The sequence below is a fragment of the Vidua chalybeata genome, chromosome 4 (assembly GCF_026979565.1).
Source record: "Vidua chalybeata isolate OUT-0048 chromosome 4, bVidCha1 merged haplotype, whole genome shotgun sequence".
NCBI classification, from domain to species: Eukaryota; Metazoa; Chordata; class Aves; order Passeriformes; family Viduidae; genus Vidua; species Vidua chalybeata.
In genome coordinates, this window is record NC_071533.1 from 23085265 (window position 1) to 23226886 (window position 141622).

A 141622-nucleotide genomic window follows, 5' to 3' on the forward strand; every position below is an offset into this window, starting at 1 on the left:
CAAAGATCAAAACCCCAATAAAGCATCACCCTACCTTGACACTCAGCTGAAGAAAAGCTCCATAGCCCTGGCAAGATCTTTAAGTACATCACACACTTAAAAAAAAAGCAAGAAATCAGCAATAAAGCACTGATTTTGCTCCATGCTCTAAGAGGTGGAAAGAACATCTTTTGCACAAAATAAGCGAACTTGACCCTCAAAATCTCCATCTTGTGAACCTCCAAGTAAACTTACAGCTCTCTGGAGTAACTTGCGAACAATGTAACAAAGCTTCAACTACTCAGACATATGTAATAGCAAGCTATCTAGATACTCATACTTTTATTTGTAGCCATGTCTCTGGTATGCTCTACTTGTACTTTATGCATTATATCCTTAGAGCAGAATCACTCACTGAAGCACTTTTACTGTAGCTCCTACCTGAAACTAAGCAGCTTTCTGTGTACCCTTAAAATTCTTGGTTGGGCATAAAACAGAAGTCAAAAGAGAAACAACAAAACCCATGATCAATTACACCAACCACTAAGAAAGAACAGTAGCCACATTGATATAATTCCATTTTGATTTAGGGTGCTATCTAATAGGTTTATTAAAAGTTTCAACAGATTATAGCTCCAAACTTTATCTTTCTTGGAAGACACTACAATAGAAGCCACAGTAGAGACTGCCTTGTCACGAGAGGTACAAATACTTGCTGTATAGATGGAGAAATAAAAGGACAAATCTAGTTGTCTAAAAGACAATTCACTGTACACATTTTATTTACAGTTTTGTACACTGTCTTAGTATGAATGGGACCGCTTTTCTACTTGAGCCATTTTAACCAAAGCAAAATAACCTAAGTAATACAAAGTGTTAAAATACAGCATAAGATACAAAAACAGACATACTATTTCTAGTAAGGAATGTAAATTATGGTGTTACATTAAAAAAAAAAAATCCACATTTATGTTCAGGAAATCACACAAAAAGATCACTGATTTGACTGAAATGCATAAATCTGTAGCAAAGCTTTGATGTTACAAAAAAACCAAAAAATTACCAAAGAATGCACAAAAATCATGTTTATTCCACCTTTGTCATACTCCCAGATTCTTCACCAAATGTTACATGAGCAAAAACAACTGAAATCAAAATATCACTAATGTTCTCAAATAGGGAAAACAAATAAATTAATCTAGCAGCCATCAGCAGAGGTTACAGCAAAGATGATGCTGTATAAAAAATTGCTAGAAAACTGTATGCACCATACTCTTTTCCAAACCAGCAAAATCTTACTGCATACAATGCAAATGTAAAACAGAATAATTTCCTGCAGGTACAGAAATGCAACTTCTTTTCTGAATACTGTGGATAAACAAATTAGTTTTTTGCAATAGTAATGTTTCTACCAAGATATTACAGAGTGGGCCAGAAACACACTTATGGATTTGGGGGGCGAAGTGTTCTAAAATTCCGATTGGTAATGGTTACTTCAGCCAAAATAGAAAAATTGAACATAGAAGTACAAGACAAAGGCGAATGAGACTCCTCACAAATCTTAGCAACATTTAGATGGAAATCAAATTTAAATGTAGTCCACTCTGCTTTTGAAGAGGCTTTGGTTCAGCTCCCAATCTCGATTGCTTGACGCAGTCTCCTATGAAAGAATACTCAGAAGGTGTCGTCTTAAACAACAAACCTATTTTTAGTGGTGGAGCCGCTCTTAGTAGCTGTGTCTGCATGGGACTGATAACCAATCACTATCTTTGGAGGAAGTCCTAATCTTTCCTTGTATACTCTCCTGGAGAGGAAAAGAAATAAAACAACAGTTTAAGCAAAGTCCTTAAGAAGGAATTAGTATCAGGACACCTGCTTTTAAAATCTGTGGACACCATAAAAAAAAAAAAGAGTTGCCAATTTAGAAACAATTTTTCCGATATGAAAAAAGGACTTGAAATATGATCTTTTCTAGTGTATTGCATCTAAAACCCACTTAAAGTTTTGTGAAATGACTTACCACATATAATAGGACAAGCTCTTGCAAAAAAAAATTAACAGGCCTAAATAAATGCAAAATGCAGGGACTCTATACTGCATTCATGTGAGTATCATTAAACCAGAATGCTGTATTTCCACATACAGAAACAAAACAACTACGAAGAACTCATGTTCACAATTCCACAACTACTGAGATGATAAAGCCACCAGAACCAAAGAAAACAGCAATCCCCTGGAACAGTCAGTTTTAATCACCCCACACATCGTGGCTGCAGAGTTGCTGTCTTTCCTTTAACTACCAATAGAAAGCAGACTCCCACAGACCTCGTCATGGGCACCTTACCCAACAGAAGCTTTAAGAAAAACCACTTTGGATCTTATGTCTTAAGATAAACAAGCTGCAGTACCTGCCTTAGGGACAAACACACACACACAGTGCTCCTCAGCACAGAGCGAGATGCAAGTCACTAATGGCCACTCCTGTCTGGAGTTAGGGTAATAAAGGAGCCAGAGGGCAACATAACTTACCTTGGTCCTAGTGTCAGCTTGCAAAAATCTTAACTTTTTCACAGCTCTCTAAAGGAGTCAACTCCTTAGTTAATGGTTAACACCATCTAAAATGCTGATGCCAACTAGGTTTATTGCAACATTGTGGTAGCAGAAGATGAATACCATAGTTTTGCTTGTTTATTATTAAACACTTACCATTGAAGCCTGAAAACATGACTGTATAATAAAATTGTTAGTAGGAGGCAGACAGATTCTTAAAGGCCCAAAAAAAAAGGCATGTGTCAAAAGAGTCCTCAGGTAGTGAAAAAAGTAAGCAGCTATGCCTGACAGTTCAAGTTTGGCTTAAGACAGGAAGACAAATATTTTCATTGATTTGCATGAGGTAAATGGCCTACAATGACAAATTTAACAGGAAGTTATTCCAAAGCATCAGTACTAAAGAATCCAATAAATACTTGTGTAATTAGTAATTGTAATTGTGTAAATAGTAACTGTGTAATTAGTAATACTTGCTACACACTAGAGCACAACGTGCATTTTCCATAGCACAGACTCAATCTGAGATAACTACTGTTGCTTACTTAAAGTCTACAGCATGCAGGTCAAATAACCCACAAATCGTCAGCATTGCTCTATCTGTAGTTAAACAGAGGCAAAATGTAGGAAAACGCCTGTAGAGTTTCACAGCACATCACTGTACAGCTTTTTTTTTCCCCCCAGATTTGAGTACATCCTTCTGTGCTTAAGACTTGCAGCACCTTTCCTTTCCTATCTTGTTTGTAAGCATCACTTTCCTGGAAAAAAAATCATATCAATGCTCTACTCATACTGACTACCCACCTTTACAAACTGGCAGGCTGGAACAGATTGCACATTACCTACAGTTGCTAATTACAATGCCTCATTGTGAAATGAGACTTTTGCCAAGATTTGTGTATGAGCATGTGCTAGTAACTACTCTGTACTGCTGCACTACCTTCTCTGCAGTTTCGAAATGAAAAACTGAACACAATTTGGCACAGTTACTTAAGCTTGGGATACAGCTCTGCACAGGCTCCACTTGCCTGAAATGCCTCCTCTATCAAACTAACTGGCTTTACACGCACGGTTACACTCCATACAGCCAAGGCACCGACCATGTTACTTACCCTATATGCGTAACAGCATCCCTGTTTTCACATTCAGTTGTCCATATTGCTATTTTATCACCCTTAGTTCTAACATTAACAACAGCACCACACACATCATCACTGTAGTCATCGAATGACTCCCCAATAAGGCACAGCAGCTGTGAAAGAGAAAGTTCAGAGTCAGAATCCTGTTCTGTAGGCAAGCAAGCACTCAGTGTACACAAGGACCAAGGAACACATTTTACTGCCTACAGCTATTTGCCATACAACAATCACTTTCTATTTATTGCAGTGTCTTCTTGAAGTTCCAAATATTACAAGTGAACATACTCTAGTAGGGCATCTTCCTTCTAGTCTAAATTTTTCATTCCTCCTCCTCTGCCACCTGCTGCAAGTTCTGACACAGCTGATTATTCCCACAGTGCTGCCTTCCACTCCATCCTCCCAATTCAAAACAAGAGAAGAATTAAAGCACTATTCTTCTTTCTACAGTACACTTAACACAGATGGACCAATCTGAAATTTTAGCTGTTCCCATCCATTATCTAGGAAGAACCTGTTAAGGACTATTTGCACAACATCAGGTACATAAGGTTTAATTTCAATGCTGAAGTCTATCAATTCAGACTGCAGACTGTAAATCTGACTGCAGCCAGACTGTAAGTGCTACCCAATGAAATGTTACTTCCAATTAACACAGGAAGCTTCAGTGTTTCCATAAACTCTAAAGTGGGCATCAGTGATCCTGAACAGGGTTTAATACAACGCACCAATGCAGGTGCACAAGTAACACAAGATTCTTCCTCCCAGGTTTCTAGCAGTGAAGATTGGAATTGAAGCAGGAACATCAGACTGAGTGGGGTCACAGCTCCGTGCAACATGCTAACTGTGAAAGTGGTATTTAAAATCTTCAGCTTGAAACTTGTAAAACAAGCAATCCTGATATTCAAAACGAAGGGTTTCTTGCGCTCAAGACAGATTTGCCTAGACTATGCTGAATAAAAAAAAAACCTTTCTGAACACCAAATCTGCAAATGGATACTTGTTTCCTTCACTTGCACAGTACACTAAACATACTACAATTATGTCAGTTCTCTGGTACCACTTATAACCTTTGGAAATTTAATATGTTTGCAACTTCTCAAGCAAAGCAGGTCTTCCAGTACCCATCAGACCCCAAAGGGCTGGCTTACTCAAGGAAATACAAAAAGGACAAAGTGTGCCAATGAATAAATCAGGTATAACTAGACATGCTTTAAATATTACACCCAACTGCAGGCTGCACACACTCACTGCGTAATTCAAGCCATAAATGGTTAAGATCAAACCACACACAGACATGCAAAATATTGACCAACTGTCTTGGTTCACATGCAAGCAAAGATGACTTCCATGCTCAATAAACACTACTCAGGTACAATTTTCTTGAATGTTGCACAACAGTGAAAAAAGTCTTCTCAAATGAAGTTTAGTTCACAGTTAAGATCATTATAGCATAATAAAAATTTGTTCCAAAGGGGAGTTATAAAGGCTTTGATTTCTATTGCAGAAAATTGGTTGCAGATAATTACTGGAATTAGAAGTGACAGGGTTGTTTTAGGGCACATATCACATTCACCTGGGTATTTAGGCTCTGTGCCATTGCTCACTGCTAAGCAAAAAGCAGAGTCCTCTAGCCTTCAGTTTGCACAGTGTATCTACATGTTTCCAAGCCATATGTCACGGCTATTAGCAGTCAGGACTCACACATGCATTAGTCCAAGTACATGCAGCAGGATGTTAATTTGCTCACGTGCAGTCACACTGCCCAGTACTGTAAGGCTCTCTTCCAATCACAACTACAGTGACTACAAAGACCCTGAAAGTTCTGACATTTTGGACACCTCTGCTTTGATTCTGAAAGCCATTTCTCCCTTTCAAAGGGGTGCAATACTCCCTGCCTCTCACAAAACCAAGGACAAAAGATGAGATTGTCAAGACTGCTGTGCATTGTCCTGTCTGCAATCCATGTCCCTAAATCCTAGATTGCACTAGATTGTCTTAGGCTATTCTGAGTCAGTTCCTAGACAACACATTTTTCTGTAAGACATTTACTGCAATCCACACTAGAAATATATTTACCATTCAATTCTATTCCAAAGAGATAAGAGCAATGGAAAAAAAGAAGTATTTTTTACAGTGTGTATATACAGGATGAATGTGCTATTATTGCCTACCCTAGCATTAAGATAAATACAGAAGGAAAAAAGTACATCTGAAAGTCTCTTGTTCTACAAAACCAAAACCTGAAAACAATTCACTTTAAGAAGTATTTGTAAAACAAATTTTTTAATCAATTGAACCAGCAAGTTGCACTCAAGACAATGTACTATTTTCACAGTAGTTCAACAGTAATGTTCTGTACATTACATGGGAAAAGCTTAATCTGTCCTACAGAACTCTCCCTGTTGCTGCCTGTTACAAGGAAGTATTAAGACAATACAGCATATGAAGATCACTATTGAAAAAATATGTTTAAAATACAGCCTGTCAATAAAACCCTACAGGACACTCTGCTGCCAAGAAGTTGGGACTAGCATAGCACACAAATATCAGATCAGTTAAATGTATTTTCACACAAACATAAGACCCCTCAGCTGCCCCTGGTGCTTACTGTCTCTAGCCAGAAGCGATCAAGGTCACTTCGTCTCTGCTGCTTGTTTAGTGTAATTAGCCATCGGCCTCCTCGCTTGTTCTTTTCATCTTCCCACATGGGTTCAATCCCATCCTGCAAAGAAAGGCCACAAGTTAAATCAGACTCCATCTCTATTTTTCCTAAAGAGACACCAAAAGGCCAGTGGTAACTGGTATAGTTGGTTAAGAAAGAAGTGTACAGTTTAAGACACATACCAGAATGTCTAGAAATACTGTCTCACCCCAATATCAAACTTCCAAAACAACAAGTGTACACTCTAGTGAATTTTTAGTTCTACAGAAGCATCACAGTACAGGCAAAAGTCTTAGCCACACATAACACTAAAAAAAATCCTGAGGCAACAGGCAAAGACAACCACCTGCTTTGCCCTGCATGAAACAGGAATGTAGCAGCTAATTTTATCTGGAGTCCTTATTTTATGTCTTGCACTCAGTGCAAGATCAGCCAAGTACTTCACACATGCATACAGATTATTTCACTGAAATAAACACCTTTGACAGTCTCTCTCAAGAACTTTGTTCACATAAAGGTGAAAATAAGAGGATTTTCATTGTTGGGGAGAGGGAAGAAAAAAAAAAAGATACCCTTTCAAAGCAAGATCTGATTCACATTTTGCAAGTGGCCCTGCACTGAATTAAATGATTCTGTATGTGCTGATACAGCAAAGCAGCCAGCTACTACTCCCATATCAACCAGCTATGCTGCACTTCCAAAAGTCATTAAAAAAAGTAAGTAATTCTCTAGACAGAGGAATTCTTTTAAGAACTGTCCACTAAGAATTGCACAACAAAACTTATGGCTGAAAACTAAGTGTTGAACATGCAGGATGGAGTGGTGTCATCTCACTTATTAAATATAACACTCTCACTGGCAGCTGCAAAGCTTAAACTACTTCATCACCTTTAAGAGGTCACAACTGAAGGACAGCAGTAAGAGATTGCCCAGAAGCCTGAAGCAGTTACCAATTCCATACCTGTTCCATGAAGTTAATTATTACTGCTTGATGACAAGCAAACAGAGACCAGATACACATACTCAAAACACAAATTAAGGATTAATGCAAAAAATACAAGCATTATCCATAGATATCCTAATCTCTGAAGGGCCCACAACTTCTTAAAATTCTACTGAGGTTTCTCAGTCACCTAGAATACCATTACCTTTCCAAACCCAAGCAAACCTATGTGAAGCTGCTGGGTCTACAAACAGTGCATACAGTCTGCTAAGGAGCCCCAGCCTGAGGCTATGCTTTATGGACAAAGGAGGAACCAGGCACCAGCACTTCAGGGACTATTTAGGTGCTGGAATCCAGAAAGGAAGCTGCACGATAAATCCTAACCTCTTGGTAGTGCTTGTAACTTAGAGTCCCAATTCAGATCTTCACCCCAGCTGAGGCAGGATTTCATGTACACTTTTCCCTATTCAGTAGTCTGGACACTTCCTCAGCATGTTCTTTTTGTCCATAATGGGTGTACTTTTCTATTTCATGCTTAAGTAATACAGTATTTACCTGGTAGTATAAAAATTAATAGGGGTACTGTGCATCTGGCTAGCAGTACACCCATAAGGAATACTGGGCAACACTGCTGCCTCCCACAGACATTTTAACTCATTTCACATCAAGTGACAGAGCTGGAACACGTTTCATACTACACAAATTTACACTTAATTGTTTGCACAAACATTTCAAATGTAAAACACACACTAATAAAAGTCACAGATTAAAATCTACTGTCTGTAATATGTGTTAAAGCAAGTGCTTCCAATTTCAGAAGTAGTGACAACCTGATTTTCAGACACTGTTTGGGACTTCCTCAAAAAAATTAACACCTTTATGACATTCCCAACCATGTTCCTAAATGTCTTAAGTGAAATATTTGGACAGTGTCTTGCTTAGACAGGAAACCATCCATCAACATCCTTAACTAAAGAAAAAACGTTAGCAAACCTACCTTAAAGAGCGAGTAGTCACAACCAGGCATTAAATTACTAGAGAGCTGGATATGGTTGTATAAACTATTGGAGGGAAAAAAGCAGGATTAAAAACTAAGCATTGTTTTAAGGTACAAAATTCTTAAAGAATTTAAGACATATGACCAGACAGACAGAATTTAAGACATATGACCAAAGCCCAAAAATTAAGGAGCAATAAAGTTATTTCAGAAGCAACCCGATTTCTTAAGTATTTTTTAACAATATAAAAGTATCAGTATTAAGATGTCCTAGGCTTAAAGCAGCAGAATGGAATAGGAATTCCACAACTGTTTTTAAACTCATTTCTAATAATTCTTCTAAACCTAGTTCTAATGTTTAGAACTGAAGTTCAAAGTTATTAGGAACATAACTCACTGAGCTTTCACGGCAATAGGTTCTGTGTCCATGTGTATTCTATACATTCATGGAATAAGGATAACTCTTTATATTTCTAGGGCTACTTGCACTGCTGAGAATTTCTTTTAGGAGACATGTTCAACCTTGCTATTTGATACAGCACTCCAGGTATGAATGCTGTAGGCCTGATAATTCAAATTAAGGACTCAAAAGGCAAGAACAGATGATAGACAATAAAACATATATTCAGAATTAAACTTACAAATTCTGTGCAATTCAGAAAAACAATCAAAGGAGTACATAGTGTCTCCTTCTCAAACACGGAGATGGAGGCCTTTTTTCACCCCTAACAGGTCAGACTTCAGAAAGAGGCTTGCACATATTAGAGCAACCTGTAGCCCAAGACCAACTAATATTGAGGCATAGTTCAGCATCAAAAAGAAACATGATTACTGTGATGTTCTAACAATGCAAAATCACGCACAGGAATTTGTAACACCAGTTGTTACAAATTTAACAGTTTGCCTCTTTTATGTTTACCTTGACACTGAAATTTTTTCCCCAGAACAACACACCTATTTCCCACTCCAACCACAAAGGAGGTGTAACTTAACTTCTGGTGGCTGATTTTATACCTTCACTGCAGACATCTAGATTATGCACTAATTACCAAGACTAGCTCAGTTACAGAAGCTCAAAAACTTACCCTTAACCAACTTTAGTAGTGAGTTTCAAACAACTCAGCTGCCCATCACATATCCCACCACTGTCAGCTGAGTGAACCACAGTTTGCAGTCACTCTCACAGTAGGAACAGGAAAGCTGGTTACAAGCCCAGAATCCCATTCTCCTGTCAGGACTGCACCAATAAAGTTACTGAAAAGGCTGAAGCATTTTTCCTCCCTGTGCTAATGGGTCACTGATGGGTCCTATTAGTACACTCCGACCCCACCTCCCTCCATGGGGACCACATCAAAAAAAGTCTGCAACAAAAATAAGAACCCTACCACTCAACGTAGCATGAAACACTAAGATCAAATGTATAATGGTTTTTTGTTCACTCCCAATGTCACAGCACTTGCATTTTCTCCATGTTTCAGCATTATGGCAGGCAAAATCTTGATTGAAGCAAGTGTTTGGAAAGCACAGGCCCACCTTCAAAGGCTTTTTATTGCTGTTGGAGCCTAATCACTCTCACAGACCTTCAACTTAGAATGAAGGTAATTTCTTCTGTAACCTCTAACAAATTTTTTTCAAGGATGCCATTAATCTGCATGAGTCTCAACTACTACACTCCAGATTCAGGCACTCTTGAAGATGCAACATGAGCCAGTGGTCAATTTAATCAAGGAGGAAAATGTGGGGCCATGGAAACAGCAATCAGTTGGCCACCAGAATTTACAGGTTCATGTTACTATGAGACAGCTACTGCACAAATTGAATGTTCTACATGTCTGTCATGTACACGTGAATATAAGCAGTGTTGCAGTGTTTCAGCAAAACAATGTGCATTTCAAGGATGAAGAACTTCTCCATTTTCTTCAACAGACTTCACCTTCAAATTTGCAAATATTTCAGATTACACACAAGAATTTGCAGTTAATGGAGTACTTTATGGTTTTTTTGACTTGGACATAAGCTTTGCCAACAAATCCCAAAGTTATCATGCATATTAAAAAATCTTTACTTACGCCCAAAAATCCTCAACAGTATCGAACTTTGAGATAAGACGAAGATTTGCTTGCCAAGTTTTGCTCTTGTCATTTTTAAAAAACCAGAGTGCCCATCTAAAGGAGAACAAAATAAAAACATCTAGAAATTAAAGTATATTAAAAATGTAATCATTTCTATTGTTATAGTCAAACTAATTTAAACCTTAATATATTATGAGCATGGAAGTCAGTTTTCATCAATAAGCTACATGATCAATTCTATACAGACTAACAATGTTTGTGCTTCCATTACAAGAATCGTGGCAGACTATCAATCCATTAGGTAAATATTTTGAATAGCTTTGGAATTGTTTAAAGACTCTAAACTTCAGATGTTTCTCCTTGCTGTCACTGCTAAACTGCAATCCCCTACCACAAACAACTGATTATGGTCTAAAACAACACCAACGATTCAAACTGGGCTCCCTGGCCAGTAATTTCCTTATAAAGGTTACATAAGCAAATTCTATCACTCCAAAGCTATGTATGACATGAAAGCTCCCCAAGCATTCACATACTAGGAAAGCATAAATTTTAAAATGCAAGCTGTATTAAGCTTAGTAATGGCAACCACCTCAAACCCCCACAAATTGATTGTTTCAAGTTTTAAAATTAGCATATATAAAGATGACACTAAATGAAAAAAAAAAATCTCTGCTGAGTACAAATATCAAGACAAAATTGAACCTTTCACACAAAGATGCTCTTTCTGAATCTAAAAAACATCATTGCAGCAATTTAGAATCCTGGAAGAGGATATCTAATGAGGCACTTAAACAGTTGGGTTTTTTTTCCACTCTGATCATTTCAGCACTGTTGAAATAACTCAGGTTAGCACTAGGCTATATTTATCTTCTCTCAGCAGAGCTTTAAGTCACTAAGTGTCAATCTGTTGTTTTGAGACCCTTCCTGACACTTTAAACCTAGTTTTAAAAGTTTACTCAATTCAAGTAATAGCCTCACTAACACCTGTAAAGAACTGTTAGCATCAATTTAATCAAAGTGTTTAGAAGAAAGAGAAGGAGGATGGAAGCTGAAAGAAAAAAAAGGAAAATGGGATACATGCAGCATAACACTACAAAGAAGCATTGTTTTCCACACTTGCTCAAAACTTAGAAAAAGAGTAAGGTATCACTTGGTAAAAGGTACCTGCCAACAGTAAGTACTGAGCATTCCACAGTAACTCATCAACTCACCTGGAGAAAATTACTTCCAAGCTGGTCTTTCTGAAGCTCTAAGAGAGCTTGAATTTTTCACTAATTTTGAAATATAATTTTAACTACAGTTTTTACCACTGGCACCTTAATTTTCCTAAGTACAAGGCAGAATGCAAAGTTTCCCAGTTCTAGTGGGCAGCAGCTTCACCTCAGCCTCTTAAAACACACCAGATAAAAGCAACAAAAGCTCTGCCTGGCTCCAACTAAAAGCAAAGTCATGCTCTTTCAAAGCATTTTGAAAACTTGCAAAGATTTTCAGCTTCTGTAACTGCACTATCTGAAGAAGACTCTGAATATTAACATCTGGATCAGATTCTCCTTACTCTGCAACCTCACTGCAAAAACCTTCCAGAAACTACTGAGAATTCCCAAAATACTGCTAAAGAATATAAGGTCAACAAGAGCTGCAAAGCCACTGGCATTTTTCTACCCCTGACAAAACTACAGTCAGTTTCTGTATCATTTACCTGTTTTGTAGTGGATGTTTAATATACTGTTCAGGGCTGGCAACCTCCTGACTAGGTGCTGGCTCAGTTTTCTCCTCTTCTGCAGGTTGGGGGTTGGGAGTAGTTTCCTGTTTGAAGAAAGGAGATATTAATACATTCCCTCTAAATTTTTATTGAAGTAATTTAGTTCTCTAAAGTTACTTTAGAAAAGGTGAAGCTAAGAGTTCCTACAATCTATCTTGATTGTGGGCCCAAATCACATAATAAAGGCACAATCTGTATCCCTTTATTCTTCAACATCTGAACAGGTCCTACAATAAACACTAACTGCAGGAATTTGCATTTTGCTGTACAGTGATTTGCTTCCTATGTATTTTGTTTCCAAAATGGTTTATTATACATGCTTGTCTAACTTTGAGTGCTATTTTAGAAATATACAATCTATGTTATCTAGAATTTGCACATGTAAAATAAATTCAGAGAATAACTTCAGAACCAAAATTATTTTTATCAGCTTCTGACAGAGCATCATTTGAAACAGGTGTACAGACTTATTTAGAAAAAAAACTATTAATACAAGTTGAAGATAAAACAAAAAATCTCAGATCTAAAATCAGCTACTGCAAGCAGCTAGAAGCCAAGCCAGTACACAGTTATCTTTGTATTTACAACATCATGAACCAAACACCAGAATTTAAACATGCATCAGTTCTCAAATTTCCAACTGAAATAAATGTACTTATTGGTTTAGTATGTATTAGATTGATTTCAGGAGTTATTTTTCAACTTTCTAGAGACAGCTCTAGAAGTGTTAAATATATTTCAACATGAAGTAGTAAATTATATTCTCTTTGCATGCAAACCCCCTCAGGCATGTCATTCAGTTTGAGAAGTCACTGTTTCAGATTTGAAATTCTAATGCCTTTCCTTCAAACCAGGGAATACAAAACTTTATTGTGAGGCCAAGTGTCTCTGCCAGTTACCACCATCCCTCCCTAACCTGCAATCCATGCTAGAATATTACAGAAACACAGAATGAGTACTGTAGCTCCTTCCCAAGAGCTAACAGAAAAATGCCTATACAGCTGACCCCATGAAAGAAAAAGCACTTCAGTAATATTATATAAAAGCTAAGTACAGCAGACCCAAATACTCTAGACATTTCCAAATGTGGCAATGTAAGACTAGTATTAAAAAACGAATTTAAATTTCGTGGTTTTAACAGGAAAAAAATAACATAAGAGTAAATTAAGTAATGTTAAGCAATTTAATTAATGGAACAGTTTACTCCAGACTTCCACATACATTTATCATACCAAAGCTGTTGAAAAGTGAATTTGAAGTGATAACACTGCTCAGTCTTCACAGACCCAGCTGGCAAACTCTCCTGGATAATACCTGAAGCTCTGTCTTAACAGGGATTTTCTTTTCTTTATCAATATATTTAGCATAATTAAGCATGATATTATGCTTTACACCAGAGAAGTTACTCTTTATGGTTGAAAATAATCAAGTATGCTTTAGTTTAACAGCCCACCTAGAAAAACACCTCATGATATTTCAGAACACTCACATGCACCTGCATTCACAGTGAAGAGACTGACATGTGAAGATCTAACAGGAGCACTTGGCCAGTGCTTTGATTTAGACAGTACAATAGCACAATTCCCTTCCTCCTAATAAAACTAAATGTTTTCTCAGGATCTCCCAAAGGGATCATCACTAACAAACCCACAGAAGCACAGTGTTGAAAAATCTGTCACATCTCCTCCAGTGTAATACTATAAAAAGCTAAGCAGACCGTCAAAAAAACTTATTAAGTTCTTAATATTCTATCTAGAATAGAATTGCTGGTCTTACCCTCACTTATTTTTGGTATCATTCATCTTGAATCACACAAAACCATCGTACTGAACAATTCAAGACAGACAGTGCACAGAAGCTGTATAATTCACCAAGGAAGCACTTTAATAACAGACTCACTCTTGCTGAATGCAGATGCAGAGTATCTTCCAAAAACAATTTCAGTTGAAAATCTCATGCTTGCTCTGCAACTAGCTTTCAACATACAAAGAGCTAATCCCAAAGTCTCCCTGGTCACTCTTCCAGAATTATCACAACTACATAAAATGGAAGAATCAATACAAAGCCACTGAGCACATGCAGGGCTAAACTGTTTCATAACTTCTAACAAAAGACTACATTAGAAAGGATTAAGGTAGCACATTCAGACAAAAAGAAAAATGCAATGAGCCTCAACACCTGCCTTGTACACTGATAATCATCCTTCATACAATTACATTAAATTCTGGTTTTGGACAAACAGAAGACATCTGACTCAGCACATGCATTTTACTTAAGCCATCACAATATCAAGTCCCTTTAGATCTTCTGAAAGCTACATGGCATTCATGAAACTCAGACTAACCATTATTCAAGCTCCTGTCCAAAACAGAGAATGACAGCTCAGCTCCAAGGCTCCACTAACTATGACCTTGACCCAGGACTCTGCCACTCCCCTCAAAAACTATGCCACCAGAAGACACTTTTTCAGCACCAGGCTGCCCCATCAAGAATAGCTATAGGCCTACACACCAGGGGTAAATTTGGAAGCAGAACTTATTATTAAAGAACATTATTTCTGGCTGACCTCAGAAGCCTAAATCAGCTTATTTTCACTTCCTTCTATTTCCCACAGCCATCAAGGAAAACAGAAAAATAACCATTTTAATTTTTGGCTGGTTAATCACTATCAGCCCCTATTTCCTTTCATTTTACACCTTTCTTTCACTATTCTGAGTACAAGAATTAAATGTTTGCATACCAAAGCACTTCCCATTATTAGTCAAATAGAAACTATGTAAGTTTGTTAATTGGTATTTAAAGTCCAGGTATCCAAGAAATTCTACAAGAAATTACATAGAATTCTAGTCTATAAATACCACATGAATAAATGTTACTGTCTGCATTTTATCAATTCACAGGTTGGAACTCTGCAATTGCAACACTATTAATCAAAGTCAGACTGACTCCACCTGCAGTTTCTGGACTACTTTATTAAAAATCCTTCATAATACTTTACCATTGCTCGTAACTAATGTATTCTCTAACCTAAAATTGACTCTATACACTTAAGTAACCACTGAGTTTGCTGCTTTTAAAGTGTAAGTAATAAAACAGGGTAGTATTACCAGATAAACTGGAAAGTTTCACATGGCCAATCCCACTTCTCATACACAAACCAGCACATAATTAAGTGACATTTATTCACCACCCATGTGGTTTTTGATGTAGACGTCCATGAAACATTTGCCTACTCAGCATTTAATGACTGTATATCTGCAATTACTTGGACTCTGACACTTGCAGATTTAATTGGTGTTATTTACTCTTTCTCCACAGCACATAATGACCAACATATCAAAGAAAGGTGTGCATGTCACCAGGAAGGAAACAAAGCATTTACAATAAAAACTGCTTCATCAGGTTTGTTTATTAAGGAGAACAAGAAGCTTGACCAGGTTTTACCAAGGGCTTTCAGGTGCTGCCCAGACCACATTCATGTCATTAGTTGTCTACAGAAGTTGTTTAACAAGTCCAGTTGGAGTGCAACAATTATGGCCCAAAAGGACATAACCTGGCACTATTACATGCTCTTGGTGAAGGCTAAGAGAATTAATTAGTGGAAGAGGCTTTCCAAGTCTTCTTGCATTCAACCAAAGTAAGTTACATTCCGGAGTTTTCACCTTCCTGTTTAGGGTTTCCAAAAGAAGAAGACTGCACACCCCAGTAACCTGATGTCTTGGGAAAAACACTTTCTACTACCTGCTGCTCCTTAGGGGTCTTGTGGGTAACTGCTATGACACTAGAGCTAGGATAATTTCCAAAGCACAAAATTCAAGAAAAAAAAAAGGTTAAAGCACACCCACAAGCAATTATTACATCCTGTAAGAAAACAAGCCAGGTGATGATTTGACACACAACTCTGAGGAATGAATGTACAGTGGTAAAAATCATATGGAGTACACGTAATAGCAACTGGAAGAGAGGTACTAACAGCCACCTGTTACCAATTTAAAAGTGTGAAGTAGATTTCCAGACACCAGGACAAAGAAAGGATTTCTACTTGTGACACAGCAAGGTGTAATAGACAGCAACTATCCTAACTGCATTCATCATTACTTAGAACACCACAGATTTTTAGAAAGGCAATCACCATTAGAACACAAGCATGAAACCTGATTTTAACTGAGTGACATCTCCTCAAATTGCAACAGAAGTGAACACGTGTACAGGAGAACAGGCATAAAAAAAGTCATACACTTCCTTCATGGTCAAAGGTTTTCACAGAAATATCACTTCATTTAAAAGATACAGAGACTATTTATAGCCCTCTTGACTTCTGCAAAATTAGTTATATACATGAAAATGCCTGTCAGATTTTCACCATTTAACTCACAAACTTCTAATTAGCATCAGCAAATGGCTTAAAAGGAATACCAAACTACCTCAGTGTCTTTGTGGTTTTTGTCGCTGCCTAAGCAAGTTGCCCTTGTGCTAACACCTCTTACCCCAGTCTGCACTCTGATGCTGCCTTTGCTACTGGAACACAAAATCTACCCATGGGATGAGTTTCCACATATAACATTCTGTCAGTTCTAAAGCACTCGGACAAGAAAACTTCCCAAAACTTCTAGGGAGAACAGTTCAGATAAGCCAAAGAACAAAAAGCCTCTAGTCTCCCCAAACACTCCTACACAAAAGACCTCCACGTTTTGCAAGTATACTGAGCCTCTGGTTCAACAAAGGATAGAATTTTATATTGCTGAAAATTTAAGACACATTCAATCGTCAGAAAAGAATTTAATGTAGAATGTATGAATGTCAAGAGAGGTTTTCAAAGAAAAAGTTCTGGATGTACTACTGGTATGCCCAGTGATTGCAAAGGATGGTTATCTGATGAACAGCATCAGGTTATACATATAGGTTATCTGATGAACAGCACAGAGCACAAGAGAAACAGATCTCTATTAAAAAAAAAAAAAAAAAAAAAAGACTTAAGCAGTTAAAACTTTTCTGCCTTACATCCTCTCTACAGAATCAAGGACAATTGGCACTTTAAGGCCACTAACAACAGTCGTGCTACAGCACACTTACATCTGCACATCACACAGACCTTCCGAACACCAATGTCCTATACAGGAACAGGTTTTAAACTTCAAGAAACAAGGACTACTGCAAGATAATAAACAGCTTCTAAACTCAAGTTTAACCTTGACTATAGAATACTTCAAAAGTGAAAGAATTTATCTGAGGAAAAAAAATCACATTAATTCATATTTAAAGTCTGTATTTCTCTTTCAAAATGCAGGCACTCTACCAACATCCCTTATTTAATGCTCCCCTCTATCACCTCAAAATTCAAACTAATCTTTACAAAACTGCCAAAAGGACACATTTTCAATCATAAAGTTTCCCATGTACCTCCACACCTGCAGGTAGTACCAGTAAATGAAACACAGCTTGATTTCATATGCTATTTTTATGCATTTTTTTGAAGTTTGGTATTTTATATGATATGTGAAATGTAATTATTCAAAATTGCTTTCAGAAAACTGTTTATCTCAAAAAATTTACAAGATGTGCAACATACTCCTCTTAGAGGAAGCTCCATACTCACTCAGATACCTTATTTACAATTCAAAAGCTTAGATAAATATTCTCAATTATAAAACAGCATGAAAGGTACATCTATCCTGTATCATCTCAGAAAAATGCAATGAGCAAGCAACTGTGTTCACAATACTGTAGTTCAGTGCTATACTGACTTCAAGCAGATAAGGTCACTGACTTCTACAGCAGAAATACTCAGCAACAAGAGCAAGTCTGAAGCTGAATTAAACTTACATGCTACCTGTCTGCAAATAATGCAAAATAAATACCTTTCAGCCTACATTGAATTTTAGGAGCTATTATGAACTTTCCAGAATTTTAAGGTCCTACACCACTGTTTGTAACCCCTTGAGATATTTTCATTTAAATAAAGTTTTGATTCCCACCTATGTATGATTACCTTCTCAAACAAGCACTTTTCAAATTACAGATAAATGAAATGTCACTGTTGTACGCTAAAAAAAAAAAAAAGGAGAAAAATTCACAAGAATTGCAATTATGACAATAACCACCATTAAGCAAAAATACAAAAGAGCCATGGTGCCATTTCCAATTTTCACAGTGAGGGATAAGATTTATATGCACCTAGAAGTTACAGGCTTTGTGCAGCTACATTTTAAAGTCACCTTTGGTAAACTACTGTTTACTAAAGTATTACTACTGGTTTTGTTGTGGACTTTTGCATGGTGTTATCTGATCACATTTAATCCTCAAAGGCTGTGTGAGCACTCTAACAGGTGACGCTTCTGCATATTCTCAAAAATTAATCTAGACTATTTTTAAAAGAAAAACCTAGACATCACAAGAAAATCAGAATTTTAACTTGTCAGTGTTACAAAGGTTTAAGTACTCCCTACAGTGGAGAAGTAAACCACTGTGCAATTGGTCTGTATTTATACAGAATAATCTTGCATTTTGACAACTATTATGGGACTCTCTACAGAACTCTCAAGTTTCTGTATTTGTTAAAAGTCAAACATTTTTCAAGCCTCTTAAGACTTTCAATGTATGCTACTTTTGAAACCATGATAGTACCAGAAACATCACCGACCTTAGTAGAAGCCTGTATTTAAAAACCAAAACCAACCCCTACTCAGTAGTATTTTCATTTCTCTGGACACATTCTCCTACCAGGAAAGCATTACAGATGATATCCCTACAAACCCAGATCCAGACTTTGCAGGTGAGCAACAGAAAGGCCTCCCTATGATCCAGAGGTAATCCCTAACCACACATGCAATTAAATTGTTCAGCTGCAAAGCACGCAGTATTTCTGCAACACCTCTGACCTCAGTCACTACACACGTCTAACTTTAGGCTTAGGCAGAAGGGAGCCACCTACAAGGACAATAAACAAAGACTTTGTTATTTATTGCAATTTGAAAATAAGCAAGCACAGGTGGTAGCTGACTCCTGAATGCGAACATACTGCGGCTACAGCAGAACATTCAGTAACTGCATTAATTACTTAAACTGTTGTCAGCTTTGCTCCATCTTCTACTATAAGGGGCTCAGCACAACTGCTGATGGTGAACTGGATCTGGGCAATCAATCTTGCTGGGACACACAGCACAGCAAAACCAATCGTTTACTTTCTGCTACATTAGGCTCAGATCTACCCCAATCTACTGATGGAGTCATTGGAGAAAATGGTGCAAAGACAGTTTTTGTGCCAGCAGCACGGATAAGAAAGCCACAAGGTGCAGGCCTTTAGAGTAACTTCAATTTCTAATGGCTGTATTGCAAATTATTTATCACAATTCCTACTAAGCTCCACAGTCACCACAAGGCACTACACTGAGAGGAAGCCCTCATCTTTAGATACGTGGGCAACAACTCAAAGACTGGCTTTGGGATGTGAAAAAAAGAATTTAACACTGGCTGAAGAACATGGGAAAAGTGCTGCTGGTGGTCTGGTCTTGCACTCTTAATAGCTGAAACTCTCCCTGTACAGAACTGCTGCCATGCAATTTATAAATGCTGGCCCACTTTCATCTCTTCCTCATAGGTAAAAATATACAGTTTGGTTCAAAGAATAAAACCATTAAGAGAAAAATCAGTGTCCCTTACACAAAATGGCAAAATTACTTTTTATTTAAAAACTCTGATTTTCAAACTTTTTTTCACTTTCTCTAAATGTTACAAAGCCTCTCCAAATAGCACATTGGCTATTTAGTCACAACTGGTAAGCGCAGCAGCAAGAGACCAACCCTCCTTAACTGTGTTTTCCTGAAACCCTAACAGAGTCCTCTGCTGTCCTCTCCTCATGATACACAATCATGTGGGATTAGAATAACAACTCTACTTGGATCACTTCCAGCTGCTCAAGCTCATTATGGAAGTGCAGGCTGGGGCTACGTTTGTAAGACCGAGCATAATACCATGAGCATAGCTTATCACCTGGAAAAAACAAAAAGAAGCACTGAATTATCATGAAAGGTTAGGAAAAAAAAATCCTCTCGAATAAAAGATGACACAATCTGGAAAAGACGATTTCGTTTGCCGAGTCTCACCACCGGGCTGTGGTGGCGGCTGCCCCAGCAGCGCATTTGTGACTTACCGACCCCGCGCTCCCTCACCGCGGCGCCTCTCTCCGGGGCACAGCGTGCCGGGAACGCGGCCCTTCCCCGCTGCCGGAGGAGCCGCCCCTCGCCGCCCGGCTCGCCGCGGCGGCTGGAACCAACATGGCCACCCCCACCGCGCCACATGCGCCGGGCGGGCCGGGCGGCCGCCGGGGCCGCGGGCGGGGCGCCACACAATGGACGCCGCCGGACCGCGGGCCCCGCTGCCGCCGGGCCCTACCGGAGCCGCGGCCGCCGCACCCGGGCGGCGGTGCCGGCACAGCCACAGCGCCCGCCGCCCCCTCCCCCGCCCCTGCGAGCGTGCGCTCCTCGCCGGCCTCCCCGGCCAGCCGACTCCTGCCCGCCCGGCCGGGCCCCCGCCGCGCCCTCGCCCGTCGCGGCCGGCGGAGCGGCACCTCGACGAGGAGGAAGAGAATAAGGATGCTGTGGGAGGAAGGCAAGGGAAAGGCGGGCGGGAGAAGGGAACGCGGCACTCACCGGCTCCACCGCCGCCATCTTAGAGCGCTCGGACCGCGGACGCACCGCGGGGCGGGGCGGGGGCGGGTAAAGACCCCGGGCCGCACGCGATTGGCCGCCCGGTGGTCACGAGCGCCCGGTGGCCGTTTGGGGCGCGGTGCCAGCCGGGAGATGTAGTCTTCAAGCGCGGGGGCCGCCGGGAACCCCTCCTACAGTCGCCCGGGCAGGAAGAGGCGGGCCGGCGTGGGCGCGCCCTCTGGCGGCCGCTGCGGGCGCAGCAGAGCCCGCTCGCGCTGAGTGCACGGCGCGGCCCCCGGGCTCAGAGCGTCGCGTGCCCCCAGCACAGCGCTCCGTGGCCCCCTGTCCCCACAGCACAGCGCTCCGTGGCCCCCTGTCCCCACAGCACAGCGCTCCGTGGCCCCCTGTCCCCACAGCACAGCGCTCCGTGGCCCCCTGTCCCCACAGCACAGCGCTCCGTGGCCCCCTGTCCCCACAGCACAGCGCTCCGTGGCCTTCTGTCCCCACAGCACAGCGCTCCGTGGCCCCCTGTCCCCACAGCACAGCGCTCCGTGGCCCCCTGTCTCCGGAACAGAATCAGAGAATCATTTAGGTTGGAAAAGAGCTTTAAGAACATTGAGTCCAAGTATTAACCCAGCACTTCGAAGCCCTGCTCTAAACTATGTCCATACGCGTCACATCCACACATTTTTCTGAACACTGTCAGGAACGGCAATTCCACCACTCCCCGGGGCAGCCTGTTAAACCAAGTAATGAATCCCAGCCATGGGATTCATTTCAGTGCTGTGATTTGATTAGTACTTATCAAAGGCAAAGGGTTCAATAAAGAAAAACACAACAAAAATATAATTCAGTTCTTAACCTTTTGTAATGCTGCTTGATGAAACAAATACCATAACAGTTTTCAAAGTAAAAGAGCTGGGGCAGATCTTTATCCCAGTGACAAAACAGAAATTGAAAACCAAAATATTTCTTCCTAAACTGTATAATTTTAAATCACATTATGATGGCAAAACAAGAACATAATCTCTGAAATTTGTACATTCAGAAAGTATATGAAGAAGCAGGTTTTTTTTTTGTTTGTTTGTTTGTTTTTTTTTTTGTCCAGTGGTATACTGTTCATTTTACCTATTTTGCAAAATTTCTGGTTTCTGGTAATTCTATTTAGATGGCTTGATGCAAAACAGTAATTAAAAAATCTTCCTATTTATTTGCCTAATATGCTGCCATATGGATCTTATATCCCACTTTACTTGTTTGGCAGACATGTACATTCTTTCACTGCATGTTTTAATCCTGCCTTTAAGTCTCTTAACATAAATAAAGATAACCCATCCAAAATCACCTTCCTCCCTGATAATTTTTTCTTCATCTTCTTCTGTTTAACTTTTTATTTTTATTCTCAAAGAGCAAAGTGTACAGACCTACATTTTACAGCCTTGAACGTCATTTTACTGAGAACTATAAGTGAGTATTAACCACCAAATTGCATTGAATGTCATATAGCATTTGGCTATTTCATTTCTCTCATGCAAGGCAGGGAAAACAGCCCCCTATAAGACAGCTATGCTTATTAACAGTGTGTAATTAGCTAGGTGAATACAGCACAGCTGAGCTCAGAACATGGCCTACCTCATTGCCACACAAATGGGAAGCAAGCACGTGTAGTGGTTTGGGATGTTTTTCTTTGATTTGTTGAGTTTTGGAGGCAAAAAGCCTCTAAAGGTGACATCAGAAGTTATCCAACAACTTACAGTAGCAATGAGAGGATATAATACACATAATAGACAAGATGCTCAGAAGTGATGTGGCTGCCTTGCAAGTGGTATAATCTTCAAACTAAAAGGAGATTTACCATAGAAGGCAAAGAGGTATCACAGATACAGCCAGAAAAATCCCACCTTTTGAAGTTATAGTGGAGCAAAGAAGGGACTGAAGTAAAGAAGTGCTGGGTATCTCGTCTTCAGCAATCCTTCAGGGATTTATCAGTTTCCAGTGTGAATTTAGGTAGTGCTGGGAACATCTTCATTGTGCAAAGTGGAGCATCCAAGTCAGAGGTGTGTAGGTATGAGCTCAAATTGGTCTGCACACCTATATCTCAGTGATTTGAATGAAATAATACTTTTAGAATCATCATGTTGTATGTGATTAAAAATCTGATCATCTTAATTTGATTTTGAAACCTGATAATAAAAAGAGTTTTTAATGTCACACAGTATTGTCCATGGTATCTGAAGTGGAAATAAAACACTGATTGTATTTTACTACTATTAAGTCTATTTTTATGGCCTGCTGATGACACAAACTAAGTGAAATCTCTTTGGATATCAGTAACATGCTTGTTGAATTTATTGGGCCAGAACTTCACTCCATGACTTCTACTGTTTCCATAGCAAAGAATAAAATTTTTCTCATCTCCAGACATATTTATGGATTCTTTCAAATATTTCCAGCAGTAGAGTTTCTCCCTTTAAAGCTTGCAACTTACTGGTTAAATAGGAATGCTTTTCATAAAAACACCTTTTTTTTTTTTTTTTTTTTTTACAAAGATGCAGCTTGATCTTGTCCCATGATAAAACAACCGGTTTCATATGCATACATTGGAAATTGCTAAAATTCTTGGATACCAGAAGAGTGTTCTTGAATGCAGAGAGAAGCATTCTTACATCATAGTGCAAATTTGATGCCCTATATTAAATACAGACTCTGCAAGAGACAGTACAGCTTGAACAATCAAATCAAAACAAAACAAAAGAATGCAGGATTTTCCTTTTCACCACAACTAAAGCTTGCTTGGAATTAGCTTTGAGAAAGGCTGCTCCAGCCTGGATTGTGGCTGGAGTGGGCCTTTCAGTAGTTTAGTTTGTATCTGCACCAATGGAGGGGGAAAAAAAGTGATGCAGGGGCTTAAAATACATTGCAACCTCTTTTGACTTAAGAGAATTGGACAGAACTTGAAATCCCACGATTTTTCTTTAAAGAGGAAAAAATAGAGACAGGTATTTCTTTAATGCAACTCTGTTCATTTACAAAGGACGTTTACAATGATTTTCCCCCCTGTGTTCTTAGTAAGAGTATTTTGCTTTGAGCACAGGTTTGTGTTTTCCTCTGGGTAATGTTTCCTATAGGGCTGTTTTCCATCCACTTTTTAAGATCATGCTTTTGTGGCCATCTTTGAGGTGTTTGTGATGGGTTTGCGATTTCTCTTTTTTGCACACAGACACGCACAACCTACATAACTGTTGCATTTGGTATGAGAAACTCACTAAGTGCCTGTACCATCTGGCTGAGCCACAACAGGGCACATTTGCATGTGGTCTGGCTCCTGGGTGGCATTTTTGCATTGTTTCAGCCCTCCCTAGACAAAGAGGCATTTAATTGTGTCTTCAATGAGCCTGAACAGGAGACAGCTACCAAGAGCTTCACTGGGAAAGCGGGACTGCCCAGCCCCCACTGCTGCAATGTAGAGAAGCAAAGCGAGGAGGGGGGACCCAAGCTAAGGTGCTCTCTTAATTAAGTAATGTCAAATTCAGTGGCCATTTTCTCCCTAAGCAGCAGCTGTCTCAGCTGCCAGCTGCTCTTGCTTTTCTGCGGCTGCTCTCTGACCCATGAGACATTGCTGACCTCCCCTTTTGCCCTCTTTGCTGCCCTCACGTACTCCCAGCCTTGCATGGCTTTGGAGAAGTTGGGAGGACAGCAGTGGACACAAATCAAGCATCATGAATGGGCTATAAAATTCGTGTCTCATGCCCCTCTGTGTGCGTTGGTCTTAACACAGGGGGACAGGCAGCCAGAAAGAGACGTGAAAAGCCTGACAGAGAAAAAACACCTCTGCTCAGGTAAGGTCATAGCAAAGGTCAGTGAACTTCCCTGGTGAGAATGAGTGTGCCAGCAGATAATGGGAAATGGCAGTGGATGGACCTTCAGGATGCAGGAGTCAGTTCACTTTGTAAATCAGAACATCAAGGCCAAATTGGAAAACAAAAGCATTGAAATACCACAGAAACCACATAATTTTTTATATGGGGATGATGATGTAGGGCTGTTTAAAAACCATTTCAACAGCAAACCCTAGGCCAAATCTTTCAGGGTTTGTTATTCTAGGCTGATCTGCCGTTGCAGTCTGTGTTCTTTCCAAAGACTGCGGAGGACAAGTACACAAGTTTGTGAATTCCTCAATTAGGGGGCTTGCTGTTCTTTAAATTACACATATATTTAAATTGTTTAATTAATACATGCATCTTTGGCTTCTCTAAGGAAGCACGGAAACAGCATGCTTTTAATTTGCACTTCAGAAATACAGCAAATAAATGAAATCAGATAACAGAAGAAACCCTGTCTACTAGGTACAGCAGGAGTCCTCTTTTTTCCTTACATGCCTCCTTGTTGACCACTACAAAATGAGCACAAGCATATACTGACATTGTCACAGTAAGGAAGAAAGACAAAAATAGGACTAAATTGTGAATTTATATTCATATATCAAATTGAATGTGAATTAGATGCTCATAAAATTTAGTAAAGTATCCTAAATTATTAATAATGATTGTACTGAAATCTCATCAAGAAGCAGATGATGACATTTGAGCAGGAGACTAGATCAGCCAGTATACTTGAGGTTTTTTATACCACGTCAGTGACAACAGGTACTTGCAAACCCTGCTTAACCAGGTAAATGATGTCTGCAACTCCTTAGGGTTCCTTAAATGGAACAAAGAGGCAAGTGAAGTGTATGAAGGTACCTGTCCTGCTTTGCTTGATAGCTTGGTTTGTTGGTTGCTTGGAAAAGCAGCACTGATTTTTCACAGTACAGTACCTGCTAGCACATGGGTCATTAAGGAGTGATTCTGCCCATTCAGTAACATTTTGCTTTAAGAAGGTTAAAATAAGCACTTAATGATGTGTCCTTTAAAGATATTTCATGAGGTTGGTTGGCAGTTGGTTGCCTATCTTCAGAATTTGGACATAAATACTGTCACAGCGTGAGCTGCATGAATCAAAACACTGCTATTTTCACTTGTTAAAGAAAATAATTATTGTAATCTTTGTGTTTTGCAGGCACCCTAGAAACATTCCTGATTTGCTCCATTCCTAATTTGCTGACAGTGAATTCACGCTTTCTACAAATGGTAGGCTGATACAAGTATTATCAGTACTGGAGATATGAAGGTGAGAACTGTCAGAAACACGGGTGTCCACCTGCAACTACACTTCAGTAATAGCATGGCATCAAATTCCTTCCATTAATTTGCCATGCTAAGTGAAACAGCTTATCATACAGCAAACCTGGATCATGCATTTTATCTGCTGCCCTTGTCCTATGGACACTACTTAGCCACTTTTTGCCAATTAACGCAATCATAATGCATCAAGTAGATTTATATGAATACACTTATTCTGAAAAAATAGGATGTATGCTTTTCTGTTCTGGGAAAGCAAGAATTTTCACCTAACCTCTAGCCTAGGAGATAAGCCTAAGCCTAGGAGATTAAGATTTTTTTAAATTATTGATATTCTTTATTAAAGATGGGGACAGAAGACCACAGGGAATAAGACAGTTGCAGAAAATACTGAGATTATAGTTTGGATTTTGAATAACACTTTCTGGGGAGTCATTTGGATGCCGGGAAATCAGGAGAATATTTTGTGTACTAATATCAGAATAAGGATTGGTGTAGTTTAATAGAAGTTAATGGCACTGAAGTAGAAAGAGAGACAGAATCTCATCCTGCAAAGTTTTAGCTGAAATCATGGCCTGTACTTGCCAGCAGTGGGAAGAGAGCTGAAATTTAAACAAGGAGTGGCATCCCAGTACTAATGGCTGGATCTTGCAGATACATGCTCTGAAGTATTTTGCAGCTATTCTCCCACTCAACAGGCATCTCCCCGTGCTCTTTTTGAAACAAACTGCTTATTGACATGAACCAGTAAGAAGCATCTTGCACTGATACTAAGTTAAAGATGTTTTAGTACATAGGATAGCGATCGTTCCTCTGTGATACTGTTGAGGCTGCATCTCAAATCCTGTGTTCACTTTTGAGCCCCTCACTACAAAAAGGACATTCTGGTGCTGGAGCATGTCCAGAGAAGGGCAATGGAGCAGAGGAAGGAGCACAACTCTGGAGAGAAGTAGCTGAGGGAGCTGGGGGTGTTTAACCTGCTGAAAGGGAGGCTCAGGGAAGATCTTATTTTTCTCTACAACTGCCTGAAAGGAGGCTGTAAGCCACGTGGGGGTTGGTCTCTTCTCCCATGTAACAAGTGACAGGGACAAGAGGAAACGGCCTCAGGTTGTGCCAGGGGAGGTTTAGCTTGGATATTAGGAAATATCCAATCCAACCCATGGAAAGGGCTGTTAAACATTAGAAGAGGCTGCCCAGGGAGGTGGTAGAGTCACTATCCCTGGAAATGTTCAAAGAACGTGCACATGGCACTTGAGGACGTGGTTTGGTGGTCACCATGGTGGTAGAGCAACACTGACAGTTGGACTTGATTATCTTAAAGGTCTTTTCCAACCTTAACAACTCTATGATTCTACATTGACAAGTTTGACAACACCCAGAGAACATAAGCACAGTCATCTTACAGGCAGAGATGGTATCTTTTTTCACTCTCTAACCCATGCAAATGGAAAAAATATAATATGTGCATTAATCACATTTATTTTTATGACAGATCGTTGGTTTCTAGTTTTTCTCTTTCCAGGAAGACAATCAGCATCTTTCATGTGACAATGCCACCTTGACTCTGCAGCCTATTTTTCTAATTTTAGTTACTGCCTTACTGAATATTGAATTTGTGATGGTTTTACCTGGACTAAAAATAGAGCAAAAGAATTGTTATAAACCACACAGACAGACCTACATACCACAGCCCACACTCCATAATAAAGAAGATATGCCTGGAAAATTTCTTGTACAGCCTCGCAGATGAAAACTGCAGGAAGTCCTAACTCCATTAGAGTTGGAGGGGACCTCTGGAGATCATCCAGGCAGGGTCACCCAGAGCAGGTGACACAGGAGTGCGTCAATGTGGGTCTGGAATGTCTCCAGAGAGGGAGAGTCCATGACCTCCCTGGGCAGCCTGTTACCCTCATTGTAAAGAACTTCTTCCTCATGTTCTGGTGAAATTTCTTGTGCTTTAGTTTATGGCAGTTAACTCCTCATCCCGTCACTGGGCACAACCGAAGAGTCTGGCACCATTCTCCTGACACCCACCTTTGAGACATTTATGAGATCCCCTCTCAGTCCTCTGTTCTCTGGGCTAAATAGGCTAAACACCCCCTTTACTGTGAGGGTGGCGAGGCGCTGGCACACGTCGCCCAGGGAAGCCGTGGATGACCCGTCGCTGGGAGCGTTCCAGGCCGGGTCGCATGTGGCTTTGAGTCCCCGGAGCCTCCTCCCTCTCCCCCTCCCTCCGTCCTGCTCTCCCCGCCCGCCCCAGCCGGCGGCAGCTCCGGGCGGCGGCTCCTCCCCCGTGGCCGCCCGGCAGCATGGCGGCGGCGGTGGAGACCCGCAGAGTCTGCGAGACCGCCGGCTGCAGCAGCGAGGCCAAGCTGCAGTGCCCCACCTGCCTCAAGCTGGGCATCCAGGGCTCCTACTTCTGCTCCCAGGTGAGGTTCCCCGCGGCCCAGCCCCTCGCTCGGCGCTCCGGGCGTGCGGCGGGCGCAGGATCCAGCTCCCCGCGCCGGCTCCCGGCCGCCCGGGCCCGGCCCGGCGTGCCCGGCTCTGCCCCTCTGCCCGCCCGCTCCCGGCCAGCCTGGGGCAGCAGCGCCCTGCCAGGGACCCCGCACGAAGTTCCCCTCTGTTGCTGGAGCCGGGGGAGCCGGGCTGGCGGCCCCCGGCGGGGCGGGAGCCCCGTTTCTCCTCGTGGCCGCGGGCGGTGCGGGACCTCAGCGGCACTAAAGCGCAGCCGGAGCGCTCGTGAGAGGGTGCACGGATGTTCCTCTGCCTGAAGGTGTGGGTGGTCCCTGTGCTCCCCTTAAAAATAAAGGCTTAGTGAGACAAAGTGAGGACATGCTCATCAAATTCCAGCGGGTGCGTTTCCCTGCCGGCGTCAACTCTGGAGCTTTGATAGACACCGGGAGACTTGTTGCTCTGAAAACAGATTTTCTTTAAGTTATGAGTTTCTGTGAAAATTATTTGATACTCTTCCTTTTTTTTTTTAATTATTCCCTATGCATTCCTAACTTTTTTTTTCCCCACGATGTTCTTTGATGTTCTGCTCTGAGGGTGCCAAACAGGAAGGTTCAGGTTAGGCCACATGTCATAGAGCAGTCAGCTCCCACATATAAATGTGAGAATTGAACGTGTTCTGTGGGCCACAGTGGTAACAGAGTGTGGTCCTTCAGTAGAAGGAGCAGTCTGATGAGTGTTGAATGCGTTTTTGGTTTTGGTCTTGTTTGGTTTTTTTATTAACTTTCAAAATGTGCACTGAAATACATAACCTAATCCTTTGAACTTTTTGTTTGTGTAATTCTGTCAAAATCAGTGAGGACGTGTGTGTTTAGTTCAAAGATTAACACTGGCTTTCCTTGTCAAAATTGTAATTCAGAGTAAAGTCATTGAGCTTTTGTGGATAAACATAAGAAAATAATTCAGTCACATCAGCTTGATTAATTTATTAATTGGGAAGAAATTTTTTCTGAGTCAGGTTGTAGGCTGATAGTTATGGTTTGCACAGGACTAGGGGAGAATTTCCCACGTGCTTGTGAAACACCCACTGCACAGTTTATGGTACTTTCCCCTGAAGTCTCTGTGCCCTGTGCTGGGAGTCTATGCCAAATTAGAGCAACTGCAAATCAGAATTGGTCTGACAATTCTGTATCTCTAGTTCCTACGTGGTGCTTGTGGTTAACTTCTAGGATTTGCTCTGAGTTTTACTGTGTGTTTTGACATGCCTGATATGAAATCATAAATGCATCATTGGTATATACAAATATTGGTTGGTGATGACAAAACCATTTGTTAAGAGAACAAACAGGCCGATGTGAAGAGTTCCAGTTACATCTTCACTCCTCTCCTTCCCATCTCTAACTCAGCTAATTCCATATGGGATGCAGAGAGTCTTGTTTTCTATATACTGAGTTTAATTATTTGGAAATATCTGCTGCTATTGTTAGGAAGAAAGGGAATTGCTGTAAATACTTCCTGGCTTGTTAAAGTAGGATGCTGGATAACTGACTACATGCTTGTAAAACTGTCCTGCCTAGAAAATGAATAGTGAACTGGGAATCCCAGTCATCTAATTTCTGAGTGACTCGGGGCATGTTGTGCCTTGCTGTGCCAATCAGGAATGTGGGTAAGCGCACTGAAGGTGCTTTGGAGGTTTTGGGGCAAGCTGTTACAGAGAAGGACATTAGTGACAGCCTGTTACAAAGACGTGCAAGAAATGTCATGCACAGAGAGAAGAGTTCCCATGTTCATCCTGTAGCAAGGACCCTTAGCCCCACCACCAGTATCCTGGGTGGGGCCCAGCATGGATGGAACTGTCCCGAGGCTCCAGCTCTCCTCATCACCTGGTGTGTGCCATGGAGGAGATTCGCTGCAGTCCTGCCCCGGTGTCTGGCAAGCACAGTCAGGAGGGTAGGTGAGGTGCTGCTGACAACCTGGCTGCCTCTTCAAATAAGCACATGGCAGGTGAAGGGCTGTTATTTTCTCTGAACTTCCAGCAAGTTTCAGCTGACAGCAGTGGACTGGTTAGCATTGGTGAAACTTTTCTGGAGTTCTCTCTTTGATGGTTTTCTTTCCATTCTGGTCTTACATGCATAAATGCCTCCTAGATAAGCTAGTGAGTGGACCTAGGATGTTACTCCATCTCACAGCACAGGCTGAGTTGTAGCTGGCTTGGTGCTATTTCCTCCCTCTAGGGATGCACGCTTCTACCCTTTCCCTTAGGCTGTCCCTGATTCCTTGGTGAGCCACTTCTGAGGTCTTCAGAGTTTTCTTTTAAATGGAGGAAAAGCAGTTGCATTAATTGTTCTGGGGTTTTCTGCTGGTTTAGCACTGCAGGGTCATGAAACCCCTCAGGAGTGTGCTGCCACTGTGGCCCAGTTTAGCCCAGTCATAATGTCAGCCTGTCCTTATGGAATGCACTGGTATTAGCCAGGTGTGTGGGTGCTTCCTTTGGGCTGAGGGTGGATTGGGAGCCACAAGCTGTCTGACATCTCCTTGACAGGTAAAAGCATCTGTATGGGCATGGACACCAGGTAATTAATCTGCTTGGAAGTCTACAATGGCTTTTTCAGACAGCCAAAACTCCAATCAGAGCTAAAACCAAATTTGTAGGAATTTATTTTCTCTAGTGCTAAGATTAAACAACAAAAAATTGTGAACTGCTGTAGGATAGTAACCATGTGAAGCCATATGTTTGGATTATAAGTTACTAACATATCATTTGCTAAGAAAAAATTGATATAGGACTGAAAGGTATAGGAGGTATAGGAAGTATAGGGCTAAGAATCCCAGTGTAGTGTGGAGATTGGTTAAAAATTATTTTTCATGACTGCACATAGAGAATTGAAGTGAACTTTCCAAGTAGATTGCATCAAGACAATTATTTCCCTGGTAGATTTATCATTTGTGTTTCTCCTTTCCTGGAGAAAGGGTGTTATTCTGGTCACTTATTTTTTTCTCCCTCTCTGCATCAAAATGTATGCCTCAACAACATGCCCTGGAAATGCTTAGGCTGGAGTAATTTGACATTCTCTGAGATTTCTTTGAGCTAACACTGTTTCCTCTTTGGCTACTGGGCACCTTGGAAACTGGGTACAGCTGCTAAATAATAGTTGTGCTTGTGAGTCATGGATGGAAAGGGGGCCATGTGGCCGGGTTCTGGCCTAGCAGGGAGGTTTTGAACTAGTCATGGAAACAAGGTAAAAATGTGGTTTAGCAGCAGAGAAGCTCTTGAGGTGGTGTGTTGAACCCTGGCTTGTTTTTTCCCTTTCACTTCAAGGTGTAACAAGAGGATCTGTTCTGTTGAGGGATTCTGTCTGCTGTTAACCCTTCGTAATATTTTAGGCTAGTAAATCAAGTACTCTCACTACCAGCTGTCTTTTTTCACTGTCTTGTGTTCTTTTTTTTAGAGACTTACTGCAGTGTTGTGTGTGTTTATCATCTTATGGTAAGATACAGTAATTCAGTCTATCTTCTGAATGTGGAAATCACACACATGTCCAGCATCACATCTCAGGTGTAGAGTTTCTCTTGCTAAGATGAATTTGTTGTTGTGAAATCTGCTTTACAGATACAATCACTTGCGTGTACATTGTGCATAATATACATAAAGAGTTTGTGTTTAAGAAGACAATTTGCATTTCTTTTATGTCTTCTACAAGTGGCTGAAGCACAAAGAAGTGGAGAATAGTGACTGTTCTTGAGATCTCCAGTTACCATTATGAGCTTCTAATTGTGAATGGATCACTTATTAGTGATTTTGTGTTGCTTTCCTGAAAAACTCCCTCTTTCAGACTACTTATATAAATGTCTTGGACAAAACAGAATAGGTTTACTGTGGTGTAGACTAGACACTGGTACAGGGCCATTTCTCCAGCCAAATTCAGAAATACCTAATTGTAGACACTTTCTGGAAACATTCTCTTACTCTGAAGTCAGTGGCCTTTGCCATTTTTGTTTCTCTGTGGGTGGTGGCCAGGGGTTGTATCCTAATAGTAGTCATAACTTACACAAGAAGAAGTGTTGCCCCTTCCTGTTTTGTGTGCCCTTGTGCTGTCAGCCCCAGGTGTATGAAGTGGTCTGGTTATGGAGTCAGAAGTGAGGACAGGGTTATCTGGTGACTCTGCCAAGTGTGTTTTATTTGTTTGAAGGGGCAGCAGTTTCTCTGAACTGTACAGTCAGGGGCAGTGTCTCTCTTGCACTGGTGGGTACCTCCCAATGTCTCGTGATACCTCTTAATATCTGAGGTGGGGTATGACTTGTTCAATTCCGGTGACAGGAAAGAAATGCTGTTTTGTTCTTTCAGCGAGTTTATACACAATTTACTGCTTTGAGTTTATATACAATTTACTGCTTTCTGGAAGGCACATTTGCACTGACACTTGGCCCTGGGCCCTTGACAGCTTTGGATTTTCAAGGTGACAGTAACTGGTGAAAAATTGCGGACCTGAAGAGAAGATTGTTGTCCCGTCTCCTGCTTGCTGTTTCCTTTCACTGTCAATGTGCTCAGGATGGGGAGCAGGGAGCACTAGACCTAGAGGAAACTATTTTTTGTCCTCTCTCATATCAGACCATAGGACATCAGTGCAGTGTTTTGTCCTTGGTTCACTGTTCTTTGTGCCTGAAATAGGCTGAAACCAGCTGCTTGGATTCAACTGCAGCACATAAAAGGCACTCAGCTGGTATCATCTTCTATAAAATCAGATTTCCTTCATCAGGAAGCTGACATTCTCAATTGCCTATAAATCACCAGGAATACCTGTGTCTGATTGTTGGTGAAATATGAAAGCTGAACCCTCATGACTTTCTGAAAGTAGAACTTCAAACTCCTGTAGGCACTGTAGGCAGACTTGCTGAGCTGGTGTTCCATGTACTGACAGGATAGTCCATAGTCCAGTTGGAATTCCTCTGGTCCATCGTTCCTTCACTACTCTCAAAAATCAGTTGTATATTTCTGTAAATCTGAAGAGCTGTCCCTTCCTCGAAGGGCTTGGTCATGAGGAACCCAGCAGTCTCAGGGTAAGATGAAGTCTTAGATGAAGGAGAAAGTCAATCAACCCTGCTGACACCAAGGTTCTGCATGTAAGTACTTCCCTTGGAGTTGAAGACACATCTTCTGAAAACACATACTCGAGACTTCTGAAAAACTGACTCTTCATGTATGCTGCTTAGGCTATTTTGGGGATTTTGTACAGAGTTTTTCAGACTGGAGGCTGTCTCTGTGGGCTCGTACTGCCCTAGAAGGATTTCAGCATGCTGAAAAGAGTCAACTGTTTCATTTAACATCAAATGTATTAACACCTCAACAATCCTGTACTTATGGATAAAATGTGAGTTAATCTGTACTGTATTTAATATATATATATATATATATATATATATATATATATATATATATGTATGTATTACTGATAGCCTGATATTAAGCTAAGTGCTGTACTTCAAAGGTTTTTTTTGGTCTTCTGCTTTGCATACCTTTAAGATATTTGGTTAAAAATGAATTCTCATTTTGCAAAATTACATGGTCTCAGGTTAAGCCCCAGACAGTTTTACATTCTAAAGGACATTTGGAAATTCTGTTAAAAAGATTGCTTAAAATATATTTTTAACTACAGTGTGCTGCTTGGCACTTGCAGTTTGTCCATTGCAGTTCAGGATTTAATGACATGCAAAGAGACAGTCTGTCCTCACAGTCTTGATTCTGACTATCTTTTTTTTTTTTTTCTTTTTTTTTTTCTGTGAAGTAGATATTTTTTGAAATTCATCACAGTGGCTCTAAATGATGACCACAGAGGATGGAGGCGGTAATTCTGTGGAAGCTGGGCACAAGTTGGAGTGCTGACAGAGGGGTTGCCAGAGCTAACTTGAAATGAGCCTTTCTCATGCTAAGGCAGTTCAGAAACACAGACTATCAGCATATCTTGAATTCTGTGCTGTGATGTCTGCATAGCTTCCTGGGCTTGGCTATCATAGAGTGGCCTGGCTTGGAAGGGACCTTAAAGACCATCTAGTTCCAACCCCCTGCCACGGGCAGGGACACCTTCCACTAGACCAGGTTGTTCAGAGCCCATCCATCCGGGCTGTGAACACATCCAGGGATGGGGCATCCATGTGTCTGAGTAGCTTATTTAAATCTAATTTGTTTATATCTGTGCTATACAGAGGTTTGTAGTGTAGTAATATCCTAATCTTGACTGAGCATCCTTTTCTCCTGTGGAATTTGCAATTGTACTTTTCCACCTCTTAATCAGATTGTATGCATACGTGAACTGAACAAATAAGAAGCTTTCTGTTATTATTGTAAAAATGACGATAAACATAGCAGAGTTTTTTCCCCTAATTACTTCAATAACTATTTTAAAGGGTTTTGTTCTTTCAATGGTTGATTATAAAAAAACCCTTGAGGTATTTGGTAGTGATCAGTGTGTTCACAGTGAAAATGCACCATATTATAAAACAAACGCTGCTATGCCACATGATTCTCTTGATATTGGGCGAGTCCTTAAGGTAAAAATAATTTTCAGAAATAAGACAGCTTCCACAAGGAGATCCAAAGGGAATCTTTTCAAATGGTAATGCTGGTTGTGCCTTTGGTTACCTTTTGATATATTCTGATGAACACTGGGTTGAACTTGTCTCTAAACACAAAACCTGTGGGATTGCCTTAAGAATGTCCTGAAGCAGAAATGTTGTTAAAGGTTTCAATATGGTGGCAGCCTCTGTCTAGAATACACATTTACATTTTTCTTAGAATAGTTGTACCCAGGATTGCCCTAAACAAGTCAAGGATTACCACTCTGCTTTTTTTTTTGTCATACATTTGACCGCTCTCCTTGTACAGTCCTCTTCAGTGTTTCCATGTCTATCTTGATTGATGTGTAAAAGTCACATGCAATAAAAAAGAAAAATGCTTTAGGTGAGAAGGGTGGGGATATTAATATCAGACATGCTAATTGGGTAATGTAGTGCTTGAAGTGAAACCCAGGAAGTCTTCCAAGGAGCTTGAAGCCAAATTCATACTGTTCCTGTGTACTTTCCCCCTGAAGGTATTTAATGTTTTAAAATATACCCATGCAGTGTTACATGTTTCTTTTTTCACTGTATCTGGAAAAAGAAAATATTTATTTTCTTCATTATAATATTAAAAGTCACCTTGGATATTTTTCCCTGGATTTTGTTTATTTAGTCATGGAAAATTTTCTATCCTGACCTGGGTAGGGCATAGGAACACAGAAGAATTGTTAAGAGACAGGAATGGCAATAGCCAGATTGAAGTGGATGTGTCAGGAGAAGGCTCAGAAAAGCATAAAAGGTGTCAGAAAAGCATAATTTCTCCAGAAAAGACTCCAAAAAGTGGTCCAGATGGAAAGAAAGAGGAGGTTTCTTCCATAGATTGTCAGAAAGTCTGCAGTATAGAAGGTGAGGGTGTTTGCAATGTGCAGTGGTGCTTTGGGAGTGCTTTGTTGCCAGAGCTATGATTCTTCATTCTGTGAGGTGACAGCTGCCATATTTTTATGTGGAACTGCCAAGGCAGAGCTCTGCAGTCATGTGCAGTGTGGTGCTTGTGCAGCAGGTTGTTGAATATAAATAATTTGTATGTACCCGGTAAGTCCAGTGCTCACAGGAAGTGTATGACTGATCCTACACAAAATAGATGGGCTGTAGGTGGATGTGCAGCATGTCCTCTAAGTGTCTTCCAGAAGTGTCAGACCATGGCAGAGAGACTGATGGATTGAACAGTGCACTTGCAACAGCCCCTGCTCACAAAAACACTTTGGACGTACTGCGTGTGCCTGTTGCAGTTGATGGATGTGCACATGGTGCAGGTGTCTGGGTTGTGTCAGGCTACAGCAGCTTTGGAGCTGTGCCCCAGGAGTTCTGGCAGAGCTACTGCTCCTCTGGAGATAGAGGGCAAGTAAAATCTGGGAAACATGTTTGGGAAAACTTAGGCATATGGCAGCCTTATTCAGAATCATCTTCGGTTGTCCACAGCTGCAGGAAATAAAAAATAAAATGGGGCCTCTCAAGTTATGCTACTGTCCCTGGTGCTGTGTTTGCCGAGGTTTTTCTGGTTATGGGCCAGCAGAGGGGAAAGGCTGTTGGTGTAGGACAAAGCAAGGGCATTGGAGAACATCCCCCAAAAATTCATGGGAAAGCAGAGAATGAACTACAATCAGTAATTGCCACAGCTGATGTATGTATTCCTTCCCCAAATACTCATTTATATTCAAAAAAGTGGATTCTAGGTTTGCAGACTTGGTAGCTGCTCTAAGTCCTTAGCTGCTTAGTCCTTCTTCTATGCTTCAGAACAAAGACCTCGTGTTTGAAAGGGAATTAAAAATTTACTGGTTCTTCCAGTGTCCTTGAAATAGCATTTTTAGATTTTTTTTTATTACTTTCTTTCCCCTAAAGCAGGCCTCAGTTAAAACCTCTTCCTTTTTCTCCCAGCTCCCCAGCAGAGAACAGTGCAGAGCAAAGGTGTGTGTGTGTGTGTGTGTGTGTGTGTGTGCAGTGGGTTATATAAATGTGACAGTAAAACCTTGGGCTGCTGTTGGAAGTGACGTTCTCTCTGGTCATTGGAAGTGTTGATTTCCTGGCAGTGCAGTCACTCCTGGTCTGGTGTGTGAGGTGGCACAACACAACGAGCTGCTGGTTCTGGTCATGAGGGGAACAGCACACACACAGCAGGGTCTCTTTGATCGTAGGTGTGCTTGTGCACTCACTGTACTGTGTGTTTGTGGGTTGCAAGACTAATGAGGGAGGAGGAAGAAGGTGGCTCAACAGGAGCAGACTGCTCAGAGCGCTCAAGAGCAACCCTGAAGCAAGGGTAGAATGTTACAAGCTGGGCTCAGTTTGCAGATGTGTTGTCTTGGACTGGTTGAGTGTTGTATACTTTAGGTTGAATCAGTTGTTGGCTCTGGATGGTAGTTTTACAGTGATGATTCAGCATTAGTATTGTTTCTCCTTAAAAAGAAAACCAGTTTGCTTCCTGCCTCTTTCTTCAGAAATTCAGCTGTAATTGTCAATTATTGGAATTAGCAATTTCTTAATGGATGTTTTGAGTGCACATAGGCATTGATTTAGAATTTCTGCTACAAACCCAAGTAATTTGCTAATTAGCACCTTAAAGGATCACCTTTAATGCTGCCTTCTGCGGTTTTTCTACTTAAATCTCTTTTTTTTCATGTCTTTTCTTCTTCTTAGTCCTTCTTTATTCTCCAGCTGCTAGTCATTTCCATCTGCCCCTTTGCTGATTCTTTGTTCCTTGCATGAACTTGGGAAGAAGAGAAAAGACCAAACTCCTCCACAGTTACTCTTTTTTTGATTTCCATTTCAACTTTCTCAATATTTTTTTTCGATTTCCTATTTTCACTCAGTAGCCCTCATTTCCGCCCTTTAGTCTACTTCATTAGCTCCCCTGTGGTTGTGCTAATTGGCCTCTGTTGCTTTCCTGTCCTGGAGCGGGAGGCAGAAGGGATGCAATTAGCAGGAGGAGATGGCTTGTTGGAGTCAAGGGAGGACCTTGCTGCTCACTGCAGCGCTGTAAGATCAGGTACAGAGATAGACTCTGCTTCAGCCAACCTGCAGCCACCATGCTGTTTAGTTACTCACTGAAATGATAAGGAGTCAATAATACATAGGATTATGTCAGTGTGTTTCACTGCCATGGGTGTTTTCTGTTTGGCTGTGCTTTTTCTGCCTATTCTGATTCATAAACTTTTGAATGTGATATTTTCTATTGCTAAGACTAGCACTCACCAGCAGCATTTACTGCATATTGCTGCAAGGGTTAATAAAAACAGTCTTCCAGTTTTCTTTTAAAATACATTTGCTTCTCTATTTTGTCACCTTGGCATGTCTGTCCATGCAAATACTGCTTAAAACATGTATTTATACATTTTTGTTTGCAATTCTAGGAATGCTTTAAGGGAAGCTGGGCCACTCACAAGTTACTACACAAGAAAGCAAGTAAGTACATTACTTTTTAAAATGCATTTTCATATTTCTTTGAATTGGTTTTGTCCTGTGCAGTAAGCTCTAGGTAGCCTTGCTTGAGCTGGAGATTGGACCAGATGGTCTCCAGATGTCCCTTCCAACCTCAACTGCTCTGTGCTTCTCTGCCCAGGAATGGTATTGCGTTTTTTTCCAAGATACCTGGCACTGGGTGATGCATATCTGAAATTTTGTCCAGTTCTCAACAATCTAAAGCTCTGTGTAAAATGTCAGAGGCAGAGGTTCACAGCAGTGTTTGTTTCTGTTCACTTTTCTCTTTACATGAATTACTGCTTGAGCTACATTGCCAAGTATATGAACACAGAAAGAGGGATGCTGAAATAAAGAGCAAGGAGAGTAATAAATCACTGTTGTAAGGCAGTGTTCCTTCATAGCATTTTGATGTCTAATGCAGTCAAAGGCAGTACAGTGGGAAAGGTTCTTGCAAAGTCTTTGGGATTAGATACTTGCTGGAACACAAATGAGTCAGAGTGCAGCTGTTCTGTACATTTTTGGGAAAAAAGGGAGAATGCTTGTGCACATGGTGCAGCCACTAGTAGAGGATGTATCATAGCTAGGATTTTGCTGAGTTCAGTTCAAGGTAGTAAGAGTGACAGCCGGTAGCTCTAGCACAGAAATACTAGGAGACTGGTAGATTCTACCTTATATGAGTAGTGAAAATAACCCATAGTTTAAAACCAAAGAGAGGGCAGACCTCAGTTCTGCCCCCTTGACTCTTCCCTGCCACCACCCTGCCTATCTTCATTACGCCTTGCTGAAAGGGGAGGTGGGATTAAAAAGTGATATGGCAGAAACTCACATCCACAAATAATTTACCTCCTTTCCTAAAACCCAATAAAGCTTCTTTTTCCATGATAAATGTTGAATGGCAAATAGGTTGCAGTAGTACAGATAATTACAAATGTTTCCTTCCTTCTGCCTTCCCAGTGTAGGGATCTAATAGTTCACACATGGCTTCTGCATCCTATTAATTTGGGTGAATATGAACAGCTTTGGACTTTTAAATTGTTATTTCTCAGTTTCATCTGAACTGAATGTCATTTGAGCAGATGTCTCAGATGCCAGCCACAGAGGCTCTGAGGAACTGCCATTAAGGCTTGCAATGACAGACCTTTTGCTACCTCTTCATCCTTCTGAGACAAAAAAAGAGAAAACAAACAAATTATCCAGCTATGAGTTAAAGATTAATGTTACCGTGCTCTTTCTTAACCCTTTCCTTCTCTTTCTGAGTAAGTACTTTTCCTTTTGGTATTGCTCGGGATCTGCTTGTTTCAATCCTTTATGTAAACACCTTCAATTTGCCCTCATAGGAATGTATTACTTGTGAATCATTGGATCACGTCAGATGTGAATTTCACAAGGTTCAGAGAGCTGAGAAGCTCCAGCAGTTTGGGACCATCTCCTAAGGTGTGAGCACTGCTTGTCCTGAACTGCAGAAGTGGCAGGACCTGCACTCTCTCCATCAGCTCTGGAGGGGTAGCAGCCTCCATGTGTTGAGCCTGACAGTAGGATGGCCTCCTTTCCACCTTTGGATGGTCTCCTTCCCACCTCAGGTCATTTCAGTCACTGGGTGCTAAGGGAGATCACAAGAAAGGAATGTTCCCCTGCAGTGCAAGGGTGTTAATTGAAGGGATACTGAGTGCCTCTGTAGAAACAGGCTTTTTCCCCAGGAATGAAAACAAGCACTGCATTATAAAACTACAAATGAAGAACAACTTAATTACTACACTTCCTTTGTGCATTCAGTCCTGACATTGCCCAGTTTGGTGTTGAATAGGGTAGGAAGAATGTGAATTTGGAATGGACAATACAAAACGATAACTCTACTTACACTTGCATATATCAGTATCCGAAATGCCAGAAGGAGTCAGGTCTAGACTTATGTACTTGTAAGTCACTTTCTAGACCCCCTCAGTTCTCAGTAGGACAGATTTTGCTGCTGCAACTTTTTTTCCCCCTTTTTCTTATTTTTTCAGAAGATGAAAAAGCTAAGCGTGAAGTTTCCTCCTGGAGCCTGGAAGGCGATGTTAACACAAATCCCTGGTCTGGTTATCGATACACTGGGAAACTCAGGCCACACTATCCACTGGTAAGCAAGAGGTGCCACTACTCCTGCACTGCTACATTCTGTAGCAACTGATGGACCACTCCTGACCTGATGACCTCACACATTTTTGCTGAGAGAGAAGAGCTTCTTGATCTGAACCCGATGGCAAGGACATGCATGGCTGTCCTTATTGTGGTTCATTTTAGTTTGACTTGTTCTATCTCCTGTTATATTGATAATTAAGGGAGTGCCTGTGAGCATCAGTAACAGGCTTAAGCTCATACCTTTTGGATGTACACGGTGACATTTATTCTGCAAAATAGCTACCGCTAATTCAGATGGTATCTCCCAGCTGTTTATTGTCCTCACCTGTTATGGAGCAGTCTGTTTCTAAAAAGTTCAGGTGAATTAATTTAGAATTTAAATAAATGGTTTTATATTATATTATGTAAGTGGTTTAAAATAACCTGGTGAATGAACTGGTGAACAGGTGAAAGAACAGAGGTTACAGTAGTCTCCTGCACTGGAATGGTGAAGAACAACAGAGGTCAGTAAGATCTTTGGTTGTGAAAGGTGGGTTTAGAAGATGATGACATATAACTGTGTGTGTATATGTATATATATATATATATATATATATATATATTACACACACACACACGGACATACAGACGTAACTGTACTTTTAAATTGGTACAAGTTTGTACATGGAGTAAGCTGAAGTTTTTTTTTTTACAGCAATAATGGTATTTTCTCGACATTTGTCTTTTCTAATTGGCCTGTGCTAGAAAAGCTGCCTGAGTGGCATCCTCTCTCTAGTCTTCTCCATGTTACAGGCTCACTAGAGAACAGATTAGCTGAGCCTGAGCCCATGTGTGTTTGTTAGTGTTGTTGGAGAAAAAGGTGTTTGGGACATTTCACTGGCTAAGTAATTCAGTTGTGTTACCTCTGAACATTGGCTTTTTTTGTCTTGTGACTGCTGTGAGACTGATGCTAATGAAATTACGGATTTTAACTAAGGTGATGATTAGAAGTAGCAATCTTGCTAAAGAGAAGAGGGATGTATTTGGAACCAGTGCATTTGCAGTCTGGAAAGCAGCAGAAAAAAATGCTACAGTAAGGCATAATACATTGTAAAACCAGTTTGACTCACTTGACAATAAAAATTTGATTTTTACAAAGCTGTGCAGTTGGCTATTAGAAGTTGTATAATATGGTAGCAATAGAGGGTAACAGCAGAATGTCTTGGACTGAAACTTGGAACTTTTGGAGTGTTTGCATTCTTTGCAACTTTTTCTAAATGGACTTAGCCATATTTCACATGAAATATTTCATATTGTATTTAATTTTGCTGTGTGACTGTTTTTGTGACTATAATAAGTGTTGTTGCAACCTAACCAGCTTTGCCTGTGATTTATTTAGACGCCAACAAGACCTGTGCCAAGCTATATTCAGAGACCGGATTATGCTGATCACCCACTAGGTAACATGAAACAAATGACAATTTTGAGTGTTATGTTTGCTCTGTATTTTCCTTTTCATTGGAAAAGCCTTTAAAACATGAAGGACATGCTGGTGAAAGGAACCTCTTTTATCTATTCTCACTTTACTACTTCTCCTCAGTAGAAAAAAATCAGTAACTTACTGATTTTTTTAAAAATCATGGTTGCAAGTATTTCTTGGAAGTCCAGAGTTTGTAATGGGTTGTCTTTCAAAGGTCTACAGGAAACTAAGAGTTAATTTGGTTTTGGGGTTTTTTAACATCAAACATACAAGTCCTAGTTCTGTTGCTAAATTGATAACAAACAGCAATCAGTTGACTGTCACAGATGAATTCTACTAAACCATTCTCTGTGGCATCAGTGTATCTGTTGAACATGTATTATTTTATAACAAAGCCAAGAAAACCTTGCAGTATGCAACCCCAAAAAGAAAACTGGTGTATGAATTCCAGCTGTTTTTGAACAGAGAGAGAATGCATTCAAAATTACTTGCTTATTGGATTGTTTTGGTATTTTCTCCTTTTTATACCAGTATTGGGGCTTTGCATTTCCCCAAAAGGCTGCTATAAAGTCTGTTAGCAATTTTTTTTTTTTTACTCTTAAGATATTCCACAGTTATTTTTCAAAGAGTTTAAATATTAAAACAACACAAAAGACTGGATTTTAGGGAGTTGCTCATCTGTAAAGCTGAGATTACAGAGATTTGAAGAGCTATGAAGAATTTCCATGATTTTGTCAGGTGATTTTTGCAGTAGTATAACCAGACATATTCCCAAGCTTATGTAACCCTTTATGACTGTTTTAGATCATAGTTTTTGCTAATTATTTTCTAAGAGCTGCTGAAAAGTGCTTTTCTGTGAATAAAACAACTGCCTTGTCAACCTGGTATTTAAGTTTGTCTTTTGACTAACTGGACACGGTGGTTTTACGCAGTAAGTGAATGGGCTTCCTGAACACGTGCGGCACTATGGAATTTTGGAAGACTTATGTATTCATATTAGTCTGAATAATGATGATAACGCTATGGCTTGGTGGGTTTCTTTCTTTAGGCTGTGATGAGAAAGTCTGTACTTCTATTGCCCTTGGTAAGCTAAGGCAATTTCTGGATTCGATATGTGTAGTGATCATCATCCTATACAACATGTTTTTTTTTCTTTCTTTTTTAAATCCTCTCCCTTTTTTCTTTTCAGGAATGTCTGAATCAGAACAAGCTTTAAAAGGAACCTCTCAAATAAAAATACTGTCATCTGAGGATATAGAAGGGATGCGAGTAGTGTGTAGGGTAAGGGGGTTTTGATTTTTCTTGCAAGGTGCCTTTATATTCTTTAAAGATCTCTAATGATTTTTCCACTTTGTCACAGCACATTTGAGAGTACAAACTTTCAAACCACTTTAGAGCACTGAAAAATAGTTTGGAAAGCTTGATATTTTCTGGCTTTTTTCCTTCTTGTGACCCCAATTCCCAGTAAAGTATTTTGCAAGCAGAAGGATGACTTTTTTCTGTTTCCTGCATTTTTTATTAGTAGTAAGACAATCTCTGCCTGACACGTTGTTTCTGTTAAGAATATGTTTTATAGTGCATAAATGAGAACTTTTTCCTCTCCTGGAGTTGGTACTAAGTAAAAACTAAAAAGCAGAACAAAGCCCCATCCTTAACAATTTCTGAAAAAGAGCTGTGCAATTGTAATCACTTCTTGTGCATAGAGTCAAACTTTAAAATGCATTTAAGTAGTCTGATTTAAGATTATGGCATTCAAGAAAAATGTGGTCCAAACCTTAACTGGGGTATTTTCAGCTCTCACAGAGGTGGCTGAGGAAATGACCTGCAGGCATCTCAAAGTCTTTCTAGAGCCCAACTCCACACAGCTTTCCAGTGATCTCAGTGTAGCTGTCAAAAGTGGGTTACAAATCTTGCAGAGAGTAGTCCTGGCCTATTTTAAATCAACTAAATTAAGCCAATAGATCAATTTAAAATCTGTTTTAAATTTTGAATTGGTTCATTTGCAGCTTGCTAGAGAAGTATTGGATGTTGCTGCCATGATGGTGAAACCAGGAGTAACCACTGAAGAAATTGATCATGCTGTCCATTTAGTAAGATTAGTTTATTATTCTGCTGGTGTTTACAAATGTTTTTTTTTCCTGTCTCTTTATTTTTAAATTATTATTGTGTGCTTTTCTTTGTTGCATAAATTCCATTTCTTTATTTCAAACTGTTTCCCCGTTTGAAGCTGGTGGGTAGTGCAGATGGCAGAAATGTGCTACAGTGCAATGGTAGGTTCAAAGTGATTTAGGAACTCCTGGGCCTCCTCTGTGTCAGTTGCTTCCATATTTCTGGCTTCAGATTTCTTCTAAGTTTCTTCACCTGCTTTCTCAGTTAACATTGTGTTTTCTTTCTTCTAAACCCTTTTTGCTCCACAGATACCATTATATAAAGAACAACATATGTAGGCCATGGACTTCTTGTACTCTGGTTGGCTAAGACATGTAGAGGAGAAAGTTAAATTATTTATGATTGGGAATCAGAACTGAGGTGCCTCAGAGAGATCTGAAACAAGATGTTTGATACAGTCTGACAAAATAAAGCTGCAGTCCAGTGAAGTGTTTAAAAAACATGCTCAAGAATGCTTCCTGCCTTAACTATCCATAGATACTTAAACTGTTTCATTTTTTGCTTTGCTGTCTTCTCTATGAATCGTGTGATCTGGTAGTTGAGACTACTTCTGTGCATTGTGGGAAAGGAAACAGTTTTGGTATAGTTAAGTTTGTTAGAGAGCTTTCTTTTCATCTGCATCTGCAGCTGTTGAGCCAAGATTGTCTGCTTTCATTAGGCTGGAGACTTCTGTTGAACTGCATTAAACAGTTCAAAATTCTTAAACATCAAACTACTACATTAAACATCAAATTACTTGCTTAGGCAGAATGTCTAATATGAACAACTAGTAGTTAACATGGAGTTACCCCTCCTTAACAATTTATGGAAACTTTGGCAGGTTGTTGATACTGACTGATATCCCTAATTGGTATTTTGCAGTTTTAAAAGCAGTATTATTTTATTGTTTTTTTTAATTAAAAAAAAAAGTAACACAATATTTTTTTTCAGTACTTTGCTCAGTATGTCACAAAGTGTGTGTATATATGTGTAAGTATATATTAAATGTGTCAGTTTTGCAAAAATACAGAAAGGTTATTACAGTGCAAGGGAAGCAGCTTAAGGTTTTAAAGCTGGGGGGGAAATAGTGCTAAATATTATTTCGCTTAGCTTGTGTGTCTTGCAAAAATCTTGGACTGGGCGCTTAAAAGTGGTAATTGAAAATGACTTTTTAAAACAGAGTAAATATTACCATGCATTGTTTCAAACCTGAATATCTCAGCATTTGCAGTCAAACATGAAAATTAGAAACGAAATTAAAGTAGCTCTAATTTCTTCCTGGTAAAAAATGGAAGTTATAACGAAGACATTGCCAAGAAATGCTCGAATAATCTCATTTTCTGGGATCATTGCTTTTCAGCCCATCATTCTTACTGTAAAGCTGTTGCACATGTGTTTTTTACAGTGTTTTTTCTTTGTACAAAACTTACTAGTGTAAATTGTATTTTCTCTGTTTAGGCTTGTATTGCAAGGAATTGTTATCCTTCCCCTTTGAATTATTATAATTTTCCCAAGTCATGTTGTACGTCAGTGAATGAAGTGATCTGTCATGGAATTCCTGATAGGAGGCCATTGCAGGAGGGAGATATTGTTAATGGTAAGTGTTGTGAAAATTAACCTTCAGCATTTTTACCTTGTGTGCACTTAAACCATGCAGTAAGGTGAGGCTTCAGAAGCAGGCAACATCATTGGAATAGCTTCTTCAGATAGGCCTTTGTTCTCATTTACCTCTGCTCTTTACATACCTTAATGAATGTATTTATTTAATAAAATAATTTCAAAAGTTCAGTCCACTTTAAGAGCTTTATAATTCTTCTGCCCTCATCTGTGCATTAGTATAGTGCTTGAGTATTCCACTTGTGAGCTAGATTCCAGTTGTTCCAGACTGTGTATATATAGTGAATAAAATGTATATTGAATTATTCAACTGGATTAGTTCCACATGAATTCTTGATTAGATGGCTCTAAATTCTTACAATTTTGCTATGCTCATGATGATTATGATGATTGTAAATGGTCCTAATGTGGAGGCATTGTATAGGTGCATGTTACCTTTTTTTGAGCATCTCACAGCCTAACAATACCAGCTGCTTTTTGTTCTTGGTACTCAAGGTGCTTAGGCTTTCTTGGGTGGTGAGAGATACTTTTATAAATTATTTGACCATATCTTGTTTTAACTTTCATTTCTTCTTAGTTTGGCAATAAAAATTAATGACACTTTTTTTGTACAAACATTTACACCTTTGTTTATTGCACTGGTTTGCTTTTCTCTTACCTGTAAATAAATACACAGAGTATGCTAAGGTTTGACCTACCTCTAGAAGCAGGTTGTAATCTTTTTAGATTATCAGATATTTAATACATATTGGTTTGTAATAATAGCTACTAAGTCTACACCTCAGTGGGCACCAGCCTTTTCAGAACAAGTCTCATGATTGCTGCCCCTGTCTAGGTAAGGTGTGGTCGGTTGAAAGCACTGAACTTGTAGGGTACATGTAACAATCTATGCCAAAGTTCCTTTATCTTACTTTAATTTCAAAGATTATGCCTTTGCACAGCTCTTTATTATTGCCAGCTATTCTGGCATTGCTGGAGTCCAACCTAAGAAGCCCAGCTCAGAGAGTCATGTTTTGGGTTGAAAGGGACCTTAAAGATCATTTGCCTTCAACCCTTGTGCTGTCGGCAGGGACACTTTCAGCATAAACCAGGTTGCTTAAAGCCCCATCCAGCTTGGCCTTGAACATTTCCAGGGATGGGGCATCCACAATTTCTCTGGGCAACCTGTTCCAGTGCCTCACTACTCTCACTGTAAAGAATTTTAGTTTAGTACCTAATCTAAACCTACTCTATTTCAGTTTGAATCCATTTCTCCTTACCCTGATCCTACATGCTCTTGTAAAAGTTCCCCTCCATCTTTCTTCTTGGTTTTAAGTCACGCCAAAGCATTTTCTTTTCCAGGCTGAACAATCTGAATTATCTCAACTTTTTCTAATTGAAGAGATACTCCAGCCTTCTAATCAGCATGGTTGGCTTAATCTACATGGTGCTCTCTGCTATTTGTGTGCCAAGGCTGTACCTCAGCCCTAGAGATCACCTGTAAGAGGCTTTAGTTACACCTTTGTCCACATTCCTGCACTTGATCAAGCTTGGAGGCTTCTGCTTTCATGTGATGAGAAAGAACTGGGCTTCTTTTCTGTAAAGTATTGGCTCAAAAGCCTCTTGAACAGGAAGATGAAAACAGTTTACAAGGAGGGATAGAAAAGGTACCTTGGAGGGAATGTACCCAATGAACAACTAAAAGGAAGCATCCATCTTTTATTTTATTTAAAATGTTTTAGCCTGGAAGGCATGCCAAAGTCCAAAACAGGTGTTTTGAATCACAGGAACATGTCATCCAGAAGGTACTAGCAAGTGATGTCTAGTTGTTGACACCAAAGTGTGTTTTCTGACATCTTCCTATCAAGATCGTATTGGTCTCTCTCAGCAGCTTATGTATGAGATTCCTAAAGTATTATCATTCACTACAGTTCCCTTCATGACTGTTTACCTGTGAGAGGATTTGGGTGTGGGTTTCTTCATGAATAGCAGAGCAATAACTCTTCTAGTGGGCTTGGTGGTCTAGTACCAGCTGACCGACAAAGACTTAGAAACAAATGTTCCCGTTCTGCCATAGCAAGACAACTTGATATGCAAAACTATGATTACATACCTTTTAAAATTTAATTTCCCTCATAAGTGCTAGAATTAATTCTGAGAAAGTGCTGTAACCAGGTAAATCACCATGGAGCAAAGAGCTTCTCTTTCTCATTTTTGTATTTACCTAAAAAACCAATGCTAGCTTGCTGTGTCTGTGTTATGTTGTCGGGGGATTTTTTTCCTCCCCCTCCTCCTTTTATTTCATAAAATCAAACTGTTCACCAGTGCAACACTAACTTATTATATAGAATCTACAGGATAAGCACGAAAGAACTGATTATGCTGGAAGAGTTTTCTTAGGGAATTCTTGTGAAGTAATCACTTCACAATTGGAATCCCCCATTTTTACGTGTCTGCTCTTTCACCAATAAGAGGCAGGAAGTGAGGAGCGGAGCGCTAATTCCCCGTGTCTGCTGTTGTTTGCAGTGGACATCACCGTCTATCGCAACGGCTACCACGGAGATCTGAACGAGACCTTTTATGTGGGAGAGGTGGACGAGGGTGCCAGGAGGCTTGTCCAGACAACCTATGAGTGCCTAATGCAAGCCATCGATGCAGGTAAGACATGCCTGCAGCATGAAGGCTTTGGTTCTCAAATGTGCTTGCTCATGTTGCCACTGCTCAGAGTGACTTCTGGTGCAGCACACAGAAGCACTGGTGTGTTGTCACCAGCTGATGATGGGTGTTGTATAATGCAGTGATGCTTCAAATGGCACAGTTCTGTGAGTGGTGGCTGCAACTGCTTTTTAAATGTGGGCTGATGAGGGAAATGTATGTGATGCTGGGCTCATATGCTGATGATACTGACAGGGAAACAGCCTTTTTGTGGTCATTGATGACTAAGACATCCTTGATCTGAGTAACTCAGAGACTGTAACAAGCAAATTATGTTTTGGAAAACCCTACTTTTATAATTTGTATGGTGTTGCACAGTGAACTGGTAAGGTAAAAACACTGTGTGAACACCTAAACATATCTCTTTAGCTCTGCCAAACCTGATGGTTATTTCATAAAGCCAGTTATGAGCTCTTGATTTTCTGTGGGAGTGTGCCAGAGAAGACAGATCTGTATCTTCCAGTACCTACAGAACTTTTAATTATCTTGCTTAGTTAACAGGGCAGCTGCATCAAGATATAGAATGAGATAGAAAGGTAGCTGCATGTTTAACTTGAGAAAACAAAAGAAGAATTTCTTAAGTCCCTGGAAATACTTGTATCTTACATACCATATGTATCTTTTATACCCTGCAGCTTCTTAAAATCCCCATTATAATTTAATCACTTCTTGGCCTCTAAAGATTGAAGTTTAGGGTGCTATATATAGTAAGGCTTTAAACTTGCATTTAATGAAAAGTAAATGTAAATAAAAGAAATTAAAATGAACACTGTTCAGGTTAATAATTTGGAGATAGCTAGTCCAGTTGAAAAGACAAAAATCCATAAGATTTATGTCTTGTGTATCTATTGTGTGATCAAGAAAATACTGCCAGGTTGAGCTGTGAAGAATAGAGATTTCCTATTTATGTGGGATTGCTGTTCTGAAATGACCACTTCGTTTTTCAGAGCTAAACCAGAACAGTGTGTATCCTTGGTCCTGTACTTTTTTTTATAGCAAGTGTTACATGTGTTGTCTCTTATCCTTTGTATCCTGGCTTTGATGTAGAAACTGTGACAGAAATTTCCCTGTGTTCGTTACAATGAGATTAAAATTCTCACTGTAAGTCTTTTTTACCAATATTTTAGATGCTGTGATGTGTTTTAAAGGGTTTTAGACATTGCATGTGAGTAGGAATTCTGGCAGCTAGTGTCTCAGCTGTTAAAAGGGGGTCACCTCTCCCCTCTTTAAATCCTTTTTATGTTGTGTTGTTGGACCAGCAGAGCTGTAGCTGGGAGAGGAGAAGAGAAGCAGAGAAGGAGAGGGCTCCTTCCTCCATTGAAATGAGTTGCACCTGCTGTCAGGCCCATACTTCACAGCTATTTAGCACAAACACAAGAGATTAATTTCTTACCCACCATGTCCTTTTTTAATTTTTGGAGAAGCATGTACATTCAGTAATACAAGTTTCTTGTTATTTTCTGTAAATTCAGCTTTGAGGTTTCAGCTGTAGTAGCTTACATTAGCAGAGAATTGAACTAAGCTTTATGTGAACTCTGCTTAAGATGGCTCCACACAATCACACATCCGGTTCCTGAAGGAACTGCATATATTCAGGGAGTTGGGAATAGTCATGGAAAAGCTTGGTATTTTGTTTTAAGGGGCTCAAGGTTGTTTTTGGGATGAATCTTCATTAGCTGAATGATGAAACATTGTTGCTTTTATGGTGTTATTACTCCCTTGTCCAAGTGCTCAAAGTGAATTTCTCACACCATTTTCACGTGTTTAAAACTCTCTTAACTTGTAAGGCTTCCTAAAGGGATTGTCAAAAAAGTTAAACCTGAATATGAACATTCTTATTTACTATAGCATTGTCACTGAGAATCTTGTCTAAGAGTAGAGAAACCCATTTTCCTTGTATTTATTTTTCTAACTATCAGTCCTTTGTGTGCATTTTTCACATAATAGAGGGATAAGTGTATATTAAAATACAGTTCCTACATTCATTGCAAAAACCACTGCATCTCAGGGTGTGAAAGCTCACCAAGTACTTTGAAAGTCCTTTATTTTTAATTTCAAACTTTGACATCCTTTTAATGTGAGCAGTTGCATCCATGAAAGGAAGAAAGTAGTATTCTTGTGAAAAAGGCATTTTCTTCTGTCTCTCTTGTTTGTTTTTTTTTTAACATGAGAGAGTTTCCTCCCTCTCTCAAGTTACTGCACTCACATACATAGTCAGTGGATTAAGTGATCACAGGAAGTTGCATATTGGAACAGGTGGACACACAAGCCATGAGTGCTGCAGAGATGGTGTTTGATGGTTAGTTGTGTTGAAGGAAAGCTCTCTAAATTCCCTTCTGTATCTCTTTAATTTTGCAGTAAAACCCGGTGTTCGGTACAGAGAACTGGGGAACATAATTCAGAAACATGCTCAAGCAAATGGATTTTCAGTGGTTCGGAGCTACTGTGGGCATGGAATCCATAAACTTTTCCATACGGCTCCTAACGTGCCCCATTATGCCAGTGAGTATTCATTCCCTTTGGGCTATCCTGTAGACAAGTGATTTGCAGTGAATGCACCCAATTTACTTGAGCCATCAAGCTGGCATTTTGGCACTTGAGAAATAACTTTTGTTTTTTAACTCTGGACCATAGCATACTTTATGAACCTGTGCTTGCATTATCTGCCTGCACTAATGATTAGTCTTAGCTCTCATCCGTACTGGGTAAGTGCTCAAAAAGTTTTTGCCAGAATTCCCAGCTGAATTCCCTTAGACATTCTTATCTGACGTGAACTGCCAAATGTTTCTCTCCTTAGAAGTTCTACACAAAAGCTTACTGCCATTAAAGATGCAAATAAAAAGCTCTTTGAATAGTATAGATGGGTGTTGTGCCTGAATATGGATCCTGTTTCTTTCACTTTCCTTCATTTGAATGTTGTGATTTGGTACTTCTGAAAACTTCATCCTAGTGTGTGGCAGAGGAGGAATGAACATTGCCTCAGTAGTGGTAGTCTTCGGAAATGTCCTTGGCACCGTAACAATTTTTCCAGCAAGACTAAGAAACAATATCCACAGAGGCAAAGGATGGAAGGTGAAGTGCAAGTAGACAACTAAGGGCAGAGTAAACATCATGAAGCAGTGATCAACAGTTCACACTCACTTCAGCTGTAAAGCTGCCCTGATAATAGGACACTTATTTCCTCAGACCTCACAGATGTCTCCATCTTCCCATCTCCTAATGAGCTTTAACACATGTTATGGTTATAGAATATAGTCCAGCGATTCCTGACTTTCCATGTCATCATTTCCCCAAGTTATTTTTTCTGACAACAGAGAAAACCTGTTAATTGCAGGATAAAAGGGTATCAATTCCTGGTATGTACTTTTTGTTGTGTAAAATGAAGAAAATACGGATTATTTGGAGTTGGAGAGCTTTTTATACCAATTAAAATCCAATCCAAGACAAAGGAAATTTCTGTCTTTCCTGGTTATTTGGAACTTTGAACTTTTTTTTTTCTCATTGGGCAAATATGTGTGTTCCCAGAAAGAAAGATGCTGGGGGGGGGGGGGGTTCTGGTATTTTTAAATACAGAGTCACAGCAAAAGCAAATTGGAAAGATCTGAGGGACTTAAAACCTCTTGGAGAAAAAAGAATGCTGCTGCTTATTTCTAGCCTACTATGAAAGCAGTTTGAAGGGCAAAAAGATAATTTTCTAAGAAAAATGTTCTGTTGCTGTTGTGGCAGCTTGATGTCTGAGATTTTTAAAGCCTCTAGGTGATTTAGACAGTGTAATAAATTAACACAATTAAAGGTTAGATGGGGGATGTAAAATGAATGCAAATAGTCTAAGCAGCAAAGTAGCTTGGAGTTAATGGTTCCTGTGCAGTTCTGGAGTTTGTTCCAGCTCTCAGGCTCAGTTATATCTGAGCTGCGCTGTCCTTCCAGGTGAAACAGGACAGAGGAAATGGGCTGAAGCCTTTCTCCGGTCAAACTGCACTCCTGGAGTTTTGCTGTCCATCAGTTCATGTGCCTCCAGATAAGCATTTTTGGTGCATTTAACAACAAAATGTTCCTGTGTTGTTGTCCTGGATGCCTCAAAATGCTCTGCTATTTTATGTTAGCTAATGAACACAGCATTATCACTCTGACACTGCTATGACCCCATTATCCAGGGTAATGAGGGGGCAGTGTGTCTTTCATAAATGGAATCATGGGATTACTTAACCACTGTCACATTTTGACCATTTATTGGAGCTAATGGCTCAGTGCAAACAAGGAGATTCCAAGCCTTCTCTGAATATCTTAAGTGCTTCTTACTTCTGTTGTTTTTTAATTATGGTTTTCCATTATAGAAGTGTGCAGAAATTACTGTATTATGTTTTTTCAGTGTTTTTGTAGAACTAGAGTTGAAATTCCAGTTGTTGGAGAGAAAGACAGCAATTGATTTTAAGCTGCTTGAGTAAGTATTACAGTGTTGGTGAATGGGGAGAAGGAAAGAGCTAAGGGAAATCTTTATGTATACATAAAAATGGAGAAGTGAACAGATCATCTCAGAAGGACTTTTCTGACTTTACTGTGTTTCTGTTGCATTCTGTTAAGACAAGGATTGGTTCATTTACTAAGATGGTATTCTTTTTTCTAACTTGAGTGTTTATTTTATTGCAGAAAACAAGGCCGTTGGAGTCATGAAGCCAGGTCATGTATTTACAATTGAACCAATGATCTGTGAAGGTGAGCAGTTTAGCAGTAGAGTAAAATGATTACTCTCCTTTGCTCCTAAGTAGTGATGGAACAGGATGCTGGTTCTATCCTGTAGAGCTGATAGAGTTTTCATTTCTCTTTGGGGGACTGATACCTGTTATTTAAAAACTGGCAAGAAGTGATGCGTTCTGTTTTCAGGTGGCTGGCAGGATGAGACCTGGCCCGATGGTTGGACTGCGGTGACGAGGGACGGGAAGCGCTCGGCACAGTTTGAACACACACTGCTGGTCACAGACACAGGCTGCGAGATCCTGACCCGCCGCCTGGACAGCATTCGCCCCCACTTCATGACCCAGTGATAGTCCACACTGAGCAGGTGCATCAGAACGAGAAATATATATATATTTTTTGCCCCTGTACTATGCATTTTTTTAAGAGTACAGAATAGAAAGATTTCACCATTTACTTTGTTCTTGGTGATTGTAGATAAGAGGAATATCTTGAAGAACCTGACCCAATGTCTGCAAAAGCAGAGAAGAATTTAAAGTATTTCCTACTTTCCTCCTACCTACAACACTTGTGCTGTACTTTCCTTTTTTCTTCAATTATCTCTTTAGCACCTTTCTTCCAATTAGACCCACAATTGCTTCTGTTGCTGCCATGATATTAGCTAGAAAAGTGTGGGTAAGCTTTCCCACTGGGACTTGATATTTTCGGATCCAGGTTTTTTTGACCATTTCAGCGTGTCCTGTCACTCTTGGTTTGTGAGTGGCACCTGAGATTTTAAGCATTTCTTATTCCAAAGACTTGCTCTTACTTCTGCAGATACTATTTTGGGCCTTGTTTGTTTATCAGTTGAGAAGGGGCAGAAGGGAGGAAGACATGCACGTACAAGAACGGGCTACCTTTAATTCTGCCCCCATCTCGCTGCTGGTGGTGACTGCCACTGTGGGTGGCACACTATGTTAATGGCAGGACTTGTTTCTCTTGCTGGAGATTTGATAGGATGGGAAGTTAACAAAGTCTGTCTTATATGCAGCTCCCTGGAATAAGCTGCTTTTTGGCAAAGCAGTACTTGCAGGCAGCCTCCTGCACCAAAAGCCTGGTGAAGCTGATGTATCAGACTTGCCTAGGTAAAGGAATGAAACAAGAACCAAAAAGATCCCATGATTCATGGGATCCCTATGTCTGTTAACTGTGGGGCATTTTTAAAAAGTACATCCACAGTAGCTGTGGGGGATTGGATTTGCAAGACTTACAGTGAAGTATCTCAAAACAAGTCTGAGTGTGTGAAAATGAAACATGTTCAACACTTTATTCATTTTCTTTTGGTAATTTTTAAACGGGTCGTTTTCTTCCCTCTCGGTTGAGTGAGTTTCAGGCTTTGGAAAGTCTTAGGGGGGCAGCCATGAAAACTGATCTTTTCTTCCTCAGACGGGTATAGAGTGGGCAGTGTTGGTACATATACCCCTTTATAGTTTGTTAATGGGTCATGGTGAGCTAGAAACAGTTATGTTAAGGAGTGTGGATTGATTAAGCCTCTCTTTTCTCTACCCTTTCTTTTTCCATGCCCATTTACCTTCCATCTTTGGTGTCTCTGCTGAGGGAATTTATTTTTTCTTCTGAATTGTAATGAAAAAATTTTCAGACCCCATTGTAGACTTCATCTTACACCACTGTAACACAAGAAATACTTAATCCAACATAGACATTAAATCATACAATCATGGGCATAAAATACACCTCTTACAAAATGTCTGGTGAATTTGTTGCCACAGATCCAAGAACATGAAGTGCTGCATACCCTTGGCTCGCTTTGGCACTGCAGAATTTAGGTGGGGGAAAGGGGTTAGTGCTTCACAGAACTGGACTCGTCTACTTCCAAATTTGCCAGAAAACATCTTCTCTGCCCTGAGTGCCTCAGACCTCTGTTGCTGTATCACTGCAATGTTTTCATTTATTCTTGTTTTAATTATGCAGTAAAGTGACCTGAAACGATGCACAGAGAGCATGTGTGCGTGCGTATGCGTGTGTGTGTAGAGATTTTTAACAAAACAGACTGTAGTACTTGAGTGGGATTACCTGTGCTGAATGAGCTGTGTTGAGGAGATGCCTGTCTTGGAGGTTTGCCCACCATATCCTTCACTTGAATGGTTACAATGGTCTTGCCTTTTCTATGTCTGTGTGTGTATGATGCGGGGGGTGGAGGGCTTCATTTTTGGTCTACGAAATAAAAGTTGCAGCTGCTTTTAACAGAAATAAACCTTTTTTTTTTTTTTTTTTTTTTTGTCTTGTAATCCAAACCCAGACACAGAATTTTCAATTACATCCAGATTTGCTTGCAGTAGTGCAAGCCCCATTGGTAGATGCATTCACCCAATTAGAATTCACCCTTAAAACCACACATGTGCCACTTGGATACCTCTTTGTTGTTGCACTGATACAACCAAATTTAGCACATTTTTAATGCAGGTAATCTATGATGCTAGGCATTTCTGTCTATAAACTGAAATCACAGCATGGTAACTGCTTATACTCAGTTCATACTACTGCAGTATTTTTAAATCAGTGGAAAGCTTAGTTAGCATCTACACCAGATCTTTTGACATAAGAGGGCACATCAGCCTTGAGAACAAAATTTATTAAATAAAAATATTGAGAAAAGCTATTTCTTCATCTATCTAGCTGTGTCTTTGCTTGAACATGACGTACTAGACTTGTGCTGACTGGATTGTGGAAATTAACTGGTTTTGATTCTTACATAAGTTGCTATCCACTTAAATAAATCCCAACTTAAATCTACTTTTTAATGACATTTTTAGCAGTTGTATACACTTTTACCAAAACCACAATCCTGCAATTAGTCCTGAATCAATCTCTTAATGTATTTTCCCTTTACTGTTGTAAAGGGAAAACACATTAAAATTACTTACTTTACTGTAAGTCAGTGTGGAAATTCTTCATGCTGTTTCTGCAACTTTATTTGAATATTTAAGGAGAGAAGGTTTGGTGTAGATGGTGTTGAGTAAGAATAACAGCAGGAGGAGAGTGGCCAGCCTACATGTTTTACATGACAGCCAGCAGGGTACGTGCACATTGCATTCACAGTGGATGGTGCAGTTCAATACAGTACCGTGATCGCCAAAAAAGGGGTAGAAACTCTTGGTTTTGAGTCCTTTAGTTTGCCAAACAACTTAAAAAAACCTGTTTCAAACATGCTCCATTCAATCAAAAGCTCTGCAGGACGAAGTAGTGGCCGGGACATCAACTGCTCAGGCTGGGAAGAAGCTGCAAGTCTTTGACCCAAGTGCTCTGGTATCACTACATGTCTTTGTTGTTGGTATTACAGCCTGGCTTCCCACAAGCACTCTGAGAGGCAGATTCTCTGAAGTAATAATGTAATGCAGACAAGATCGTGTGATCTTGATCTAGTCTGTGCAGCATAGAGGAACAGCTGTTCCAGTGTAAGTATGTTAAATCTGTTAGATCCAGCTGGGGGGTGGTTTGCCAGATTAGCTAGTATTGTATTAATACCATCTTCTAATTATGAAGTACTCTTTCTGGAACAGCTTAACAGCACGTTTTCTACTGGATTTTCTGATGTTCAGCCAGCCTTCCTGGAGCTACAAGGTACTGAGAGTCACCTCATTGCTGGGCCAAAGGGCTCAGTTTCTTGTTACCAATTCAGTTCTTATTTCCTCCTGATGCTCAAAATTGAATTTTTATGACATTCACGTTTGTGCTTTACTGTCTGAAATGAAGTAGAAATGCAGTACCTCAACTATTTTCAGAATGCTGTAGGGGATATTTAATGAAAGATGGAAAAGATGTAATTGTCCCAGTTCTATAGCAATGACTTGGAGTAATTGTTGGTGGCGAGAGGGAATTTCTTCTAATAAGATTACTGTCTGCATTGTGTGTTCTCTGCTAGAAGTTGTTTTGACCAGGTTTCCTTAAAACATGAAACTTCTCACTTAATCAGTGTCCTTGGTTCACTAAAAAACACTGAGTTTCTATGTATCTAACTTTTTTTTTAACTGGATGGGCTTTCTGCCTCTGCTCTGCAGTCTGTTTTCTGCTATTTCTCTGTGTTTTTCTGGATGTGAGGCACTGATTCCAGGTTTCAATACTAAAATAGCCTTATCCAGTCAGCTCACTTCACCTAGAGTTAAGAAAACCTGCAGCTCCAAAACTGAGACTTAAGCCCTCCTCCTCCAATAAAAAAATCCCAGAAAATCCTGAAGTTATCATGCAGTGCTCTTTCCTGTTTCCCTGCAGCCCTCAAGAGCAGACTTGCTCTAATAGTAGTATTTCCTGCTTCAATGGCATGATCAGGTTTCTGACTAGGGGTAACAATTCCAAGCTGTTTGTTTTTGCAGTGTTGGCTGCAAACTTTGCTTCATTTGCCAGTAAATTAAGGAAATGGGACAGCTGTCCTACTGAAGCCTTGGAGGACACTACTAGAGGAAGTGACCAGAGGAGTTTGTGCCATGATCTTTACAACAGGCCTGCCAAAGAGACCAATGAGAAATAAGGCAGAACATGGACCACCCCAGTGAACATGGGTACCCCACGACACCAAAGACTCTGCTCTATATTTGGCTTCAAGGTTGAGCTGGATGCTACAATCCACTGTAGTCCTAGAATAGCCTCAGGAACTTGACAAGTTCTGGCTCCTCTCTCAGCACAGTTGCAGCAAATGCATGCTGCTTCTCACCCCTGTGCTTAGCTGTGCCTTGTGCAGTGAATCCCACATCATTTGCTGTAGACTCTGCAGAACACTCCCTCAGTCACATACACACGGTGAAATCACTAGAGGAAAACAAGTAAGACACAGCAATCACAGACACTCTTAATGCTAAATAATTCCAACACTGGGTTTAGAAATAAGCTTTTATTAAGTAGATTAAGTTAGCCACTATTGAATTTGAGGAATGAGTATAGAAACAGAAGTTTCATAATCAGGACTAATTCCATAATGCTATTCAGTAGTTAACATTTTTTTTTATTTAGTACCCAGAATGCTCACCCTAAAATACATTGTCTTCCTAGTCCCAGTGAGTTTTCAGTTGCTTGATTCTATCTTCTATCAAAAATTCCATTATAAAAAGGCAGTTAGCATGGTGCTGGCCAATTAGAAGGTCCTCATTTGGCTCTAAAATTTTAGGACAGTTCGAATGCTTAAAATAAAAAAGAAAAAAAAATTACCAATAAGTCAATTTTCTCCCCATCTCTCCCCTTCATTGCTGAGACGTATTTTAACTTCAGTCTTTTCTAACAAATGAAGTCATGCTTATGCTTATTAAAAATCCAGGATAATGCTTGTTCTCTTCAGATTTTTTTTTTCTCTCCTCCAGTAAAAAAAACTCCAAATGAACTATTTTTCAGACTAGGTTTCAGCTTTTAGTAGCTAGCCAAGATTGATCAGGAGCAGTAATATTTACAGGCATTCTCCCTTCTTGCTATTTGGAAAATGCTAGGTAGCTTTCATTATTAGTTTCCTAGGATATGCTCATGTATGAATAAAGCACTGAAAGGATACTGAAGTTTATAACTGGGATGGGGATCAACTGCTGGATGAAATTTGCATAAATGCAGTGTTTCCAGTTGTAACAAATACAGTCAACTGATTTATCCAAAATAGAATCCATAAGAGCTAAAACAGATAGGGCTACTACTTTCTCCGAAGTTATATACAATAGATATAGATTGAGATCAAATACAAAGACTATGCTGGTTTCTGGAGATAATGGTCATAACTGTTTGTCTATCTGCAGAGGAACCTAAACATTACTGAATATGTAATCTTCAGTGTCTTTACATTCCTTATTATAAGGGAGAATGTTTTAAGAATGGTGAAAGCCTGAGACTGACCTGTCCCCTTTATCAGCTTTATATCTTTATTTCTCTTTTGCTTGCTTTTTACTGTGTGCCTGTGTTTTGGCACATGCCTGGAAGGTCAGAGAAGTATGTTTGTATCAGAATCAATGCATGTGGTATATGTCACCCTTTAGCTTCTCTGTTTAAAACATGCCAATGGGCAGGGAACCTGTACTTTGACAGTGTCTGATCAAGAAGTGTCTTGTATACCTTTCAATATTGTGAACATTACCTTTTTCCTGAATGCATCAGCTCAAAAGCCTCATTAATTTTGTCAAAAGGCAGCACGTGAGTCACAAATTCATCAACTTTGATCTTTTTGGACATGTATTCAGTCACCAGTTTCGGTACATTGTCTACACTCTTCCAGCCTGAAAGAAGGAAAAGATGCCTTGTTTCCCTTTTCCACCCATCTCAGAAAATTAAAAACACAGCCCTAACACAAAACTTGTATGATCAATATGAAAAGGAATAGAGATAAGTGACATGTTTGTCTCTCCTATGAAGGTCTGGCAAAAGCACACATTATCCAAACACACACAAGCGTTGACGAAAAATCTTTCACTAGCTGTTCCAGCATTCAACATTAACAGCAGCCCTCACCTAGGAAAGTATACATAAGGCATCTCTGTCAGGCCCGCTACATATCTTTATAACCCAACCCAGTTAAGTTCTGTATTGCTTGGACAAAGAGCAGTGTAATAATTCAAAGTCTGAAATTGAACTTCCATCAACTTCAGTGATTACTGAATTCCCAAAAAAAAAAGAACTCAATGTAGTTTTTGAGTTGGCAGCAGAAAATGTGTATCAAACGCTTGTTCCCTTGTCGTTTTAAAGGTCTTTAGAGCACATTGTCATGTTGGCCCCACAATTTACTTAGTGGTTAAGCAATACAAACATACTGATGTGAGTTCCCATCTCCACAAAGACTAGTTCCTTTCACTGGACCAAACGGAACCAAACCTTCACTTGGTGGTCAAGCAGTTTCCCTATCCCACTCCTTTAGTACTGAGTAGGATATAGATATATTCTCTTCAAAATATGTTAGATCTTATGCCAATGTGTTAATATGTACCCTGTCTGTAGGAATAACAGATTTTAAGAGTCTTTACCTTAAAAGCCAACACAGCATTTATGAATAGCTTGTCAATAGTACATTTCTTGCACAAGCAAAGCCAAGGGAGTGTGTTCTTCCCAGCTTTAGCCCAGAGTAAATTATTTTTATCCCCACAGCAAGAGAGAGTTACCTCCAAATGCGGTCCCTTTCCATGTCCGCCCAGTTACTAGCTGGAATGGCCGTGTGGAGATCTCCTGGCCAGCAGCAGCCACTCCGACTATCACACTGATTCCCCAGCCTTTGTGGCAGGCTTCCAAGGCAGCTCTCTTCATGGACAGACAGGACAAAACAGAGTGTTTATTGCTAAGGTTTACACAGCCTGGACTGGTAGCACTTCCTTTACCCCAGGTAATGAATCACCACATCAGTATTTAAGGAACAATAAATACACTGAAAATTACATTATATTTTCCATTGGTTCAGATTCCCTTACACTGTTAAAGGTTCATTCTGCACTTTTTATATCCTATATAGCTTTCAGAGAAGTCACTCTGAACTCCCACTGAGAGTCAGGATAAACTGTAATCACAGACCATATTGCCAACGGTTAGGAATGCTACTGTAATTCCTAAAAAACTAGCATTCAGTAACACTTCTGCATTTCCAAAGGTGAAATTAATTACTTGAGAAATTAAGGAAATACTGAGTGATCCCTGAGATTTTACTGTTCATTGCACAATATATTTTATGTGAGTTTTGTTAATTTTAATTGTCAGCACAGAGAAACTCAGGATCTCAAGGAAGTCTGATTAAGGAAAAAGCATTTGCAAGTCCCATTTTCAACCCAAGAAGTAGCAGCGGCTTTCATTACATAATTAGGATTGAGTGTAAATTGTCCTTTTTAGTCATAGCAGTTATCATTACTATTAATAAAAAAAAAAAAGGTTAGTGAATATGGCATGTTTTGTGTTAAGAAAGCAGTTGATCTTGCTCTTCGGCCGAGCTGGTCCCTTCCTGTACATGCTCCTGTTGGTCAAGCACTCACCATGACTCCAACATTTCCGATGCACTCAAATGAGTAGTCCACACCCCCATCGGTCATCTCAACCAGAACCTCCTGGATGGGCTTCTTGGAGTCCTGGGGGCTGATGCACTCAGTAGCTCCAAACTCTTTGGCTTTGGCATACTTATCCTTGTTAATGTCGATGCCAATGATCCGGGATGCTCCTGCTATTTTGCAGCCCATAATAACCGCCAGCCCAACTCCTCCCAAACCAAACACGGCACATGTAGAGCCAGGCTCCACCTAGGAGAAAGAAAGGAGTCATGAACAGTAGAAGAAAAATTCGTCCTTCCATGGGAAGAGAAAATGCAGGTTAAGGAGGCTGTAGTAAAGGAAAAAATGGAAGCAAATATACATGGCTGTGAGATTTTATAGACAAGGGAAACTATACAGAAATTTAAGTTCTAAAAGCTCTTTAGGTACTCATCTTTTCCTTTTGCCCTAAGATTCATGCCCAGACACCTACCACCTCTGTCTTACCCTGAGCTTCAGACTATCAGAATGACTTGTAGCAAGATGAACATGAATGGAAAAGTAGTTAATATACAGCTGCTATCAAAAAGGGTGCAGAATACTCCACCTGAATTTCCTCCAAAGGGCAACAGGTTTTTCTAACCTGATGTGGCCTCTAATGGGGAAGTTAGAAATTCTTAGCTGAACTTCATCAGTTGAAGAAGAAGAAACACAGATTTGGTACATCACATTTACAGTCCTAGTGTAGCCACTAAACTGTGTGTGCCACAAGCCCAGCCTTTACCTTAGCAGTGTTTACAGCAGCCCCATAGCCTGTGGAGATGCCACAGCCCAGCAGGCACACTTTATCCAGAGGTGCTGCAGCATCTATCTTGGCTACAGAGATATCAGCCACCACGGTGTACTCAGAGAAGGTGCTGGTCCCCATGAAGTGGTAAATCTGCTTTCCCTTGCAGGTGAATCTGCTGGTACCATCAGGCATGACTCCTTTCCCTTGAGTAATTCTTAAGGCAAAGACAGGAAAGTGCAGAGTTTTAAGCAGCAAATACTCTCACCAGACAGAATCCACTAAGCAGCTCAGAGAGGCAGCTGGATATTTGCACCTTTATATTTTGACCACTTCAATAAACCTAGGAGTTCACAAAAGAGATGCTAAACTCCTAAAACTTTATGCAGTTAATTCCTTCAGGGAAAAACGGAAAGAAATGGAGTTTACTGACATGTTGACCTTGTTAGTTACCAGTGCTAACTGTTTGTGCCACAGCACCACAACACTGTCTTGGCCTCCTTCAGTATCCTCCCCTTGAATAGCACTTGTCAGTTGTGTCACTGGGGCTTTTTTTGAGTTTGGGAGATTTTTTTTCAGAACAGGAGCTGCAAATTTATCTGAGAAGCAGGTGTTAAGGAAAAAAAAGAGCTGTCCATATGATTTTGTATTGAAGGCTTTGGTGTTCACTCCCAAGAGCTAAATTTCCTGAAGTGCTTCCCTTAAGTATGGATTAAATATGGAGTCAGAGAATTTATCTTTTCCAACCTGTGGACACAAGGTAGTAGTTTGCACCTTCACATACATGAAAAGAGAGAAATTGTTTTATTTAAGGGAAGAATTGAAATTTTAAGGAAGACTGGAAAAAAATTGCGTGACTCCTGAAACACCTACTTTCCAAGTCATTAAATGATGCATCAACAAATTTTTTCTTCAAAGAAAACTCTTATCAATTACTTTTGCTAACTACAGCAGGAATACATTGAACAAATACTATAGCATGTGTCAAAGTCATACGGACCTTATCTTCTGGCACAGGTTTGTTTTAGGATTCTTACAGAACTTGCACTCTCCACACTGAGGGATGTATAGAGGGATAACAGTGTCCCCTAAGAAAAAAATATTCTGTGTCCAGTTATTGAGTCAAGCAAGGCATTTGAAAAAAAAAAAATGAAGTTACTTGATTCTGCATGTTTTTCTGTGAGCTTGAGTTCACTTAAAACCTTTGTGTACTAAAAGCTGCTTATGGTATACAGAGGTATTACAGAGTAAACCACTTTAATAAATAAATCTAGATAAACCACTTTTATCCTAGCTGAGCAGACAGCCTATCCGAAATTCATCATTCCAGAAGAAGTAGCAATGATACTGTAAAAAACAATCCCAAATCAACAGTGAACAAACAACATGACTAAACACCTTAAGCCTTTTACTTAAGCCAACAGATAAAAACTATAATTAAAAAAATAATAGACCCCCGACCTCTTCTAACTATATACTGATCTGATTTCAAGTAAAACAATGCTATTCTGGGCTCTTTCAAGCTTTAAATCAAGAGCTCGTTGAATAGTGTTGTGTCTCACAGACCACAGAAATCTACACAGGTATACGCCCCAGAATAAATTATTGCATTAACTACTGCAATATGGCATTTCAATGGCCCAAATTGACAGTTAGTCTTCAAATAAAGTAACACTTTCAAGGAAGGCAGAAAACGTAAAAGGTATTTCCTTACCCTTCTTTACTTTTGTTACTCCTTCCCCAACACTCTCTACAATTCCTGCTCCTTCATGTCCCAGGATCACAGGGAAACATCCTTCAGGATCAGCACCACTCAGAGTATAGGCATCAGTGTGACAGACAGCAGTGGCAACTATCTGTGAAGAAATAAATAATCTGAGACACCCCGAAGAACAGAATAGTAGCACAGATCTAAACAATTCCCTTTGGTAAGAAATTAAGAACAATTGCCAGGTCAAAGTTCTAGCAGCATTTGGGATATTGGCAACATACTTTAAACCTGGCAAGGCAGTTTTTCTTATTTCGAAAAAGCAAAGTCATGACAGTACATTTTTTATAATTTCCATTAACCAAAATGTGACACTGAAAGGGGTAAAAGATGACCTGTCTTTTCCTATAGCTAGAAAGCAGTGCTCCAAGTCATCTCAAATTAGTTTAGTATCTCAGATTGGAAATAGTTAGACTCAGTTAATAGTAAGACTCAGAAGAAAGATTTCCAGAGAGACCATGCAGAACTCTCAGTACTGCTTAAGTCCTGCTTAAGTCTTCAGCACCACACGGAAATCCTTTCCACAGGAATAAATTTCACATTAATGTATACTTTTTGGTAGATACAGGCTCCTGGAAAGTCCCGATGAAATCAGAAACTTGGATATAGGGAATGCAAGAGACCAATCCCAGCTCAGCAACCAGTAACTTATGGCCACAAATGACAAATTGTCCTTCAAACAAGATAAAAGTGTTCCCAATTCAGACATTTTGAGGGAACTTGGTCTGTAACAACTGGAATTGATCCTCAAGATTAGCCATTATCCTCAGACCAGTCTGTGAAGTGAGACTAGTAGAAATTAAAAGTGTTTTTCATAAACAGAAGATCTAAATACTGTCATTTTCTTCTCTGTAAAGTCAGCTGAGATGCTAATGAAATCTATTCAACATTTCTTCTGTTGGCACCAACTATTCATCTTCAATACTCAGTCTCCTAAAATAGAAAACATACAGATAAGAATTGATGCAATTACCTTGATACGAACTTCATGAGCTTTTGGTGGAGCAACCTCCACCTCCTCAATAGAGAGAGGTTTACCTGCCTCCCAGGCAACAGCAGCCTTGCATTTAATAACCTAAAAGACAAGAACAAGAAAAAAAAAAAAGAGGACATCTGTTGTATGCTTCATTTAAAATAATTCTTGTTCAGCCAAGAAAGAAAATAAAAGCAGCACTACTGGCTTTGGAAAGAATCCCAGACCTGAAATTCTTAATTTCAACATGAAGGTTTAATTGCCCCACATTTGCTTTCAGGAAGCTAAACAATAATGAGTAAGCCAAGATCTGAAATTTGAATGTCATTCTCTTACTGTGTAAAAAATATAAGCCTGGGAGTGCTTGGGAGACACGATGCAGTGAAGGGAGCAACATGAATGGAAAGGTTGCATAATAGAAATGGTGGTTTAAAATCAAAGACTGCCATTCATTTCAGGTATTTTCATTAAATACAGTGTTTGAAGTTGGAAAGTTCAGAAAGGAAACTGTGATCAAGACTGAATTTCCTGTTCCTGATCAGGATGGTTTCCAAGTAGGATTCCAGCAAGGACATGCAGCTGACATGCAGAGCCCCCAGTGATGCAGAGGGACCAAAGGGACTTTGCTGTAAGGCTCCAACACCTCTGCAGTGGCCACAGGGATCACTGTTAGCAAGTCTTCATTCACTGCTCTCAGCACCACAACAAACCCTGCTCTGCAACCACACCTAAACATCCCGGGAAGCTTTTCAATCCCAACGGTGAGAGCCTGGATAAGAGAGCAGGACTTCTGGATCTGTAAACCCTACTGACAGGTACATAAAACTGACTGAGAAAATCAGGCATTACAGCCATACACTCTACAGCAGCTTCGGGATAAGCATCTGGATTGCCCTTAGAGGTTGGTTTCATGAAGATGATGAGGTCTAAGCCATTACGAACATAAACCAAGAAAAGGACATAACATTTTGTGTTATGTTCAAAATAGCTGTGGTGTTCCCATGGAATGCTTGAAAGAAAGAGTATTAATATAAATTCCTAAGATCAGCAATACAGTCACTCAGCCTTTTTGAAATTTCACTTGCTGTTAGAATTAACAGTGCAAGACCACCTTTTCAGCTTGCCAGGTCTGATTCATCACTTGTGATGAGGAGAAAATAATGGCTAATCTATGCCTTTCTGTAGTATTTCTGTTGTACAATAAACACTACTAGGCTTTGCCAGAGCCAGTTAAAATCCTCACTTTACCTGTAATAGCAGAACTTAGATACTTACCTTGGCTTAAATTTGCTAAAAAAAAATACTGCAGACCCAAAAAGCTTTGTAACAGAAAACATGTACCTATTCCAACAGCCAGCAGGGGTCTACATTAGACAGAAACTCCCCTAACTAGAACCATGAAATCTTCTTGTCCTGCTTTTTAATACCAGGGTAAATATTAGCAAAAATTATGGAATGTGCCATAGTAACTAACTGTGGAATCACAGTGCGAGCCATCAGTCATAATCTCTAAATCTACCAAAGATTTTGCCAGAAAATCTAAATTCAAAGCACAAAGTGCAAGAGGAGCCATCATTCAGTAAATCATTTACTGGTTTTCAATCCATCCCCTCATCCTCCCCTCATTAAGTCATCACTTGTTCTTGCATGGGAGACTGGGCATTCCTAAAATTTTATTTCCACAAGCTTAGTTAAACACAAAATTAAAGACAGAGAGGAGAGAAAAAGTCTCCTTACAAGATAAATTCTGATAATCTAAAACTAACAGCATGCATGTGGAAGTACATTTTGAAATAGTAATTTCTAATTCAGTTCACACAGCCACAAAGGCCCCTGGACTATTCAGAGTGGGTATCAGGAAAGCCCCATCTTTTTCTGCCCTCTTATTATTCATAGCTTTCTGCTGTTGCTTTGCTGAAAATCCTGAAGCCAACAACTGGAAATAAAACTGGAAATAAAAACCAAAGCACCAACTTCCAGCAGTTCTTCATTTCCTCTGTTACCATGCTAGCACTGGAGCACAGCTGTTGGGTTGCTTGTGGCTATGCACACGATCAGCTATCTCAGTCGGGATGAAACCGAGCTCTGGCAGTGACAGAAGCTGCTCCAAACGCAGCGCCAGCCTGGAGCAGCTTCAGCGTCCGCACAAGCGCGGCCACCGAGCCCGCTCGGGCCCCGGGCACTGACCGCCTGCGCAGAGTTCAGAGAAATACTGGCCGAAGGTCTGGGCTATCGCGCTGTTCCTACAGCTGTGCAGCAAACGTGCCAGGCAATGGCTTGTGAGCAGGCAGGGTCTTGTTTTACCCCTTCTTTCCAGCCGATTCGGTCGCACCTGCCCGAAGCCCACAGGAAACCACCCAAAGCTCAAGGTCTTCTGCTCGTTCCTTCACCGCCGCGACCCAGGAGCGGCCGGAGCGCAGGACGCGCACAGGGGTGGAGTACAACACACGGCGGGGAACAAACGCGTGTTTTGCTTCCCACTCCTGCAAAAGCTCACAGCGGGAGCCTCCCACGCCTAAGTAGCGGCACCGACTCCGCCGCACGCCTCACACGCGTGGGGCAGGAGTGCGGAGGCGCCCGGACAATCCCGGCAACTGGGGCGGGAGCGGCCACGGCGACCCCGGCCCACGGCCCCGGGCAGCCTCCGGACCCCTGCCCCAGCGACGGCAGGGAAGGGCAGGGCAGGGCAGGGAGGGCTCGCCTGCCTCATCCTGCACAGTGCGGGACCCTCCGCCCGCCCCCGGGCGACCTTCCCGCCGCGGAACGCAGACGCTCACCCCGCTCGCCATCGCGCACGGCTACGGCTACCAGCGGAAGGAGAAGGAGAGCCCGCCTCCTTCTCCGCTGCCTTTCTCCCCGCCTCCCTCTCGGAGGCGGGCAACCGAACTGGCTCCTTCCTCACTTTTTCGCCTCCCTTGCAGGGCAGGGGCGCGCTGGGTCCGTCACAAGCCCCCTGTGGCTCTTTTCTTCCCGCAGACCGCGGTGCGGGCCAAGGTCTCGGTGTTTCCTGACGTGCCCGCAGTGTTGCCTTGCCGTGTGGCCGGGTTTATGGCTGCTGACGGCTGCATCGGTCCGGCCGGCAGATGGACACCACTGTGCCCGTGAGGGAACAGGCCCGCTGTCCTGGCCGATGGGCCTGTTCCTGCCGACACCAGGTTGCCCAGATTCCTTCCCAACTAACGGGACGCCACGGCCGCCTCTGCGCCGCTCCCTGAGGGCAGCAGTAATGGTGGATGTGCCTGCCTTCCCCATGCGGGGGAATCCCGCCCTGGCTCCTGTTCTGGAGGTGCTTGGTACCGCCTGTGTCCCACCTGGACACAGGGGGAAGCTGACCATGACTGCAGAGCATGTCCTGTGTGCCTGAATCTGTTCTTGCCTGGATAAACTGCAGTGGTGCAGGCTGTACTGGGTGGCAGTGTGAACACCACAGACTAGGTGAAGGCAGCCCACTGCCAGGGTAGGTGAAGGGATCTGCGGTAGGATGGAAATTTTGACTGGGCTTCTTGACATTCCATCCAGCAGCCTTTGAAGCAAAGGAGCTATTGCTGCAAGATGGGATCATTCACTGGCTCATGCTGTTGTTTCATTTTCCAAAAAACTGTTTTTCTCCAGGCAGGGTAGGAAGGGCTTCTTGTGAGGTCTGCAGACATGATTGTGTAAGATGAGGGGAACAGTTCTGCCGTGAGCTGTTGGGATTTTCCACAAAAGGTGATGATGCTTGAGGAATGACAGGGTGTAACTAAGTCCCCCTCAGTAAGAAAGGGAATTTTTAATTTCCAGTGACATGCTAACAAAAGCTTAGAAAATACCACAGATAGATAACAGCACCAGCATGTGGAAAATTAATAACAGGACATAAGCAACTATGGCATTTAGTAAATAGCATGAAAGTAACATAACATTTAATAACAAAACTAAAATGAGAAACACAATCTCATTAGGCTCATTAAAGTTGACATGGAACTGGAAGGTAATTTGGCCAGTGAGGGTGCTATACAGGTTACACACCTTGTTGAAATGAACGCAAGCCTTGTCCATTTCCTTGGTTAAATTCAATTCTGCCATCCTCTCCTGTGAATTTCATGCTCTTGGCCACCCTTGGTTTGTCAGTGCTTCCAAAAAGCCTCCAAATATTTTGTGTTTAGCTAAACTCCATAGATGCTCTGCTTTTTTTAGTATCTTTGACATTCTGAACATTGTAGGCACTGATTCTGGTAGACAAAGGTACAGATACATCAATCAGACCTCTTTAATGCTCATTGTCCAGTTTCATAGATGAAAGAGGTTGTTTATTTTCTCATCTTTTCTTTGCTTGCAGTTTTGTGATGCTGCCCCCAGTGTTGCTGATAACTTTTGGAAGCCTCTAGACACCTTAAGTGGTTTTGCAACTTTCTTTCTGTTCTCAGCACCATGCAAGCAAAAGAAGTTACCACTTCATGACCTTGACTAAACTATCCACACTTTGTCACATGGTTCAGGTTTATGTAAGTTCTGTAGGAGAGGACTTCCACTGCTGCTTTGGATTTTACATTTGTTTGGTTTTGGTGTTGTTCTATCAGGTGTTACGTTAATCAGGAACATCGGCTTGGATCAGGAAAAGAGAAGGAGAGCTTGGAAGCACTCTGAGCATGTGGGAGGGAGACCTGGCAATCATGTTCTTGTTTGGTGGATATGGTCTGTTTCATGTGCCAAGTAGGGAGAAAAGTCCAAAACAACTAGAGATCTGTATTACTTTTTTTTTCCTTTTTAATTTTTTTAAACTGTATTATTATGCCTACCCTAGAGGCATTATTTTTTTAGTGAGGCTTTTTCTGTACCTTAGTTTAACTTTGAAGCACAAGAAGACGTGGGGGAAAAAATCACTTGCAAGCTTGGCAGGCAGTGTATGGCTGAATGAAGATGCAAGTGATCTGCCAGGGTACCCATCCTGGGACAGTGTGAGTGCCAGTGGCAGAAGCTGGCTGTGTGCCTCCCTCAGAAGGAGGAGCTGGTGCTTTGGCACTCAACTGCTGGCTGCAGCCTCACATACTGGTGAACAGATTGGCAAAGCACAGGGAGGCTGGAGCAGGCTTACAAGTTACCCAGAAGCAAAACTGAAATGCATTAATACAAACGTTGCCTGGTTTGTTTTCCCCAAGCAGATATGGTCCTAGATTGACCCACAGGTAATTTTCCTTCCATTGATACTGTAAATTTTTCAAATAAACCCAGTAATTTTGTTAGAAATATTTCATTAGAGCTGGGATAACCTGTGCACTAGTTCCAGCAGTGGATACTTGAGTGCAACTCACTTTTTGTGGGGCATTACTCTCAAAATCATCCTTTTGAATTCTGATTTAAGTTTCTTACATTTTCTGTGGAGTACTGGAGGGTAATACTTGTGCTCAAAAATGCTCAAAGCTGGTTGGTATTTCTTTGGATAATTCTTAGGTAATTGCAATATTTTGTAAACATAAATATAAATCTAAATATTATCTGTTAATTCAATAAATGGTTGGTTCCAAGGAAAAACTTTAGGAATAATTTCACTAATTGATCCAAGTATAATTCTAAAGTATACTAGAGTAAAATAACTTTTCAAAACAAATCTGATGTACTCAAAATAAATGTGAAAGTGACCATGACATTTTTGCAGTAAAAACACATGAAGCTGGGATGCTGAAAGATGTTTAATATTTTAGATATGGGAATAAGTAATTTTGGGAGTTTTGCAATTGAACATTCGATTGAATATTCTCAGGTATCTGCATTCATTGAAAACCAAATAAAACACAAAAAGCTGATCTAATATGTGCTGATTTTAATATGTTAATATTAAAATAACTATACAAGTTGTGCTGTCACCTCCTTCTTTGCACTTGGCAGCATTTTCTTCTGGTTTGTTTAAATGTCTTTGCTTTCAAATGTAATTATTTGGCCAGCTGTGAAACAAGTGATGTTGTAGGAATCAAGCAGAATTTGAGGAGCTCTCTAATTATCTGCTAAAATTTGAAGTCCTGCCCAGTTAGTGATTGTTGCCAAAGGGGCAGAAGGATCTCCGAGATGCAAGGCAGCATGCCCGGAGAGCAGGGACAGGTGACCACCAGGTGGCCCTGGTGTAGCAGAGAGCTCCTCAGTACTCAGAAGGGCTTACGCAACTTTTCATGTAACGACATTTCGAAAGAATTGGTAAAGCGCAAGTTACAATTTACTTTAGGCAGAAGTTTTTTATAGTGATCGAACTTCTTTTTCATCTAGGTCTAGATTTTTTCCAAAAAGGAAAAAAATATTATCTTTTGTCCCAATCCTGCACAGATTTATGTGGTTATATTTGTTAGACAGATACTTGGTAAATTGATTACATTTTTGAGACTTGTCACTTGTATAAAATTAAGACTGTGCACATGCATGTGCAGTATTAGGAAAACATTGTTTATTGGAAGTTCTTGGAGTTTTCTCAGTAAGGAAGTTCTAGAACTCAGTTAATTAACATTTAATGAATTATACTGGTGTTAACTCATTACCGGCATTCTTATTGTCTTACGTTTAAAAAGTAGTTAGGAGAATTATAGCTAACTTTTATGTCATGGCAGAGTGATATGTGCAGAAGTTACTAAAAATTGGTGGACTGGTTGGGATTTGTTTACCTTTGATAACTCATTTGTGTGTGTGTTCATGATATTCTGTGTAATTGCTGATTGTGCTAAGGGGTTTCCAGAAGTTCAAAGGGCTGTGGAATGTGATAAGTGTTGCACAAAAGAGGTCAAGAGGCACGGTAGTGTTATGAGTCCAATGTTCAGCACTGAAAGAAGGATCTGTTTCACAGAATGACCATCTTGGAGTGAAAATCCTTTTCTTTGGGGAAAATTTTTCAGAGTTGTACTGTGATATACTGTGGGACTTGGTGTGGAAAATATATTAAAACTACAATAGCATTTGCCAAAATAAAACCACATCCATGGATGCTGTATGAGTGTTACATCATTATAAGAAAGTTATCTACTGCCTTATATAATATGCTTCAGAGCAGCAGCAGCAGGGCTGGGCTTTGCTGGAAGATGCAGCATTCACACAGCAGAGACGGGGGCAGAGAGGAGAGGGCCCAATTCACTGAGGCAGACAAAGGTGGGAGGCAGCAGCAGAGGACGGGCAAGGCTGTTGCTCACTGCTGAGACCAAGGGTGTGGTGTAAGGGCCTTCAATGTGAGGGGGAGCTCCCCCTGTCCTCTGGAAACACTTTTCATTGAATGCACTGCATGGGATGAGTTTGAATGAAACCCTTTATTAGTAAAAGCATTTCTTTGGGAGAGACATCTATCTGGATTTTGTCCAGGCACAGCAGGACCAGCAGTGACTCCAGCACAGGTGAGTTCCTCATTCTCTTCTCCTGGTGCCCCACAAGGAGAGGTGCTGGTTGAGAAGGGCCCGGGCCAGGAGAGCATCTGCTGCACTGGTCCCTCCGCTTGGCTTCCTGGGCTGTGTCCTTCAGAAGAGCAGTACAGTGCGGATACTGAAAAGTGGAAGGGAAGGGAGGGTTTGCTGCAGCTCAGGAGCAGGCAGTGTGGCAGGCAGGTGTGCCTGGGGACCAGCCACCTTCTCTGTCATCCAGTCTGTTCCTGAGTGAGCTGCTTGAGGCAGGCAGCAGCAGGGCAGCCTTCAAATCCCTGCTGAGGGGAGCCCCTCACAGGATTGGGCCACAGGATGTGTGCTGAGCTGAACCATGAGCAGGAGGGTTCCCTGTGCTGAACATGGGCTCTTCCCTCTGGGCCATGGCAGATCTTGCCAGCATTCAGCTGTGAGGCCCTGCTTCCTCAAAAGGCTCATGTGCTCTTTGGGAAGCCAGCATTGCATGCTCTGCCAGTTGGAATTTTAGGAGGAGGTGCTGAGGTTTGCTGAAGCTCCTGCTGGTCAGGGTCTCACCTTTTTCCTGCATGTAACAACTCAAATCCCTCGTTCACTTTAGCGAATGGCAGCGTGTGCGTGATCAGCAAGTCTGAATTGAATTTCCTCTCCAAGTAGCTGGAAACTAATTTGGGGATACATTCCCTCGTCTTCCAGCCTAGAAACAGGAGAAAGCAGGTGCATGAATAATGGTAGAAAGGCTGTTATGGTAAGGTAGTGTTACTGTGAAGGTCAGGACTGAGTGACCAGTGCTAGTGGCACACACATGTGAAATGTTTTCTGCTCTTTAGGATGAGTGGGTTACTGTGTGAAACAGGTAGAGGTTTATTTGCATGTCTAATGCTAATGTTCAATGCAGGCAATGCAGTGCTCCTCTTCAGTTGTCTTTTACTTGAAAACCCTCTTTTACTATGACATGTCAACCACCATGAAAGGAAAAGCTGAATTGTTTAGAGTGTATTTTTAAGTCTTATACCTCCAAGCATAGTCCCCTTCCATGTACGCCCAGTCAGCAGAAGCACAGGATCAATGGAAATCTCTGAATCAAGTACCCCAACCATCACACAGACACCAGTGTTCATATTGCAGGAAGCCAAGGCAGCAATCTGATGGAACAGGCAGGAGAATTAGAGAAAGCCCTGATGGATTGGTCAGGGGAGGGCTCTTTTTGTGCAAACTCCTGCTCCTCCCTGGTCATCTGAAAATACACATCCCAGCTTGTGGAGCAGACCTGGAGAGCTTGTGGCCTCTTTTAAGATTCGTGCTATTTTCTCTCACAGATATACCCAGCAGTGCAGGTAGCAGGTGAGGAGCTCCCCATGGGGGTGAATTTTACCCTGAGAGGAGCCTGTGATGATCTGGGAGGGAGGACAGGTGCTGGAGTGCCACCTACCATGGTGTCCACATGCCCGATGGCCTCAAAGGAGTAGTCCACGCCCTGCCTGGTCATCTCAGTGAGCACCTCCTGGATGGGCTTCTTGAAGTCTCGAGGGTTGACGCAGTCGGTGGCTCCCAGCTCCTTGGCCTTGGCAAACTTGTCGCTATTGATGTCCACAGCAATGATGCGGGAAGCTCCAGCTGCCTTGCAGCCCATGACAACAGAGAGGCCAACTCCTCCAAGGCCAAAGACAGCACAGGTGGAGCCTGGTTTTACCTGCACAGACGGGACTCTTGTGAGTCTCCAGTGGGAAGAGGAGGAGGAAGAGGGGGAGGAGAAGGTTTCTTTTGCACAGGATTGATGAGGTTGTGAGGGTGGCCGTGGGGTGCTAAACACGCCTGAATACCAACCTTGGCTGTGTTGATGGCAGCCCCATAGCCTGTGGAAAACCCACAGCCAAACAAGCAGACTTTGTCCAGAGGTGCCGCAGCATCTATCTTGGCAACGGCGTATTCTGGGACCACGGTGTATTCTGCAAAGGTGCTGACCCACAGGAAGTGGTGGATCTGCTTCCCTTTGCAAGAGAAGCGGCTGGTCTTGTCCGGCAGCAGGTTTTGTGGTTCAGAGAAACTGCGGGGGAGATGGAGGTATTTGTATTTGATTGACTGAAGCACTGATGGGGGTTCAGATTTGTCATAAAGTCAACCCCATATAGATGTAGGGGAAGGCAAATAAACTTACTGGGACTTCTGGCAGCAGTTGGATTCAGGATTCTGGCAGAAGCTGCATTCCCCACACTGAGGGAGGCAAAGTGGGATCACTTTGTCTCCTGCAACAAAGTGCATCTCTGTTAGATGCCTTTTGCACCACAGGCCCTGAGGGCATTGCCTGTTGAATCACCTCTCCTGAGCTTTCTGATAGTAGGACCCTACCATGAACGCTCTGCTTTCCCTGTAAGGATGAATGCTCCAGGCCCCACTCATCTACATGGGGAACAGATTGGACAACTGGGCATGAGTGTCCAGTGCAATGAGTGTGCACTTTGTTTTTTAACCACTGACTCTGGAGCAGGGGGAAATTTCTGAGCTCTTGGCAGAGCTTTGAGGCCTGAATCCTGAGCATGCATTTGAGTGTGTGTTGGTTACCTGGTTTCACAGAGGTCACTCCTTGTCCAATGCTTTCCACAATCCCAGCTCCTTCATGGCCAGGGATAACTGGGAATTCCACATTAGGCAAGGAACCTTTCAAAATATGATCATCAGTGTGACAGATGCCTGTGGCCACAATCTGTTTTGAGAGGAAAGAGTAAACGGTGATTATTTCACTTTAATGGTGAAATAGTCCAGCCACTGTTTATCTCACTTTGTGGAAGGATTTTTCACAGAACTTCTCTGGACAGTTAAGGTACATGGGTGGACAAAGGTCACTTGGTTTTATCCAAGCTACAGCCACAAGATGAGTAACACCCACAAGGGAGAAAAAGTTATTAAAATGTATTTTTACCTTGATCCGGACTTCCCCTGCCTTTGGGGGTGCAACTTCCACCTCCTCAACAGAGAGTGGTTTGCCCGGGGCCCAGGCAACAGCAGCCCTGCACCTGATAACCTGGAAGCAGCCAAGAGGAATACATTGCAGGGAGAAGTTCACCTTTGACAAAAGCCCACGACAGTTGTCCTACAATCTCCAAAGCCAGAGCTGAACAACATGTTTCTCTGTACGTTGTAACACACACTTCTAGAGCTACACAACTGTCCTGTGCTGTTTTCTGAGGGTTGCTGGTTGGGTGGGATTTGGTGGGAGAGCAGAAACACTGGAGTACTCTGCTGTATGCAAAGCCAAAAAATGTTCAGTAAACACTGACTTTGTGTGAAGTGTGAAATACGAAATGAAGTGATTGGTTCATCTGGTGTATGCGGCAGATGTGGCAGCTTAAGGCAAGCAAGACAGAACTTTAAGTTTCAGTGGGCAGAAAGTACCTAAAAAGAGGTTACAAAACAGTCCCAGCCTGGCTGACAACTAGATAATTTCTCTCCTTGCCAAAAGGATGATTTGTGTGTGACATGGCACAAACCCTTCCCCCCGATCAACTCAAAGCAGTTTGGCATCAGCAAAATGGAGCTTGCAGCTCGAAAAAGGTATTGCCATGGACAAGGTAGAGTGCAGGAGGTGAGTGGCTGAAGAGGGCAGCGCTGAAGAGCTGCGTTTGCTGCCAGAGCAGGAGCGCAGAGTGGGACTGAGCAGGAGGGTTTTTTTCAGAGCAGCACAATTCCATATTTTGTCTCCTGAGCAGCTGGGCAGGACAGAGGGGGAATGCACAACTTAATGCAGGTGTGGACACGTGCAGTTGCCTGAGAGCAGAATCTGGTGAACTCCACAGGGGTTTGGAAGAGGTGGGGGAACAAGGTCGGAGGAAAGCGGGCATTCAGAGCGGTGTGCAGGCTGAGCCTTTTGCAGCGCATTTCGCCAAGAGCAGGGCACCTCGGAAAGGAGGATGGGAAATGCGTTGTCCTTACTTTTCCCGCAGTGGCCATGTGGTGTTAGCAGAGCTGTGTCTGTCGCTGTCGCAGGCTGGAGGGAAGCTGCTGCCTCCGCGTGTTGCAGAATCCCCCAGGCGTGGAGCGGGAGCAGTCCCGGTGCGGCACCGTCCCTGGAGAGCGCTGGTTAATCTGTGTCAGGCGCTGGATGCTGGGCGGCACCGTGAGTGCTGAGGGGAGGAGCTGGATAGCGGCAGGGAGATGGATAGGAGCAGAAGTGCTCCAGGGAGGCTTTTATCAGCGACTCTGCCCTTGCTTCATTCCCTGCCCTCCCCGCCTAAAAGGCTGAGAGAGCTCAGAAAATTGGTTTATTCCTTCCAGCTGCTTTTGGCAGGTTTGGAGAGAGGAGATCTGCATCACTGCTGGGGCTTCCTTGGCGTCCCCTTTTTGCCAGGTTGGAGTATTTGACCTGGTGGCCATTCACACCACAATATTTGCAAAGACGTTAAAAATTAAAAAAACAAAACAAAACAAAAAAACAACCAACCAACCAAAAAAAAAAAAAAACCCACAAACCAACCCCCCTCCCCAAACCACCAGAAAAACCAAAAACCAAATAAAGGCCCTGAAAATGTGGTTTGGTGGACAAAGATGCATCGCCTTCTGGGATGAAGCTTTACTGTCTGTGGTATTGCAGCTATTTTCACCAGAGCAGTTAGGGGAGGGTCTGTCAAGTAAGGATTTTTTTTTCCAAGGACACATTTCCTTCATTCCTATGTAACCAGGTTTGTGGGTTCAGACCCTCTGGGCTCTTCAGGTTCCCCCAGAGCTGTTTTCTGCTGAAGCACTGGATAAGGTGATGTGTAGGAGAGACAGAATGAGCAAGAGCTTGTTGGAGGACCAGGATAAGATCATCACCATGTGTGTTTGAGAACTGTTTCTGTGTTTGGGAAGACATCAGCCCCACATTTATGTGTTCAGCAGACTGCCCACAGAGGTTTGTGTTGGTGCTTGCTACTGAATGTCCCAGCCCTGTTTCATGGGCTGAGGGGGGAGGTTGGTAGCAGCTCCAGGACTCAGAGTTGGCTGGCCAAGCCCCCAGCTCTCAAGTTCCCTGAACCTGTCTCCAGCTTCAGGGATGCAGCCCAGCTGCTCTGTCCTGCCCCAGCAGCTGTTTGAGCTCTTGCACAGAGCATGGCAGCCCTGTGGTGTGACAGTGGTCCCAGCTACATGGACATGCTGCTTGGCATTCAGTTTCCCAGCCCTGGTGGTCAACCCAACCTCTAGTTGATTACATGCTCCTGTCTTGGAGGTGAGCAGCTGGCTCTAGAGCAGACATGCACTTGTGGATAATTTTTATCTGTATTTCAGGTAAACAGGGATGTTAAGCAGTTTTTCCCAAGAAATTTCTACTTTTTCATACATTTGTTTGCACACCTCTGGTAGCCTCAACCAGACCATGAATGATGATGATGTATAATTTCCCAGGAATAAGGAGTTTTAGAATGAAGTTTTAAAGATTTTCAGTATTCAGCCTGGTCAACCTGTTGCATTAAAAAAGAAATAAATCTTGCATGACTTCTAGTATGATTTGTGTACCTTGTTAGAGAAAAAATAAATTTATAGTCTTGTTGTCTCTCAGCTATCTGTGTAGCACAGTTGTTTTTATTACTGGGATCCGTGGTCTTCATCTGATAACCAGGAATCATTGGAGGAAATTATGTTGTGTGGGAATGATAATTTGGCCTTGATGCACTGTCAAGGAGCATGATCTTAAAAGCATGTGAAAATAGAGCTGCACACTGGAGCATTCCTGGGGGAGTGTCTGGGTGGGTGGGGTGTGGTGGGAGAGCAGAAACATGGGAGTGCTCAACTGTACACAAAGCCAAGTGATGTTCAGTTAAACACTGCCAATAGTTCAAGGTCTGAGGAAACACCATTTGTGCTTTGTCTGGTAGTTTGCTTCTTGGGAAGTTACTGGATTTCTCATATATTTTGTGGATTTTTCGTGGTGTCATCATGTGCTAGTGGACAGTTGGTGCTCTGATGGGGCATGTGGTCTCTATTTGCTCCCAGGAAAGCTCCTAAATGGAGGCTTACACAGAGCTGTGCAAGAGCTGTCCAGAGCTATCCAATGCTCCTGGACCCCCCTGGAGTACCTCAGGGCCAGAGAGTCATTAGGAAGGGCCATCAGAACCCTTCTGTCCAAGCTATACAATCACACAAACAAATTCATCTTCAGCTGAGTGTTGATGAGGGTCTGCAGGCAGAACACTCCAGGAAAGTATGAACTTTTTGTTGTTCCCCAGTCAGAATACACTTCATTCCTCCATGTGAAGACAGATCTAGATGGCTGCCTTATAAAATATCCCTAATAAAAATGATTTAATGAGTTTATTGTTTTGGACTCCAGCAACTATTGTACTAAAGATACTAACAGCTGGCGTTTACTATGCTTGGCAGATGACAACCACAAAAATGGGCTTTGCATCATCCTGAAGAGGATAGAAGTGAGATTTGTTGTACTTTAGCTCTTTTACACTGATGACCAAAGTTCAGCTCTCAATTGTTGTGTGAATTTAGTTTATAGATGTGTTTAAGGTTAAACTGTAGTCTCTTGATTCTCAAATCATTAAACTGTGATCTCTTGTCCTCAAATCATGAAACTAGCTGGGCCACTCAAAGACTCTTTCTGCTGACACAAACAGGTAAGTAATCTGTAGCACAGTCCCCTTGCTTCACAGGCTCTTCTACCCAGCTGCAAAGCGTGTGAGTGCCTGCGAGCTCTGATTAGTCCATGCTAAAGATATGTCAATGTGGACCATATTTGCCAAGATAGAAATAGCTCCTGTTTCTTTTTCCACATTGCAAATTCAGAAAACAGTAAGATGGTTTATGTTTGGGTTGTTGCAAACTGTTACCAGTCACCTGTTTCTTCCCATTTATTCTGTATTCATACTTAAGAAATTAAGGAGCCTCCCCTTTGTATAAGGGGAACAAAAAACAATACTTGATGCACATTTGTATTTCTTCACACTGCTTCCCAAACATCAGAGGCATTTGTATAAATTGGCCAAAGGTCTTAAACCACACTGTTCAACAACTAAAACAACCCCAAGAAAGAGGCATAAAAATAAAAAATAAAAAAAAAAACCCAAAGCACCAAATACCGACCACAATACAGAACAACATTACACCAGTTTTACATAAAATATTTGTGAGTGTTAATCTGGTAAAATACTGAGTGGTGAGACATTCTCCAGTACCTAAGTCTATGATTTACTTAAATTATTATTTCAAACACATGGTCACCATAAATTTTAACTTCTGCTATATCATTCCTTGCTTATTAGGCACTGGAATGATACAGTCATTCAGGGTGGATACACAGTTCTAACCTAGAATTTTACTATGCTGAACTGCATGTAGAAATTTTTTAAGCTTGCAGTGTTATGGAAGCCTAAAGTAACAGTTCCCTTCCTTTTTATTTTATTAAAAGATTATTATAAGTAATTTTTAAAAATCCTAACTTTTTAGAACACCTGTGACAGGAGCAAGTCCTGTAATTCATAACTGGCTATTTAAAAAATTGCAGCATAATATATAGGATTTAAAACAAGAATGATGAAAAAGAGGTAGAAGGAAAAAGATGACTTCGTTTATAAATTCTGTGCTTGAAAAGAGAGGCTGGAGCTTAATTCTTTTATTCAAAGGTAGTGGTAGATCTTTCAGGATAATCTTGTTTTATGTTTCATGTAAGTTGTATTTGAGGACAGTGAAGTTCATACTGGTGCTGAGCCATCTGCTGGTTAATATCTGGGAATCCTAAAATGTCAGGACACTGCGGATGCTGCAATATAAAATGACGAGTTAGTGATGCCCTGGGCTGGCATCAGCAGAACACTGCTGTTTTCTCTGATAATCTGTGCTATTGCTGTCAAACAGGTACTCCCTCCCTGCCTGCCCCCGCCCTGGCTTGCAGTAAAATGACAGAACAGATATGCAAACTTTGCTGCAGATGTAGAGAACAAAATTCACAGAAGACTGCAAAGCCTTCACTGGTGACACCCAGGGCTCTTGGTAATTAAGTACCAGCTACAGCCAGAGAAGTTCCTCAGAGAGGGGCTTAGACACATCTTTCCAATTACAGCTTATTGGTATAGGTTATTCTGCTCTGAAACACTGAAGTACTAATACTCCATAAAAATGATCAGCTGCAATGTGCCTCCATCTTCAGGCGGACTATCAGTATCTTAGCAAAGCTGCTGGCATTTCTGTCCTCACCACTTTCCCATTTGTTATACTAAAAACTAAAACTAGCATTTACAGCCTATGTAAAAAAAGGACAATCAAAAAATGAAGTGTGTGCTTCATCGTTAGAACCTGAGAACAAACCTAGGGACTGAAATTCTTCTGTTACTTGCTCTTTATATTCAGAGCAAGGAACATCTAAAACAACTGCTAGCAAATGACAATGAAAACATGACTGTAATTCTCCAGACTCTGTAAGTTATAAACATCTAGAACTTTCAAAAAGGGTAGTCCCCACACATATTAAGATATACAAATGTATTTCCTACTTCTGCTAAGGACAGTTTTCAATTCCCATGGTTAGTCTTGTCAAATGTCTCTGACAAAAAAAAATTTCCAATTTCATTACCCTGTGAAAACAGTCTGAGCTGAATTTCCACAATATTTGAGGAAAGCACAAGAGTTAAATTCTGAGTTTGCAATGTATATATATACCAAGTACTTTCCTTTTTTAAAAGCTCTGATGCTCAAGGTAAAGTACCCAGTGACTTTAGGACCAATTGGACTGGGACTCTGTTCTCTAATTCACAAGAGGAATAGATTATTTCTGTGTTCCTGCTCCTCATCCTGAAATGTTTCTTGGAATATGATGTAGCTAACACTTGACACTCTGCAGCTTGGCACTCCCATGCTCCCTTGGTTGTGTGCTTTTTTCCAATGGGTACTGGGACTTCCTCAATTGTGTAGTCTTTTCTTCCTCTGCCACCCAGTGTCTCTGCTCAAACTAAAATCTGAAAGTTCCTTTGCAAGGGCCTGCTGCATTTCAAAAACGGAAGGTTTGCTGGCTTTATTACTCCAGCTGCAACCCATGGGAACACACTGGGAGGAATTAAGGGGCATGCTGGGCTGCCTTCCCCAGCATGAAGGGGAAGGCCGTGAAGTCAGATTTTGTCTTACCATACATCTCCTTTAGGTTATTTATACAGAACCTTTACATTTACAAATTATGTTTACCTCTTTCCTGTCCTTAGAAGATCAAATCCTTCATTGATCTTTGTCAAAGGTAGTGTGTGGGTTATTAATGGATCCAGAACAAACTTTTTCTTCATATAGTCAGCAACCAGTTTGGGAACTGCATCTTTACTCTTCCAGCCTGAATAAAACCCCACAGAAAATGCATAATGAAATTAAATGCTTCTGAAAATACATAAAACCCAGGGCAGATTAAATTTTTAGATAAACTTTCTATAGGAAAGTAATAGGATGAAATGTGGCAGCATGGCTTTACCTTTGTAACACAGGGTGCCAGCAGAAAACATGGGACAAAGTGCAGCTATTCCACATATACCAACCCAGTAAAAGACTAGTACAAATGTCAGTCTTTACAGAATCCAAACTTTCCCCCACATCAAACACTGTTTCAACTTAATTACACTTCATACAAAAGCCAGAGTGCCAACAGCCATGTTGGTAAGTTGAAACTTGATTGTCTGCTCAAAACTGGGGAGTGGGTGGTGGATGTGTCTCTCTTTTCTTACAAGCACCACTAGATAAAGCTGTCATAAACAGTAGAATGCTCTTCCAGAGGAACCTGATTTGTCTCTGGTATTTTATTCAGGTATCTTTTGATTACATGAGGGGAACAGGTTACAAGTGAGAAAACCTGGTATTGGAAACAAGTTTTCTATGGCCTTTGAGTTGAGCAAGCTGAGACTTGCTGAGTGTGGGACTTCTGAGAGAGCTCCAAAAAGAGAAAGAATGGGAAGGGACTGTTGGCAGCTGGCCAGGGACTAAGTTGTGGTCTGACCTCTGTGGAAATCAGCTGAGTGTAAGCCCTGATGTCCTTTACAGTCCTGACTCTCCATCTCTCCTGCTATCTTTCCCTCTCTATTCCTCTCATTCTCCTTTTTGCACTTGCTCTTTTTCTCCCCTCCCTCTGTCCTCTCTCCCTCTTTATGATTTTCTCTTCTTTTTTTTTTTTTTACTTCATCTTCTATCCTTTATCTCCTTTTATCTCTCTCCTTACCTTTTTTCTCCTCTTTATTTTTATCCAACCTCCTCCCTCCCCTCCCCCTCATTTATTTTTCATTTCTCTCCCCTTTTACTCACTTTCCTTTCTTCTTTTTCCTCCCTCTTTTTCTCTGTTTTCTGTCTTTTTATGTCTCTCTTTCTTTTTGTCTCTTCTTCTCTTCCCTTTCTTCCCCCTCCCTCCCTCTCTGTTTTTTTCCTTCCTTCACTTGCTATTATAGTTCCCATAATTAATTCCCTTTCAACTTCTTTATCAGCAAAACAGCCATCAATACTGCTTCCAATAACACAGCCTAAGCAATTAATTTGATGTATCCTGTTTCATTCAAGATGATTTACAAGTTTCTCAAGCCAGTTGAACCACATCTTTCCAAGTCCTTACCTCCAAAGACCGAGCCTTTCCAGCTGCGACCAGTGAAGAGGAGCATGGGATCAAAGGAGATCTTTTGTGCTGCAGGGGGCACTCCCACAATCACACTGACTCCGTAGTTATACTGACAACAGGCCAAGGCTGAAGTCTGCATCAGAAACAGAGGGACACCCAGAGTCAGGCAAGATTTGTCCTTGGGGCACAGAAATTTGAACTCCATCTCCTCCTCTCAGGGCTCTGCTTGCAATTAATTTTTTGTAACTGAAACCACATTAAAAATTGTCCATTGTATCTGCTCTCACTGGTTAAGTATATCCTAGCTTTGCTCCTGTCACCCATTTTGTCTAAACTATTAGTGATAAGCCACTTTTGAAGAGCATGTGAAATACGAGACATGTAGCCACCCTGGTTTGGCCAGGGCACTATAGTGAAGTTCCCTTTCCTAAATTTCTGTGCATGCTTCTGTCCCTGCATCTTAGTGGCTGACAGCTGCACTTAACAGGTTTGAAGTTAGCTTGGTACTCTGCCAGTGGCTCCCAGCTCCTCGGTGCTTGGTGGCTTGGTGAAGGGAGAGCTAACAGGTCTCACCTCATCTTTTGGTTGCATACCATGGTATCCATACGGCCGATGACCTCGAAGGAGTAGTCCACACCCCCACCGGTCATTTCCATCAACACTTGGTGGATGGGCTTGTTGAAATCTTTAGGGTTGACGCAGTCGGTGGCTCCCAGCTCCTTGGCCTTGGCAAACTTGTCGCTATTGATGTCCACAGCAATGATGCGGGAAGCTCCAGCCACCTTGCAGCCCATGACAACAGAGAGGCCAACTCCTCCAAGGCCAAAGACAGCACAGGTGGAGCCTGGTTCCACCTATAATAACAACCATGTAAACATGGCATATTGTTACAGGCTAGGGAAAGTACCATGCATTTCCTCATTATCAACATGATTTCACTTAAGCCACTTGCAATTTAGAGTTTACCTGCTGAGAAGGATTTTGCACATGGATACCTGCTAGTGCAGTAGCCAGCTGTACTGTTATAATGCTACATGTGACTAAGAGAAATTATCCTTGACATACATTTCTGAGACTAAGTTTTCATTATATGCCCCAGCTTCCGGTTTAGACACACTTTTTAAATGATATTCCAGTGGTGTTAAGATCTGTAGCATCAATCAACTGGAGACAGTGCCAGCTCTAAAACTCACATTGATATATTGCTCATATATTGCTACAGTTGTGAGTGTTGCCTATATGTGTTGCTCCTATGTATTCCTAGACTTCAGTTACAGTAAAAAAAAAGAAAAAAAAAAGAAGTCTGTTGCCCCATTTTTCTAGAGGTGATAAAGCTCTGAGGCAAAACATTATAGATGGTAATAAGCAATTTTACTGGATTTTGAACTAAAGACTTCTGAGTACCCTAGAGACAGAATCTGAAGTAGGCAAAGAACTAGTATCTTCTTTCCACACTGAACTAAACAGAGTCTGTACCTCGTGGCTGCCATGCTGACAACCCACTTGCAGGCTACACAATCTTGAACAGACACCATAAAATATCAGAAACACCCACCACAATATTTACCTTGGCAGTCTGCAGAGCAGCCCCATAACCAGTTGAAAATCCACAGCCAATTAGACAAACTTTTTCCAGAGGAGCAGCAGAATCGATTTTGGCTACAGCAGATTCATGCACTACTGTGTATTCAGTGAAGGTACTTGTACCAAGAAAATGGTAAATTGCTTTTCCTTTACAGGTGAATCTGGTGGTGCCATCAGGCATTAATCCAGCACTTTTACCAAGACTGCTCGAAAGATGACCAGAAATAATGGCAAATTAAATTTGTTGCTTATAATCAGTTTTGGATAAAGTCAAATCAAATTAGGGTTGTAAGTAATCCAAGAAAACTCACTCAGTTTTACTGCACAGGTTACCCTTGGTGTTTAAGCAGCTCTTGCACTCCCCACACTGTGGAACAAAGAGTGGAATAACCTTATCTCCTAGAAATAGAACAGTAATGACAGAGGATTTAAAAAAAGCAAACAAGATGCATGCAGGTAAAAACATGAAGCAAGTGTATTTAATCCCCAGGCAAGTATGCACTAGGAATGCAGTGATGGTTTTATTTCCTTCTGCTGCATTTGTAAGATAAACCATCTCTCTGTGTTTTATATAAAAGACATAATTAGGGCAAAGTTATGACAACTAATATTGATATGCAAAATTTCTGGTGTCTTTCCATAGAACTGAGTCAGACCTATGTCATAAAACTATGTTATCTACTGACACTTCTGAAGTACTTGTTCAGCAGGTTATTGCATCTCCTGCGTGAAAAGAAGGTAGTAATACACCTTCTTTCAGTAAAGAAACTGAGATAAAAATTGACATCCACTAGGACAGCAGATTGGAGTGCCAAGATAACAGGGCTTTAAACTGTGCATACAAAAAATGGAGAAATAAACATTAATTTGCCAGTCCTTTTAAGCATCTTTACTATATAGCAGTCCTATTACTGTTGTGTTGAGTAAAGGTAGGTAAAATACTTGTTTGAGAAGCAGTGCACACACAATTTAAGCCAGCATCTCTAATTCTCTAGCACAATTATGTGATTAACAAAGTAGAACATAGCTTCCCAGTGCAATTTTTTTACTCCTATGCAATTTCCACAGCAATGATATATGGTAAATGCCTAATAATCTCTAAAGAGGTACTTCCTAATATATATCAGTTTATGATTTGTCAGTTTTAAAATGTGGCTAATCCTTGACACATTGAAAGTCAAGGGAAATTTTTGATTTCCGCCAAAAAATAAAAAATACCTACAGAACATTAAATGCCCCCACTACCTCAATCCTGAGTTAACTTAGAACTGTGTTATGGTCTTAGTAATAATTTTGTTAAAGGAATGTTGCACAAGTGGAAGCCTTTTTTTCAGAACCTGGAGGTGTAAATTAAGCAACATCTGAGAAATGTGATTTTGTGCATGTATGTGTTCAGGCCTGCTATTTCAGTTCACCTGGAAACACGGGGCAGCAAGAATTACATAACAGAGAGATTTATGAACCCAGACATAACAGAAAATACAGCTAGAGCTGTCACTGAAATTTGCAATATACATATTTGTTTGGAGTAAAAGCAGGAATCTCTAATTTTTTTTTTTTGTTTTGTTTTGGTTTTTTTTTTTTTTTTTGTTTTTTTGGGTTTTTTTTGTTTTTTGTTATACATACCAACCTGCTTTGGACAGACTTCATGCTTGTCAATATGGATAAAGACACTGGAAGTACAGAGGTGTTAAAAGTGGGCTACTCAGGTATCATTACAAACTGCCTAGAAATTGAGTGATTCTGTGTAGATTTTTTTCACTGCATATTTTCTCTTAATAATTTAGCCCTTGTTAGAATTTTTTCGGTCCTATAAAAGTGTAGAGGAATCCCATCTCATCTTGCAGCACTTGGCTGAAAATTGCCATCTTTCACTATCTATGCACTGTGGTTCAAAGAGAACACAGGGAGACGAGCAGCTGTCCTCAGAGCAATCCAGTCCTCAGGGAGCAGTGCTACCTCACCTGCACTGGTGCTGCCCACCTGCAAAGCCTGCACCAGGGTGGGCACTCCAGTTGTGCCCTGATGCTTTTAAAGTGAAGTAAGACCTAAGTTCTGATCAACTGAAGTCAATGGATTATTTAGCTGTTAAGAGAATTAAAAGGTGCTTTGACATGTTTGTCATCTAGTGCTTTGCTTTGCCTTATTCTTGAGAAAGGTGAGCTGTATAAACTCTGTTCAGAGAACCTGCAGCTAATGCCTGATTTCATATGAACAACAGCAATGACTCTACGTTCTTAGTCCCACAACAGGAAAAGCACTATGTAGATGGAAAGCAAGCTGCAGATGTTTTTTTGCCAAAACCAAAAGAAATCGAGTAGAAAATCTGAAAGTATATTGGGGACACAGAAAGGCATAAACAGCAGGTTTATATCCTTAGAGGTATCCTTGAAAAAGTTGAAATTGGAATATTTTCCTGTGCAGTAAAAAGAAAAGAAAATCTTTGACTTAAGGAGGAGTCTGGAAACTCAACACAGGATTTGTTTTCAGTGTTGTTTCATACCTGGCTTGACTGAAGTCACTCCCTGCCCAACACTCTCCACAATACCAGCTGCTTCATGCCCAAGAATTATTGGAAAAGGCATAACCAATGCACCAGTTATCACATGGTCATCAGAGCGGCAGATCCCAGTGGCCATGACCTGATTCACAGGAAAGACAAGAATATTTCTGCATTTAATTGTGTCATGTTATATGCGTAAGTGAAATTATATTCTACATTTGGAGAAGCTGCTTGCTTCTCTCCAAAATCCAAGCTGCACGCAATAAATCTACAGGTAAAACAAATTTAGTTTTCTGATTTAAGATTTTCTTGGTGTTTATTAGTCTTTAATCTACAGGGCAAAACTCCTTTGTGAATGTTTGCTATGTAGTGCTGAGCTCTAGAGGGAGTCTGAAGATTTTCTGTATTTTCTGTAGAACTAATGTTCTAGTGATACAATTATATAGGGAGAACAGAGTAAATTAAATTATTCCTATTATTTATATGTAACTACTTAAAAAGAAAAGTGTGAAATATTATATAAATATTATAAAATTATGTAAATACAAATTAAACATCACATATTATTTATAAACATAGAAATATTGTGTATATTTTGTATTTATTACATTTAGATTATATGACAATATATAATAGATATTTTATATAAATTATGTATTATAAAATTATTTTATATATAATTACACAATAATTGTATTATTGTGCAGTGTATATACTTAAAATATTTGTATATATTACATTAAAAAAATTAAGCTACATAGTGTTTTATATGACATTTTGCCTTTTCTTCCAGCTAGAAAAGCACTATTTCTTTTGAAATATTCAGGTATGTGTTTACAACTTTTATTCTGACATATGGATTTGTCAGCCCCATGAGAGGGTTTTCCTCATGTATGTAACACTTGAAACTTTTCAAAAATTAAGGCAGCTGCTAAATTCCACTGAGGCCAATATCCAGGTAAAAAAGGAAGCTCCCAGGCCTAATGAGCTATTTCCTAGCCCAGATTCAAACAAAGCAAAAGAAATTTTCTTGCTCCACACTATAGGAAATTCTGATTTTTGCCTTGTACTGTAATTTTTTCAGCCTATTAGAAAAACAGATATCAGTAAACACAAAATGCAACCCTGACAATATATATATTTTTTTTTAAAGAACCTCATTATCAAATTAAGGACTTTAAACATGTTCATAGGAGCTCACTGATTAGTAACTACTTTCTAGTAAAATGTTTTCTGACTGGGTCTTAAAAATTTACAGAACTAATTCTGGTTAAAAGCAAGATAGAATGCAAGTCACAGGAGTTGTTGTAAATTTTATTTTCAGTACCTTTATACGAACTTCATGTTCTTTTGGTGGGGCAACTTCCACTTCCTCAATACTGAATGGTTTATTGGCTTCCCACAGCACTGCTGCCTTGCATTTAATAACCTACAAACAGAACAAAGAAAATGGGAATGGCACTTGCATTTTCAAGTCATCACACCAATTCTTCCCTTTCTGCATGTGAAACTCCTGCTCATAATTGTGGACACAAGAGAGAAACTACAGGAAAGAAAACCAAACAAAACAACAAAAATCAACACCAAAGGTCAGTGTAAGCCTGTTTTCCCCCCCACCAAGATCATGTCTGATTTTGCTCATCATTCTGTCACATCAAGTTTTCAGCTGCATGTGTAATAGTCTCCTAGGTAATGGGATACCTCACCCATTCTCATTGCTCCTTTGCTAACTTCCTTGGGAAATTTCTTTTGCTGTGTTGGATTACTTGTCTGTATTTGTATCTTCTTAAAGCTGGCACACTAGATGATGTCACTTATCAGGCTGTGATGAAGTCTGTATTGTCTAAAACTGTCTGTGTTGGGAACTGACAAAACTGCTAAAAATGGAATTCAGAGCCTAGTACAGATTTATAAACATTCTAGTATAGCCCAAGTTCAGCCATGAAGTGACGGCTGAAAGGACACCTGTGCAAACTGATATAGCACTACACAGAGGTAATCTCTCCTATAATGAGACATTAGTTAACTCTGTATTTTTCTGACTGCTTAGTCCCTGTGAGCTTTTGCGGATTGCAACAGGATCCCACAGATGCAGCAACAGCACATTATCACCCACTTCATCTGCTAAAACAAGCACTGCCATAACAGTTGTTTCTCTGCTCCTGAGTTCTACCAGTCGTGTGAGTTACTGCAGTGGAGGAGGGCAGGTGTAGAAACACACCTTTTTACATAACCCTTTAAAGGATTATGCTGCTTGGTTACATAAATTGCACTGTAACTCCCGTGTTATTCTAAGATAAACATGGTGAAATCAAAGCAGTTAAGCTATATCACAACCCTTCATTTACTGTGCTCCATCCAATGCTGAGTAGAGGACTGGACTTGGTGAATTTACCTAGAGTAAGCTACAATTAATTTTGCACTTGCAGTAACTCAGAGTTAAAGGGCATTTTTTCCCTTTCTCTTTTGGTTTTAGAATAGTGAAGACAGCTGGCAGTAACAGCAAATGATCTTGGTACTATCTTAAGGCACATTCTAGAAACGTACATACTTTCAGTTGTTTTCCATTTCTAGTTGCTTGTCCCTTAATCCCTCTTGCAGGTCCCTGGGTGCCTGTAGCATCTTGCCAGCAGTGCAAGAAGGAACATGTATTAGTATCAACCTCCATCTCTCTTGTCATCCAATTTCTAGCAAAGATGTAATGACTCACTTCAATCCCAGCTCAGTATTGCATTGCATGTGAAATTTACTTCTGGTCTTCATTAACTAAAGTTTGAGACTTGTTATATGCATATCCAAATTTAATGGCTGTCCTAATGCCAGCACAATTCACCCTGAAATTTAACACAATATTAGCTATATCTTCTTTTTAGAAAACAAGCTGATAGAATTATAAATATACTAAAAATATTTTAAACTACTGTAGGATCTCAGAATGGAAACTGGTAGATAAATACATTGATCTAAACACTTAGTACATTCTATCATATTTTAAACGATGCAATCAGAGATTAAAAACAGCTTGATAACCCAGACAAGATGTTATATTTATTCTAGTGCTGTTATGTTGCCTCAAATAAACTATTGCCTTGAAGAGTTAACAACCATTTCCTAGGAAACTACGGCAGCCTGCAAATGCAGCTTTTCTGTACCAGCTTCATCCTTAACTCTAATCTGTGCTATACCACCAGGATTTACAGTGTTCCTGCAAAGAATTCACATTTAAAAATGCATTACTCAGCTGCAGCAAAGAAACTTTCCTAATACAAACTGTTGCTTACTTTGCCTGCCGTGCTCATGTTGACTGGTGTGTCTGTTTTGAATCTTGCCACCGCTGATTTCTTGCACCAAGAACTCAGTCACCCCCAGAGCAGCTAGGTTGCTGGTACCACAAGTCCTCTCCAGTACACTGGAGCCTGGTTGTGTGAAGCACTCCCACAGGTGGACTGCTCTTATCTTTTAGCCAAGCCTCCCAGCTCACAGTCCCACCCCTTAATCAGAAAAAGTGCTAGAATGAGAGTGAACCACTCGTCTGATGAAACCTCACTCTTTCAGTGCTTCCATTTTCCTGACTCCTTTGTCATGCTCTTCCCTACCCTTTTTTGCAGCCCACCTGTGGTTGCCCGCAACATTATGGGACAAAAGCAACAGCCCTGGCTGGAAGCTATTTCCCTTTTTCCACCTCCCTGGAAGCTGATCTCCAAACCCACTACTCTCAGGGGCACTGTATGTGCAAAGAGAAACAGAGAGAGTGGCTCTTGAATTCACAGCAGCAGGGACACAGTGAGAACATGAAGGCTTTGCTGATGAACTTTGGTGACACTTTAAGAACCCAGCTCCTCCATTAAAACATGGGATTATGCAAGCTGCTTAACAAACATACACTGACTGTGTGGCTGTGGCTGTATCTGCTCCTGAATTCTTAGTTGTACAGTCTGGCTACTCATTAATCTGTTGGAATGGCTTTCACTTCACTGTGTCCAAGGACAATGTGCCAATCATGCTGATGGCAGAACAAAAATCAGTAAGTCAGAAGTGCTGCGACAGAATGTTTCTTACCACATGTTTGTTTTGTGAGTGCCTGACCTGTTGTTGCTGCCAATACCCACAAGCACAGCCCCCATCACTGCTCACATGCCCACACACTTGCCCTCTTCTGGCACTACACGTTGGTGCAAGTTGAACCTCTGTGCTGGTTTTGGCTGGTGCAGAGTTAGCTTTCTTCACTGTGGCTGGTTTGGGACTGGGTTTTGGATTTGTGCTGAACATAGGGCTGATAACATAGGGATATTTTTGTTATTGCTAAGCATGGTTTATAGAGCCAAGACCTTTTTTGTGTTTCATATGGCCACACTGGTGAGGAAATTGGGGGTGCATGGGTGGCTGGGAGGAGATACAGCCAGGACAGGTGACCCAAACTGACCAAAGGGCTGTACCAGACCACATGACATCATGCTCAGTATATAAAGTGGGGGAAGAAGGAGGAAGGTGTGGACATTTAGAGTGATGGCATTTGTCTTCCCAAGTTACCATTACACATGATGGAGCCCTGCTCCTGTTAATGTATTTATAGAAACAATTTTAATTGTCTTTAATGGCCGTTACCAGATTAAGTTCTAGTTGGGCTTTAGCCCTTCTAATTTTCTCCCTGCAAAAACTCATAACATCCTTGTAGTCCTCCTGAGCTCACAGCCTTTTCTTCCAATGGCCATAAACTCTCCTTTTTTGTTCCGAGTTCTGGCCAAAGCTCTCCAGTCCTCTTAGGAGGTACGACCTAGTGATTTGTACTTCCTAAAATAACTTGTATCAGAATGAAGTATTTCTAGTCCACTCTGTTCCTTGATGTTTATCTTTCTCCTTTCCTCCCTTCTTTTGTACTTGATCATTTTAGAGGTCTTTTCCAACCATTCCCATCCCTTTTCCTTATTGGTTTATTTCTCATATCCTTTTATGTTTCCTTTCCCCTCAAAACTTTCCTCCTATCTTTAGCTATATGCATATCAAGGCCATGACTTTTTTTTCCTCCAACTGAGAATACCGGATCCTGTCTGCAGCCTGTGCAGGGATAGGTGTCATGGTCTTAGGCAAAAAGTGACAAGAAAAGAGACTGCACAGGTTTCCAGTGAAGCAGGAGCAGGCTTGCATAACCATGTTGCAGAAGTTGATTTATTTGCATTGCTCTGCCCGATTCTTAAAGATAAATGAGGGTGAGGCTCTAGCTCAGGGCATACAGTGGCCCTGGCATGCAGGGAAACCACAGTGCTACTCCTTTACAACTTGCTTGCACAGGCCCTCGGCTGAACCCTTTGCCAGAAAATACTTAGCTGATCCCCAGACCTCTCCACTTTTAGGGTTATTCACTATGAAGAGAATTTTTCTCTGTTTATTTGCATGTTGTACAATTAAAATCTCATCTTTCAGGTGACCAGTGACATGACCCAAGGGGATGGCATGAAGTTGCGTCAGGGGAGGTTTAAGTTGAATATTAGGAAAAGGTTTTTCATGTAAAGGGTGGTTGGGCACTTGAACAGGCTCCCCAAGGCAGTAGTCACAGCACCAGACTGACAGAATTCAAGAAGGGTTTGAACAATGCTATCAGGCACAGAGTGTGACTCTTAGGGCTGCCCTGTGCAGGGCCAGGAGCTGGTCTTTGATGCAGGTCTCTTCCAACTCAGGATAGCCTGTAAGTCTATGGAAATATGATGCATAATTCCTTTATTTTTTTATCTCACTTTATCCAACTGAACATGATTATATCCCCTCTCCAGTGATTTATTAACTTCAGCAGATTCCAGTGAAATGTGTGTAAGAGGCTGAAGACAAAACATACTGGAGGTGTTCATGGCTAGTGAGCCTGCACACATGAGTTAGAAGCAGTGGGCAAAGGCCTGTTCTTGCAACTCCAGGTTATCTTCACTTGGGGACGGTAACTTGGGCCAATGTTATGAAACATTGATCATGCTCAGCAGATTGCAGCCATAGCTACAGTTTCTGACTACAAGGCACCTGTAGGGGAAAGTGGTTCTTTACTGCCACTTCACAGCCTGCTTCCCACTCCTTACTCCTGCCAGGGCTGAGCAACCTTGCATTGCTTGCTTGCCTGAAGCAGTGCGTGATGTTGACTCCAGGTAAAGAGAGCTAGTGCTTTCTGAAACAGCTTTCTTTTAATGTAAAATTAGTTATGCACGGAACCTGGCTCTATTTAACAGTAAACTACTTTAACTACAGCTCAAGTGACCTAACTCTTTAGAGGAAAAAAAAAAAGCTTTTAATGGCAGTTATGCATCACAGATTTTACTGACAACTATACATTCTGTCCTACAAATAATAAAATGCATACTAGCTTTAGCTAAAACTTTAGCATTTTTAAAAATAGGTTGCTTCTTCCTCATCTACCATGTTGATATTTAAGCTTACCAAGGTACCTTTCTTTCTTTCAGACAGTGAACTTAGCTGTTAAGAAAAATAAACCTTCTGGAGGGTGTTTAAATTGAAAATCCAGCATTTCTTCCTACTGTATGATAGCAATTTCCAAGTTACCCTCTTATGAGTCACTTCTGAAGAACATGGTAACACAAAAGCTCTGGGACACACATGTTAGGAAAAAAAGAGCAACATTTCTGAAGTCTCACCCTACACAGTATAGAAGCTGTGACTGCTCCAACCCCTTCTTATTTTTCCACCTGCACATTTAAGGATGTCCAAAAGATTAGGTATACAAAATACAAAACCCTGCAAGTGCTCATTGTTATTGAAGCACAGAGATTGAGCAGAACTAGCTGGCAGGGCAGGTTATAGGTTATACCCTTCAAAAAGTTTAGGGATCGTATCTGAAGATTATACAAATGTGCATGACACAGCAATGGAGCTGAATTAAGCACATATAGGATGACATCAAGTTTTGTGAGAACATGAACAAAGACATCCAGAAATAACACACAGGAAATAAATCAAACACACACAGGAAATAAATCAACTGCTCACAGGACAATGCCTTATTCATTTTAGTAAACTGAAGAAATGCTAAAGGTGAAAGATGCAAATTAGCTTGTGGGTTTAGAGCAAGTATTAGAAGAATTTGAAGGGGAAAATAATATCCAAGGAGAGTACTCAATCAAGCATGAACACCTCTTTTTTAAATAATGCCTTGTCTTCCTTTTAGGTCTCATCACAGCCAAACAAGGCAAACAAGAAATTAAAAAGCACATCTTACATTACTGGAAGTAAAAATGCAGCAAAAGGGAATGAATAGGAATCAAACATTTGATTATTTGGCTTTAGGATTGTCAGTAGTAGATGCTGTTGTTCCAACTAACAAAGCCACCTTCTTGGAAGAGAGACAATTAAGGTACGCAATTCAAAGATGGGTCAAAGTTTATTCAGCTTTAGATTTGGAAGTCACACTGAAGTCTATCTCTGCTTTTCAAAATAACTTATGGTAAGAAGAATGTGTACATACTGATAGCTTATTTTAAAACCCTCCTGCAGAATAAATGGATACCTTACAATAATATGAACCTGTGATCTTCAGTGTGATCTACAGCACAGCCTGAGCAATAGAAAGCTCTGTTTAAATCAAAGAAACACTGGACTCTTCAAACTCCCCTGACCTTATCCTCAAACTCTAAGGATTTAGGAATGCCACATCCTGCTCTCCTGTGGCAGTCACATTGCCCCAAGACTGCCCTGAGTGCATGTGCCTTGTCATGCACACAGGATTTTGGAATAACCATCAGTGTGGATCCCCTTGGACAGCTACACCCCTGTGCAGCATGCCAGTGTGTTGTCAACTTTGTGACCAAAACCCTCTGAGATGGGGCAGTTCAGAGAGGATCTTGTATATTCAGATGCTCTTCTGCAGAGTCATGTCTAGAATCAAACACTACTGCTCCATAAGCAAACATAGGGTCATATATTATGACATGGGACCTGTGGAAGCCAAAGCAAAGACAAATTGACCTGAATCCAGGAAATGGACAAGAAGGGGGCAAGTACAGTAACCTGTAGCAGTACAGTGTTTGGGAAATTGTCACAACATGGATGCACATAAACACTGCTGAGGTTCCTGACTTCAGAAATCTGAACCAAGGGGATTGTGGGTCAGTGGGAAGGGAACAAAACAACAGGATTACTTATGGCACCTTGCTGTGACCTCCCCACTGCATGCAACTAAAAGAAAGTTTGCACATTTCAGTCAGAAAGTTTGACTTTCTGCCATATCCCCTTCCTATTTTCTTTTCTTTCTTTTCAGGTTCCTTGAGCCATGCCTTCTTTATTGCCTTTTTAATACTTTACGCTACACAGGTTTAAAGATCTCTGGATGTATTCTGCTGCCCAGCATTGCTGAGCAATAGTTCTGGCAGTACCTGAAACTTTACAAAGCTTAGTGATGAAAGTCAGAGCTTTCCTAAGCTCAGCAATGACGTCTGGTGGTGAAACACAGGGATCCTGTTCTTCTAGAGCTTCTGTGCAGATTGTCTTTTTAATGTTCTCTCCTTCAACATCGCGGCCCGGGAACAAATCACATTAGAGGTCTCTAAGTCTTGGTTAGACAAGCATGTCAGAGCTGATCTTCCCTGAGGAAGGGGTGAAGCAGAAAACTTCCCAGTGTGTTTTCCTACAGCTTCATTAACTTCATACAGCTAAAGCTGGTTCAAAGAAAGGTCTTTCTGTAAGAAGTGCCCTAAAGCACTGCATGTAAATATTTATTTCTGTTACCAGAAACAAATTCCTTGTCTTATTATAAAACAGTACAGTGATTTATTTCGGCTTCCAGTGTAATGCATTAGTGGGCCATGCCTGAAACATGCAAGTAACCATCTTGACAATACTGAGAACAGCCAGGTTTGTAGCTTGAAAATGAAGAATAAATGTGCTTTCTTAAGTAGCATGCCACAAACTAGAACACCAGAGTGCCAAACAGGGCTGTAACTTGTATACAATTTGTAAATCTAAAATGAAAAACAATTAAAATCCTCATCCTCACAGTGAAGAATTTCTTCCTAATATCTAACCTAAACCCACCCTCTGTCAGTTAAAAACCACTCCCCCTTGTCCTATCACTACCTGTCCCTGTGAGAACTCCCTCTACAACTTTCCTGTAGGCCCCCTTCAGGTACTGGAAGGCGCTGTAAGGTCTCCCCAGAGCCTTCTCTTCTCCATGCTGAACAGCCCCAGCTCCCCCAGCCTGTCTGCAGGAGAGGTGCTCCAGCACTGTGAGCATCTTCATGGCCTCCTCTGCACTTGCTCAAACACAGGTCCATGGGCTTCATGTGTCGTGAGCCCCAGCTCTGGCCACAGCAGTCCAGGTGGGGTCTCATCAGAACAGAGCAGGAGGATCACCTCCCTTGAGCTGCTGGCCACACTTCTTATGATGGGGGACAGGAAGACCCCATTGTGTGGGTGAGATAAACAATGTGGATGTACAGGCAGCAGCCACTGAGCTGTTGTGACACAGGGCAGCTGGCATGAGCAGCCTCTGAATAGCAACACACCCCAGACCGTGTTTTCCTTCTATTTCACCATAGACAGGTATGATTTAAATAGCTGGATTTAAAAACACCGGTATGTGTGTGGGTGTGTGTATCTAACTTCACTGGTAAAGTTGTAAGGCTGTGTTTTGAGTTGTACAACAGTTCTGTAAGATGCTTTGGAACCCTTTCAGCATGTCTCTAAAAGTCCCCAGTTTGTCTGAGCCATCTGCTCCTACACTCTCAAGCCTGAGTCAATGAGGCACATGTATGAAATAGTCTTAAGGAAACCTTGGACAGACTGAGGAGTCTTAGATCAGGTTTAGTAGGTGCTACTTGCATTAATATGAGGTTCTCTCAGCTGTAAAGGTGTAATTCCTTGCAATTTTACACATTTCAGTTAGAGAATTAGTGTAATACATGCTGGATACACTTATGCTGCCTTTTTTTGTTACAGAAATAAAACCAGCAATGTTTTTGTGAAAAGGCTGATCTAGTTTTGGCAACAAAGCAATCTAAGTTTTGTAAAGCCTAAGAAAAGCCCTGTGGAAGTTTAGCAACAAACCACAATCCATCCTTTTGACAGAAGAAATTTTTCTATTGGCCTTTTAGAAAGTGTAGAGAGAAGTGCACTAAGCGTTTAAGTCATTACCAGTTGGGTGCCAAGCCTTTACATACCATAGGGACCCACAGGGATCCCACTTGCAGTCTCCATTTGAAAGCAGTAACAATGAAAAGGAGAAAAATGGGCACAAGGCAAATCATACTTGAATCAGCCCTCTGACTGCAGCTCAGCAGAGAGGAACACTTAGGATGCCATGACCTCATGCTCTTCAGGCATGAGAAACCTGTGTGAGAGCTGCACTTATTCAGGCACTGCAGCTACCTGGCTACTTCCTTGAGAAGGGATAGGCAGGCTCACAGGGCTGCAGCAAAGCCTCACTTCCAAGATGTCCACTACTTTGTCACAGCACTGAAGTCAGCTGATGAATCAGAACATCCAGCCAAGACTAAGATTGTGACTTTTTTTTTTTAAAGGAAAAATATTTGATAGACAATACAATACATACAGGATCCTGTGGTTACACAGTAATACTGAATCTGAGTGACCTGTAAGGAAGAGTTCCTCTCTCCTGGTGTTCTGAGGCTGTGTGATAAATTTTGCTGAGAACATGAAGAAATAATCAAAAGTGATTGAGTCACTTCAGTGTGCACCATGTGCCCATCAAGGCACATGATTTGCACCTGTGCTAACACCCATTGTTAAGCTCAAGTATAAAGCACTGGCTTAACCCCACATTCATACTTCACCTACTGACCCCAGCTAACTAAACACAATATATAAATCAGGTGGTTCAGTTGCTTGTGATTGTCTGTTGAGATGCTTAGGAAAATCAGAATTTTTGTTTTGAGTGCTCATGCACACTTTGCAGCAGGCACTAGTGGTACAGGTTTTGGAACCAAAGGAACACTTGTCATTCATTGCTTTTAAAAAAAACTTTTGAACAGAAATGAAGACAAGAATGTATACATTAAAATATTAACTACTAATGCTCTTGGCATTTACAACCAACACGGTATGTATAAAAAATAATATTTAAAAACTTAACAGCTTCCCTGGGAAAAAAGCAATGCTGCATTTTCCTTTTTTTTTCCTCTTTTTAAAAAGCTATTATATTGATGTTTCAGGGTAAAAACCTGAATTTAACTTAACCCTTCATGCACAGAAACAGCTCTGGGACTACTGAGCACAGAGACAATTCAGCATTACAAGGGCTGCGGATGGTCTTTGAAGTAAAACTACTTCATGGCCCAGTTTTATTCAACGAACTGCATGTCTCATGTTTCCCACCATCCAGTTCTGAAGCCTAGTTGCTGTCCGAGTCATTGTCTTCATCTTCTTTTCCAGACAGAGCATGTTTGGATGAATCATTGGCTTCTCCCAAAGGAACAGCCCCTTTCCTCTGTGGCAGGACACTGAAAAAGGCCTCCTTCCAGTCTCTCTTCTCCAGGTATGCAAGGATGATCTCAAATACTGCAACATCAGAAAAGCCCATCAGCTCTTTTACAGGGAGGTAAGTGAATTCCTGATAGCAACACACCCCCAAATCCATCCATTTACAGAGGTTTATGTGCATTCTCTTGTAGCATCTTCAGAGCAGAACTGATGAAATGCAGGCATGAGCAGACACTGCAACTCTGCTACTATTGCAGCCTGAAACCAAGCACACCCTGAGTCTCCAGCTGCATGACAGTATTTCTCTCAGGGACTGAGACAAATACTTCCATCTCACCAGTGCCTTCTGTACAGGCACCAGTGCTTTCTCATGTTTGACAGGAATCCTGCTGTGGATGCACTTTAACAAAGATTTTGACCCCTCCTATAATTAGCTCTAATTAGCTCTTCCTTTCTATATAAAACAACAGTGAAACATCCAATTTTAGAAACATATAACATCTTACAAGTACATAGGGTTTGGTAATTTTTAAGTCCCATGCCATACTATATTCTCCTCCACACTTAAATAATCTTTATTATTATGCAAATGCCAGCCTCATTAATATGGCACTTTCAGAAAATAAAGTTACCATTGAGCAATGTGTTACATAAAAAAATAGACTTGAAATAAAACAAGGTAAGATAAGCTAAAGAATGTGCAGTGGGGCACAATAAAGACTTTGACACCATGTCAAAAATTTCCCTGAAGGTCTGAGTAGGCTCCATTTTGCATGTATTTTTGTTTAATGACACTGAAAGACAATCTAATAATAAAGCCGAAAGTTTAAAAGGAGCAGGATTCAAGGCTTGGTTAAGCAATTGAATACTTCAGTCAGAACCAGGGAAATGCAGTTATGAAAGTTCAGTAGTTGGAGTACTGCTGACACCAACTGAGGAAAGTCTACAGTACTGAGGCAGTTACTGCTGAACAAAGCTGTTGAAATGTTGAAAGAGGTGAAAACATCACAAACATTCATTCTCCCTTGGCATAAAATGTGTACCTTACAAAAAAATACAATGTCAGATAGTTTCCAACATTTTACTCACTTATACATTAAACCTGGAAACAAGATCAGGATAGTAAGAAAGCCATAAGTAATCCTCAGACAAGCCAACAGGATACAATGTTCACTTCTAAATGGCTAAGACACCATCATTTACATTTAACCATATCTATAATATTTAAAGGTCAGGGCAATTAGTGTAGTCTGAAGGCAACTAAATTCAAGAAATATCAACATAATAAAACAAGGTTTAGGCATCTGCACTACAGTGCAGAGGGTTCAAACTGTAACTATTACAGGTATATTCTAAAATAATGTAATTATTTTATGATTTAGAACTTACCATGATTGACAGCTAACACTTTCCGACTGTTCATTTTGACAAAGTTTCCAAGTGGCAGGTGTGCATGACCAATTCCCTGCTCTACAGCTTTTCTGTAAGTAATTCCCTGGGGAAAAGATACCAAAACAAGTGGATTTGAGAATTACTGTTTCAGATCAGCCCATACAGATTTACTACAAGTATCATTTTCTGGCAAGAGTTTTGCCTGTGCTGCCATGATGTTGCTTTAGAAGTTGGTTACAAAAAGAAACTTAACCTGATTGGACAGCACCTTCCTCAAGGGCTATTACTCTGGAAAACTCACTACTTTCTATACATCTCACACTGTGACCTGTGGTCAAAAGGATTGTAAATGAAACCTGTTCATGCAGCTGCAGCTCTAGAACCATCAGCTGTTGCCTGTTTTAAAGGTAAGCTTATGGTAAAGTACAAAGTTATTCAGGTTGTAGTCACTTGGTGTTTTTTCAGAGGAAGAGTAAAGGATAAGAAAACTCTGGAACACAAGCCACTGCTGCCACCACAAGTGTTGTTCACATTTCTTCAACATTTTTTGAGTTCTTCTTTGAAGAAGAGTTCTCATTATTAATTATGTTAGTTTACACATGAACAATAATGTCAAATATAAGGTGCCAAAAAAAAAGCTGCAAAGAAACAGACCCACAGTTTACCTTGTGGTGATTGTGATCCACCAGTCCTCCAATCACATAGGCTTTCTTCTCATCAAGCTCTCTGAGAACGTCTGGGGAATCTGAGGTAAGATATACTAGGTCTTCTTTCTTTATTAGCTCACTATAGTGCTCTGATCTAATTTGGATATCCTCAAAAAAAGATAGTTAAAAGAAGTTACATTCAACTGATGAATTGCTGACCAAGCTTTACAGACCCAAGATGGGACTAGCAAAATAAATCCAACAGTATGTGGTCATTCCACATTCCTCCTTCACGTTCAAATACGTAGCACAGTGCAGATTAATTTTTCTGTGTAAGCAATCCAGTCCCTAGAGCACTGATTTGTAAAATAAAATCCTTAAGTTCTTGTGATTCCCTTCAAACGTTGCCATATTTCTCCTATGAAGCAATTAAAAAAAAGTGAACCCAGAAGCCAACGCTTAGTTAACATTAATTGTTCAGTAAGATAAGTTTATGCTAAGCTCTCGTGAAGCAGCTATTGCACAAGAACTGCTGGAAACAGGACTGCTTTTATTTGTTCTAAGTGCTCTTCCTTTGGAGTTGTTGGAATAGGGGCTTAACAGGGAGTCACAAGGAAAACCAACATGAGCTTGACCGTAAGAGAAGCTACTTCTCTCCAGAACACTTCAGTGCTGAGAGGCAACGTGATGAAAGTGAAAGTGCACACCAAAGAATCACATCCCAACTGGCAAGTCTTATTTTAGACATGGATAAAAGAGCACTGTCAAGACAAACAACTGATGGAACTGCATAAATCAAGGAGTCCTGCTTAGTCTATCAAGAATGTTCAATGAAAATAAGTGAAAATGGATCTGTGTGTAGTTTTTCAAGCAAAATTCAAATCTAGATTCAAGAAAATCAGTCTTTGGCTTATTTAAGTTAAATCAATTAAAAGGACAAAAGCTACACTTTTTCAAAGATGCTATTGCTCACATGTATTAAAAAAATCCATGTGGAAAAAAATAATGTTCTTCACAACTAAAAATATAGTTAACAACTACAGTCAAGACTTAACTTTTTACAGAAATACTCAATTATTCACCTTCCAATTCACCCATCCTTTGTCATTTTCGTTCATGTTGGTCTTCAACTGTCCCCCATGGCTGGTCAAGTAAAACTTCAAACAGAACAAACAAGAGGTACAAAATAGAAACATCAATTTGCCACAATCTGTTTCCTCTCTTTCCACCCTTAACAGTTAGCTAAAACTCTTAATATTTTTTGGATGGAAGTGGGATTAGGACCATATTCATATAGTTAGGGATATGTTTAAATTCAGACTTATACTGACTTTTTAAAAATCTGCCACAGCTAAAAGCAAGAGTATCAACAGCCTCTTACTGGCACAGCTGGATCTGGCACTTTTCATCTGCATGCACATACTGTTCCACATACAGGGGTATCCTTATTAACATGTGGGTGTTACAATAGAAATAATTTTCTTATTAAAGAGGCAGCTTAAATATTTTCTTTTCCTACTACAGTTCTCATGTTTGGTACTTGGCAACAGTCGGTGTTCAGTTTGTTCAAACATACCTGCACAGGATGAAATGCCTTGCGGTTTTCTGCGTAACATCTCTGAATCTGCTTGTGAAGCTTCTTCACATCCTGTACACAACACAGTTTGTTTTTATTTAGTCCTTCATACAGACCATCACGAAATGCTTTATTATGAGCCAGTCAGAAGCTGAAGAGAGAAAAATGAAGCTTTTAACTGGCAAAAGTGACTACTCAGAGAGTCTGGGCATCAGATCCTGAGAGAAAAAACACCCACAGTGAGGGGATTATGCTGACAAGGAGACACACACATCTTCAACACAGGTGTACTTAGACATCTCTATGCATGTGCTTGGTTTACATTATTCTAGGAAAAAAAAATCACAAGGATTTAATTAACATACAAAATTAATCTGAGAAATCAAACAGGTTTATCACTGTCACAACACTTGGTCTGTAACCCATGGGAAAATCCTCAGAACATACAGTCTATATTGAAGAAAATTAAATATACCTAGTTAATCTGAAGTTCCTTTTACCTTTAACACCATCAGGTCATCAAAGCTGCAGTCCACAATGAGGCGAAGCGTGCTAGGAACAACTTCCCTGCGCATGCACTTTCTGTCATTCCCCTCACTACTGGAATCCAATTTTGACTGACGTTCTAGTTTTCTCTTCTGGCGTTTTTCTTTTCGTTTCTGCCTAAGTAAACAAACAAACCAATCCTCAAAAAGTGCTGCCAGCTCTGCTGAGGTACTGTGTTAAGCAAACAAATGCAGACTTCTAGGACCAAAGTGGTTTTCCTGTGACTGTGATAGTTTAAACGCGGCCTGTTGCCTGCATTTGTGCCACACTGAGACCAGCACAAAACACTCCCCCACCTTTGTGAAGTTCTGTAAATACCTACAAAGGCAGACATCTGACACAAATGTAATTAACTCAATACTGGGAGTCTAACGGATTTAAGGGTGCTCTGAGTCAAGTCTCATAACAGAACTAACCAAAAAGTGATAAGTTTACACATGAACAGCAATCACAGTATCAGAATGAGGAAGGCAATTTACATCGTGTTTCACTGAACAGTTTCTCAAAAGGCTTCTGAAGAAATTGTTCCATCCTCCAATCCTCCTGACAGGAGCAGGCAGTTGGAAGATCAAATTTCAGAGACAGCAACAACCGCTGTCTTGGGAAGGAGCACCCGGCAGTCAGTGCGATAAGAATAAATCACCATCAGTGCATTTGCAGATACACTTTCTCTCAACACAACAAAACAGAAGCTCTGTGTAAGTCAGTGTAACTTGTAGCACAGCACTTCACCTCTCAAATACAGCTGCTTTTATTCAGTGTCTTTGTAAGATTCTCAAGTCTGCCAGCATCAGGAAAAGAGGAACAAGGCCACATGTTCTGTCTCCCTTCTGACAAATGAACAACATGCACGTTTGAATCCCTCCTGACATCCTCTTGAAGCTGAGGAACAATTCTAGTATGAGGAGGGGATGCTTACCTCTACAGCCTCTTCAAGTGCAGACGAAGTAGCCTGGGGCTACTGCTTTAAACCTGGTGTGGGAGAAAACTGGTTCAACTGCCTTGATTTGATGAAGCAATTTACAAGTACATACTGCTGACACGTCGTTATTATTAGCACTAAATATTACATGGGAACCATGGGAAGCTGCTTTGCAAATCATACCTCCGTAGATCTTTCTGTTCTTCCCACTGCTTCTGCTTCAACAGCTTCTTCCTTTGCCTCTTGGACATGGACTCAAGGCATTCTTCCTTGCCTGAGCCCGCCTCCAGTCTCTCTAGTGGATTGTCATTTGACTTTGCCTTTCCTTCCACATCAGGAACTTCAGGGAACGGGGTATTTTCCATTGGCACCTCTGGACTGTCCGTGTGTGTTTCAGACGACATTAGCTTTTGGCTGTGTTTTCTGATTTGTTTCTCAGCACATACCGGATATTTCATTAAAAACAAGTCTTCTGCTCACCAGTTCTCTAGGAAACAAAGTGATATAAGTGTCATTAACAAGATGCTCAACTAGAACAAACACCACTCGATACCTACTATATGCCTGAGTAAAGAATAAGAGAAGGCCTTTTTTGTTTGTTTAAAGACTCTGCAAATAGTAACAGAGAACATTCTAGAAAGATTATAACCTATATTCCGAGAGTCTAAAATTCTGCCTGCTAGATCTGCAGGTAGGGAATAGTTTCTAATTAAAAACTTTGCGAAAGAACAACAGCATAAAATTAGGGAATCACACTGAATCAAATGTAATAGGAAAAAAAAGCATTACCAGTACGTGTACACAAACACAAAAAATTGAAGACATATACTGCAATATAACTACAGCAGCATGTTAGAGAAATGCCATTTTAAAGGGACTAAAGCCATTTGGGAAAAAAAAAAAAAAGTGTGAACGAGCTGTACTCCTTCAAAATTAATCTTTATTTCTACTGAAAACAGAAGACACTGGATAGTAACAGACACCAACCACTGTCAGTAGACAAACACAACAAGTAAAAGGATGAACAATTGTTATTCAGCAAAGCACTCTCGGTTCAAATCAATTACAATTGTAACAACTGCTTTCCAATGGCAAGCACGATTTTTCCGCACTAGCAGCTCCTCTGTGCCCGACACCCCCACAATTCCCCAAGGATAACTTCACCGGAGAACACTGCATCTCCAACAGGCAGGAAACAACAACGCCCTGGCTTCCTGCAGTGGCAGCAGAGACAGGAAACACACAGGACACCAGACAACCAGCGGAGGTTTTGCTGGCACATCCCGATTTCCCTGTCTGAGGGCGTTCACACACCGAGCCCTGCGCGCACACCTGCGTGCGCGTACTTAGGCGCACAGACACATAGATATACACACGCAAGCACACGTGTATCTATACACGGACACGCCATAAGCCCCTCATGGCTGCAGAGGGCCGTGTCCCTCCCCGCCGGCCGGGCCGGGCGCGGCGCGGGGCCGCGCTGAGGGCCCCGGGGGCCGCCATGTTCCCCCCCGCCCCCGAGGGGCCGCAACGTACCCGCGAGCCGGCCCGCGCGCCCGCCGCGGGAAGGGGCGGAGCCGCGCGCGCGCAGGCGGGCGGGGGAGCAGCGCGGTGGTCACGTGGGGCCGCCAGGCAGGGCGCCCCCCAGCGGCGGGCGGTGTCAGGGCGCGCGCCGCCCGTCACCCCCAGCCGTGGCTCTGGGGGCTCCGTGGGGATAAAGGGCAGCGAAAAGGAAGAGAAAAGCTTATTTTTATCTGATGGTTTGATGGCACCGCTGAGTTCACGCAGGGGCCAGCGAAGTATTTTTAGCTGTGGCATTCCTCAGGGCAGATTTGTAGCTGCAGAAGTCCCCGGCAGTGCCGTGCTCCCTCCGCCCCCGCAAGAGAGGTACGGCCCTTCGTGCTTCCTATTTTTAAAGGCCACCGACAATTAGCTTTTTAAACTCCGGTGTCAATGCCCAGCGAAGGGCTGCGTTCTTTCGCCGCCAAATAACTTCATGAAGGAATGCTGCCCTATTAGAGGAGTCGGTTCTGGAGACTGGGATTATATTCTATAGGAACAATGTATTTGGGGCAGCCTGAGTATGTAGATGTCTGTTTGCCCCTGGTTAACGAGGCACACAAAGTTAGCAAACACACGAGCGTGTGCTACCATAGTCCCCTTTTCGTGTGCATCAGTGTTTATCTCAGGTTTCATTGGTGCCAGATATACACACTCGTACAGTTTTAGTGCTGGTTTCAGGTTCGCTACAGCTGTGTTGCACTCACAAAACTGTGTGGTGTCACTATAGTGAGACACTGACCTTTCAACTGCTGTTGGAATTTAATATTTGCTGTAGCATTTGATCTAATTTGTGATTCCTATTCAGTGCATTACTTTAAAAATAGCTAGATCTGCATTTGCTGGGGTCTATTTAAAACCTCACTCACGTTACTATTAATATCTAGCTTGACACGCCAGCATCCTAGAAGCCCAAACGCTCCAGTCTCCCTGTGGAGAATCCTTTGGTGTTTTCTGGTCACTGAAAGGCAGCAGATGAGTTACTGATAGAAGCCCTTTTTTAAAAAAAAGCAAAAGACATCTGATAAAGACTTGTAATACGCAGATGTGTTTTTTCCTAGAATGAAGAAACTGCTTACGCAGTTTGTTTTTCTCACAGTGCCCTCTGCAAAGCGTCAGTATTGCTCATCCAGCCCCCTGTGTCCTCAGACACCAACAGAGCGTAATGCAATGTATTCTGAAGTCTGCCAAGTGGTGACAAAGTGAAATGAAGAACTGAGCAGTTGCAAATATTGAGAAAGAGCTGTCTGTCTAAATTTCATTATTTTTATGGGGCCTTAACGTGACTTTTTCAAGATGCTGATCCCAATGGTGAGTCACCCTCCCCGCCCAGCATCAGAATGAACTAAATATTCCACAGCTTAAAGCTGCAGCTCAAGAGGCAGACTATGGAGAAGAAAAAAGATACTCAGGGGAGGCTCAGGTCTGGACAATGACATTACTCCCTGTGGGCTGGGTCTGACTGCAGCACTCTTGAGGAAGGCTTAGGGTGCAAACTGGCTTTGGCCAGTGGCTTGGATGGGCATCTCTGACCCCCTGCCCCCTGTGGTAGAAACAGGGGGTTTTATTCACCCAAAACCTGGGAGCTGGGGCACACGGGCAGCAGCTGAAGGGCAAGGATGCACTTGGGTACTTTGGTGCTCACACCTGAAGGTTTGAGTTGAAAAGCAAGATCTTTGTGCTGTTGCTTGAGAAGAGAAGGCAGAAAGAAACATTTTGTTGACCTCAGAACATGGGAGGAAATCTCATTAGTTTTATTAGGCTGTATAAAGATATGAGCCCTACAGTTTGGACTCTGGAAAATGTGCAGCAGCAGGAATACTTTGACCCCAGTCCGTATGCCAGCATGGCGTGAAGCATCCATGAGGGGCTGATCCCACAACCTGTACGTGGTGTGGACTTTGGTGGGCACAGCACCGTTTTCACTGGTGTAATCTGACTGAAAGGAAGTCACTGCTGATTAACTCTGGCCATAACTGAGGTGAGGCTCAGGCATCCTGTTTCTAGGATGTCTGAAGAGCACCCCAGCTCTCTGTTATAGGTATGCCTATGGGTGTATAAATGTGTGTGCACGTGGACATGTATGTACAAAATTTCTCTACGTGGCCGTTACATCCTTAGCTCTGTAACTGGCACAGCTACAGTGGTGTCCAAAGAGAGATGTGGATTTACATCGGCAGGGAATCTGGCCAGGGATATTCTAACAGAGGCCTTTTTAAAAAAATATTTTATTTGGAAGAAGTAAATTTCTTGTGTCTCAAGAGCACAGAAAGAGGACAATTGCTCTTCTTCAGATTTCACACCAACATCACCTCCCCCTTCTGAGTAAAATGTCAATGCTGCTTTTCTAAAGCAGGATCCATATCTCTGGTCTTTCTCTAGATGGAGTTGGTTTTGCACCAAGATAGTGTCCTTATTTTTTCCAAAACAGCACAGAAAGCCTGGCAAGCTCCTTGTTTACTAAATGCAGCAAAAGGAGTCCTCTGCCTCAGCCCATTGATTTCAGAAGCATGTCACAACCTATGCTGAGAAAGCAGCATTACCAACCACAAATGGGGAAGAAACAATAGCAGACCCCTGGGATTTCCTAATCTTCCTCCCATGTGTGCACACATACAAACAAAATACAGGAAGAGGTCCAGGGGGAACTTCCACAAGGTGCAGATGAGCGTGGGGGAGAAGCAGTGGCATGGACCTGTTGTTTCCCACTGCTGGGCAATGATTGACATTCACAGTGTTCACTCGACTTCTCTTTTACCACAAAAAAAAAAAAAACAGAAGAGGCATTTATACCACTCAAGGTGAAGGCTGTTCTCACTTTACCATCCCTTGCAGAGGATGTGGCCCTCTGGGAGCATCTAATTGCAGCCTGGGATGGCACTTGCTGGGTTGGGGTGTTTGTAGATCGCAGTCACATGAAAGCAACCCGTGGAATTGAAGTGGAAGACTGTGTTGATGGCTCACTTGTCTGTTTCCTTTACTGGCAGGAGTAGATCCTTCCTCCTCACAGAGCTGGGAAGGCTTTGTGTGCTGGGGGAGAGGCATGCAGCCTTGCAGGCTGTGTGCCAGGGCATGCCAAGAAACATGGAGGGTTGGCCTGCTGCCCCACCGACACCTGAGGGACAGCTGAAGGACATCCTTTAACCAGCCCTGTGGCTGTGAGGTTGGTGTGAGAGGGCCTGGGATTTACTGTCAGAGGAAAAGGGAAGCATGTGGGTTAGTCAGCCAGGGCCTTTTCAAGGGAGGTGGTGAAGTAAGCACAAGAAAAGGGGAAAGGACTTGGTTTTCCCTGCTCCCAGACCTTGCCAAGCAGGTACCCTTCACAGAGATGGGACAAAATATCTTGTTTTATCTCATCTTTCAGGCTCTAACCTCTGCCACTGCAATGATGTAAGATGGGGGCTGGGGATGCTGAAAGAAAGAACATTGACTTAGCATGGTACAATGTATCAGGCACTGACATCACATCTGAATCTGTAATGAAGTAGGATCAGTTTTTGGGATGGCACTGATAAATCCTATGTACTTCTGCTTCCAGGAAGACCCTTAAAAAACCTCTGCTTCTGCAGTTGCTCAGAGATGATGACAGATGATGCAAGACAGTGGGAACAGTGGTCAGGACCTGGCCCCTGGTAGCAACAGACCCAATCACCCTTTCATTTAGAGAGAAGAGTGGTGGCAGGGTCTCCTGGTTCTTCTAGCACTGGAGATGGGCTCTGCTGCTCAGAAATGGGTCTGTGTGGGCACAGTATTCAAAAATGAAAGCCAAGGTGATTGATAAAATGGGGTAGAAACTGCCAGTTACCTTAGTTCTTAATAATTAACTGGAAGTCCTTTAATGAACTTAGTACCTGAGTGTGGAATTTGGAATCTGACCCTTACTATATCTAGATAAACAGTGTGGCCGAGCTTGTGGCTCTCTCTGCAAGCTCCACTCTCAGCTCACTTCTTGGAGGTTCTCACACTTCATGCTGCAGTCAGGAGCTCGGCAGAGTCCAGCATGATTCTTCTTACCGTGCTGTTCCTTTGCATCATTTCCACCTACTCAGCCTCTGTTAAAGGTAGGTCTGTACCGGGCTTGGTTCAGCTTCTGCCTCAGCAGAGGCAAAACTAGTGTGTGTATGCAGATCTCTGTTTTGCCTCAAAAATTATCAGCTTTACTCAGACATGTTTGAGTAATACAAGATGCATTTAGTAGCTAGGTTTAAGTGCTTGCGGTATTCCTCTCAGCAGAGGTGATGGAGGAGATGATGTTTTCAAGTGCACAGGGCCAGTGGTGTGACCAGGAGATCAGAGATCTTGAACTTGCTTAATCAGGACATAATGTGGGGGCACTGACTTCAAAGGGACTTTTCACACACTCAGAAGTTAAACACATGGAGTGCTCTGTGGAGCAGAGCCAGAAAGTGCTCTGGGCTGTCCAGGTTTCAGCTTCTGAGCAGTTGACTCAGCTACCACTGAAGTCAGTAAGAAGCATTTGTTAATGTGAAATTAACATTCTCATGTTAATTTCATGAGAACATTGCTCTGTAGTAAGTCTTGAAAATCTGGATGTCTGCAGAAACCCTGTGAGCAGAGCTTTACTCAGGTGTCCTGACAAAGTCAAGGGTATGAAATCTTGGGAGACTGTCTGCTTCAGTAGTGCCAATGTATGAAGCAAGGAAAGGTGTCTATAGTAGTGACTCTTCATGTACAACTTCACATTAAATTTAGAGGAACAGCAACCTTATAACATAAGCTGAGTTTTTAGTTTAATGAGGATGTCTTCATCATGAGGGGAAGCAGGGGGGCACGCCATCCTTGGTTAAGATGTTAAAAAGTTTGTAGAGATGCTTTCATGGGTGCAACCTCCTGCATTCTGCAGGGAATCCAGGACACTGTGTAAAGCACAGAGCAGCAGCCTTCCTTCTTCCCTGCCTCTATACACCCTCAGGACAGGAGTTATAAAGGAGAGAAGTTTGCAAGCAGTGCCTTTACCTGTGAGTTTATTTAATGAGACTGCCACATTCAGTTTATGGCTAGGTACCAATATGCCACATTTCTGGTGTCTGATCTTCCCAGCTTCCCCTTAATATCAATTAAGCAAAGCTTCTTGATGTGAAGTAATATTTGCTTGTCACATTCCCCAGGATACTGAGCAAGCATTTTCTCTTTAATTAGTCATCCCTTCAGCTCTGCCAGATTTCCTGTCTCTCTTGTGCAGAGAGATTGAGAGCTAAATTACTGGCCCAAAGGCCACTTAGGGCCTCAGTGTGAGAGCTGGGATTAGGATTAGTGTTTTACCTTTTCATCAGGCCGTGCTGCCTTTTGGAAATATTGAAACATTATTCTGTTCAATTCAGGTAGGTCAGCACACGTAAAACTTTCCGACTGCAGTTCCACTTGAAAAATGTTTTCAAACAAGCGGATGGGGTTTGCTTTTTAAAGCTATCTGGTGTCAGAGATAGTGGCAAATATGATTTATGAAGGTAGAGCTAGCAAGTAGTTAGAGACACGCATGCTGTGCATGCCATATGTATTAATAAAAGGCACAGGACTTGACAGCTGTCTCTACTCATGCAGTGTAACCTTCTGTATAATACAGTATCATGATTTAATTATAGACTTGGCATGTTACCCTTAATGACAGACACTTAACATTACTAGTCAAACTATGTGTTATGCACTCCACCTTGGAAGCAGCACTTCTGACCCCCAGAGAGCTTGGCTGGGCTGATGGCAGTCTGTGTGTCCGTCTCTCCTCCCTTCTCAGGCGGTGGGGCACTTGCCATCAGCTGAAATGTCAATGGCTGCACAGGCAGCAAGGATTCCAGTGCTGTGCTGAATACAAAGGAAGGAGCTTCTAAAAGGGTGACTTTTTATTGAGAAAAGTTTCTATCAGAAAGGTGTTGCAATATTCCTTTTAAAAAGTACTGGTGTTTTCTTCATGGAAGTTGGCATGAAAATTTAGTTGTGTTGTTTTGAGAACTGGTTCTGGTCAGTGACCCTGTGCCTCTGTCTGTCATCTGTCAAGATCTCCCTTGCCTCTCAGCCTGACCACAATATTCAGTTGTCTCTCTTGGGTTCCCCATTTCCACAGGGATAAGTGCTAACTCTTTGGGACTGCTTTCAATGCTGCCTCATCCCTGCTGCTTCTCTTATCATGATCCACTCTCGGCCTAACCTTTCCCAGTCTGGCAACTAAAGGTGTCTTCTGCCCTGGCTCCTGCAGTGTTTTCTATGTGTGAATTGGTGACAGCTTTCAAAACCTCATGTTCTTCTAGCTCCCAGGTATACTTTGCAATTATTTGTTTCTTCCATGACACTTGCAAGAAGCTGCTTCATCATTTGCTCATCTGTCTCCTTTAGGATCAGCTTTAGGAACAGCTCTATTGTATGTGGGGACAAGCAAATGCTAACAGGGATGAGGAGGGAAGGAACTCTTACAAAAGAAGAATAAAACCATGTATGTGTTCAGCTGTGGGGAAAGGAAGAGGGTAGGTGAAAGGTGCTTCTAACTGAGAATAGTTAACCACAACATGCACCTTAACTACATAACCACAACATGCACCTTAACTAATAAGCGACTTGTCTCTGGGCACCCCGATAATTTCTCTTGGATGTGCTGTTCCCCTACTTTTTTCCTTTAGATGGGACTGTGTTTAGAATGCACCTAGTGGGTGGTATTCCTAAAATCTCAGCCAATAATAAGTCCTTTGCACTGCAGTTTCTGCTGCTAATTAAGGACATTTTGAACTAGGAAGCAACTGGCTCCAAGGGACTGCAGGGAACCTTGGGTGTCCCTGAAAGGCATAGCCACCTCTGAGCAGGCACTGAGCACCCTCTGCTCTCAAGGGTAAGGTAGCTTCAAAGGAGGGAATTAGGGAAGGAAATTGGCTAGGAAATTCACAGTAAACCTCCAGGAAGGGTTGCATGCCTCTTGGTGACTTTGTTTTGAAACAGACACACAAGATATACAAAAGCAGCCAAGCCCCATTGTGCCAACATGAAACCTTCAACCTCCCTGGGAAACGATCAATAGTTACAGCTTTGGCCTCTCATGTGAACAGGCTGAGCCCACTGGGATCACCAGACTTGCTGCACCACATCCCCAGCTGGCGTAAAGTCTATTTAGTTCTGTAACTTTGCCAGCTTACACAACTTGCAGATTAAACTTGCTGGAGTGTCCATCTTGTTCAGGGAAAGGTTCTTTGAAGCTGACCTTAATCCACTGCCATGGTATCTGAGTGAACAGGGGGATGATGTGAGCAAAGTCTTAATGAAGCAGGGGTCTTGGACTCTTTAAGAACTGCAGAATGTATCCATCCAGCCAGGATGGAACTACCCCGTGCACCCACCTAAATGGGCTTTAAAATATTAAAGTGAAATAAGACTGATTTTCCTTTCTATCAATGCAGTGATTTGAAATTTATTTAAGTGAGTCAGATGAAACAGAAGGATATAACATAAATCAGGATAGCCTGATGAATCTCTGCAGGGGACTTTGAAGACACTGATTCCATTACAGCATGCTTAAAAATTTTTCTGAGATGTTGTGAGAAATTTTTCTTCTTTCCCCTGCCCTTCCCTGCACTTGTCATAAGACTGAAATGCATCTCCCTGAGGACAGCACTTTGTGTTTCTTAGATTAACTCTGTTGTGAACTTGTTTCTGCTCTGTACCTCCTGAACTCCATGAAGAAATTGCCAGTGCATTCAGTGGTGCAGCATTTGGGTGTGTGAGGCTGGTGCTGTGCTGCTTACAGATAGCACCTAAGGTCACTCTGTGTGTGTTTGCTTTGAGGATGTTAAGAGCACTTAATGTACAGCCAGCTTATTTTCCCTTCTCTTCCCTTTTACATTCCTTAGAATACATAAATTAACAGCAGAGACAGAGCTAGGGGGACAATAATGTAGTTGAAAGAACAAGAGCTTAATTATTTTACCTAAAAAATATATTCTTAATGTTTTCATCAACTTCATGTCACCCTTGGGCAAGACTCTCAATGGAAAGATTCCCAATAAACATTCAAGAGATGCAGAGAATGATTTAGCTCCAACGGATCACATCAGTGCATTTCACATTGCTAACCACACAAATTGCGTGATTATTAACTGTATTTTGAGTTGCAAATAATTTTGGATTAATTTGTAATACTAACATAGCTGACAGTCTTAAAGAGCTAGAACAAAGGATCCTGTCACCTTTCTTATTTAAATATGTATGATCGGTGTCAACTTAATCACAAAAAACCCCAGCTGCTTCAGTGAGACAGCCTCTGTGATCAAGAGTAGCAGGATGAGTCCCATAAATCTTTTGTTTGTAATTAAATTTTAAATTTTTCTAAAGGTTTCTTAGAGAAAATGGTAGATTATGTGAGTTAGTAAATTCTAAAATGCTGTATGTTTTTGCTTTCCAAACAGGGCACACTACTGGGCCAAGCCTAAATAATGACAAGCTATATAAGTTTGCTTACTCAGCTGAAGTCTATGTTGATCGGGTGAAAGCATCACTGCAGAGAAGTGCAGGATATCGGATTTCTTCTGGTGTGGATGTCAACCTCTTATGGAGAAATCCTGACAATGATGATAACCAGCTGGTCAAAATTACGGTAATTATTGCCATCAGACAACTTAAAACATACACAATCTTTTCTGCACTTACCTAGCTGCTAACCTAATCTCAGAGAACTCACTGTCAGAACACAAGCTAAACCTTTTATTCTCCAGTCTCATCAACTAAACCCAGCTGCTTTGATGATCTAATTCCTATAGAATAAGATTTCACAAGTATCAGTCTAACATCATAAGCCTGAACTTCAGAATATCTCCTGTATTTAGAAATTGCTTCATACAGCACCTATAGCTTCAAACAACTGGTGTGCAAGTGCTTACCCCAGGGGCAATATGTTGTCCTCAGTTGTAGCTGCAAATATTTCTAAATAGAATCTGGGTTTGGTACTTAGCTTTCTGGTGGGATTTTCTGGCACTTATTTCCCCAGTGGAGAGCACTGGCTTCTTTTGTAAACTTTGACATAGTAATCATGGAAGATTAATAATCAGAACCAGAAATGCAGAAATAAAGAACATTTATTATGTGATTTAGTCTATCTAGTCTACTCCAGGCCAATTCTACACTGCTCTCTACATTAATTTTCTCTGCTTTTACTTTGCTAGATGAAAGATGTTCAGGTTGAAAATGTGAATGAACGTCCAGCTGCTAAAAACATCTTCAAAGGAAAAAGCACAGAGAAGATCATCGGGAAAGAGTATCTGGAGGCTTTACAGAGGCCTATATTGATTGAGCTAGTCCGTGGAAAAGTAAGATCCTGTCTTTTAAAATTCAGTCCCTAAGGAAACAGGACACATAACTTTCGTAACAGACTTGAAGAATTTATCAGTTCACTATTCACTCAGTGTTTTTAATAAGCCATTGTGTCCTATCATTCTGCATGAAATAGAGTAGTTTAGAACAGACTGTAATTTATCTTCTAGCCCAAGCCTATTGTGTGTTGAGAGCACCACACAATGGGGAAGTAAAAGCAGATTGTCCACAGAGATAGGTACACGAGTGGGTATATGCACAATTGCTGTGTGGGATTTGTGCTGTTGACTTCAGCAAGGGCAGGATTTTGTCCAAGATCTGAAGGCAGAAAAGAAGATACAATTTTTCATGAGGGATGTTCTACTGAGTCTGTGAGGAACGGTGTTAATCACTTTAAACCCTTATCAAGTATTTTGCCAGGATTGCTTTTCCCAGCTGTTTGGCTTTCTTATTTACTTCTGTGTCACCTACAGTTTCAATGGTGCCAAGTTAATGAGCTTAATGCTGAAAGAGCTGCAGCCTTACATATTTTTCCCCCACTGGGGGACTGTCTCCAAAAATCAGAAGAGAGGGGTCAGAGAGCAGATGTGTCTCAACATGTGCCTGGGTTTATATCCTGCCCTGAAAGAACACCAAAGCACTGTCCCAGCACAGGACCACCCATGTCCATTTGTAGCTCTCAGTGTCCCCATTTCTCTGACACACTGTCTCTGAGAAGGAGATTCAAGTACATCCATATCACTCTCTTTTTCCCTGCAGAGCTGCTTATGAAAGCTGCCCTTGTACTCAGCCTACTCTTTAGGCCAGGGAGTGGTGAGGCTTGAGGCTTGAGCCATGGCTGCTCCTGCCCCTGGTCCTTCACCCTCCTGTTGCTTGTGGCATTAGGCCAAGAGCCCCATTTTCCCCTCTGCAGCCCAAGCAATGCTCAGCAGGTGGGGCATGGGCAGAGGGGCTGTGAGACAGGAGGAAGGTTGAAGGTCACACTCCCTTTTCCCATCTGCAGAGCAGAGTGAGGGCTGTGACACTCTATCCCAGCAGGATCTTTACCTCCTGCTGTAAATAGGCACTGAGCACATACCCTGGCCGCCAGCTCAGCCTGCTGAATTGCAGCTGCTATCAGACCTGCTCAGTAACTTTCAGACTCAGCCTTGTCATCACTTTTACACAACATAAAAAGAAACAGGACAGCGCTGGCTGTGAACTGTACACATCCCTACATGAGAACAGAGGTACCAGAAGAACACGTTCAGAATGCATCTGCTCCTCATACATTGCACACTTTCACATGCTGAGGCTCAGATGTAGTATTAAGAACTTGGGCTTTTTCTCAGGTGGTAGGGTCTATACACTCCTTTTATGATTTCTTTGTGGTATGACAATTTCATCCCTGGCACAGTAATTTCACTTTTCAGGGTTACCCCAAGATAATACACTGATTGTACTTACAGTTCCAGATAAAGGGGCACTTTTAAAGCACCTTGAATGCAAAGTGGAGGTGCAAAGTCTTGTTACCAGAGGAGAGGCTCAAGCACAATAGTTGACCCATGAAGTGCAAAGGTTGTGATACATTTGACACGTCATTGAAGTCATTCTATCTGTGATTTATCTATGATTCATCCTGAGTTTTTGTAACCTATGATTAAAGTGCAACAGATATTATGCCCCTGTGGGGGGTGATTACCTGAGGATTATGCAGAAAAATGAGTTGCCTGTGAAATTATGAAAAGTTTCCCATTTCCCATCTAAATTCTCTCTAATTCCAGGAGGAGAGATGCTCACTGCACTGAAACTGTACTTAGGTTCAGCTGAAGGCCAAAATGTGTTTGTACTGTTATTTTCAGGCCCTGAGGCTCCGCAGTTTGCTCAAAATAAGCAAATAACAGATCCAAATTCAACTTCCTAATGAGAAAAAAAAATAAAGGTAGTTTTTCTAGAGTGGATCCTCACTATTCCTTTCTAATTTAACAAGATTTGTTGTACACTTTTGAATGCTTTTTATATACTTTTCCTCCCCCTGTTCCTACAGGTCAAAACCTTCTACTCATATCAAAATGAACCTGGTTTTACTCAGAACATTAAGAGAGGTCTGGCTAGCCTTTTCCAGCTACAGCTGCACTCTGGCTCTTCTCGTGAGGTATGATGCTCTATCAGGCAAGATTATCATCACCTGAGGAAGAGGCAGAGCCTGATCTGCTCTGGAAGGCAGACCTGTGGCTCCTGCTGACTTCAGAAAGAGTGAACTGTGATAGAAATCAGTCCTTTGATCACATATGAGGTCAGGGACATAAAGACAGTCTTCTGAATATTTGGTGACGCAAATCAAATTCTTGCAATTAGCATAAAGTAGTGCAATTCATTTGATTTAAAATGCCTTTATAAATTTAGCACAATTTGGTAATAAACCACCTTAAACCTGGTCACTATAAAAGTGATTATGCTGCTATACTTTAAAGTTGATTGATTCCTAAATTCAATTCAGTGGAGTCCCATTCTAAATCCAAGTACCCACACAAAGTCAGCACTGATTTAGCTGCATCCACTTAAGTTGCCTTCCATTGTTAAATTTCTAAACCTGTCCCCCTGAACAAAGCTTGAATTTAACTCAAATTTGTGAGTATAATGTGAGCTGCCTGGTATTTCCTAATTATTTTGTTTAAACAACCATTGTTACTTTTCTTCCTAGCCATCTAATGAACAGTACCCCTGCCAATCCAAAGCAGATAGTTAGAACCACTGACATCCTCAAAACTGTTAAATAAACCCAAGCAGTGCAGCATCGCAGGTACAGGATTCCACCAGTGGAGAAAATGCTTCATCTTTGGAAGGTGTTGGGGGGTCGCAAAGATAAGTTAAAGAAATTGTCCTAATCTAACTCTTTTTTCCAAGGTGGACATTTCTGGGAAATGCAGTACTACTTACCACGTGCGGCAAGATCAAGTGACTAAAATAAAAGACCTGGACTCCTGTGAAATAGAAAAGAAAAGATTTACCAGCCACAGCCGGGTATGATTTCTTTAACAAAATAAAATATATTCTTTCTATTTAAAATATATTCTACTACTCATCTTCTCAGAAGTCCTTCTTGCATCAGAGAAAGCAAATTCTATATGTGAATTTTACTAGCCCAAATGTCATATGTAGTTCCCATGGAGAGAACAGGGAATGGATTCTCCTGTGGTGTAAACCACTTAGGCTCAGCTGATACAGATGCAGTCATAGTGATAATAGCAACCTTTTCACCATCTGCTGTAAATGCCAGGCAAGATTCTGACTCCTGAATCGAGCCTGCTTAGGCTCCATTGTTGCCTGGAAGGTCAAAGGCTTCCCTAATGCACAGATGTAATACAGGAGATGTGCCATAGAGGTAACTGAAGCCCTACTACAGCCCTAGTGGTCCTCCACTGTTAGTAAATGTCTTTCTGAGTAGTCACTACTGAGGGCAGGCTGGATACCTGCTGAAGGCACTAGGATTCTCTGCATCAGAAACTGACCTTTCTCAGCTCACGGAAGTACAAAGACAGCACACACTCTCTTAATAAAACTGCTTTAACACTATGACTGGGTTCCCAATTTTCACACTTACCACAAAGACATCATCTTGTTTACAAAACAAGAAGCAAAGCCAGCCATTTTGTTTGATCTGAGTGTCAGCATGACAATCTCATTTACAAGACATTTCTCTGGAAAAGATTCTTGTCTTATTTAAAGCATATCTTAAACTAAATGTAGTACTGGGTGTTTTCTCAGTTGCAGCCTGCTCCATAGCTTCCTGCCCTGCTCCTGCTGTCTTTTACCGTCTTACATACTGAATTTGAAACACATATTGTGGAAGTGAGTGACTTCTTACTGCAGAGGGAATACTTGAAAACCTGGTTCATAGGCTTAATTTGAGATGCCAGTCTATATGCACCTTCCTCATATAGCTCTACTTCATTACAAGTCTTGCCCTCATTTGGAATGGCGGGCTCTTTTCCTGTTTGTTGTTTGTTGAATAGCCCTCTTTCTGTTTTATTTTAAAATTATTTTCAGATCTTGGATGTCAGTACAAAAGCCACATCTGCTACAGTTTATGTGCTGGAAGACAGTTTCATTAAATCCATTAAGGCAGAAGAAAATTTCGTTTTCGTTGTGAATTACCGACGAAGAACAGGTGCCAAAATAGTTTCAAAGTAAGTTGGGCAATTGGACTGTCATTGATGGTAGCAGGACTAGGGGTTCAAGTCAGGCTAAATATGTAGGTCTTATAGAATTGAGATCTAAGGCTGTGAACTCTCCAGGTAAGGATTTAGGTCTCTTTTTTATCCATATACTGGTCCAACTGTGCCAGGTACCAGGTCAAACTTCAATTAAGGGTTCTACCACACTGCGAATAATAAAGAATGGCATTCATAAGAAGTTAACGGGAAACAGCAGGAATTGGCCAAACCCTTTCAATCTACCCATTACTGCTATAGGTGTTATGTCTTCTCATTTCTCAAGAAATACTTCTGATGGATTTCCATTTCCAGCATGTGAGAGTTTGGAAGTAGGGAAAATAAAATCTACTGCAAAGAAAGGAAACAACAGTGAAACCTAGATCTGTGTTAGACTGCAGACTCCAAAGCACTGAAAGTGTGGAGATACTCATACAAGATAAATGATTCAGGCATCTCAGAAACAGTAGATATTTAAAAGAAAAGGTACATTCAAAAATCTCACTTTCCAGATCTTTTAAGAACAAACATATGAAACATTTCAGAATGTATGTGGGTACTGAAGGCTGTTTATCAAGTGTTGTAAATCTGTGCTTAGAAAGTCTCTCATACAGGTATTTTATTGCACATAACTCTAGCAGTAATTGTGCTGGTATCAGCTATTTGTGTTACCTTAAAAACCCCACAGACTAGCCATGTTCTGAACATTTTAAAATAAGACTTCAATCAGTCTGTATTCTATAGATTTTTGTCTGTGGAGGGGTTTTTTGTTTCCTCTTGGTGTGATTTCTGCATCTCTGTGCTGATGGTTGGGCTCTAATGGTATCCTCACTGTGTGGATGTACAGGCAGAGGCTGGAACTGAAGTCAGTCCAAGCTGGGATGGGACTGATCGCTGCAAAGCAAGTCACTGGTGTGATCAAGACCTTGGACCCCAGTTATGTTGCCATGCCCCTGGAAGCAGAGCCAGTGAAATCTGAATGCAAAAAGTGCCCTTCAGTAAGTAAACACAGGTTCATTGGACATCGGGTTGCTTAGCTGAGCAGGACAAGTGTGAAAGCAAATTTTCTGTCCAAGCAGAACTAGGACAGGTCCAGCACAGCAGTATAAAATACACCCTGGAGTAGGGAGTACGGAAGTGTTGCAATGGTGCTCACCCCACAAGAGTGTCGTAAGATCTACCACTAAAAGTACCAGCCTTTTTGCTCTCTTTTAAAGACTGCAATATTTCTCCAGATCACTAGAAAATGCAACACCCTGTTGTTTTATCCCAGCCTTGAGCTGGCAGAAGCTTATTTCCTCTGGATGGAAAATTAATTTTAAGATGGCCAACTGGTGTTTGTAAACAGTTCTGTCGTGGAGGAGCTGAACTGTTCCTAGGAATTCAAGTTAATTAGCCATTCCTCAGGCAGGATAAGCATTTGTTGGTAGTATATTTAACCTCTTCTTACTACCTGACCCCAAGGAAGTCTTTTGTTTAAAGGATTTTATAGGTATTTTACAAGTATAGAATGGGGCTTTAGTATTCTTGGGAAGTCCGGTAATGTTATCATTTTTCCCTGGGAAAAACATTGCCTTGCTTTTTTATATTTAAGACATCTGAAGGCTAAGAGCATGGCACTGTAAATGCATCATGTTTTGTTTTACCAGTGATGTTCATCATAAACTAAATAGATTACTACAGTGACTGTTAGCAAACAGTATTAATGCTATTACCATTGAGGAATGAATGGGAGCATTAATTTAAGGATCATTATTCTCTGGTGTTGATAAGCAAGATATAGCTTCTATTTAGCACACATAATTTTAGTCCTCCAGAGATACTCCTTATGAGCACAAATATGTTCCTGTATTGGAACTTTTGCTATCGGAAGTAGCATTACACTGTAATAATTTTTCTTGTCTAATGCTTGTGGAGCCACAGAGAAGACCAAAACCACATATTTGGGGAATATAGAAATTATGCTGCATGTGTGCTGGAGCAGTTCTGAGCAGGGAATATGAAGGCATTCTAAACAGAGTAGGGGCAGGTGGTTTTTCCCTGACTCTCTGCCTGCTGATGTTTGTGCTGACCAATTTGTCACTTGGGACTGAGTTTGTCATAACAGTTATACTTTTCAGACCAAGATAGCAAACACAGTGTATAATTCCAGAGCACTGCCTGGGGACTGAGCTATATCATTATAAAGCTAATGGCACGAGGAGAATGAAGTCTGCTTTCTCACTGTATTTTTCAGTAACTGCTATGAAAAGACAGGCTCTATAAACAGAACACTGTATCCAAAGCAGCAACATAGCATATGGTACTTATATTTCATAGTATACATTAATGCCCTGCTGACATGCTATGCCTTAGAGTTTTACATTCTCAAAGCCCTTTTTAAATTGTAACAGGTCTTATCTCTATCTTTATGAATTTGATAAAATAACCATTACTACCCTCATTTGCCAGACACCAGCACTAGCTTCTCTGAGGTTATGGCAAATGTTTGCACTTAAAATTAGACCTAGATTTCTGTGTTTAGACAACATAAAGCATGTTTTTTTCAGAAGAGCTCATGTATCTTACACTCTTTTATGCTCATGGTTCATATGGGGAAAGATTCTTGCCCCTTCTGAAGGTGAGGTGGGTTTGTTCTGTCTTGTGCAGCCACCTTTTGTACATTGGTAAACAGCTGTCATGCACTGACATTCAAAATCAACTCCTGATTGGTTTAGAACCTCTTGGTTTGGCTGGAGTTTTCCTAGAGTGCTTACAAGACCTCTGTTCTGATCTCTGTCAGAGAAACAGAGGTCTGTGTCCATGCTGAGTTGGCATGTGGAAGAGTGTGGATCTTGTGCCTGAATGTTTGGGTTATTAAATCCAAACTGCCTGACATTCACATCAAGAGAATGAGGGCCCTCAGAAAAGTCAATTGTGAACAGTGTTTTTAATGCCATGGTCACTGCAGGAGATGCAGCTGCTCCTGAGCACCCCCAAAAGGAAGGCTTGGTCTCCACTCTCTTTTTCTTGAGATGGCTCCAGCTTGCCTCTCTCACCTTGCTTGTCTCTAGGGGATGGGCCAAACTGACTAAGAACAGCCCACACAGCTGGGCTCTGCACAGGAGAAGATATAGGAGTAATGAGGTTAGAGGTTTTTTTTTTCTGGACTGTGGTGCAACTTCAACAGGGGAAATAAAAGTGACCTATATATTTGTCCAATTTCAGTTAATAATAGCAACACTGACCTTGGTGCTAGGCACTAATTACCAGTTGAGGTTAAAAGACCCATCTGTGCCTCAGAACATGAGCTCCTCCCAGCTGGTCATTAATCCACAGGAAATATCCTATGTCTCAATCATTGTTGCCTAATTATTGTTTGTTACAGTCAACAGAAGTTGCACTCTGTACTGATGAATGATACTTCTAATTGCCAGCAGGTTCAAGTGCTATTGCCCAACACAAAATCCACAGAGGGGAACTATTTTAGTGAAGGTCAGATGGGTGCTACTGTTATTTCCCACTCAGGAAAATGGCAGTAAAGACTGCTGCAAAGAACAGCCTAGTTTTCATCAAGGAATGTTCTCGATAACTTGAGATAACAGAGGCAAAGGCGAGGGAGAGAAGAAAGGTCAAAATACTGGCACCAGTTTCTTATGGGAGTGTATCTGGAAGGACAGATATGAGTGCTTTGCTGCCATGTTGGCTCATTCAGGTAAAAAATGTGGTGTGGGAATAAATACAGCAACCACCATCTTACCTTTCATTTTGTACAATAGCTACAAATCCCTTTGTGTGAAAGTTTATGAATAAAAAATGAGAATAACTTCTTGGACATTTAATCCTGTTCTATACTAACCCAAAATTACCATCTTCTCAGAAAACATGATTAATTGGTGAATTGGGGATTTGCATCTCCCTTTTTTTAAAAAAATCTACTTAGGAAAAATGGGAACATAAGGCAAACACTGTATTCACCAGAAAGCATAGTAAATTTGCAAGAGAAAAGAATTCCCTTTATTCCAATTACAGTATAAATAAATTTTATTGTTGCAAAAGAGATTGCAGTTAAGGTCATGTACAACATCAGGAAAATACTAAAGAGTTGGAAGAGAGACAGCTGTAGAAAGATTTCTAAGATATTTGTGCTGGGATATCATAAATTACCTAATACTGAGCTAAAGGATTATCAATCTGTTGGATTTCAGATACTTTGAGCAACAGCTGGCCTACATATCTGGATTTATTTACTATGATTTTGAGAACTGAAACCACAATCTGAAAGATTTGACATAATATGAATTGTTTTGCAGCTTTCTGAGCACTGGCAGAGCATCAGAGAGCAAATGCATCCTGACAAACTTTCCAAACCTGAAGCAGCAAAAAGCTTTTTGTCCTTTATTCAGAACATCAGAAAAGCTACGAAAGAGGAGATACTGAAAATTATTAAAAGTGAAAATAAAGAATTTCTGTAAGTTACCATGAACAAACTTTTAAAAGTTTTAAGTTACTGAAAAATGCAGAAGGGCAAATTGCATACAAAGAGATTGAGTTCTACTGGTGATGTCCTTGCAATGCAAACCCAGTGTTCAGTACTGTCTACAGGAAAAGGATTTTTTTTGAAGTTATGTTTCTTCTTGTATAATAATAAATTTTCAGTACACCCTTCAGCCACCAGAGTTGGATCTACAGTGCAAGGCCAACATGCTTTGTAGTTTAGCCAAAGGTTCTCAAACCAAATGGTTGTTCTGAAACACTCTGTAACTTGCTCTTGACTTCCCATTTGTTTCCTTCAATAGGAAATACAACAAAGAAGGGGAACATTGATGCCTAGGAATTGTCCCAGTATTAGAGTTTGGTTGTGAACAGCATGCACACTGAAACTTGAGAGTTGAAAAGCAGTTCTGAGTCATGTGGTCGGGATCTTTCAAATAAATTGTAGCAGTTGTTAGCAATGGAGATAAACCTGAGAGTCACTCAGGTAGCAAAGAAGCCTTTTCTCTATGTGTTATTGTACATGCAGTACTAAAACACGTCTTTATATGTACAACCTTTTCCTGTAAACTTTAATACACTTGTGATAGTTGGGTTTTTTAATACTTTTTTTGGTCTCCTATTTGCATAAATTCAAATACTATCCATGGATATGAGTTTGTGTACCATTTTGAGGTGAAAGTTCAGGGACACTTTTTCCGACAAGAGTAAAAGATTCTCTTACTTGCAATGAAGAGCTGTTTCAGTACATTAGCTTCTTTCTCTCAATATGCAGCCAAGTCTTTTCAGTATTGACTGGTTCATTGCAATGATATGTTCATTTAATTTGCACTTCTTTGTAGTCCACAGGTAGTGGATGCTGTAACCTCAGCTCAGACCCCAGAATCACTGGAGGCCGTACTGGAGTTTCTTGACTTTAAGGATGCAAGCACTTTTATCCTGCAGGAGAGGTTCCTGTATGCCTGTGGATTTGCTTCTCGCCCCAGTGAAACACTCCTGAAATCATTAACTGTAAGCCCAAGGACAAAACAAATACAACAGAGCTAATACTCTTATGCCTCATCCCAGTCAAAGGGGAAGAGAAGAAACAGCTGTTGCTGTTTCAAATTTTCCTTTCTTTATGCCTTCCAGGGTTTCCAGTAAGTGTGCTATTAACATAAAGCCTGCAAACAACAAACATTCCTAGGTCCAGACTGAAAGTCTGTTTACTTTGTAAAATATTTCCAAAATCCATTACTTGAAAAAGAAACATAATACTGAATGTTAGGAAAATAATTTGAGGATTGTTTGATTGTTGCCTTATGCAAGTCCTGTAATCAGAATTGTAAATCCCTTTTTTTTCCCCAAATGAATCTACTTGAGACACTGAATATAACTAAAGGTGAAAATGGCACTGAGTTATTATATGTAATATATATGTAATATATATGTAATGATAGAGCTGTGCTGTGCTTAGTCTGGGCCCTGGCCATTGTGATAATCACTGCCCTTGCATTGCATTAATGTTCAAAGAAAGTGAGGGAGCCTATTGAACCCACAGCAGTGTGGCTTTCATGTTTACACTGAGACACTAAACAGCTTTGCTTTTGCATGACAGGAGAAGTTCAAGGGGGATGTCGCCAGTCAAGAAATCAGAGAAACTCTTGTCATTGTCATGGGAGCGCTCATTAGAAAGCTGTGTGACAGGGAAGGCTGCAAGCTGCCAGTGAGTATCTGATGGTCACTGCTGCCCAAATTCTGGCCTGAAACACAATGGGACTGATCCCTGGTGATGTTACTGGGAGAGCATGACAGACATGGGAAGCAGATTCCCCACTTAATTTAAGTCCATGAACTCCTATGTTTGATAGAGGATTGTATTTTTTTTTATAATGACTTCTACTTTGTCAGATTTGGGCTTTAATCTTGTCTCTTCCCATTTCTATGGCTAAACCCGTCAGCAGAAGCAGTGCTTGTGCTACCTTGTTCAAAAGCTTTGCATATCCTCAGAGAAACACCTCTGTGAAGAAAATTCATTGATTCAAGTACTCAACTGTGCCCCAAACACACAGAGAAGGAGGAAGGCTTTTGCTCTGAGCATGAACTAAGTAGATGCTGGTGTTAGAGGATGAGAATGATCAGACAAGGCTGCTGGATCTGTGTTGTTCAGCACTGCAGCACACCGCTGAAAAGATACAGAGCCCTTTTAATTACCTGAACAGGGCCTTTTAATTTTCCTTGTTAATTGCCAAGTAGTTTTATAACATTATATTATGAGGCACTGAAGAACACTTCCCTTGCCTTTTTTTGTGGGGACTTCTTGGCCCCACAAGGAAGACCTGTGAAGTACCTGAAACAGGTCAGGAGCAGCTGGCAAGTGATAAAACTTTGGATCAGGTGTCACTGGCTGCAGTCACTTTGGTTATGCTTGAAGAAAGGCATCAACGTACAAATGAAACCTTTGCTAACCCTGTGCCACAAAAACATGCCAGAACACAGCCCTGCCCCTTCTACTCCTGCAAGGGGAAAAAGGGAGGTTTATGATCACCATTTAATGTGCTGTTGATTTTCTTAGGCGGTTGTGGAAGCCAAAAGGTTGATTCTAAATAGACTGGAGAAGGCCAAGAAAGACGACAATGTGCAGATGTACCTGCTGGCACTGAAGAACGCGCTCCTTCCCGAAGCAATTCCAGTGCTTCTGAAGTATGCTGAGTCAGGGGAAGGGCCCATCAGCAGCCTTGCCGCCACTGTCTTACAGAGATACGATCCCTCTTTTCTCACCAAGGAGGTAAGAAAATATACTGCCCAAGAGAAGAAGTGCAAGAGACTGTATTAAAAATAAAGGGTGAATCAACAGAGTTCATTTCTTGTCATCAGCAACATGGATAGTGAGGTTGAGTACAATCTCAGTAAGTTTGCTGATGGCACCAAGCTGTGTAGTGCAGTCAATATGCTGAAGACAAGGAATGGACTGGTGGACACGTGCTAGTCAGCCCTCAGCTCCAGGGCACACACAGCCACCAAAGGTGGCATCCAGTCTGCGGGGAAACCGGGCTCTGCTCGCCAGAGGGAGCACTTGGGCACCTGTGCGCCCCCTGTTCTTTCTTCTGCTTTCACACAGGGAGAGCACACAAAATAAGAGAAGGGTAAAATAGCTGCATTTTAGCCTGCAGCCTCCAAGAATTGGAAAAGACATAGAAAATAGTGGGACAAGAGATCCTGCCTCTGCTGCATTACCTTGCATTCCATTTCATACCTGCTGCTGGCCATCAGGATTGAGGGCTGTCAGGGTGCTGCTCTGCAATGAGCATGTTGGAGGCCATTCAGTGGGACTACGTGGCTTTCCACAGACTCCCATGTAACGAAGATGTGTCACAGTCTTCTCAGGGACACGCCATCACGGGCACTATCTAGAAAATTAAAATAACAAGATTCTTGGTTTTTAAAGTACTTGTTTCCTTAACAGTCAAGAAAATCTCTGTCTTACTTCTGCCACATTTGTTCTTAGTGCTGCTACTTATTTACAGCCCTGCTTTGAAAACGAGTGTGTAAGGCTGTATTTGGTCTGTGGCTGAGAGAACATAACAGATGTCCCACTTGTCCTTGTGGTCACTGAGCTATACATGTCTCAACATTCCAAAAGGACCATGAAAAATATGATGCTGAAAATATATCCTTATGTATTAGCCTTAGCTATGGAGTTAACTAAGCAAACTTAAGCTGACATTATAAACGAGATTCTGACCTGTATTTTGCCCAGTCATCTGCATGAGCACTGAGTGAATAATGTGTTTCCTGACCAGGTGAAGGAAACAATGAACAGGATTTACCACCAGACTCACAAAGTCCATGAAAAGACAGTGAGAACCACAGCAGCTGCCATCATCTTAAACAGTAACCCATCCTACATGGAAGTGAAAAACATCCTGCTCTCCATTGGGGAACTGCCTATGGAAATGAACAAGTACATGCTCTCCATGATCCAAGATATACTGCGCTTTGAAATGCCTTCAAGGTACATTAAGTTCAGTGTAAATAAATACAGCCTTCTTATAAAGAACACACAGGTTCTCATTAATTACTAAAACTTAAGGACAATATAAAAGGATATCTTATTTTTATGTCCCTTGTATTGTTATTTCAGAATAAATCCCTTAATTTCAATATAATTATTTTAATAGGTATTCACATTTCACAGGTACAAAAAATAATTGGGCATCTGACTTGCATTACTGTGAAAAATGTCTTCTGTTGATCTTACTTCTCTCAATGGGTCCCTTGCTTTTATATTTTCAGAACCAGTGATGTGGAAAAATTTTAAACATCACAGTCTGAGAACAAAAATAATCAATATATATCTTCTTCTTAAAACAATTAATTTTCAAGCAAGACCTTTGCTTGCCTTTCTTCCTATGACTGCAGGGAGTACCTGAAATTGAAAGAGAGACTCCAGGTTAGGGCAGATTTTTAGTGGGAAAAGGTAAGGGTTTTGGAGACTCTCTTTCCTACTGGGAGATTCACCCTCTCTCAAATTTGATCTTTCTACCAAAAAGTAATACATTTGGTACTGTAACATTTTTGTATCTCAAAAATAGTTTTGTTTGTTTGTTTTGAAATCCCACAGCAAAACAGTTCGGCAAGTTCTGAAGGACATGCGTGCCCATAACTATGATCGCTTCTCCAAGATGGGCTCTTCCTCTGCCTACACTGGATATATCACTCGTATGTTACCATGAGACTGCCTTTGAACCCTCTTTGTATTCCCAAACATTTCATTAATCCACTAGTGTAGTCACAGGTACCTTCTTTCTTTTCTAATTAAGGTGGTCCTGATGTGTCATCCACATACAGCCTCGACATCCTCTACTCTGGCTCTGGCATTTTACGGAGAAGTAATATGAACATCCGTGTTTTCGACAGAAGCACTGAACTTCATGCCATCCAGGTAACTGCCACACTGTACATAATAACTTAGCCAGTATGTGCTCCTTTTCTTACAGCTTCTAAATCAATTCAGCTAATGCTTAAGACCATAAGGTTTGCTGCACTGGGCAGAGAAGAAGCCAATAACAAGGGAAAACAAATAACAGGGGAAAACCCCACAATGTGGCATATGTTTGCCATAAACAAAGCAACAAGTGTTTTGTTCTTCATGATACATCGTGGTCTGTGTCTATGTAAAGCCTATGCTGCTTTATCTGATGTAATCAATAAAAGCTTTGTGAGTTTGTAAAATCGGGTCCCACTTTGGGTATGTTGCAGAATGGAAATTCAAGGAGTAGATCAAAAGTACAAATCACAGAGATTTCAATATCTGTGTTTTAGACTTTTCTTAATATTGGCAAGAACCTTCAGTATTATAATTCTCCTAAATTTATGCAGGACAGAAATTGTGCAGTGGAACATCACTGGCTTTTCCTCCCAGCTGTCCATGAAAAATAGTTTTATGAATAAAGGAAAATGTGTTTGGAAGAAAACTAGTCTCAGGATAGTGATCTGCATGTGGGTAAATTCTGCTCAGCACCTAAAGGGCAAAAACATGGCATGAGGTTATTTTATTTTCTGTTTTTCTAAGTGCTCTTCCTAGTTCCATTAAGTCTTAACTTCATACCTTTTCCACTACAACTACATAAATTAGAATTAGGCATTTAGACATTAAGAAAATATGCGGTGTTGTTAATAGTCTGAATCAGGCAGGATTTTTTCATTGATTCTGTATCACTACTGTTCCTTCGTAGGTGGTTCTCGAAGCTCAGGGTCTGGAGTCCATAATAGCTGCAACTCCTGATGAAGGCGAGGAAAACCTGGACTCCTTTGCTGGCATGTCAGCCATTCTGTTCGATTTCCAGCTCAGGCCAGTGACATTTTTCCAAGGGTATGGTGATCTAATGTCTAAAATGCTCTCGGCAACTGGAGATCCCATGAATGTGGTGAAAGGACTTGTCCTCCTCACAGATTTCTTACAGGTACTAACAGCACACTATTTGCTTCTTTTTCTGTCTCTTAAGCGCAGATTGTTCCTCCCCCACACTGCTATTGTAGGACACCTTATTTTCTTTATTCTCAATGCTGATAAACCTGACCAGTGTTACATAGGCTATCTTTACTAGGAGAGCAATAGAAAAGTCATGAGTATTAAAACCATTATGAAATTACGTGAAAAACAACCTAGAACAAAGGTGAGAACAGATATTCTAGAAAATAAAACAGAAACTTAACAAAAGCAAATCCAACAGAGTTTCCTGTTGAGAGCTCATATTGCTCTCAGATATGACCTCCCCTCCCACAGTTTCTTGAAATACAGTATTATCCCATGTGGCCACCTAAGTTTTCCTCTTCACAAGTTGTCCAGGGACCTTATGTCCAGTTAGGCAATAATTGTCAGGTGAATGAATCAGAGAACTATCCTTCAAAGAGCAATGCTAAGAGGTCCAAATTTCAACTGTTTGTTTCTAGGCAAAACAAGGAATTAAAATGAGGATTACACGGTTTTTATGCAACTGTCATCCCAAATTATTTGCTAATTTTGTGCTTAAATAGATTCACATATAAATATAACTGGCTACATAATGTGTTATTGGAGGACTAAGAATCTAGACATCTCTCTTGAAGTGCAGGGTCAGCACTTGGTTTGATATCTTTGCTCTTCCCAAGCTGGGATCTCCTTAGAACCTGTGGATTTGACAGCTGTACTCAGCTCACTAAACATCTTAAACTTTACTCAGTCTCAAACTTTACTTCTGGCTTTTCCCGTTTAATTCTTGGCTAAAGAAAATGCCAAAAGTAGATGATGAGACAATCCACTCTGCTCAAAATTACACAGAAACACCCTCTGCACATTATAGGTTTCTCCATCCAGAAACCAGCTCAGCTCCTTCTAATGGTATTTTAAGTCCAGAGAGCTTCACAAGTAGTGCCCAAATTGGCTAACTAAAGCTCATTCCAACAGTGCTTTACAGTTCACACGCAGATTATGGGCAAAAACTTTACTGTGACCTATTTAACAAACAGACCACAGAGGTGAGAAAGATAATCATGTCTAGTCTGGAGCAGAGGGAGCATTTAGAGAACTAAATATTTCCAACTGCTGTGCATGCACGAAGCTCCAGACATACTCTGGCTGAATCAGCTGGCTGGGCACACCTAGAGCTCTGTCCGCCAGCAAATTCTCCACTCCTTGCCTTTGGAGAACCTCTCAAAAGTCTGGGGCAGCCAGGGCTGGGACTGTGTGCCATTTTTAACAATTTCAGGGTGCAGTGTTTTCAGTCAGTCTCTGCCTTTTTGGAAGCCTTGGCAGCAGTCTTACCTCCACACCACACAAGGGCAGGAATGGTTTAAAGCATTATTTAGCACAGCTTTAGGCTGAGCTGCCTTTTAAGCACAACCCATCTTTCTAAGAAGGTCTTATAGCTACACTCCAACTCAACAGCACATTGACATGGTTTTGCCACTTCCATGTGGCCACAGTGTTGTTTGAGGGCTAAGAATAACCACAAGTTCTATCCCTGCTATAAAAGACACAGCTCTCAAAACTGTTTTTGAGACTCCTAAGTCACCTGCATTAAAGTTCAGCAGTGTTAATAGTTCTCCTAGGCAACACACCTGCTAGAAGCCCAGGGAGATTAAATACTGTATTAATAGGTCAGCGAAGCCACTTGAAAGCCAGACCCCAGTGGAAGGTAGCCAGTTCCCAGAGAAGTGCTTGTTGCAGCCATCTCTGTGTTGCGCTACAGTAAGATTGCAGTACATAAAGACACTTTCTTATTGAAACATGGCACATTTCAACATTTCAGCATTTGAAACAGTAACAAATGACTGATTCTGATCTTTTGGGTCACATTTTCCACTGCAAATGAGACACAAAACTTAAAATAGGAAAGCAAAGGAAAATACTTCTCCTTAGGAGGCTGGGTCCCTGTGATTTACACCTCCCATCAGCCTGGATTGGAATTGCACATGAGACGAGGGACAGGGCTGAGCTATAAATAAGGAAATAGATGAGCTAGTAAAACACAAGACAAGTGCTCCTTAGCTTTTCTGCTGGTTTCAGTGACAAATACAGCTTAATTCTAGGTAGCATTTAAGTCTTGAACTGTGCAACCTTTGTAAACCCAGCCTACTTTAATATTCTTGGGTGCAATTTGACAATACATCTAAAAATATCTGCTCCTCTGGTTGTGTTTACATATCTCTGCCAGCATGTATACTGTTACCTCCGCACTCATTAGCAGCTATCCACCAATCCAGTCCCAATTAAAAGTAAAGTAAAGTAAAGTAAAACGAGCTTTATGTCCACACCTAAACAGACCAACAAGGGAAGTATTTTATCCCCAGTTGCAGTCAGTATAAAACTCCCTTTGATTTCAGGAAGATTTCAGTTTCAATCCATGATCTTAACTTGGGTGAAAATAAGAAATCAGAACATCATATGACCACACTTGCTGGGGTCACGCTGGATTTATAAGCCACAGCCAGCCCACTGCATTCTTTAAATCTCAAGCCCACTTTAGCAGCAACTGACTGCCAAGATGGCTCTGCCAAGCTGGTTCTGTCAAGGAAATAATTTCAAGGATAATTAACTTACCCTAAAAGGTGAAGTAACCATGTACAGCTACCATAATTATTCGAGTCTTCGATTACAGCCAGATAACTTTAATGTTCTGAATAAAAATCTTCCGTGATGTTGCTCCTTGCTGTAGGGATTAGGAAGCTAGACTGACTCTCTTCTTGCTCTTTCTTAAATCTTGGGACAGCATTAGTTGGAACCACTGGAGTACCGAATAGCTAAGAAGAGAATATAGGCTTCTAGGGTGCATGGATATCAAAAAGGGGCAGGAAACTCACATTCCCACATGTCCTATAAAGGCCTGCAACATTACAGGTGCTGAGAATACCACAGGCACAGAAACCTGAGAGGAGGGAGAAAACCATCTGTGAGACTGGAGAAGGTGTCTTGTATGTGAGGCACATGATCAAAATAAGCTTTTCCCAAATTAATATTTCTTTTAAAATGGTGACTTAATCCACTAGTTCTTAGGGAAGCAGGACAACTATATAAAGAGAGCTAGATTGCCAAGCTGGGTGAAGCTTGAAATCTTGGCTGTGTGTCAAACCTTAAAAGGAATGAACTGCCATGACCCTGAGCTATATTACTACTTCCGAAATTGACTTTATGGATGTCTGGCCAGTCCAGCCTTGCAAGTTTCATGAAGCCATAAGCACATTTGATATTTGATAGAAAATGCATTAAATGCAAATTAAGGTGCATTAGCTGATGTGTTTGGCCACCTAGCCACTGAAGACATAACTCCTGTCATATGGTGGATTTGGAGCCACTACACAAGCAGCAGCCTCCTACAGCCAGTACAGGTCTGCTCAGGGGTGCTGCACTGCACCTGTGCTGGGCTTCCAGCAAGGAGTTCAATCTGATTTAGCTGGACTGCTGTCACAGCCTCCGTGGGGCTTGTGTGGTAGCTCTTGGAAACATGATATTCCCTTCAGTGACACTCTGTGCAGAAATTATGCCAGCTGGCACACAGGGGAGAGGGGGAAGGATGCAAGGTGCCTTGCTGTAGTAGCTTCATCCCATTTTTGAGCGAGGGAGGTGCATCAGGATGTTTTGTCCATCCTTTCAGAAAATCCCTCTATTCCTTTTTGTTCCTGCAAAATGACAAGTGGTGTGAGTGCAGGACCAAAGGGAATAAGGAGACCTCTGAGGTCTGCAGTCAGTAACCTGTGCTTTCCCATGGCTCCAGGAAGTCCAGCTGCAGTCTGGGCCCACAGCCAGTGCGGAGTTCATGGGTGGACTGGCCATCGACATCTCCGGAGGGATGGAGTTCAGCCTGTGGTACCGCGAATCCAAAACCAACGTCAAGAACCGGTGAGATACTCCCAGCACACGCTGTAGCTGTATTCAGCTCAGGCTTCTGAGCCATGGTAGCACCAATGAGATGAATTTAAATATAAAAGACCTAGTAGATGAGTTAGAAATAAGCAATTAAATAAATAGAATTAAATAGTTATGTGCATGGGAGAATGTCTGTATTTCTCTTTTCCTTTCCACCTGGATAATAAAAACCAGTTCCCACTGGTCTCATGTGAATTTATATACCTGTACATCAAGAACAGGCTCTTTTGAGGGCATGTATGCATTTTACGTATGTATGGTAGGACTGTTTGTAATTCAGTTTCCTCTTTTTTAATGTGCTTTGAAACAACTGTAATGTCTAATTTTTTTTGTAGGGTAGCCATGTTTGTAGCTGGTAACACCGAGGTGGATTCCTTCTTTGTAAAAACTGGTATGGAAACCACTTTGGAAACAGAAACAGCTTTAGACTTCATCTCCACGGTACAGTTTTCACAGTACCCATTTTTGGTCTGTATGCAGATGGATAGAGTGGACTCTCCATTCAGGTAAGAACTAAGAGCACACACTTTCTGAGGTGTCCTCCAGCCAGCTGCTGGAACTTTGGTTTTCATAGACACGAAATTAACCACTGAGGCCAAATTCCAGTCTAACATGATCAGGTGCAGTGCAGGCTGTTACACGCACTGACCTCTCTGCTAACCCATTCTTCCCTGTCCCTTACCCCTGAGATTCAGAAATAGCCTTTCTGAAGATCACAACTGATCAGCTCTGAATGTGCACTTCAGTCCAATTCTTTAATTTGATTTTGCAAGTGAACTAACGTAAGTGGCGGGACAGTAGTGCCCTCATGTGCAATCAGTTCTGATGGTGACCTCAGGCTTTGCCAGAAGTGGTTCTCTGTTATGCTGTTGAGAAAGGAAGCGCAAAGCCTTCATGAGCTGAAGTGGAAAGTTTTCTTTATCATCTGCTATTTACTTGTGTCAACAAAAGTACCTGGTCTGGTACTCCTGCAGCCATTGTGTTCTATCATACTTTATTAAAGCACCAGTTTTCCTGAAAACTAAACAACTGTGCAAGAAGGTTAAAAAGGTACTTTTTAGTAGCCGAAGAATAGTAATTAAATGGGTTTTATTGGGTGTACTGCTCTCTCCTAATCCCTATTTGCTAAGACCTAAGGAAGATAACATTTGCAGAGCCTGTGCCAGATTTCCATTCAGGTTTTTCTCATCCAAAAGATGGTTAAAAACCTGGGAGGATTTAAAGACCTTGAGAATCTCCAGGAAATCCTAAGAAAACAGTGTCTGCCATTCTGCAGCTACTAGAACATCTGCTGATTATGTCTGCTCACTGTGGAAGGGCCACCTCGCCTGTGTGCAAGGTGTTTGTAACAGGGTGCATGCTCTGCATAAACCTGCTGATGCCAGAGCCCGGTGCTGTGTCTTTGCAGGACTCACATGACCAAGTATGAGAGCCTGCCCTCTGGCAGGCGCTACACTGCCAGGAGGGGGAAGGCAGCCACGCTGGCAGGGAATGAATACCCTCTCCACCAGGAAAACTCCAACATGTGCAAGAAGGTGTTCGGCGCAAAGTCTGACTCTGCTGGCAGCTGGTTTTGAAAGCAGTACTTGGGCTCCTGCTTTCCTGAATCCCTCAATGACTTAGGCCTGCACACACCTTACCAACACGGAGCTTGACCTTGCACTGCTGCAGTTAATGGGAAATTTGCCATTGATTTCAACGGGCCAGGATCAAACTCTCAGTGCATGCACAGTGTTTACATATGAACCTATATTTAAAACTTTTGTAAAAAAAAAAAAACCCAAGGCAAATAAAGACCAATTTGGTAGCATTCCATGCACTCCCGTAAGGGTGGTGCCCGTTCTTCATTTTTACTTTTTTGTGCCTAAAGCAAAAGTAATCCTTCATTTTTTTCTTCTTGGGGAACACAAAAGTCTGTTTTTGACGTGTGGGAAGTATAATTATGATGTATAAAGAATGATTATTTATGAATGTATTTTAAAGTATTTAGGTGTTTTAGGCCTATGACCGATACCCATTCAAATATTCAAGTACAATTAACGTCCAGATAGGACTGTGAATTCCTGCTTACTCAGTAGTGCCTGTTTACAAAAAAAGCAGATTTTATTTTACATGATTTCAAAGGATTTTATGGGTTTTTTTAAGCAGGCAGACTTGATTATTATTATTTATCTTTTGGAATTTTTTTTATTAACTGCTGTAGATAAATACACTTGATTAACAGTGTGGGGTTATGTTTCCAGAAGGAACTTACAGTTGCCTTAATTCTGTTCTCATTGAAATCAATGGTGTAATTTCTGTAGCTTACCAGAAGCAGGAGCAGAGTTAAGCCAATACTGGTGGCTCATCAAGGTTGCCTCCTAAAAATTTCTCTCCCTGTGTGTAATCAAGGCAGGTGCATTTCAAAAAATGAGCATGCACTAAGGCAATTCTGAACTATGAAGAAGGAAAGGATCTTGAAAGAAATAGATTTTGGATGCACAGCCTAGCAAAGCCTGTGCCAAGCCAGAATGTTTTCTTCTAGGTAAGTTAGGCTTGTATTTCAATGCAAAAAATAATCACTACTCAGACAAGTCCTCTGATTAAAATTACTTAGACACTTCAAGCAGTGTCTTCATAGGATCTGTGAAAAAAAAAAAGTTTTACTTTTACATGAGTATTGCAGATTTAAAAAGAATATACCCCATCCCAGCTCAGCTGATCTCTGATCCATCTGATTTAATTTCTACAGGACAAGGTGGGCAAGTGCTGTTCACAAAAAAAAAAAAAAAGTAAAATAAAAAGCCAAGAACGATTGTTTATTTTTAAAAAACCCAAACCCAAAAGCAGGCAGGAAAAACTCCTAAATTGTCATGAAAAAAAGGTATTACAAGATTAAGAAAAAAATCCAAACTCTTTTGTGTTGTAAAAAACCAAGAGTGCAGAAATCTGCAAAAATCAAACTGTCAGTAGAATGAAATGGTCTGCTTGTTGTCTTTCCTAAAAATGCTGGCACATTTCTAGTCAAAGCCTAAATAAAAGAGGTAAAAATACAGTGTAAAGAATTTGTTTCCAGTCTTACTGTCGGATATTTTTTGGGTAGGGAAAGCCTCTCACTGGGGAAGGAATGCTGTTTTTTGGGGTCAGAGGAACCATTTTACTCACCTTCACAATATGAAGCAATAACTTAAATGGGCACTCACATCCTGGGCTCCCACTCTAATCAGGAGACCTCCTGATTAGATGAGGATGCACCATGGGCTGGGGGTGCCTGCCCAAACCCTCTGCCCAGAGAAGAGGTAAGACCCAGGCACTCCTCCTTAGTGTCAATACTGCCCTCAGCATCCACTCACAGTCTGCGCCCTGTTGCAGATACTTTTGATACCTCCACTACTGTTTCAGGAACAAACTGAAGACAAGCTTTTGCATTTGTTATTCATACTTGCTCTTTGTGTCACACTAAAGAAAAATAAAAGCAGAGCTACCTACTCACTCACCTAGCAAGAGGCAGTTTCCTCCTGCAGTAACCTGACACCCTAAAGACAGAAGGTCTGTCTAGCTGTCATCACTCTTTTACTTGGAAAGAGTCAAGATATCAACAGATGACACCTCAGCCCCACTCTGACAGGGTTGCCTATCAATTTACAACCCAAAATCAGAATAAAAAGGTTCTAGATAATGCAATTTATATCTGTAAGATCTTTGTCTGATAGCAGCAATCTTTACACCTTACCAGCAAGGTATCAGCAAGGTATCAATTGTATCAGATTGAAGAACCAGCCTGTAAAGGGCAATTGTGGACCTCCCACAGCTTTGACACTTAAACAGAGCCTCTGAGACCCACATTGCTCCATCAGAAAGGACTCGTGTCTTCATGGATACCCCCTGACACCCCCTGGCAGCAGATGCTTCTGAAGCTATCTGACCCCAACAGCTGGACATAATGGAGATTCCAGGAGAGGTTTAGTCCAGCAGCTGGGTAATGGAGGGCCATGGCTTCCTTACTTGGGCTCCATAGCTACGGAAACAACAAAAGTAACAAACTTCTAAAAATAAGGTGAAATTAATACATTGCTCGAGCCTGCATTTGAAAGGAAAACACATTTAGGGCTACAAACAAAGCAAATGCTCTGTTTATCCAATCAGTGGGGGTTAATCAAGATGTAAAATACTTATTTAATAATGGTATTACATGCACTTTTAAGTAATCAGCAGTGGTAGCAATTAAACAATAATTCATACATGGAGTTTAGAGAAGCAAACAAATGCTCTGTCTTTTCTAATTGGAAGCCACAGAAGGAACAGTGCAATGATAATCCAGCTAAGTCCAAAAAGCAACACACTTGCAATGGAGACTTGGAAACTTTCCCCTTCAGGTTTCCAGGAGTGCTAATTTTTAAAGAGTGTTTTTCATCTACTCTTAAAAAATATTCATATATATAGGAATACAGTTTGGGTTTGGCAGGCAAATTACATGTTCTTAATTGTAACAAGCCAAGGGGTCAGCAATTCTAATACAGGTGCCTTTTTTTTGTTGGTTGGGGTTTTTTAGTTTTTTTTAGTGTTGTGTTCTATGTTTGGATAACTTGTTTAGATCTGACATCAGGGAATTATCTGCTTCTCATTTTACTTTGTTCCTACTCCTTTTCACAATAGAGTTGCACTTTTACCATCATTCCCACCAGTGATATTGTAATGACTATGTAGAAACTTACGAGATTTTTTTCCAACAATCCTTGAAAATCCCGGATATATTCCACCTTTCAGGTTATTTAAGGTATCGTAAGAAATCCTCATACTTTAATTTCAGTGGATTGTGGTGTGAAGCACTTTGTGGCTAGACAAACACTGGTTGCATTTCTGGGCTTCTTAAGGAAAGGTTAAAGTTCATGTCTCTCAGTTTATTTACTTTTGACCTCTCTTTTGTGGAGGTTTCAGCTTCAGTTTTCCATCTATTGTGAGAAACCAGCAGTGCTGTGAAAATCTTGTAACAGAGCTCCACTGAAATCAGGCTCTAGGAGCTCTCCTTCAAGAAAAGCAGAGTTCCCAAATTTTCCAGTTCACAATCCCAGGTCCCTTTGTAATTTCAGACTTCTCTGATTTTAACAAAGTGATCCAAGGCCTTTCTGCTCTACACACTCACTATTATTTTGTGTCTGTTTTGGTCAACCTTTATCTCTTGGTAACCCAACTGGCTTCAGTTTTCCTTTAAGCAAAAGTGTTCTTTTAAGCTGCAAAAGTAATACTTTAGTTTTCAAGTCTGTTTTGGGATTTTTTGGTGTTTGACTCATGCTTTTCTAAACACTTGGACTTAACAACAGAAACCTTTTCAGTCTCCATGAAGACAGAAGGAACACACTAAAGCAGCAAAAGATTTTTCCTAGTAATAGTTCAAGCAATAATGCTATCCACTAATAAACTCATCTTATCTTTGCTTGTATTGCAATATTAGGCAATGAAGGTAACATAGAGAATGAGCAGAAAAAAGTTATTCACCCCACCAATTGCTCTCTCTGAACACATTACAGTGGACAAAGATGCAGTTCTTTGGATACCCAAACCCATTCACCAGTCAAAGCTAGTTCACTGAAGCTGGGGAGTTCTTTCTTAAATTATATTTGGGTAAAAAAAAAAGCAATGCCAATTTCCCTTTGTCATAGAAGGAAAGAATAAAGAGAGATCAGGTCAGAAAGAGACTTTCAATACTGGGACAAACTCAGGGAGACTTTGAGTGCAGGGCTTTTGATCTGCTCTCTGGTGCAATCCTTTCTTCTGTTGCTGTTTACATGTTGAACCAAGTAGTGCCTCTGTTTTCACTTCTTCTGCACAACAGTAACTTTGGAAATACACAACCAAGCAGGACTGCAGGCATACTTGCAGTGTGTCTTTTACTGAAAAATACATTTTATTTATCATAACATTCAACAGAAAAAACAAAAACAGAACAAACCCCAACATAATACAAATGCCAGCTCATTCAGTTACAAACTTGGGTACTTGGCAGTTTCAGACACTCTGTTCTCATGTGGCTGTGATGCTCCAAAGTGTTCCCACTGTGCAATTCCCAGAGCGACTCCGTCGTTCCTTCAATCCCAGGTCCACGGCACCCTGCAGTGGGATCACTTTGGGTTTCAGCTACACACTTGCCACAGTGTTGTCTCCACTGAGAGGAGCTCAAAGAGTCCATTCCTCTCCAGTTATACATCTTCTGTTTCTTAATTCTTCCTCCACAGGCAACAGTCATCAACACGATGCGTTCACGGCGTTTTCCCCTTTGCCTTACAGCCCACCCCTCTCTCATCAGACATATCACCCACATCCTCTTAGCAATCATTATCCTTACTTCATATTTGCACTTTTAAATATCTTTATGCCAATAACTAACCCACCCTTTTAAAAATGAGAGGAAAAAGAAAGGGGGGGGGGGAAAGAAGAAAAAAAAAAAAAAAAGAAATAGGTGAAAAAAGCACAAGCATTTTTGAAGTATGTGTTCTCAGGTAGCCACAAGTTAATGGCAATATGTAAGCATAAGGAATGACACTTTGGCCATCAACACTAAAGAATAAAGGTATCATTGAATACAGACAAGGGGGAAAACCACCCCACACAACCCATAAATACATTTCAAATCATTCACCAGTTGATTCACCAAGGGCTAAATTTGATACTGAGTGAAACCAACCCTGTTGCAAAAGACCAGAACAACATTCTAGTGCATCACTCCAGTCCCACTCAAACATTTAATTGGATCCTGACCTAAAATGCATGGACAGTTGGCTGGTGCAGCCCTCAAACCCTGACAGCAAGGCTGGGGGGGAACTTGAGTGATGCACAGGATTTTGCCCTGCTTTGCACATGGGGTGAATTTCAGCTGTAACATACTATGACTGCACCGTGAAACATATAATACTAGCAGCTTGTGAGCCCTGACATGGAGGGCTTGACTCTAATCCAAGATATGTGGTTACACATCACCCCATCCACTGGAGAAATTCACCACTGGGTATACATGGAGGAGCACCATATTACCAGAGTTTTTTTCTGGTGACCTTTTGTGGCATTATCTGCTGGGTCCAGCTTGACTCAAGCCCAGAGATCGGGTTCTGTAAAGCGAAGAACCTGGTGCTCAGGTCTGCAAGGCATTCAGCACTCTGGGATGAGTTCAGCAAAGCTTTGCATAGATGGGTGAAGGAAAAAAATCCTTCCACTGGAGTCCCCAGGAATCTGCTTAAATATCTGAAGTTGGAGATGCATGTGAAGACTTTGCTGGGTTAGCGAAGCAAAGCACCTTGCAAATCTGACCCCTTGATGCAAACAAGAAGTCTTTTTAGTAATAGACAAAATCAAGTAAACACTGTTTGATATTAGGATTGACACATTCCACTGAAGTAAACTCCCCTGAGAAAATAAATAGCTGATGATATTCCCTCATTTAATTCCTTTCATCTCCACAGGCAGTGAAAAAAAAAAAACCTCTGCAAAATTTACCTCCAAGAAATACATGTTGAAATCCTGGGCAGTTGTTTTCTATGCATTTTTTTTTAACCTTTCAAGTACACCGAGTGAAACTGTAAACCTGAGGTTGTGTGTGCAAACCTATATCTTGTAAACTGCAACGTGAAACTCCGCTCCGAGCACCGATATAGGAAAAGGTAGGACAGGAACATTGTGGAACAGGGATGCTAGTATTATACTGAACGTCCTGCACACGTGTATGTCACAGGGAACCTTCTACTCTGGTACCTGCACTGTCCTGCAGTCCCAAGTACTGTTCTGTTTAACACTGATACTCTAATCACAACACCTATGGACCTATCAGTCATGAGAAAGGTGGAGAAGCATTCATCTCTTTAAGAGGCAGTCAGCCCAAATCCCAGAGGGAAGTTAATGCTTGTAATGCAGACTGTACAGCTGAAGAGCACAGGGATTAGCCTTACACAATCTGTGCTCTAGCTGGGCACACCAAGCTCTTTAAAAAGGGTTAGAATATTCACTGGATTTCCACAATGATGAAAACGAGTGAGAAGATACATGAGAAATCACTCGCTATCTGCACACTTGTAGTGCATTTCATCCTGAGGGCAATTGCAATTTGTGCCTGTAAACAAATAAATTGTATTGAAATACAATCTCACACATACGGTTAAAGACAGTTCTACCTGACTTTTCTGTACCTTGTGAGTTGAGTTACTCAGGAAAATGAAAACCCAGGGCTTATTTTAAAAATGGGAAACATTGAAACTTTCCTAGCTGCAGGAAGCCTTGAGAACAGATGGAGAAAAATCCTGCCTGTGGGCAAATGCTTAAATAAAGACTTTTGGGGTTTGCATTTAGACTTTAAAATTCTAATATGTTACCTCAAGAAAGCTTTATATAATTTAGGTTTGGTCTTACATTTATTTGCCTCCCAAAGTGCTTCACTTAACCAAAATTTTGGGCAGGGAACAGACTATTGAATTTTAGCTTTACTGTCATAATAACAATTCTCTTTTGCTGAGACAAACTAGTTGATGGTAACGGAACAAGCAGTTTGCGTAGAGTTGGACATATAAATCACTGCACTATCAGTAATCTTATTGCATATTTTTTCATTCAAAAGGTAAATATTTTCTTAGCAAATTGTAATTGTAGCCCTTAGATAAACCTGTCAAACAACTAAAGAAACAACTGCATAATACTGAGGCTGTAACATTTAAAAATTAATCTCACAGGGCAGTGACTAGGATTATATTTTCAACAATGTTGCAATTTAAGGAAGAATAGACTGCAGTCTTAAAGGAAAATAAATGCTGGTCTCTCCTTTAGAACCAGGATTTTAAAATATTACATTCAATTTCTGGTTTCCCAGTATTTAAATGCTGTCCTAATTAAGGCAACTTGTGATATTCAACACAGTACAGAGGAGAAAACAAAAAATGAAAGCAATCCAATGTGTTTTCTGACATTTACACAGTTTGTTTTGAACCATGGCAAAAAATAAACACCAAAGATAAACTTAACACTACAGCTCTCTTCATTTGCAATTCCAAGTGAGAAGTAGAGAGTACAAAAATCCATTTGATTGCAAATTGTGACTAAAACCTATATGGAAGACCCTCATTTACTGCAAT

General features: G+C 41.1%; 7 protein-coding genes across 13 annotated transcripts; 2 read left to right on the forward strand and 5 right to left on the reverse strand.

The window, feature by feature from the left end:
* Positions 1–725: 725 nt before the first annotated feature.
* On the reverse strand, positions 726–20840 carry EIF4E (eukaryotic translation initiation factor 4E). Its single transcript, XM_053940142.1, has 7 exons — positions 20753–20840; positions 12042–12148; positions 10337–10432; positions 8268–8331; positions 6274–6387; positions 3639–3778; positions 726–1783 (listed from the first exon to the last, which is right to left on the reverse strand). The coding sequence occupies exons 1-7, from the start codon at positions 20768–20770 to the stop codon at positions 1669–1671; spliced, it is 654 nt and encodes a 217-aa protein (XP_053796117.1). The 5' UTR covers positions 20771–20840; the 3' UTR covers positions 726–1668.
* A 6755-nt stretch (positions 20841–27595) lies between these two features.
* Positions 27596–55123, forward strand: METAP1 (methionyl aminopeptidase 1). 2 transcript variants are annotated; one of them, XM_053941343.1, is made up of 12 exons: positions 27600–28358; positions 38337–38388; positions 40410–40522; positions 41903–41963; positions 43173–43264; positions 43990–44073; positions 45590–45728; positions 48254–48385; positions 50801–50944; positions 53090–53155; positions 53324–53501; positions 54904–55123. In XM_053941343.1, exons 1-11 carry the CDS (start codon positions 28239–28241, stop codon positions 53482–53484), a joined length of 1164 nt encoding a protein of 387 aa, XP_053797318.1. In that variant the 5' UTR covers positions 27600–28238; the 3' UTR covers positions 53485–53501; positions 54904–55123. The 2 variants fall into 2 exon arrangements, with proteins under 2 accessions (XP_053797319.1, XP_053797318.1); XM_053941344.1 differs by lacking the exons at positions 53090–53155; positions 53324–53501; positions 54904–55123 and adding an exon at positions 51393–51907 and having other exon boundaries at positions 27596–28358.
* Positions 55124–58004: 2881 nt separating this feature from the next.
* LOC128787302 (alcohol dehydrogenase class-3) lies at positions 58005–67470 on the reverse strand. Of its 2 annotated transcripts, none has more exons than XM_053941351.1 (9): positions 67404–67470; positions 64627–64728; positions 63600–63741; positions 62886–62973; positions 61883–62102; positions 61108–61368; positions 60253–60388; positions 59238–59376; positions 58005–58305 (listed from the first exon to the last, which is right to left on the reverse strand). In XM_053941351.1, exons 1-9 carry the CDS (start codon positions 67413–67415, stop codon positions 58281–58283), a joined length of 1125 nt encoding a protein of 374 aa, XP_053797326.1. In that variant the 5' UTR covers positions 67416–67470; the 3' UTR covers positions 58005–58280. The 2 variants fall into 2 exon arrangements, with proteins under 2 accessions (XP_053797326.1, XP_053797327.1); XM_053941352.1 differs by lacking the exon at positions 67404–67470 and adding an exon at positions 66630–66648.
* Positions 67471–71866: 4396 nt separating this feature from the next.
* LOC128786893 (alcohol dehydrogenase 1) lies at positions 71867–76260 on the reverse strand. Its single transcript, XM_053940604.1, has 9 exons — positions 75897–76260; positions 74887–74988; positions 74529–74670; positions 74125–74212; positions 73794–74013; positions 73399–73659; positions 72982–73111; positions 72525–72663; positions 71867–72114 (listed from the first exon to the last, which is right to left on the reverse strand). Exons 1-9 carry the CDS (start codon positions 75912–75914, stop codon positions 72090–72092), a joined length of 1125 nt encoding a protein of 374 aa, XP_053796579.1. The 5' UTR covers positions 75915–76260; the 3' UTR covers positions 71867–72089.
* Positions 76261–79493: 3233 nt separating this feature from the next.
* LOC128786892 (alcohol dehydrogenase 1) lies at positions 79494–89991 on the reverse strand. Its single transcript, XM_053940603.1, has 9 exons — positions 89890–89991; positions 87936–88037; positions 86609–86747; positions 84417–84504; positions 84089–84308; positions 83115–83375; positions 82519–82654; positions 81123–81261; positions 79494–79707 (listed from the first exon to the last, which is right to left on the reverse strand). Exons 1-9 carry the CDS (start codon positions 89905–89907, stop codon positions 79683–79685), a joined length of 1128 nt encoding a protein of 375 aa, XP_053796578.1. The 5' UTR covers positions 89908–89991; the 3' UTR covers positions 79494–79682.
* Positions 89992–93964: 3973 nt separating this feature from the next.
* TRMT10A (tRNA methyltransferase 10A) lies at positions 93965–104690 on the reverse strand. 3 transcript variants are annotated; one of them, XM_053940576.1, is made up of 8 exons: positions 104655–104690; positions 103302–103605; positions 102151–102313; positions 101651–101722; positions 101157–101231; positions 100093–100242; positions 99425–99530; positions 93965–98113 (listed from the first exon to the last, which is right to left on the reverse strand). In XM_053940576.1, the coding sequence occupies exons 2-8, from the start codon at positions 103574–103576 to the stop codon at positions 97947–97949; spliced, it is 1008 nt and encodes a 335-aa protein (XP_053796551.1). In that variant the 5' UTR covers positions 103577–103605; positions 104655–104690; the 3' UTR covers positions 93965–97946. The 3 variants fall into 3 exon arrangements, with proteins under 3 accessions (XP_053796551.1, XP_053796549.1, XP_053796548.1); XM_053940574.1 differs by lacking the exon at positions 104655–104690 and adding an exon at positions 104283–104622; XM_053940573.1 differs by lacking the exon at positions 104655–104690 and adding an exon at positions 104186–104622.
* Positions 104691–104779: 89 nt separating this feature from the next.
* MTTP (microsomal triglyceride transfer protein) lies at positions 104780–135577 on the forward strand. Of its 3 annotated transcripts, none has more exons than XM_053940981.1 (20): positions 104780–105005; positions 105740–105989; positions 108217–108739; positions 113081–113268; positions 113834–113977; positions 116008–116115; positions 116868–116984; positions 118011–118150; positions 119022–119172; positions 122467–122624; positions 123490–123658; positions 124245–124352; positions 125202–125414; positions 126430–126641; positions 127251–127348; positions 127450–127571; positions 128365–128592; positions 132382–132506; positions 132869–133039; positions 133942–135577. In XM_053940981.1, exons 3-20 carry the CDS (start codon positions 108679–108681, stop codon positions 134108–134110), a joined length of 2682 nt encoding a protein of 893 aa, XP_053796956.1. In that variant the 5' UTR covers positions 104780–105005; positions 105740–105989; positions 108217–108678; the 3' UTR covers positions 134111–135577. The 3 variants fall into 3 exon arrangements, with proteins under 3 accessions (XP_053796956.1, XP_053796957.1, XP_053796958.1); XM_053940982.1 differs by having other exon boundaries at positions 105778–105989; XM_053940983.1 differs by lacking the exons at positions 104780–105005; positions 105740–105989; positions 108217–108739 and adding an exon at positions 111134–111154.
* The last annotated feature ends 6045 nt before the right edge of the window (positions 135578–141622 follow it).

Excerpts from the sequence above, each read along its gene's own strand:
- MTTP (XM_053940981.1), top strand. The coding sequence starts at position 108,679 with ATGATTCTTCTTACCGTGCTGTTCCTTTGCATCATTTCCACCTACTCA. Across the intron at positions 119,173-122,466 it reads AATGCAAAAAGTGCCCTTCA|CTTTCTGAGCACTGGCAGAG; the intron begins GTAAGTAAACAC and ends ATTGTTTTGCAG. Across the intron at positions 127,349-127,449 it reads CTACACTGGATATATCACTC|GTGGTCCTGATGTGTCATCC; the intron begins GTATGTTACCAT and ends TTTCTAATTAAG.
- EIF4E (XM_053940142.1), bottom strand. Across the intron at positions 8,332-10,336 it reads ACTGTTGAGGATTTTTGGGC|TTTATACAACCATATCCAGC; the intron begins GTAAGTAAAGAT and ends TCCCTCCAATAG. Across the intron at positions 3,779-6,273 it reads ATCGCTTCTGGCTAGAGACA|CTGCTGTGCCTTATTGGGGA; the intron begins GTAAGCACCAGG and ends TCTCTTTCACAG.
- LOC128787302 (XM_053941351.1), bottom strand. Across the intron at positions 62,103-62,885 it reads AACCTGTGCCAGAAGATAAG|AATTACTCAAGGGAAAGGAG; the intron begins GTCCGTATGACT and ends CTTTGCCTTAAG. Across the intron at positions 61,369-61,882 it reads CTGCTGTAAACACTGCTAAG|GTGGAGCCTGGCTCTACATG; the intron begins GTAAAGGCTGGG and ends TCTTTCTCCTAG.
- METAP1 (XM_053941343.1), top strand. The coding sequence starts at position 28,239 with ATGGCGGCGGCGGTGGAGACCCGCAGAGTCTGCGAGACCGCCGGCTGC. Across the intron at positions 41,964-43,172 it reads TTATGCTGATCACCCACTAG|GAATGTCTGAATCAGAACAA; the intron begins GTAACATGAAAC and ends TTTTCTTTTCAG. Across the intron at positions 53,156-53,323 it reads TGAACCAATGATCTGTGAAG|GTGGCTGGCAGGATGAGACC; the intron begins GTGAGCAGTTTA and ends TTCTGTTTTCAG.
- LOC128786893 (XM_053940604.1), bottom strand. Across the intron at positions 74,671-74,886 it reads CAGGGGAAGTCCGGATCAAG|ATTGTGGCCACAGGCATCTG; the intron begins GTAAAAATACAT and ends CTCTCAAAACAG. Across the intron at positions 73,112-73,398 it reads TCGGGCATGTGGACACCATG|ATTGCTGCCTTGGCTTCCTG; the intron begins GTAGGTGGCACT and ends CTGTTCCATCAG.
- TRMT10A (XM_053940576.1), bottom strand. The coding sequence starts at position 103,576 with ATGAAATATCCGGTATGTGCTGAGAAACAAATCAGAAAACACAGCCAA. Across the intron at positions 100,243-101,156 it reads AAGGATGGGTGAATTGGAAG|GATATCCAAATTAGATCAGA; the intron begins GTGAATAATTGA and ends TCTTTTTTTGAG. Across the intron at positions 98,114-99,424 it reads AGTGTTAGCTGTCAATCATG|TATTTGAGATCATCCTTGCA; the intron begins GTAAGTTCTAAA and ends CTGATGTTGCAG.
- LOC128786892 (XM_053940603.1), bottom strand. Across the intron at positions 86,748-87,935 it reads AACATGAAGTTCGTATAAAG|GTCATGGCCACTGGGATCTG; the intron begins GTACTGAAAATA and ends CCTGTGAATCAG. Across the intron at positions 81,262-82,518 it reads GAAAGGCTCGGTCTTTGGAG|GCTGGAAGAGTAAAGATGCA; the intron begins GTAAGGACTTGG and ends GGTTTTATTCAG.